A 125,094-nucleotide genomic window follows, 5' to 3' on the forward strand; every position below is an offset into this window, starting at 1 on the left:
GTGATGGTACAGTGTTATAATCTTGTTGTTGTATTTCTAAAGTCCCATACTGTTGCAACCATATTACTAAGGTCTTGTACCTTCTCGGTGATAGTTCTTGGGGGCAGTTCTTCACAGCTCTGACTTCTTCTCCTGCTTGTTGCTCCTTCTTTGTCAGGGTTCCTTGTCAGCTCAACTCAACTGGCCAACCCCAGCCCCTTTTATCCTAGTTATCTTCACTAGCTACAGCTGCAGCCCAATGAAGGACATCACAGCTGCAGCCTATCAAAAACAACCAGGGCTTATCAGGGCAAGGCCTATATACAGATACTCAATATACAATACAGATATTTTACTAAGACTCCTACTATAGTACAGATGTGTCCCTTCCAGCTCAGGATATTCTATAATTATATGATTCTGTGCTCACTGGCCTGGTTTGCCTTGGCAGATGAGGTCACTTGACTCCTCCAAAGAGTCACAGAGATTTCTGAGGCACCATGCCCCTCCACGGAAAATGAAGCCGATAGTTCTCAAGGGCACTATATCTATTCCTATTTCATTTCCACTTGTGTTTGTTATTCCTACCACTGATTTGATCAATATGCATACCAACCTCAGGTTTTGGCTACAGGCAGTACTTCCCAGTCCTTCAGCACCTCCTGTAGCATGTGATTACATAGTCCAGCTGCTTCATACCTGAATCCCTGTGTAAGTCCTGAATAAACACCATCCAGTCTTGCCAATTTTTTACTATTCAATTTACCTGCTACCCTGGCTTTTACTGGAAACATCTCTTCCAACATTTCTACCCAGAAAGCAGCATTTTAGCATGAAAACCTCCCTGAGCTCCTCTCTGATAAGCATGGGGTTTAGTTTATTCATTACATTTTTTCTGCGCTCTTTTCACACCTTACCCAGCAGGCATGAAGACTCTGTGTCAGGTTCCTGGTGCTTAGGGAAAAAAATTACCGCTACTTTTATTATCTTCACAGAACCACAGAATCAATTAGCTTGGAAAAGACCTCTGAGATCATTGAGTCCAACCTATGACCTAACAGCAGCATGTCAACTTGGCCATGGCACAGAGTGTCATGCCCTGTCTTTCCTTAGCACCTCCAGGGATGGTAACTCCACCACCTCCCCAGGCAGCTCACTCTGAGGTCTGATCATCCTTTCTGGAAAGAATTACTTCCCAATGTCCAACCTAAACTTCCCCTGGTGCAACTTAAGACTATGTCCTCCTGTCCTCTTGCTAGTTGCACGGTGTTCTTTTGCAAGTTGATCCTCAAAACATCATTAAAAAAAAAAAAAAAATTAAGTGGGGAGGAATGTGTGCACTTTAGTGTCTTGCAACAGTCCAGGTGCTCTGGTCCAGTTTCCTCACTTAGATGCAGCTAAGGGAAACATCCTTGGGGATGCTGGATGACAGCCAGCTCAAAATGAGCCAGGAACATGCCCAGGCGGCCAAGAAGGCCAATGGCATCTTGACCCATATCAAGAACAATGCTGCCAGCCAGACTAGGCCCTGGTGAGACTGCACCTCCAGTAGCGTGCTCAGTTTTGGGCTCCTGATTTTAAAATGGTCATTGATGTGCTAGAGTATTTTCAGCAAAGAGCAACAAGGCTTATGAAAGGTCCGGAAAACATTATGAGGTATTATGAGGAAAAGCTGACAGAGCTAAGGGATGACCTCTTTGCTCTCTAAAACCACCTGACAGAAGGTGATAGTGAGGAAGGGGGTGGTCTCTTCTGCCATGACTACAGTGAGAGGAAATGGCTTTAAACAGACTGGGGAGATCCAGATTAGATACTAGAAAAAAAAATTCACTTTTAGAGTGGTCAGGCATTGGATTAGGCTACCATTGGGGGTGTTTAGGAGGTGTCTGGATCTGGTGCCGGGTTGATGTGGTTCAGTGGTTTTGGGGTTGCAGCAGCAGCAGAGGACTGATGGTTGAACCGGATTACTCCACCTTGGTGATTCTACAATTCCAGCCCTCAAACATACTGAAAGATAAGCCTGCACTTCGCTACCCCCTCCACTGCCATTTTTTAGGCACCCCAGCTTATTTTGCTCTTTCAAAACTACCTATTCATTTTCTCCTTTGCCAGAATTTCCAAAGAAACCGTGACCTGTGAGAAAGAGTGAATGACAGGCAGGAGGAAAGCCCCGAGACGCGCGTCCCGGGATGACCTCCCTCTTCTCTTGCTCCTGCCATTCCCAAGCGGGCGGCGGGCGCCGGAGGCCGGGCGAGCACGGCTGGCTAGGAAGGGCTGGGTAGTAACGCTGGTCCCCTCTCTCAGAGGGGTCGCAGCCGCCACCCTCACGGCGCGGGCGGCGGGCGGCGGGCGGCGGGGGGCGGGTCGGGCCCGCCCTCAGCGCGCCCCGCGGCCCCGGCGGAAGGAGCGGCCCGGCCCCTCCTCGCCCGCTGCTTCCGCCCGGTGTCGGCAGAGACAGCGCCGGCCGCCGCCGTGCCGGGAGCTGGAGAGCCTGCCAACGGGGAAGGTAAGTGCCGCAGCGGCCCTGCCCTGCCCTCCCCTGCCTCCCCTGTGCCGGGGCCGAGAGCCGCCCCGAGCCCGCGGGCCGTCCCTCCCCGCCGCCGTGCGGGGCTGACCCGCAGCCTCGCCCAGCAGGGAGGTGCCGCCAGCCCGGCTGTGCTGGGTGTCAGCTCTGTTACGGACCCGTTGCAGCGAATAGCGCTGGTGATCTCTAGGCGTTTGCTTGAGGATGGACTGACACATCCCATGCCGAAAGAAACGCTTCGTGCGTGCTCCCTTGACTTGTTTTGTCATGGAGGAGACTTCATGAAACGAGTCCTAAGTGGTGTCTCCTTTTCCAGAAAATAGCTGAGGTGATGCTATTCGTGGTGTTTATTTCTGTGTGTTAGCGCTTATTCCTGGGAAGCATCTCTCAGAGCTGAGTGATGCTTGTTATCTTGATGGCGTGTTATAAAACAAGAAACGAGGGAAAAGTCTCTGACCTGAAGGGCCTATAAATAGGAAAAGAGGAAAATAAGATTATAAATTCTTAAAAGCTAGAAGTGAGATGAGGTTTTTTTTTAAGCAGAAAGAGGCATATTTTAGTAGAGGAGATACTGGTTTGGAAAAGCAGGGCGTCCTGCAGGCTCACACCCTCTTTCCAAACCTGCCAGGTTTGCTGTCACTGCTGCATCTGGGGCATCATCACTGTCATCACCCACCTCCATGCCTGTATTTACTACACAGGAGAAGAGATGCCTGTGCCAGACAGGGTGAGCAGCAGGTTCAGGAAACAAGTAAATGCTGGAATGGAAATGTGCAGTGAAAGAAATTAGGATAATGATGAAGGGCTATTTGAGGCATAACAGTTGTTGAGAGCTTTCTTAGTGGTAAGTTTTTTGTTGCATTGCAAAAATTTAGAAACAGCTTATTTTCTTGACACTTAACTATAATAATAAAGCCTTGAATGACTTGGGTGATGCAGACTCTTATTTTTTTAGGTGTTGAATAGTCCTGGCCCTCTGGGACCTTATGGTGCCCAGTTGAGGCCTGAGAGTCCATCCGCATGGGCCTGTGTCAGAATCTGGACGTGAATCTGTATTCTGTGTGCCTCAGGGACTAGAAGCCTTCAGTTACTGATTGTGATTACTGCAGCTTCCTATTTTCTTGTGACATTTGCTTATGATGTCGATGAGGGAAGTTTACACGTTTACAGACCTGGATAAGCGGTGACACTAAGACTTTATACCTTCCATCATGGAATTACTACAAGGTTTATGTCAAAGCAGTCAAAGTCAGTGAATATGGATCTTGGACAGTACACTAAGCCGATGCCTGTGAAACAGGCAAGCATGTATGGTTCTTCTTTATGTAGTTCCACACTGAGTATCCACTCAACTTGCAGTAAGGTGCAGTCCAGGAACTTTCTGGAATAGATGTGCTGAGGTCTTAAAGAGCCACTGTGGATTTCTCCATCAACACATCCTTGCCTTTCACTCATAGGTACCTCTGGTTTTCCAAACATCCAGCCTCAAGTAGTTCTGTGGGCCAGAAATCCACTAACTCGCTAACATCTGTTAGTTTTTGGCACACTTCCTGCTATTTCTACATGGCATTATCTATTTCATTTGATTCACAAGGACAATTACAATAAATTGTGTATGTGTAATGGTAAAACAAAATTTCCAATATGACTGGCCAAGCCAAAGAACTTGTCAGTAAATTTGACAAAATTTACCCTACAGCTTCCTAATTGTATTGTTTTCAGTGCTGTTTTTTGGTTTTTTTTTAGTTGATAGCTTTGATTTCTTTTAAATGAAACTTTATTTTCCTGTTCTTGGGGTTTGTTTTAATGAGGGCACTTTGTCTGGAAAAAGGGGTGGTCCCAATTTTGTCTAGCTTATTTTTATTGAGTATTAGAATTTCAAGGTTTCAGCTTTAGAGCATGCTATGTATGCATTTGTACAGAAAACCTGTTTGCAGGATATGAAGGACAGGTAGTTTTCCCTTACTTAATTCAGGCATGCTCTTAATAGCAATGTGACTGTTTTTTCTGCAAGTGACAAACTGCTGTGTAGACACTGAAATGTTTGACAACACTGGATTCCAGTTTACATGTTGAATGATGACATTTAGATGTCTTGTGAGGCTTGTAAACAACTTATACTGGGGGAAGTAAATTATTCTGGTAAAAAAAAATCATAATAGGAAAAAACCGTGTAATACGAAATGTTTGAGCTTAAAGAACAATTAAGTGTGAAACAAACGGCAGTTTTCACACTAAACACAAGCCTGAGTATATAGTCACTGGTGAAATGAATGAGAACTGCTTGTTTAGCTCGATGGGGTTGCACAACCACCTCATGTAGTGTGACAGCACCTCGTTACCATATGTTAGGTAATCCTGATGTGCCAGAACAATGTCTAACCAGTGATGCTACAACTTCAGGTTTGGCAGGGTTTCTTTCATCATTATCCTTGTTTCTTTCTTCTATTTTTGCTTCCTCCTGCTGCTACCATGCTGTTCACTTGGTTCTTTCTGTTTTCCATCTCATCTCTAGCTTCTGTTTAGATTCTGTTCCCATTGTCTTTTGTTTAGAGCAATTATTTATTCAAATCTTTAGTTTGAAAAAAAAAAAAACAAATCACTTGCGATACAGACTTTTTGCAGAGTCTGAAATTTGGAATGAGTATCAGGCGATAACTAGATTTTTATTTGAAGCTGTGATGAGCACAGGCTTTGTTCTTGTATGTATTTGTTCAAAGTCATGAGTTATCAGGATTTAGCAGAGTTATCTTGATGGGAGGAGCTGGGCTCTTGTGCAAAATGCTGTAATAGAGTAACTAGAAAGTTTCCTGGTGTGGTGAGGAGCAAGCTGCAGTTTTCCCAGCATGGTGAATTGTCTTTGGATCCTCTTGTGACTGGAGCTGTAGGTGTGTATGTCAGAGCTCTGCGATGTGTAGGCCTTCCTGCAGCAGTGGCTCTGGAGAAACCTTCCGGCTCCTGCTCCACTGTGTCCAGCCTGGCTGTTCAGTTCCCTGCCCTGCCCTCCTGATGGGCAGGGCCAGTGCTTCTTCCTGGGAAGGACTCGGACTCCAGGCCTCACATCAGTGGTACAGACAGTTACATTGCTGTAGTGACTTGGAAAGGGATCTGATGCTGCTGTTATTCGTGTCCTCTGATCATTGCTTCCTTCTCCTGTTTGACCTCTGTGTCCTTTGCACAGAGCTCTGTACAGTTTGCTTTCATATCTCTGCTTGCAGTGCCTTCCTAACTTGTTTGGGTGAGTGGATGATATCAGAATGGACAGCTGGGTTGAGAGGTTACTGAGAATGCAGCTGTGACTAGTAAGTTGGTCTACCACAAGTTGATGGGATTTTGACTAATTCTTTTTTGTCCTCATTAGAAAGGAAGAAAACCAGCAGCAGCTGGAGAGCTAAGCTGAAGGTGGGATAAACAGTTGACGTAAGAACACACACAAGTTGAAATAATAAATGAGAAGAAAACGGTGTTTAGAATTTGGAGCATATTTTTGGTTAAAGGAGAATAACTAACCTGGAAATATGGAAGAAAGAAAGAAATAAGGGATACTTCTGCATGAGGATTTATGCTGAGCAGCATAGGAAAAGATGGGGGAAACCAGATCAAGGGCAGTGTGATGCTGATTGTACTTGTGGACTTTATTTTCTTTTTAATTTGAAATCTGCTTATGCTCTTTGAACTTTGCATTACTTGACAAGACAAAAGGAAGAGTAGTGCTCTCCATGAAGTGGTGAATCTTAATCTGTGATAGGAGGTGGAGAAAGAGTTATCAAACATAAGGGGAAAGAGATTTGCTTTTTTCTGCTTTTTTGCCTGTTATTATTGCTGCTGAAAGATGAATGTTTCTTCAAATACTTAACTTCTGGGAACTATGGTTTTTTTTATGTTTCATTGAATGTTGGGCAGGTTACCTGTATTACTTAAACATCTGTCCAACAGAAATGTGGGACCTGTAGTTCTTTTGATGTAGGAGAAAAAATACGAGTACAGAACATATGGTTGAAGAGCCAAAAAGTTTTTTGGTGTTTTTTTTTTTTTCTTTTGAAAAGTTCTCATTTTCCTTAGGGATAGTAGGAACCACATGGTAAAGAAGCATCATCTTTGTTTAGTGAGCAAGTGTTTTTTCCTCAAACTCTTAGACCACAAGCAGGCTTATTTGCATGAATATTTCCTCTCTCTCAATGCTATCTTCAGTTTCTTCTTGTCCATGTGTCCTTGATAACCTGTACCTTCACTCTTTTTTAAATTTTTTTTTTGCACCATATTTTGATATTTTTCTCTCTCCTTAAAAGCAATATCCTGTGAAAGGCCATGTCTTCTTCCCCATAATTCACATTTCTTCACTTTTGAACATGCTTTGGTTTGTGTGGTGATTTGTATTGAAGTTTAAAGGCCAGGGATGTTTCTTCTCTATCCAAACATAAGCATGATGGGTTCTTGTTCATGAAGTGTAACATTCCCACCTCTAACTTCAGGCAAGTTTTAACCCAGTCTTCAATCGTGGTGTTGCATTTCAGTTTTGCCCACTGCCTCCCAAAATACTGATGTTCCACAAAATTCTAATAAACAAGTTGCATACTTTGCAAACTTTACTATATTTGTGACAATTTTTTTTCATGCTATCCATTCTCCCTTTGATTTTCTGGGAGAGTCTATTTACAAGATACTCTTGACATGAGTCTGCTGTCTTTGAAATTTGTTGGTCAGAAGAGACCTGGCATAGTTTTGTTTTTTCCCTGGAAACCTTTCTTACCATGTAGACATTGTACTTCAGCAGCAACTTTTTATGTTCTTTCACGTAGATACTCTATTTGACTGTGGTCTTTTGCTAACATTGCAGTTTAGTCTCAGAATATAAAGTATATTTATTATACCTACATGTTATTCATGCCTACTACCTTCTGTTTATTCCCCTGTGAGATTTCAGTTTTAAAAGCCCTGTTTTTTCTCTGGATCCAGTACTTTAATGCAGTATTTGGAGGGACAGAGATCTTTGAAAGTTACTTTATTTCACTGATAAATTTCAGTACTGCGTACAAATGAGCAGCTTTTTCTACCTTTAAGACTAGAAGGTTTCCCAAAACCCCACTTTCTGTTCTGGAAAATGCTTCATACTACACCAAATGAAGCCATCCTATTTGCTTTCATGCAAATGAAACTATCATTACTGCCTAGTGTAGATTTGTTTCTTTAAGCAGCAGCTTTCTTGCTCATTTCATTTTAGGTCGTGGACATTCTTAGTTTTATCATCAGGCCTGCACTGACTGGGAAATTGGGAATTTGCTGGGAGAATAGCTACCACTTTCTTGTAATCTGTGGGATTCCCAACCTTAATTTTGCTTATGAAGTTACTTAAGGAAAAAACAAACCAAGATAAAAAACTTGTACTTGTTTAGGGTCATTTTCATGTTGGTAGCTCTCAACAGTTCACAAACAGTTCACTTTTGAAAAAGTGAAAGTTACCATCTTGTTGTGATTAAATAGAATAGCAAGACATGATATGTAGGACCTCTTCCACTGTATCCTGAAATCCACTTTTAGAAAGTCATGTCTTTATACCTTTGCATACATTTGAGGTGTCTGGTATTGTGTGAAGCCTCGGCAACCCTCGGCCACACCAGAGTAACTTCCCAGGGTTTCCTCCATGCTCGCTCTCACTCCAGTGCTCTGTGTTCTGTGTTTCTAACCAAGTGTTAAACTGTGATAGCAAATGGAGGAGCTTTGATCTAGCTGGTAACAAAGGACATGGACTCTGCTCTTGGAGCACTGGGCAAGCATAACTGAGGTTTTGTGACCTTTGTTAAGCTGAAGGTCTGTGATTGCCATAGGAGAAAGAGACCAGATCAAACTTAGAGCGATGTTGCCAGAGCTGTAGTGAAACATATCTGCTTGCGGTGTCAAGTGCTGTAGACCACCAGTGGATGCTTTCAGAGGTGTGGCTGCTTTCATAAAGGCTCCATAAAGGTTCATGAGTGTGCCTGATCCCCATGGAAGTCTTTCATTTGCTTTTTCACCTTCTTGAGAGTAGCGAGGAAGTCAAGGCCAAGAGTACTGTAGTAGTTCCATTATGATAATTAGCAGAAGCTCTTTTTTTTTTTTAAGTCATTAGTACATGCTGAACTTTTCAAAGCTAAAACTCGCAGTGACATACAAAGATTGGTTGCAGGTTGTGATGGGCTTTCCTAATCCATTTTCCCAGGGTTTAGATCATCTTATCTGTTGAATAATTTTGTGCCAGGCCAATGTATCATTGTAGGATCTGAAAATGTTTTCTGATTTCTTGATTCCCTAACTCCAAAACTCTTTGAAATCATTTCAGAGCAAAGCACCTTTTTGGAATAAGGTTGGTGGAAAATGCATTTGTTCCTGATTTGAGTCTTCAAATGGATCTTTCTAAGCTAACAATTTTTTGATTTGTGAGTCCTGTCCTGCTTTGATGAATAGCTGTCTCCATAATTGCATTTATAATGTTTAGCAGTGATATGTACACCTTGTCTGGTAGAAAATGGATACCCAGAAGCTATTTTCCCTGCATCTGTAACAGCGGGACTGTGCACACTTTCTTGGTCATTGCTACAAGATTATTAATGGTAGTATCATGTTACAAGGTCTTGCAGGTAGATCCAGTTCTTCAGACGAGGTTTCTCCCGTCTTAGGTCTATGCACAGTCCCCCATATGTTGTCTCTGAACTAGCTTCAGACTTGAGAAGAGATACCAGTTTTCATTTTGCACTTCAGCTTGTTATCATTACAACCCTAAACATGAGTAATATGTACCCCATTTCCACATGTGTGACTGATATTTTTATACAGTCTTCAGTGAAATTCTCCCAGCAGTTTTACTCCTTGAGGGAGTGGCATGGGGGAATGACACAGGAACAAAACAAAGTGAAGGCCTTGTATTGCTAGCTCAAGTGATCGCTAAAAACAAGGCTTCCTAATTACTTCATTGGTTTTAGAGGAAAGCACTGTTATTTTGTATAACTATGTTGCTTCGATTGATGTGTCTGCAGTGTAAATTTTTTAACTTTGTTCATTTTTACAAATAATGCCTAACAGTTTTTATTTACTAATTCAGAGCTAGCGTGAAAGGGACTTGTATACGACTTTGACAGAGAATTGCGCTGGAAAGTACAATGAGAAATGTTTCATTTTTATGTGCTACTGGCTGCTGCTGCTGCTTTTCTTACACAGAATTGGTCAAGATTTGTGACTGATGTCACAACGGCTTGCAAAGCCTTTGGCCTGTGTTTATTGTTTTCCCTGAGAAAATCTGGCATCCATTGTTTGTTGTTTGTCCAGATAAATCTTTGATGAGATCTGGGCATCGTGTGTCATGTCATAGCTCATCTCTCACATCACAAAATCCCCACTTCCCTTGTTCCTCTCTTTGCAGTTTTCTTACCAGGTCGCTCTGTCCCTTTCTAGTTCCTAGCTATGAGCATGTAGGTTCCAGTCTGCAGATCAAAGAGCTTACATCACGTCTGGATGATTCTCCTGTGGGAGTAATGTAGAAATTGTCAGAGCCTTAGTGTAGAAGGCAGCTGAAGGAATCTTGCTGTTTTTCCAGTTATTCTTTTACATTCTAGTGTTGAATTCAGTCACATAAAATCACCTATTAGGGCAGGGTTTCTTTTTTGTCTAACCTGGTACAGCTAATCAATAGAATACATCTACTTTAGTTTCCTATATTTTGAGATCCTTGTTTTATTTCCTGCTTTTTTTTTTTTTTTTCTGCTGTTTTAGGGCCATAAGAATTGTAAAGTGTTGATTTGTGGAAAACTCTGGAGAAAACTTAGTCTGGCTTTCTGTTGAGATCAAAATTATGTTTTGTCCAGCTGAGTCTTAAAAACCTCCAAGAAACATTCTGCTGTCTTGCTAACCAGCATCCATTGCCTTCTTAGCAACTAGTTTTTTATGATGCCTTGGGGTGTCAAGACACAACTTGTGGCTGTTGCCTCTTGTTTTACCATCTTCCATTGCAAAGAAAGGTTTGGCTGTGCTGCTTTTGCTGGTCTCCGTCAAATGGCTCTAGGTTGCAGTTTGATTGCAGCATGGGAGACTGAAAAAGCACAGTTCACAAAGCTTTTCCTCTAGCCTAGTTATTTACTTGACCCTTCCAAGTTTCCTTGTGTTCTTGATGTGGGGGGCTTGAACAGAGCTGGGCTCAGTGTTGGAGGTACGTTTCTGATGAAAATCCTGAGTTTTGTAGGTACCAGTATTGACCCAAGATTACTTGACAGCTGGCAGACAGTAGTTGATTATCTTTTAAGCTTGTTCAGTTACTTTTCAAACTGTGCAAGTCAGTTTATTCAGCCTGCATTTCCTTGGCCTAGAAAAGAGAATGCAGTGGGAGACAGTGCCAAAATTCTTAATAAGGCGGTGTGCATTACATTTACATATTTTCTTTCGTTCTTGTGGCCAGGTATTTTATAATTTAGGGCAGTTGCATTGCTTAGTATGGTTTGCTCATGGCAGACTGGTCTCTTATTCTGTTTTTATGTGATCAGAGGAACTTACACAATACATGCTCCTGTGATTTTTCCTGTGGAGTCAGTTGAGCCAGAACTACCTATAGTGCCTTGGGTGCTCTTTCTTGCCTTTTCTGCTGGAGAATAGCTATGATTTTATATACCTTTTCATCCTTAACCATCAAGACCTCCAATGATTTACACTGGTTTTTGATAAACAGTATCCTTGCAATAGACACTTTATGGTGTATCTAGTCCAGTCTCATGAATTTACACGCATCCAACTTTGTAGGTTATCCCTAACATGTAGTTCAGGTCCTTTCTCAAAGAGGTCAAAGCAGGTCATGTTGCTGAAAGCATTGTCCAGTTGGGGGCTGTCCTGCCTTTCAGGGCAACTTGCATTATTTCATAGTCCTAATTGTGCATGTAGGGGAAACCTTTACTATTGGAATTTCCTTCTCTGCAACTTTTGACTATTTTTCCTTGTCCTTTGGACATACATCACATGCTTCAGCATCCATATCATCTAATTGGCTTTCTCTAATACATTGATGTCTTGTTTGTCTGAGGAGTCCAAAACTAGACACAGTTCTCCACATGCAGTCTTTCCATTGCCAAGCAGCAGGAGATACAAACATTCCAAGATTGCAGGCTATTCCTTGTGCAGCCTTGTATACACTCGAGCTTGATGGTTACAGGGGCTCATTACTGGCTCATTTTCAGCTTTCTAATAATTTGTGTCTTTTTTTAGAAAGCCACTTCCTAGCCTTTGAGCCCCCAGTCTATTGCTGCATTGGGTTGCTGAACTCTTGGTGCAGGACTTTCTATTTGCCCTTGGCTTTCATGTAGTTCCCACCTTTCCAGCCTGTCAGGATCCATTTGGATAGCAGCCTTGCCCTCCAGTGTTTCAGCTGGCTTGTCTTCTTCCTCCCCCTGACATTTTGCAGGACCCTTCTGAGAGTGGCTCCTGTCCTGTGTGCAGGTGTTCAGTGGAGACATTGGACATTATTGCCACTTGAAAGACATCATTGGTACATTAATGCTTGTTTCATGTTCTTGGGTACAACTTTGAGTGGGATTTATTTTATTTTATTTTTTTACAACTTTCTGTGAACTAAGATGAGGTTGACTGGCCTAGAGCTCCCTGGACACTCTAACCACGATGGTTGCCTTTTTTTGCAGTTTCCAGACATGTTTTCCAATCATAGAATTGTTAAGGTTGAAAAAGAGCTCTAAGATCATAGAGTCTGACTGTTAACCCAGTACTTCAATGTTCATCACTAAACCATGTCCCCAAGGGCCACATGTACACATTTTTTAACGCTTCCAGGAATTCTACCACTCTCCTGAGTAGCTTTTTCCAATGTCATTGTAACTTACCAGAAAGGATAGAGAGTGGCCTCACAGTAGCCTTTACCATGAGCACCTTGGGGTGTGTCTCTTATGATTTTGTGGAACCTTTTATGTCAAATCTGCTGCAGTTGTTCTTTCTCCTTTATTTTGGTTTCTCCATTGTTTTATGCAAGTTACCTTTGCCCTTGTGGTTATGATTACATGTTTCACTACAGCATCTTGCTTCAGAATAGGTACACCAACCTGTTTGTCCTGTCTTGTGATTGAATAGTTTATATGCCAGATATCCATTTAATTACTCTGATTACATTACATGGTGCTTGTCTGAGTTTGTGATAACTCTTTTATTGAGCACTCTTTAAGTGTCGATCAAATTTTGTTATTTCCAAGTTATCTTTGAAATAAAATGTCAAGTCCAAGTAATAGTGTAGGATGGAGCAGTTAAAATATGTTCTCAGGAAAGAGGCATAAATAATTATCCCGATGCTTGCAAAGTTCACTTAGCTTTACTATCAGCATTTTACTTTGGAGTCAGTTGAACCAAAGATGAAAAGAATTGGTCTTATGGCAGAGGTAATCTGCCCTTTGTGGATACCTCTATTTCCAGGTACTCCTGTCAGAAAAAATGACTGCAGGTGGCTTCTGGATCAGTAGGGAGACACCTGAATACATGTGTTGGTTTGCAGGTGCACCTGCATGTCTTCATATGTTTTTACTATGGTCTTTGTTAGCCAGGAGAGGATTTTTCTAATCTGGAGGTGGCAACCAAGAAACTGATCCCACAGTTATTCCCCTAATCAGTTCATGTAGTGACACCTAAGGCTTTGTATCCTGTAACAGGAGTTTGTTTTGTGGTAGACACCCACATTAAGGGTGTGTTAATCTGGAGCTAACGCCCTGTGAATCGAATATTTCAATAGTCTAACAGAAATTTTTACACTAGATTAAGCATTCTTGACAGAAGCTGAATTTCTTGTAATACTTTTCCTACATTAGGTTAGAGAGTTTATGTGCAGGGGTTGAAGAGAAGGAAGAAAATACTTATTGGATGTAATAATGTCTGGTTTCTTAGGTAGATGCATCTCTTTGAGTCTTGTTACCTTTCTCCTTGATAACTTGTGAAACTCCCACCAGTCAAGTTTGTCCTTCTGTCTGCTTAACATTCTTGGAGCTGCTGTGGCACAAGCTGTGCTCTCTCTGTGGGCTGAGAGAGCCAGTAGGAGCCTCATCTCTCGAAACCTCTGCCTGTTAAATCTGTTTGGAAATTGATAGACTGTCTTATGATATTTCTAGGGGAAATGCAGGCAATTTGTGCCAAAAATAGATGCCTGAAATAGAAATACTGTTCTTCAAAGCTTCATTTAGGAAGGAGGAAGGAGATCCAAAGGTATTTTTGGCTATTATTGATTTCTTCTTGAAACAGGTCTGAATAGTATTCTGGGAGAATATCCACTATATTTCCCCTGTTTTTCTCTTCTGTCCATTTTTATTACCAAAGGCCGTAAAGTTGTGAATTAAAACTTAACAATAAATAAAAAAAAATCCCTCAGACACTGCATAGAGTTAATACAAAGAAGCCAAATGGGATTGTCTCAGACAAGCAGTTTTTCAAATAACCATTTCTTCTTCTCTGGTGTGCAGTCGTCCTTTCACGTACTGCAACACTGTGTGTTTTTGAAATTATGAGTTAAGTTAAAGACTGGACCAAAGCCACAACAACAGGTCTGTGTGAACCTGAAAATCCTCCTGTGCCAGTCCAAAATGTATTGCTGAGTTTTCTGTTCTCATTGCTTAACTTCTGACCTTAATGTTGCAAATACTTCCTTTGAATGAAAAGTTGTTCCATTTAGATTTGTTATGTGAAATCAATTCAGAATGAAAATATGCAACAGATTTTATTGGTTGTGATCATGATCAGAAACTTTGTCCAAAACCTACTTTCTTGGGTAAGAACTAGTTACTTTTGCTTCTTGGATTGTAAACACCTCAGAAAAGGAGTGACAACTTATGTTTACTGTGGTTGTTGATGTAACTGGATTTCTTTGTTGAAACTGTTCTTGGCTTCTTTCACCTGTAAATAATGAAGAAATACAAGCAGGGATAATGCATTAAAATGTGCCTCTTTATAGTTTGGCAAAAATGACTTTACTTAGATTTCAGTCACTACAAGTTAGATAATAACATGGCAAACAGTGAAGTAGTAAAGGTGTCTACATAATCATTAAAAGAACTTTTTGGGGATGCTGGGGTGAAGTGGGCAGATGGGGGTACAAGGTTTCATCCAGAGAATTTTGCTGTAATTGGCAGCATTGGCCAGTTCTGTTCAATATTTTTATTGACGATATGGATGAGGGCTTAGAGTCTTTTATTAGTAAATTCGCTGATGACACTAAATTGGGAAAGAGTGTAGATCTGCCAGAGGGGTGTAGGGCTCTCCAGAGAGACTTGGAAAGGTTAGACGCATGGGCAGAATCAAACGGGATGAACTTCAATAAGTCCAAGTGCCGAGTACTGCACTTCGGCCACAATAACCCCCTGTACCGATACAAGCTGGGGATGGAGTGGCTGGATAGTGCCCAGGTGGAAAGGGACCTGGGGGTGCTGGTTGACAGTCGATTAAATATGAGCCAGCAGTGTGCCCAGGTAGCCAAGAGGGCCAATGCCATCCTGGCCAGTATCAGAAATGGAGTGGCCAGCAGGAGCAGAGAGGTCATTCTGTCATTCTTCCCCTGTACTCGGCACTGGTGTGGCCTCACTTGGAGTACTGTATCCAGTTCTGGGCCCCTCACTTTAGGAGGGACATCGAGTTACTTGAGCGTGTCCAGAGGAGGGCAACGAGACTAATAAGGGGCTTGGAACACAAGCCATATGAAGAGCGACTGAGGGAGCTGGGGGTGTTCAGCCTGGAGAAAAGGAGACTCAGGGGTGACCTCATCGCTCTCTACAACTTCCTGAAGGGTGGCTGTGGTGAGCTGGGGGTCGGCCTCTTTCTCTAGGCAACAACAGACAGGACAAGAGGACACAGTCTCAAGCTGCGTCAAGCGAGATGTAAGTTAGAATTAAGAAGGAAATATTTCACAGAAAGAGTGGTCAGATACTGGAATCATTTACCCAGTGAGGTGGTGGAGTCATCATCCCTTGAAGAATTCAAAAAAAGACTGGATGTGGCACTTGCTGCCATGATCTAGTTGAACAGTTAGAACATCGACTGGACTTGATGATCTTATAGGTCTCTTCCAGTCTTGAACTTCTGTGATTCTGTGATTCTGTGATTAAAGAACACTTCTCCCTTCCCTCCAAAAGTGTTTTCTGTTTGTACTATATTCAGGTTTGTTCATGGTGCTACTTGTTAGTTCAAAACAAAACATGTTCTGTCTTTTCTGCATTGATTGTTCTTTATATTAAACCTTTCAAAACCTCAGATTAAAATTTGCAAAAGTAAAGAAATATTGTTTATTCAAGTGTACTTTTCTAATTTTGTCAAGTGTGATTACTTAAAATTTGAGTCAGATCTGTTCCTTTTAAGTTGTGTAGCACTGAGAATTTTTCAGTGACTATTAGTGAGGGTAGTGCCTCCCACTTGATAGTGCAGCAGACCTTGTAGATCTTTCAGGCTTTGGTTTACATGCCTGAAATTTCACAACCTGACTAGGAAATAGAAATTTCACAAACTGACTAGGAAATTTGTGTCCTTGTACTCAAAAATGAATAGTCCTTTTTCACTAAGCAAAAATAGTTGAAAACATAATGTTATTTTTAACTATGCTTTTGAGAGTTAAAGAACTTGCAAGGACATTCAAGCACTAGTTATTTTTGGTATTTTTTCATTTGCTTGCCTTCAAACAGCTTTCAGATTAATTTTCTTAGTGGACAGTATTGTCCTGGTTTAGGGCAAATTATTATTCTGTTCATGAGGACTTGCTATTGGTGTTTCCTTGATTACTGATGGGTGCCTGCAACAACCAAAATATCACAGGTAGAGCAGTTATTTCTGCATGTAAAGAAGTTGACAGTTCCAGTGCCTTATACAATACTGTGCAACAATGTCCTAATATTTCGCTTTTCAGGTTACCACAGAATTCAGGGAGGTCAGCAAATGACAGATATTCCCATTATTTTTGGCTTCTCAATTGATATTGTCCTGGTTTAGGGCAAATTTGTTAAAGAATCTGCAAAGGAGGGCCCCTCCAGAAAGCAAAACCCACACGGCCCCTGCCCCCAACCGGTTTGGGAAAAAAATTCCTTGGAGAGAGGCGGAAAGAACCTGTTTATTTGACTGGCACAGCACCCCCCAGCACACAAAATGAACAATACCCGATGACACCGCTCTGAGAAAGATGACAAAATCAGAAAGTCTCTTTCGGGGGTGGTTGCTCTGTTCTCAGTCCCTCCGGCGCTGGGGCAGCTGCTGCAGCCGAACGGTGCAAACCCTCGGTGTTCCCAGTCCCAGTCCGGAGCAGGTTCGAGATGGTCACAGGAACAGGAGAGGAGAAACAGTCCAGGAAGGAATGTGGACTGTTTAGCTAAACTAGCTAATAAGCAGAGGCCAAAGCAGAGCAGAAGCAAGAGCAGAAAAGGGAGCAAGCAAAGCAGCAAGCTGAAGCAAGAAGTGAAAAACAGCCCTATGTACTGCTCATCTCTGTGTCCCTGAATAAGGGAAACCCAAACAAAACTTCCACTCTTCAGAGCCGGTCTTAAAGGCACAGAACAAATGAATGGGGATACAAGCATCATAACATCACCCCAGGACATTCCACCCCTTATCCCCATATCATCAACATACTACAACACATCATGCATTATTCATACAAAATTTCCATCTGTTCCCCCAAAATTACAAGCAACACCCATCATGCCTTCATCACATCCCCACACTGGACCACTGAATTCAGGCCCTATATTACAGAGCTGCAGGATTCCCCCTTTTTCACTTAAACCTCCATCTATCACTTGCTCAGACCTTCAACACTTACACATTTCCTTCTATCTCATGTCTGTATAGTTTAATCAGGACAAGTATGAACAAGAAATTTAAAATATTTGCCTTTAAGGTAGAATAGAGCTTCTTGTCCAGTTCACCATTGTGTATTTCTGAGACAGAAACTGAAAGATGATGCTTTCTCTCATATAGTAGCAACATGTATCACCTTCTCCAGCCCCTTCAAATATCAAATACTGAACTGGGCCTTATATTGCTGGAAATGACAGCTGTTGGGGGAGGGGTGGTTTGGCTGGGTTTTTTTGCAGTTATTCTGGGGCAAGGCATAGTGACAAAAAGACAGCTCTGTAAGTATTGACCTGTTATAACAGTATCTTATTCTGCTCAACAGCAAACATGAGGTCAGAAGAGCCAGTGCCCTTACATGAAGAATTTATCTACTGTTGTGGAGCTGCTACCCATGTCTTAAAGTGTGGGCCCTGGAAAGACCTCTCAAAAGATGAAAGTAAAAATCTACCCAGGCTCTTGTTCATGATTATTCCTGGTAAGGGTCTTTTTTTTGTGTTTGAGTCTAGAAGTTTGTTGATTGAAAGGAGTATGTCCAGTTCTATTTTCAAAATTCTCACTGTCTAAGTGGTAAATTCTGGCTCGTGCACGTGGCCAATAACTCAATAATACTACAGTGGTGAAATTTCTTTGTTACATTTGATTGCTACTGTTACCTTTATTTTTAACAGTGCAAGAAGGCAGCACTTAGAAATTAGGATGTTTTACTCACTTTCTTCGTGGTGGTGGTTTACTGAGAGTGTTGTGGGCTTTTGTTTGTTTTCATTGCTCTTCTTCTATTTATCTCTTGCACCTTGAAGTGTTACTGCAATGTCAGCTGTGTGCCAACTGACAGATGAAAGTTACAGTATTTGAGGAGAAATTCTAGATCCAGTTGTTTCTTTTAGTTTTGGGTTTTTTAATATGAAAATTTTTTAACTTAGATTTTTACACATGAATTTTAATGCTGACTCTCTTGAACTCAGTGAGTATTGTACAGCTCCTAATTATATTTAAATGTGGCTGTCTTAAAATGAGAGCTCTAAACTTGCCTTTGGCATATGTTAAAATTAATGGAGAAGTTCTAAGTTTGTTGAAGTCTACCAATGAACTGTAGGAATCCTGATCTTAGCAAAAGTAAATCATGAACCCACTCAAGCTGTGACTCTTTGACCACCTTAGAGTTTGCAGATTTCTAATGTTTATTTTTTTTGTTTATTTGGATGTTCTGGATACTGTTGTTATTTCTCCTAGAATGAGTGGTACAAATAATGACTTTTCTGAGTCCACAACTTTGGTTCACTGTTAGTGGTCCTAGTGGCCATTTATGGGACTGTGTGTAGCTTGGTCTTTAGTGGTGAAAGAGAACACAGGTCCAATTTTTCAGGTTTTTTTTTTTTCAATGTTTTGGAAGGTCCATGGAATATTTTGTGTTAGTTTCCTTGGGCATAGTGATTTTATGCCTTTGCCTCCAGGAGCTGAATAGTAACTTCTTAAGCCAGTGACAGTGAAGTTTAAATTCTTTTCTTAACTGAAAAGAAGCCATCTATGAGTACATGTTGTTCCTGTTTTGTGGGGAATGACCTTTTAAACCAAATACACTGTGCAGTATCTCTTCAGTACCTCTCTGGAGGTATAAGCCTGATTTCATGCTTTTCAATTGCTGCTTTCTCTCAGTTGTGGAAGGTTTAATTGAACAGCTAAGTTTAGAGTTCCTTTTCCCCACAAGTTCTGGAGCTTTCACCTGTCTTCAGACTGACACCTTCTGTTTGGGGTGATAGTAGAGGCTGTAAATCTGTAAAGCTAGATTATATCAGTGGAAAGATATGTAGGAGAGGAGCACAAAAGTAAAACATTGGCATCCAAGGCATGGTACCTCTGCAAGGCATGTAATTATTCTGTTCAAAATGTACCAAGTCACATACATTGCATGGTCTCCATATTCATCACAGGAAACTTTTAATGCAAAAAAAAATGTAGTGGCAGGACTACATGGAGCTGATTTCTTGCTGAACAGTTCTGTGAAGACTCGTTAATAACATCTTAAGATAGATGTTCAGAAATAGACATCAGTGAAATATTCAGTGTACTTCTGTCATGGTCTTCAGTCTTTTGCAAGCAGCTGATTTATGGTTTTGCTCGTATTTCAGAATTATGTTGGTAATAAGCTGGAAGTTCTCTCACTGCAAAAACAATTTAAGACCTCAGCAACCACTATAATGCTCTCTTCACTTTAGGTGCCCAAATTCAGTAGTGAATAAAGTTACCCAAGCTTCTTGCTGTGCCTGGCAGGGAGCTTAGTGGGGCCTGGCATAACAAAGTGCAGTTTTGCTTCTCATAAAACAAATGGTGAGGTTTTTTTGCTGCTGTTGCATGCCTCATTTTTAGCTTTCAAGGAAAGGCTTATCTACAGTGCAAAAAACGCAGCCTTAGGAGAGATATGGACATTTGGTCAATATGTTCATGTACCTAAAAATCAGGATTAGATAGCATTTCCCTTGTGCTTTTGTAAATTCCTGAGTATTAAATGTGGAGCCTTTCTGGAGTCCAGCCATTTTCACACTTGAATGGCATGTATCCATGGTTGAGATTGTTTATGGAATGGGGGAAAGAGGGGCAGAAGGACAGCTTGGTACACAAGTCAAGGAAAGCAATCTTCAGACAAGGGCAGCTCTGACTTTAAAAAAAGAGAGCATGCACAGGCAAGTGTGAGTGATCTGAGCTGAAGGTGGTTGGTCCTGCTGCATTTGTTACTCTGTTCTGTGTATTAAACTGCTCTGGTACATCCTTTTCCAGTCCTAGTGAAATTCAGGCATATGGTTTTGTTAACACGTGGTCAAACCAAACAGAGTTGTGGGTGGGTATTGAGAAAGGTGACAAAATTCTCAGCTTCTGCTGGAATTGAATTGTTGCAGGAGATTTGAGAATAAATCCTGTGTATTTATTTTTGGTTTGTGTGGATTCCTCTCAGGTCCAACTTAGCTTTCTCCCTCTCCCCACTTTTTTAAAAAAATACTTCCAAAACATTCTTCTACTCTGAAATCAATGACTTAAAATGAAACAGGATTCTGCCTCTTGAGAACTGATAGCTCACTGTGCTTGAAGCAGTTGAAAAAAAGAGCATGCAGCAGGATTTAATCTCATTTAACTGCAACAAGCTAATTTTTTTTGTTAGTGGCAGTGTGAGTGAACTTATAATTTTAATAAAGCTTTACTGTATTAATTGAAATGTTTAATACACACTTTGTTTCATAGCATTTCTTCTTGTGTCCACAAAACCTCTGAATAGGAGTAATAATGTGTCTACTAAAGTAATGACTGTGTAGAAGGTCCAGTTTTTCCTCAGTCTAGAGTATATGCATATACTTGTTTGACTTTCTGAAGATAAATTCTTTTCTGTTAAAATTGATAAGATTTACTCATGAGAGTAACATTAAGTGTGTACCAGATGGAGGATCAGGTATGTGGTTTTCTGGATACGTAGGTGCAATGGAAAGAACAGGAATTACTGTTTTTCCTCTTGTGTCCCAAAGGACTGTTTTCACTTTTAGAATGTTTGTTTAGTGTAAAATTAGCAGTGAAATACAAAATCTGCTACAGCAATATTTAACATGTCTTGTGTTCATTGAAAACCATAATCCACAAAGTGTAATGGAATATTTTTCTGTTTTAATAGTATCTATTTGTGCCTGTGTATTTATGAAACATTTAGTCTTGTAAATACATGCAAATTTTAAAACCACTGTGCTGTTTAGCTCATGACATTTTGCTTTTCATCAAAGTTTTTCTTGCATTTAATTGCAGGGGTACATTGGGATACCTTTGTTTCAGGCTTCCTCATTTGTGTTACCGTTGCTGTAAACAAGGCAATTTTGCAATTTACAATCTTGTACTTGGTAAACATATATAATGTAAATAGTTGGTTTTTTTTTTTTTTGTGGTAAATCATGTTACACAAGTTTCATTCATTAATATACAGAAATAATTTCAGAATCTGGTTCTCTGGCCTGCATTCAGAGTATTCCCTATGCTTTGCCAAGTTTCTTGATCTGCCTGTTTGCAGTTGAATCACTGCTGGGTTTTTGGATCATGTTACTGTTTTACCAACTTATGCTGTCACTTGATGATGTTTAAGGGCTATGAGGACTTAAGCACACACCTTTTTCAGGTATAAAGATATTTCTTCTGAACTAATTCTGTGAGTCAAGAATTGATTGTGCACAACAGAAATTGCATATTTGGATTCTCATCTCTTAGGAGCAGTTACGTGTACTTATATCAACAATACTGCTTCACTTGATGACTGCTGAACTATTTTTTAGCTGTGAAAGCAGAACAAACAATTTGTCTGGATTATGACAACTCTTTAGTATACTCTCTCTTGAGGTGAGAGTTCCTGTTAGTTTTAAAATCTTTAAATTGCCATTTTTAACTGTAACATACGGACTCTAAAAAGCTTTCTGTACCTTGTCTGGCTTTGTCTTCACCTGCTGTTTTACTTAAGAGTCATCACCCTCAACACCTGCATAAGGAAAGTTATAATAAGAATCACTATGTTAGAATACTTCTCAATAAAACTAATTGTATAGTCCTAAAGCTTAGTTTCTCTGTATTTTGTTTCTTTGGCTCCTACCAAACCAGTTTCTTGAAAGTTATTAATTTTTCCCTCTGCTCAGCTGTTACTGGAATGAATTGTTCTTCAGGAGGGTCTACTGTCACCACCGAAACCAAGGGGTAAAAGCATCTATTTCCTCATTCAGCAAACTGTGTAAAGCATGTTTAATTCTCTTCAAGTTGGTTTTAGAATGGGCATACAAAATTTATGCGATTGAATGCCCTTGTTGGTACAAAATCTTCCTGTTGTAACTTGGTCTGCAACAACTGAAGTAGATGTACTAAGGGCTCTCAGTATCAGCAGATGAGCTTGCAGTGTGTAGCTTTTGGCAGCCTTAGCCAGGATATAATCTGGAATCCTGCATGGAATCTTGGCACCTCGTGTGGATGGGTCAGACTGTTTATGTGAGGCAAAATCTGATTTTGGAGTCAAGACCATGAAGTTACTCGGGGAAGATACTTTATCTTCTCAGACACTGCTTTCCAAGTCAGCAGCCAGGGTCTCCTCCCCCAGCACATAGCAGTGTTCATGATTTGCCTTTGAAATGCAGCTGGAGGAAAGGGAATGTTGCTGGCAATGGACAGACATATTAGGAGGAAAATAGATTTCTTACCTCCTGGGCAAGGGGTGTTCTGGGTCATGTGTATTTTGTGCCTAAAGGCACTGACTGAGCTCCAGCAGCAATTCTGTGAACAAAGGTGAGAACCTGTTCTGTCTGAATGCATTAGGCAGTTTTTTCCTCTTTCTGGTTTTGTGGTTGGTTGTTCTTATTTGAAAGAATAGTACCAGAGCATCATCCAGGAAAAAAAGTCTGTCCTCATGTTCTCTGCAGTTTTGTCACTACTAGCAGGATTATGAGAGCCCTTAGGAAGTTTGGGTTGGAGGGTGTTTGTTTGTTTGTTTACTTTGTCTTGGTGATTTGATGGGTTTTCTTTGGTGGAGGGGGAGGTGAGGGGGTAGTCAAACTGAGTCCAATGACATGACACCTCATTCAGAAAGGGACTCTAAGGCCCAATTTCACCCAGCCTGATTAAGCAGCTAATTCAGATGCCGAAGGAAGGAGCATAAATTTCTGGGTAGTTTGTAGAACCAGAGGGTAGGGATGGCACCATGAGTATTTCTGCCTACTGAGGAGTTAGGTGGCTGCCCTGAGATGTGAATCTCCAGCTGTGAAGATAATAAAGACTTCAATGTGTGTGCAGCCTCCTCTGACTCTGCATGAGCAGGGAGGAGCTGGACTCACATCTTAGATGATCCCTTCCAAATTCAGTGATCCTGCAAATGTGACCCCTGAACTGGCCATCTAGTCTCCATGTGTGGATTCTTGGTTGTTATTGGGATACTTTCAAAAGATAGTAAAATCTATGGATAATCTTAGATAAATACTTGATAAGAATTAGTCATCCTTTCAAAAGCTGTATTTTGCTTCACAGCTGTACTGAACAGTGAAAACTTTTAACAATGAAACTGGGTTTGTTAAGTGTTGGGAACCAAACAGAATTAAAAATTGGTAAGGAATGAAGTATGCTACTTAAATACAGTATAAGCAGAGGATGCCAGAAGAGGGAGCTGTTCTAAAGATTAGGGAAAAAAAAAGTGTGTTTTGGCAAAGTGATTGCTATAATAGCCAGATATATCATACTACAGGCTTCACGTTCTCCTCTGAATGCACAGGTAAGCATTGACTGATTCTCTACTGTATTATTATTAGAAAAAAATAAAATTAGTAGTTTTATAAGATCATGTTACAGTGATTAACCAGTTATGTTAGTTGTTGAGGGTCATACAAATGCCTTTTATTTGCATTAGGAGGAGTGAGGTAAAGCAAGTTAAATTAGAGCAGAGAATATAAGATTGAGAGTGCTGGGGCTTCTGTTCCCACCTTTCCATTGGGTTCCTTCTTAGTATATGGCCAGTCATCCTCCCAAATTGTGTCCCAAAGCACCAAAAAAATCTTCATTCACATTTACAGTATTTGTAATTACACAATAACCTAAACTTCTAAGCTAGCATTCACAGCTAACACCAAGTAAGTAAATTAACATAGAAGCACAGCTGCATAGAGTGAGACAACAAATACTTCCTCTCTGGAATGTTTAAATCATTGACCAGCTCTATGGGCAGCTAAACTCTTACTCACTGTAAAAAATTCTTGTGCCAAGGCAGGTATCACCTCCAATGTACAGCAATAAATAGGCAAAGGACATTAAGGAAAATAACTCATCACATAAAAGTACTTCAAGTCTTTTTTAAAAGAATCATTCATTTAACTTTGGATTTGGGGGGTTGAATTAAGTAATGCTTCTACATGCAATGAGAATTTTTAGGTGAAATTCTGAAAGTGTAAGTACACTAAAGTGTAAGTACTTATGTTGACAAAAGCTCCAGAGGTCCCCTGTTCATACAATAACACTCTTAATCCTGTATCACATATTTCTGGTGACCTAAAGCTGAGGTTGTTTCTTATGTGGATGTTTTCCATGATATTAACATTGTACTTGATGTGTTTATCTTTACCTACCACTACTAGTGTAAGGTACAAGTTTTCATGAGTCCTATTGCTTTTCCTCATTTTGATCATGCCATCCCAAAGAGAGTAGTGCTTCTGTTGTCCTTCTTCAGCTGAAACAATGGAACAGAGAAAAAGGAACTTTTAGGTGTTCAGAAGTGAAGAGGTTGCTATTTTACACATCTGGTCCAGGGAATCAACTAAAAAATCTTGTTTGGTTGAAGTCTTGGCTCTCTTGACAAAGCCTGTGGGGGGTTATGGAGCTCAGAATGGCAGCTAGTCCAGCTGGCACACTTGAGCCACATGTGGCTGATCAGCAGGAACTGAAAAAAGTCTGACTTTTGCATCTGATTTGTGTCCTTATTGTATGCTGTTCATATCCAAACAGCTGAGCAGAATGCCTTCTGTGTGTGCACAAATACTCTATTTAGGAAGAATTTCTCTTTTACATTTTATCTTAGTAGCAGCATTCATCCATTCTGTGATATTTGCAGTGCTTGAAATTAAACTTAGTTCTGCAGATACTGTACTTGACTGGATTATTTACTATAAAACATTGTTCCTTACTGCGTGGAGAGGATGGCTGTGAATCTGCAGTGCTTTCCTGAAGAGAGGAAGAGAAATGCTGTGCTCTTTTATCATGGCCTCACCTGCAGCATGGGGATTGAAGCAACCACTTGATCTTTGAATGTGTTATTGACCTGCTGGGCTGCTCATTGCATTGGCTCAGAGAAAACTACCTGGTGGTCCTAAAATTTTCAATAATGTCTTTCCCTGTACTCCACCTCTCTGTATTATAATCTTACGTGATCAGCATAACATAATTAGAATTTTCCTGGAAAGTCTCTACCGTTACCTGCTTTGATTAGCAGGTAACATTGAACCTCTCTTTAGATGTGGGTGGCTATTGAGGAGACTGGCCATTCATATAGCTCTTGCCTTCACACAGTTGTTAGAACCATGATGTTAGGTGTAAAGCAGATGTTCCTGAGTGTAAAGTAGTGTGGAAGTTAGAAACTATTTGTAGAGTGTTCATTAAGACTCACCAGACAATGGAAATCCAAGAGATTATTGCTTGGAGCACTTAAAAAACTTCCTGAGGCCATTATTTTGCAATTCAAAATGTTTGTCAACAATACTGGCATAAGGTATTCCTTTTCCCACCATGCTGTGCCATTCCACCCCTCAGTTATGCCAGAACAATACTTTGAGAGATCATGCTGTGAATTAAATAAATACATACATGTATTTCTGGGGTCTTTTTACAGCTGGAGCAGTTCCCTGTTTGGGTTCACAGCAGGGCCCCACAGAGCTGTGCCAGTGTAATTCAGGGGCTGGTGAGCCGTGGTAGGAGGGTGGGAATGATAGGCAGGGGGGAAGGTGGGAGTTCCTTCAGCTGGATTTGCCACAGAACCTTCTGTTGTTAAGTTATGGTGTCAGTCCCCAGCACTCAGCACATACATGAGTTCACATGCTCTGTCTGGAGATCTTGGCAAGAGCTGGTGCCCCACCAGCCTCTCCAGGTGGTAGTGATTCCCTGAGAATGCCTCTCCCTTGAGCCATCTGCTTTTGTTTCCACTGCAGCCCCAGCTGAAGCTGCCAACTCCTTACATTTGACCCTGAGTTCTCAGATTCTGACACCCAGAATTTGTATTTTACATTGAGATGAACTTTTTCCATTTTTCTGAGTAAAAGAATTGGCTTTCCTACTCTCCAGTAACTGGTATGGGGGATGCAAAAGTCATCACTGAGAACAGACTACACTGTAGAGTTAAAGGTTTGTGCCCCATAACAATGAAGGTAGAAGTACATAGAGTAAGATAAAATGTTTTTCCCTTTCCCTATGATTGGTCTTCTTATCAGCAGGTAAGGAAGTAACAGCACAGTTTTTTATTTCAGTGAGACATAAACACTGCAAAACAGTTTTTATTCTTGTGCTTGTATGGGGTATATGTCATTATATTTTGTGTGTTTGCACTTTGCACAGGAGAAAAAGCATACACACAGACACGCACAAATCAAGAAACAACCCACCCATATCTACCTGATATTTCCAAAGCTACTCCTCCCAATTTTTCTAGCCATTTCTTTAGCTCTAATGCAAATATTCATGACTTAATTACAAGATCAGCCTTGTTTCCTCAGGTGATTGTGCATGTAAGATACTGTAAGCTGGAGTTGTTTGTGCATGAAAATTAAAGTATTACTAGGCACTGATTATTTGGTTTGTTTCCTGTTTATAAAATGTGAATAAGTGCCACATGATCCTCCCCTTTACTTATTGAGGTAAATAGTTTGACTTCCTGAGGACATTTTTTGTAGCACATAATACTAATTTGTCTGTACCTGTTTGATTTCTGTTTTCAATCCACACAAAACTTTGAATATGTTAGTGAATTTTCCCTAGGCTTTTTCTGAGACATAGTGGATGCCAAAAGATAGCAAAATAAAAGCTTGGCTGAAGACATGCATGCTTGTAGAGTACCCCCTGAAGTAAAGGTGTGTGTTCTATCTCACATTATATATTAAAAATTTTGATTCTTAGGACACTGTTCTTCATTATTTTTGCTGCTTCTGGACTACTTGTTTGTGACTAATATTTTAAAATATGGTGACAGTTGTGCTTTGTTTACTGGGTCAGCCCACGAGCTTCCATTGTCTTTAGAACAGAAAAAAACATAGTCTTTCATTAAAAATAAAAACTTCCTCATGCAGAGAGGAGCCTGTAGGTCAGATCTAGGCTTGAAATATGCCATTTTTTTTTTAATTTCCCAGTGCTCCAGAAGTAACTCTGATGGGGGCTTGGCACAGTTGAGCTTGTTAAGTTTGAGAAGGCAGAGTAATGACAGGATGGTTGAATGTCCAGCTGTGTTTGACAGTACTTCCCTCCACTAAATCTGGGTGGCAGATGGGACTTGCTGAAGTGACTTACTGAAATTTCTCAATCCACAGCCTTCTTTTGGTGTCCTCTCCCTAATGAGGCATTTTCAGCATGGATCCCTCCTGCCTGGCTGTGTGAGCAGCATCAGGGGAGGAAGTGATCCCTCTCCTGCAGCATGCAGTGGCTTGAGTTGGCAAGAGTTATGGAAAAGTTGTGTTCTGGGGTATTTTTCTTGATTTGAAAATTTTAAAAAAGATCTGTTTCTCTTCATGGGATATCTGAGGCAGGATGGAAGAAGAAATTGCTTAGTGAAGGACTTACCTATGAAGGAAATCCAGTGTTTCCATGTGCATCATGTACAAACAAAGCATTTAAAGTGTTTAAAGCTACAGCAGCAGTGTATAATGTACTTACTTTCTGGGAGCTGATACCAGAAATACCTGAGCTACTATGAATTTGCCTTGATATTAAACATTTTGATTTATTTGTATCTGAAAAGAATGAAAACTAAAAATCCTATTTCAGATTCTAGTTAACACATGGTCTTATTTCTGTCTGATAGTAACTCTTATGGATCACTGAATCAGTACTAGAAATAAATATGACCCATTATGTTCAATATTTGGATTATTATGGAAATTATGGAAAACAGTATGACCAGAAACTCAGTTAGTTATAACTCTTGCTCTTGTTTTACTGTTATGGGCATGATGGGAGATTTTGTTCACTGTCCTGATTTCCCTTTTTGAAAACAAACCTTGATTATCCTAGTTGGATTAAAAAACTCTCATAGGAATAAGTAAATACATAGTGATACATAAATACTGCCTTCCATCTCTAAGTTCTGGATATTTTTTATCCATTGTCACAGCCTTCTCTTAAGAGGCAGAAACTCTTGGCAATAGATCTTGAATGGGTGAACAAATGTGCTTGTGAAGTGATTTGTGTTTTATGTTTTCCTGAAAAAAGTGTTTCAGTTGAAGTCTTCATGGAGCATCTACTTAGGACCAGTATTAATACCCCACCTACAAGGCCTTTTTCCTCAGTCTGAAAAACAGTGGTGTCAATGCAAAGAGTCTGTTCCTAAGGAAATGTGTTGGTAAACCGTGGTTTATCCATGTTCAGAACAGTCTGTTCTTTTATCTTGCATTTCTGAAGACTCAAGGCAGATGCAAAATTAGTTCTCTAAATCATCTTAGATTGTTGGTTTCAAATGCAACATTCTTGATGTTTCAATACACAAAAATTGCACATTTTCAGTCTGTTTTTCTGAAATTGACTGTCTTGGTGCTCTCTGTTGCCATTTATTTCCTGTCTGTTACTACCTTGATAAAACAAAACAAGCAATAGCTAAAACTAATAACCCCAAAGCACCCAAACCTGTGCATTTTCTTATTTTTTTTTAATTCTTACCAGTGGTACAATATAGGAAAATCTGATACAGGTTTGAAAATATTCTTTTTGGTGCCTTTTGAGTGTATTGTTTCCTTTCTCCTTGCATATAATTCAAAAGTGATCAAATTTTCAGAGCTGTGTATCTGCACAAAACAAATAATTTGTGGTTATCTTGGGTTTGAATTCTTTTTTTCCCATCTTTGTCTTTTTCCTGCTGCTGTTGTCTCATCAGGGCTGTGTTATTCAGATGTTTCATAGGCTTTCTTGTGAACCCATTTGACATTAAGTCTCGTGTTCCTCTTCATGCACTTCCTTTGTTCTCCCTCTTTCTTTTAGGAGGTTTGTTTTCTTCTGGTCCAGTGCTGCTTCAGACCACGAAGCTGGCTGAAAAATTCCCACTGGCAATTCCAGACCCAGCACAGAACTCACAGTAGCCTCTCTGCCAGCATTGGTTGTAGGATGGTTTGGGTCAGACCAACCACCTAGTTGTATCTAGTAGTTATATCTGTGTTCATCTGCTTAGGAGACTGTATGTGTGTAAGTGTGTACTAGGAGATCTAACTAAATGTTTTCATTTTTCATTTACTATGGGGAAAACAGCACACAAAAATTATTTAATTGTAAGCACTAGAAAATTCTGTGTTCTACTATTGAAAAGTGTGAAAAACTGGCTATTCCATTGAGAACTCAATTGTTTCAGTTTTATGTCTCAGTCTTAACTCCCTTCCAAGAAACATATTAAAAGTTTACAGACATATTAAAAAATTAAAATCAAGGCTTCTTTTGTATTTATGTACCTCTTTTGGCTGAGATGGCAGAAGTCATTTTGAAGTACATCTGTGGACTTTATAACCCTTGCAATATTGCTTAATTACAAAGTTCAGTAGATTTGCAGTGGATGAAATCAGCATTTTGGACTTCATATCTTATCTGCCTGGATAGATGCTGTTAATTATTGCCATGGGAAAACCAGCATATACTGTCACAATTTTTAGCTGGTAATTTTAGTTCACAAGCTTCAGGCATTCTTGTCACTTGGGCAAAAACAGCTGTGTTAGGTTAATTCAGGTTTATCAGACTGTCTGTGGGTTTTCTTTAGAAGTGAACGAACCTACATTTATCCTAAAAGTGAAGCAGCATTAGGGAACAACAGACAAGCTTATTGGCTTTGCAAAATATATACAAAGAATGTGTATTATAAAATCCTATATGTAAGTTTTATAGCTGTGTCAAACTAATAACAGTGTATGTGTGTACGTATATATGGGGAAAAAATGTGAAATGTTCTTGAAAAATCTCTCTAATAAGCTGTGTTACAGACACCTGGCTGAATCCTTCTGAGATTCCCTATTTTCACAACTCAAGCAAATATCTTACAGTGCTTTCCAGCCAAATTCACTATTCCAGAGTTAGAGAGGATCAAACAGAGTTTTCACATGTGTTTCTGTATAACGTCCTTGTAATGTTTTGCTGCTTGGCTGATGCTGCTCCCCTAGAGTAGGGACTATAAAGGGATACAGGACGAGGAATGCCAGACCCTGAGACGTGTAAACAGGTGAAAGCTTCATTGACATGAGTTTATGATGGTCACTCAATATTTGACATGTTTTATATGAAATCCCTTGACCTTGCATGTCAGAGAGACCTGTGTGTTGCCTTTTAAGGCCTGCTCACCAGCCACGGTGTCAGATTCTGCACTTTTCTCCCAAGTGTGAGAACATCATTGTGTGTTCTGCATGCTCCATTTAAATTCTTCTGACATCTGCGTGGGCTGCTTTCCATTCATTAACATAGGGGAGTTGCATCTTCTTCCATGGTGGCTGGTCACATGCCAAAGGCAGATTAAGTTCCCTTGAGCAAGGAACTTGTCACTGAGGCTCTTCAAGCTGGAGCTGGGAGCTTTGGCAGCTCTGTGAAGAGACAGTGAGAATCATCACCACAAAAATGATTTTTATGTGTCCTGCTGTGCACCCCTGGATTTCAAATTTACTTTATAGCTGCTCTTTTTATTTTATTTTTCTTTTTAGAAGCTGCTTTTTTTTTTTTCCATGCAAGAGACTATAGTGTAAATACTGCAGCATACCCTTCATTCTGAAACTGTGGGTTATTTCTAAAATTACATTTATGGTAATTGCTGGCATATTTTCCAGTTCCTTAAAGTTCTCTGTAAACCCACTGCTGGCTGTGTATTTCCCTTCTTGTATTCATGTAGCTGCCTTTATTCTTTATGGTCCTGCTGAGGTCCCAGAGCAAGCAAAAAGCAACTGCTGGAGAAGTGCATAAAGCACCACGGCTCAGTGCCAGCCGCTGCTCCCAGGGATGGTCAGGCTCCTGGAGACACCACTGGGAGCACTGGGGAACATCTCACAGGACAGTGCATGGAACCCAAATGCTTGTTTCAAAGCAGGATGCAAGAAACCTTGTCACTGTTTGGGATGGCTTAGTTACATGGCAGTTTTTCATTCACTCCCTACCACTCTTGGCTTTTATTATATACTGCTTAAATAAATCTTTCTCAATTCAGCTATCCCTTCCAGAACTGCTAAAAATTACTTAGTTTTATGTTTTAGTCTCAATTTCTTTTGAGCAAGCTGTATATATTTTTGACTTACATTTTTTCTGCACAGAAGGCTTCTTTCTTGTTTTGGTGACTGTCTTCATTTCTAACCTGGAACATTTTTTCCATTGGGCTATCTAGTGCTTGTGTTCTCTTACCTGTGGTTTCCATTTGACATGAATGTGTTCTGTTGCTGAAGAATTCAAAATGCTTGGCAATTTGCAAGCCATAAACGCTGTCATTGCTTGTGAGGAATGGCTATGGTCTGTGACTTTTTAAGAGAGCATGATGTGTTTGTTGTCTTCCATTCATAATTAAACTGATGGAGTTGCACTGATAGTGCACTGTATATAGGTTTAAATTTATCAAGTCTGAATAATTTCTCTTGTGGAAGTGCAGCATCTCAAATATTAGTATTTCATTTTAAGACAAGCCAAGTTCGACTTTGTGATGCATTACATAGGAAATAATGTGAAGTTGGGATAAAGGTTGTTCTTTAGAAGTGATTTCCGGGTAAATATTCTGTTTATAGAAGTTGTTCTCTCTCCACTGCTTAAGTGTCTTATTGAGAAAGCAGATGGCATTTAAAAATCTTGATTTGATGGAAAAAGCATTAACAGGAGAGTGTTTGAAAGGGAAAGGTAGGCAAATGCATCTTTATATGCCATGTTTGTATTTCTACTTATATGGGTGACTAAAGAGTAGTAGTTCTAGTTCTTGGAAGCCTGTATCTGCAGTATATAGAAGTGGAGAATATTTACCTCCTAAAATAGCTCTAGGTTCCACCTCTGCACTCGTGGTTGTTCTGTACTGTTTTGTGTTAGCTGTGGGTGGAACAGATCGGAAAAGGAAGCAGTGGATTCCCGTCTTCAAATTAAAAATGGAAAGACTTTGAGCTTAATGTAGAATAGCTGGGTGAAATGTCATGGGTTACGGAGAGAAACAGGGAGTGTGGCAGGAGTTCTTTGCATATTGCAGCCAGTGGGCACATCAGATAAAGTAGTCCTGCTGTTCTCATTCACTGTGTAAGTTGTCCATTTGACACAGTCTTTCCATGAAGTGCTTGGAAATCTTTTGCAAATTAGACAAATCCTCAGTGTACTACAGTCTTGATTCTTTTTCTGTTATGGTCACCATTTACAGCTGTTGTTTAAAAGACTTCTGATACAACATAAATGTCGTTGAAAATTAAGCACAGTTGAGAGTAACTGCTTAAGATGTGCTTCATGCTTCAGATGACTGCAATTTGAGATTTATTGGCATGCATGAGTGATTCAGCTGCCCTGAGGTGTCTAAGGATTGATGTGGTATTCAAATAACTGGAGTAACCTTCAAATCATGGGGGTTAACACTGCATTTACTTATGGTTTCCATTTTTTTGACACTTGGTTGCTGAGTGATAGAGCATAGGCAGTTCTGGTTTACTGTACTGGGAAATCCTTCTAAAGCACAAATGAGCACTGCCTCGGTGCCCTTGTGATTGACCTGGTAGTTCTTTATCTATAAAATAAAATAATTTAATTGAACACAGATCAGTTGCAAAGATCAGCCTAAAACATTATTGATCACAGGCTGCTGTATGTATTAAGTCCCAGTTTCTATTAGCTGTTACTCTGTTATATGAAGAAAATCTTAATCAGTCCAGGTTCATTTTTTTTGTTTCCTCTCATAAAGTATTTTGACAGCAGCTCAATCAAGAAGATATAAAATTACTTTGAAGACATATGAGATAAACATTATTCAGTCATAAATATTGTAGATGCCAGCTTTCAAGAACTAGGACTATTAATCTGCATTTACTTAGGTCACTGCAAATCTGGAATAACTCCATTGGAATTGTAAGTTCAATAAAGAATCAATTTATAACTGCTTTACACATGGTGATTTTTGCTGTAGAAATTTTCTGTAGAAATTTTTGCTGTTAAAATTCTTGTTGATTTTCATTCCCCTGTGTGCCAGCAGTTCTCATTCATACCCATTCAAGGCATTTTGAAATGCCAGTAGCAGTTCTAACAGGTCAGATCTCGCAGGTATCTCTTACCAGGGGCAGATGCTTATGAGGACTGGGGTTTCTTTTGCATTCATGGATTTTCTCTTTTACCTGCCTAAAAAACACACCAAATTAACACAGGATAAAAGTCTCCTTTCCCTGAAAAAAGTATTAGATTGTCTTAGGCTTTTTATAATATTTGATGCAAAGCCTCGCTGTTCTTCAGCTGATGACCAAATCCTGAGCAGATTTTACGTCTTAGGTTCACCTGCTGATGATGGAAAAGAGCACCATATGTCTAAGCTGCTGTCATTTCTCCCCATCCTTGTTCTGCATTATTAAAGGAGAAAAAAGTGCAAAGAAAAAATGCTATGATTGAGATTAATTTTGTGATTCCTTGATCTCAAAACTCCTAATGGTGTTATATTCCAGGATTAAACACAATGCAAAACATTATGATCATTTGTACTACAGAAGACACAATTGATTTTGGATTGCTGCTACTTTTTTCTTCTGCCTTGCTGAAAGACAGATTTCCTCTGTGTAACATCAATCCAAGGAACTTGACAAATGATGTCAAGATTATGTTTTATTGTCTCTGGGGCCCTTCATGTTATATATTTTTGATGTATGAAAGCGTGATGCAATTGTATGGATATGTGAACCTTGTGAATTTTAAATTGTTTTCCTGGAAATCAACTTGCACAAATTTGATTGTGTTCTGGAGTTTTTACAAAACAAGTTTCTTTTTTTTAAAAGTCTCCTTTAATGGCAAGCTTACAATGAGATGCTTAGAAATACGTAATAACTGATTGTGACGTTTTGAGGTTGAGGATTTTTTCCCCCCCACATCTGTGTGTGTAGTCCAGTAAAAATAATGTTTGTCTAAGATCAGTAGTTTTATTAAGATTTAAAACCCCCCAGAGACACTCAGTACATGCAAGTGAGGGGTGAATGTGTGAGATACATTACCTAGAGGGAAAGGCTCCCTTCCTGTGCTCATGCATCATCCCAGGGTGAGCTGTGGTACGAGCTCCCGTGCACGTGGCTCTGCTCCGCGTGGCTCTGGGTGCCTCGGTGGCACTGGGCTCAGGGAACCTCTTGGGACAGCAGTGAACTTACTGTGTGCTACCTGAACAGCAAAAGGGTGGAAGAAAAACAAGAAAATATGAAAATACCCACTACAGAAAGAGAAGAAGTGGAATAACCCTTGTTTTTATTTCCATACGCCGTTTTCACAGGTACTAATTTGATTATAGGTCTAATCCTTCTCTGTCACTATCAATACTTTCACAGCTCAGCTTCTGTTATTACAATCAGATGGATATAGAGGAGTTGACAGAATTTGAATGAAGGCTTTTTTGTTTTGTAATACACTGGTGTAATTTTGGAATGTTTTTGTCTTAAAAAATGACAGCCTTTTGACACAATACTGCTCATGCTGCCTTTTGCTGTTGATGATACCCAAACTAAGAATTGCCTGATGTTAGAGTTGAAAGACACATAACTGAGCAATCCCAGCCATGATGGTGAGCTTTGCTGGCATCTAAACAATAATAAAAAATCAGTGTAACTACTCTGGAAAACCATCAAATAAATAAATAAGTAAATATGAATTTTATGTTCTGATGTCTGTGTGGAATTTTTATGTATCCTGTGGAAATTAGGAAAGTTCTGCTTTGTCTTCATATGAATTTCCTCTCCAATTTACATCACTAGTGATATCCAAACGAGAAAGAAAAAAGGAGGAGTAAAGTATAGAGTTTTGTTTGGCAATCCAGAGATCCCTTTCACAGATGTACTTTTATCTTTGGGACAATATTTCTGTTTCCACATCAGCAGTGGTGTATGACTGTTGATATTTTCTGTGTTTAACAGTGGATTTTAGAGTAGGGTGGTCTGAATTCCCAGGGCAAGCCATAGCCATTCAGACACCGGCCTTTTATGAGAAGCCCTCAAAAGCTGCTGGGACACCAGGAGGGAGGACAGGTTATCCCATGGTTCTAGAGCAGAAGATTTGAAAAGGAAAGAGCTTCTCCACTGGTGTAAAAAGGGACAGATAAAAAATGAAGTTGCAAGCAGGAAAATATTTATTTGGTCCAATGTGTTTAGGATAAAATCATCCTTTCTTTTAGGGTCAGGACAGCCTTTTTGTATAGTAACAATGCCACATACCTATTTTGAAGTGGTTACACTGAGATATTTGGAAAGCAGGCATCTGGATCACATGATACATGCTGTAGACTTAGTGATGTTTTAGTTTCACATTCCTGTAACTGGATGGGATAGATAAGCAAGCTGATTGACCTCTGATGGAAAAAGATGTTTTCACTTGTGTTGGACTTCAATTTTAGGTTTTGCAATTTCAAAGTAATTCTGTGAAATGCTTCCCATGAGTGCCATTGGTCACTGGAATTAAACAAGTTCAATAGCATAGGGGAAATGAACATAACTTTGGGGAAATGAAAACTGGAAATGTACTAGAGAAAATAAATTAGCAAATTGCTGTGTAATGCTGTTTAGTTTGTTTTGAAGCAGATTGCTTGCTGTTGGAAGGTTATTATTGACTGTGCTTCTATGTTTTGTTTTTTGGCAGGTAACCCAGGACTGGCAGGTTATTACAGGACCTTTATACAGGCCCTTTATTGTGGACTGAACCAGCAGTATCCTGTCTGGGTTGTGAGCCATGCTGGACACTGTAAACCTCCGAGTGGGATGGAAATGATAGAAGGTACAATACTGTAACCTATGCATACAATTGTTTATACTCTTCCAGTTTCAGCGGCAAAACTTGTGCTTATTGAAAACAGATTGACTTGAGTTTTTAAATGTCTCCATTGTATATCCACAGAACAATTTTCAGTTGTATGAGAAGTTAGTGAAGTATTTTAGGTAAATTAGATTTGCCAGACAAATATGTGCTTTTAGGAGAATAAAAGAGTTTACTGTTGGCAGTTGTTAGAGACACATTACAGTGAAGAAGGTGTAGAATGTGTTTATGTTGAGAAGAGTAGATAGAAAAGTACATTTTTAAATTAAATGTCCAGTTCAGAGATGGAGTACGTTAGGAGAGATTTAATTATCTCAGAATTTAAAAATAGCCATACTAAATCAGTGAATTACCTGGAAGTTAAGTCTTTCTGAGACTGGAGTATGGGGTGTTTGCAGGGGAGAGGTTGCTTGTGTATCTGTTAAGAGTATTTTAACATGCAGATCTGCAGCAAGAGATGGTGCTCCAAGCACAGTTAGGTGGGGGAGCCTGCAGTGAATCCTGTCCTGAAAGCTGATAGATGTTGGAAGTCCTCTGGACTTGGTCAAGCTACAGTGACGTAGCATAAATTGGCATTTCTGATATTTTCTTCCTATATCACACTGTGCTGACACCCCCCTTTGGAGACCACTGATTTAGAGTGTGCAAGCATTTAAATTGTGCACTTGACTTGTGAATTATGCTGCCCTGTAAAGGGGTCTTAAATGTAGCAAACTACAAAGGAATAATATGCCTGATAAGATTTAGTTCAAGTACATTTTGGAAGTCTAATAAAGACTAAAGTAAGTTTTCCAACAGCAGCCATCGATCACAGACTACTTCCTAATTGACTGGAGGGATATCACTTAGCAATTTGGAAACTGAACAAAGCTACACCCTTCATTTCTACTTCTGTATGATATCCTTCTTTTCAGAGAACTCTTGCAAGCCTTGCTTCACAGAGGCACACACCGTTAATTGAACATTTCTCTGCTGTAATTCTGCTCCCAGTAATCAATCCACTGTGCACAACTATTTGAAACTTAATTTTACTCATTGAATACAATACAGAAGTTATACCTCAGTTTCAAAGGCCTTATCCTCATCAGTTTTTAAAAAGACATTTGTTTTGAACACTACTGTGAACATAAAACAGGCCAACATCAATCCTTAAGTGTAGGCAAAATTACAAAAATGAGAACAGTTTTCTAGTTCTCTCTTATTTGATTTAAAATTAGCATAAAACATGCATAGACAGCAGGTGTACATACATAGCAATGTTTAATTCTGTAGACATCTGTAGACATAATTAAGTGGTTTAATTCTGTAGACATCTGCTGTGGCTGGATGAGAAATAAGAACTAGAACATTTCACACAGAAGTAAGTGTAGAATCTTGGGATCATTACATTTGGAAAAGATCAAGGCAACCAAATGCCACCGTACCCACTAAACCACATTATGTGTCACATCTGCTTGTTTTTTGAACCCTTCCAAGGATGGTGACTCCACCACTTCCCTGGGCAGCCTGTTCCAATGCTTAACCACTCTCAGTGAAGAAAGTTTACCTGGTGTCCAAGCTGAACCTTTCTTGGCACAACTTGAGGTCATTTTCTCCTGTTGTATCCCTTAGAGACCAACTCCTGCCTGCCTGGCTACACCCTTTTTTCAGGTAGCTGTAGACAGCCATAAGGTCCTCCCTGAACTTCTTTTTTCCAAGCTGAACACCCCCTGGTCCCTAAGCTGCTCCTCATCAAATTTGTGCTTCAGACCCTTCCCCAGCTCATTGCCTTTCTCTGGACACACTCCAATGCCTCAGTGTCCTTCAAGAAGATGGAAGGCATGCTTTTGTTTGTCCTTAGGGCTGCCAATAAACTACTTTTGGTAGAAAAGTGAGACTGATAGTAAAGAGAAATTAAATCAGAAATAAATTATTAATTTATTTACCCTAATAGTCTGTGTTTGCCAAGTGCTACAGAAATATGGAATCCTGTGATTCATATCTTAATCAACTAAAGAGGCACAATTGATGTATTAAAATGTCATATACCTAATTAGTAGTTAGTCAGCATTCATTACTTAATGATACCATATTTGGTCAAATGATAAATAATATTAAAGATAAATCTCTAGAACTTTGTAAACAATATGGATGAGTACTGAGTTAGACACAGTCAAATCAGCAAGGCATGTTTTTCCTTCTGAATGACAGGAAATTTTGAGTGGCATTCTTAATAATCAATTTACAAAATAAATTTCTAGTTAGATCTTTAATGTTCTATGGACTGTAGAAGATAATAGTGTGTCCTTTAAATCTGCTAAACTAGCCTTAGTTTATGGTTCTTCGTGAAAAAAGACAGGTAATGACTGGTTTCTAGTCCATCAAAAAGAGTGTTTCCACTGCTTGCTCTTTACACAGGGGGAGTAGGGCCTTCAGACCATTTTGAAACTGAATTACATCCTAAGAAACAGTATGGGAAAAGCAGAGAAGTGGTGAAGGAATAATAAATTATCTGTGAAGACATTGATTATGTGAACCCGAAATGTTAATGTACCATTAGTGTGAAGTTTTGAACTCAAATTAAGTTGTGCATAAAAAGAAATAAATTCTAGCATTACAGGAAAAATTGGAAGTGGTATGTAGCTTAAATTTATTTGATATATTGCTTCTTGGCTGTTGTTATAATTCATCTGAATGGAGTTTGCTTTTGCAGCCCTCTGGCTTCTAATGAAACTGCAGAATTGGCTATGAGTGAGAATCTGCCTCTAGCTCAAGTGGTATAAATCCAGAAAAAATGACTGAAATTGTTTGGGTAAAACTGAATTTATGCTTCAGCAAGTTAATAATCTTGTTAATTGCTGGCTAGTTGTCCACCAAAGGACAGATAGAAGTGTGGGCATGATTAGCAGATATGAGCCATAAGTTTTTACCATCGTGATATGCTGTGCTGGCAGGAGAGAGCCCAAAATAGTAGCCTGAGCAAGACAAAGAGTGTGGTGTTCTGTAATAAGAGGTTATGAGTTATTTAGGACCATGATTCCCAAACTGTGATCTGGCTGATCAGATGCAATTGGCACTTTAGCTGCTTTCCACTTGCTAAGGGGAATGAATAGTAACTAAGAATACTTTTCCAATATTTGCTGCTGTGCCCTTGGAGATGTTGTACCACCATGAATGTGTGGTGCTGGCAAGGAGTGGGATTGTGGTCTGCACTGCTGCAAACAGGAGAGGAGAAGGTCATGGAAGTTTGGTGTTCCAAGAACTGAGTTCCTAAAAATAGGGACTTTTCCTTGTTGTTGAGTATCAAAGAATTATAGAATGGCCTGGGTTGGAAGGGAGCTTAAATGTAGTTTAGTTACAACCCCCCTGCCACGGACACAGACACCTTCCACTAGACCAGGTTGCTCACAGCTCCATCCAGCCTGGCCTTAAACATTTCCAGGGACAGAAGTTACATGGACACAGGGACTCTGTGTGCATTTGGTAGTTTTTGCTGGCTTGTGACTCATTTATTTTAAGTAGAATAGATGTTTTTAGCAATTGCTGATGAGGGAAAATACCTACATTGCTGAATCAGGTGGATCAGAGATACTGGCAGTTTCTTTGGTCAGTACAAAAACACCTCAGAATTAATCTCTCTTGTACTCAGAAGTTTTTTGACCAGCAAATCCTTATCTATGCTTCAGCCCTATATGATTAGTTATAACAGCAGATATGTGGCCACACTGAGGTATGCAGTGATAGATTTAAAAAGCATTTATGTCTGGCATATTTATATATATGGGAGAAAAGCAGTAGGAAGGCAGCTGGGCTGGCATCTCACATACATACTTTAAGCTTATGCATATTTAATTCATGTTACATACATTTAATTCACATTAATTTCTATTTCAACAACATTTTCTGCTTCCTAGGCTTATCAATTAAAATATCTGAGAATCATTAATTATATTTAGTGTAAGTTCCTTTGAGGTTTAGTCAGTTATATTTCTGTATTACAGATGCAGAAAACTCTGTAGTCATGTTTATGGCCTAGAATACATTAAAATTCTGCTTAACTGTAATGCAGATTTATATGACACAGTGTCTCCCAGTGTAGTGGTATCACACTGTAGATACAATAAAAACCCCAAGTTTTGAGCATGCCATCACAGTAGAATTAGTGCTGGTTTCACAACTATTTCATACCAAGTGTAGTTTTTTAATGTAGAGAGAGGTGAAGGTTCCTGTTCACAGAGCTGGCCTTGGCACTGATGAATCACATGGAGCTCCTCACCTGGTGTTTGTCAGCAGTGAGGGACCCCAGGTCAGGGTGTGCACAGAGGGACTGGCTGCTGTCGCAGGATGGGACAGGAACTGTCACTGCAGCGCAGTCCTGCTGCCCCTTGTGATCCAGCAACTGCTGCTGCCCAGAAACCTTATTCCTTCCTTGGAAAAGGCAGCCTAAGGAAGGAAGCGTGTGTGCATGTGTAAAAGTTATTAGGAGCCATTTAAATGTTGAGGTTTTTGTCTTAGCCTGGTAAGATCTGAATTTTACTGTATGGCTTTAATGCGAAGTGTCTATTTTAAGGAAACAAATGGTCAGTTCATCTTATGAACCCACTGGAATGCTTGAAATCTAGATGTGTGAAAAGTAAGCAGCCCTAGGGATGCTGCACTACTCCAGTTACTTTCCTTTAAACCACATTCAGTTAATTATTCATGGAGGTCCCGTAATCATGCCCATAATTATGCAAATACATCCTTAGAGTGATATCTTGGCATTTGGCATTGACTTTATCAGTCCTGCTTAATTTTAAGCATGTGTTTAAAAGTCTTGTTCCATTCAAAATCAAAACTAAGAAAATTATAATTTTGCCATATTTGAAATATTTCTAAGTTGCTCTTGTTGCTTTCTTTTCTGGCCATTCAAAATGTTAACAGTTTTAAGTGTTTATATTATCATACCTTAGCAGCCATGTATTTAATTATAAAGCTCATTTAAACACTATTAAGCTCATTTTGATACCACTTAATGTATATCCCATTGAGTTTGATGGAGTAGTGACTAATTTTTGCTGACATTACAAGGACTAGGACTTTGTCTTTACATTTCTTATGGCTATGTGAAAAATAGGTTCTCTGCATTCTCTTATTTCTTTCAGGGTTTTCCACTAAGTCTGTTGACATAATATCTATTGGAATATTATTAAAAAATGTTTCTGTGGAGAGCTTTTCAATCCATTCTAGTACCTTATTCAACTAATTCCTTGGTCAAAAGAACTAGAATTTTTTATCCATACCTACAAATAAGAAAAATATAATTCTGTTTTTAATGATATTTGAAAAATGATACAATCTTCTGGATCTTTACCCAGAAAACAAGATGTTAAAAAAAAAAGGCAAGAATTCATCCATTAGAGAGCACAATGTCTTTACTGCATTCCAAGAAACTTTGGATGTAGGCTTTGAAATTGTTTATGGGTTATTTTGTGCATTTCATCCCATGACATAGGTATGTTCTGATTTGATACCATCTGATACCAGCATTTCTGTTTAGATGCAGGTGGCTTTTAGTGGGGGGGGAAGTGCTCAAGAATGTTCTACCTGGTCAAAAGGTAACAGTTCCATCTTCTGGTGTCTGTCTGAAGGCAGGTCACAGTTCCTGAGATGAGCAGTGCTATGATGTTTTAGAGTAGCTTGCTTAAATGTTTACCATACTGTTGAAGGGAAAGTAAAAACCTAATGTAATTTGAAAAAAAACCCCACAATATTTATATGATCAGGTTATTTTCCCCAGAGAGAATATTTAGGAATCTTTTAATGCAACTCAATTTGAAAGATATTCTTGCATCTGCTAACAGAATGACAATGAAGTTTTGAGGTTTTGTCAATTAATAAATATATAAAAATAACCTAATTTACTACAGTTATTGAATTACTTGGTGTGGTCAGGTGACTACTTGTTTGCCAAGTAATTCCCCATTGGGTTAAACATTGTAGATAATTAAAATTCTTTGGCACTTTCCTTGTCACTTTTTTAAGAACAGAACTATGATTTCAAGCCTATTATTGCTGAGCTTGCTGCCACTTCCTGCCATGCTATGGTTTATGTGATTTGGGGGATTTTTCAGTTAATCACAAAGAGGGCAATATCAGTGTCCCTGAATACACTTCAGTATGAAAGTACAAGAGCATATTTGGAGCTGTTTGTGTCTAGAGTCCAGGTAAAAGTCAGGTGATGTCTTATTATATAAATTATACTGTAAAGCCTCAGGCAGTTTCAAAATGTTTGTATTGAGCTGTTGCTTCAATGCCTGCTGATGTAAATGAGTGAGGAAACCAGACTTTTTACAACCGTGCCTCTAGAACTGCTTGTGGTGAACTGATTTACTTTTCATGAAGGATCTCTCACATGTGTAAAAGAACACCAAAAAATCCTTCATTCATCCCCTACCATGGGCAGAGACACCTTCCATGAGATAAGGCTGCTCAAAGCCCAGTCCAGCCTGTCCTTGAGGGGTGGAACATCCACAACACACAGGACAAAATTTCTTCCTTATACCTGAACTAAACCTGCCCTCTTCCAGTTTAAAGCCATTTTTCTTTCTCCTATCACTTCATGCCCTTGTAAAAGTCCCTCTCTCTCTTGGTTGTAGCCCCTTTAAGTACTCAGTACCCTTTTGTACTGGTGGCACTTGAGTCTCTATTTCACCTATCAGGTAAACTCCCAAGTAGAATAAAGCCATCACAGCAATACCTTGGGCAGGTTGCCATGGTTGTATGCTGGGCATTTCAGGTGGGTGGCTAAGAAAGAAACCTTCAGCATTTTCTTCAGGAAGGTTAAAAAGGAAACTGCTATCTTGGTAACAGAGAATTAAATGTTAAACAGTGTAACAGAACACTGGAGAAGAAAAGATAAAAATCAGAATTTAAAGCAGTCATTTCACAAAAATCTGTTTCTTCCCCAAAGATACAGAATTTGCACTGAACAGCTTATGCAAATGGTTACCTAAAACATCAGCAACTGATGAAGAAACCTGCTACATTTATACAAAGTACAAGGTGAAATTCTATTTGCTCTGCCGAGTTTTCCCATTGATTTTCATAAATTCAGACTTTTGCAGGTGCTGTTTTGTCTGTTTCTCTTTTGCCAGTGGGGATCAGTGCTGGGAGTCACTGAGCCATGGTTGGATCCCTGTGCTTCAGGTCCCACACGTTGTGTGAGGAGGAGCCCAGGCAGAGATTACAAAGCTTTTCAGGGCAGGTTGGGAGTGTTGACTGAGTCCTGTGAGGTGGCACTGCATTGCAGAATATTTTGCAGACGAGCTGTGCTACAGCCCTCAGCACTGCTAGCAGGGGGTTGTGTTCTCTGCTGCCATAAACTGATATTTTTGCAGTTTTTGACAGCTCTTTGCAGTCTGTTCTGTGCTACCAGTTTACTCCAGCAGAGAATAGAAGATAATAATTCTGAAGGGTTCTTATAATCTATCAGTTTTGAGGGATACAGGTGAAAGATGGAAAATTGTTATACTTGCCTAAGTAGATCATTTACTCCTTAAAAAGAATGTTGTTGTTAAATAATTTACAATATGAAATTTAAAATTTCTATGGACAAATGAACATAGAAACCTACACTTTTCTTTATACTTCTATTGAAACAGTGTCATCCAAGATGAATATTCACAAGGGCAAAGAAAAACACTAAGTTTATTGGATGCCATCCTAATGCCTATTATAAGAGCTGGTGAAACAGGAAGTGCATTACTGTTATTTTAGTACTACTCTGAAGACTCATACTTAATTGAACATGTCAGTCTTGGCTTATACCATGCTAATGAATAAAATTTTGGGATAGATTTTCAAGAAAAATTGTTACTGGCCTGGCAAATTAAAAGTTACAGCTTGAATTCAGTATAAGCATCAAACACTTCAGAAAATGTCACCCATCCATCTGTCCAATCACTGTGAGTACAAATTCTGTATTGTAACTTGGGCTGCTGTATGACTGCCCCTCTCAACTCCTTGCTTTTTCCCTTTTCTTTCTCTTAACATCATGGTGTGCACCTTCTCATTTTCTCTTACTTTGAAAATAATTCTTTTTATTTCCTGTCTGTGAAATAACATGGGTTGTCTTCCTTGGCCAGCTGTCTTACTCTGCTCTAAACTGTGGCTCTCCCTTGTTTGCTCTTAGTCCTTCTTTCTCTATTTGTATCTGTTTAAACTTCCCAAAGTTTTGAAGTGCTGTTTTCAATAAGTGTGGCTGTTGGACTTGCCTACTGTGGTGCAGCACCTCATTTGTCATAACCAATGGAATCAATGCCTGTGAAGTGATACTTATCTATTTTTGTTCCCTTCAATACTCACACAATTTCTACTGTCCTTTCCTTACCATCTCTGCTATACCTCCCCATTCTTGGTGGTGTGCAGAACATCATTCTTCTGGTTTTCTTCCATTGTTAATCTGTATAAAAGCAAGTTGTGTTGAAGTGTGCAGTTTTGTTTGTGTGGGTGAGTGGGAGGCGTTGACACAGACTTGCCCTTGGCTTCAGAAACAAGAAACATAGCATGGACAATCACCTTCCCAGGGACTCAGACCTCTTTGCTTTTTGCTCCTTGAGCTCATTTTATGTTGGAAATTCAGATCTGCTCCTATACAGGGATGGGTCTCTAGTTTGTACCCTGCAAAGTGTGGGGTTTTTTGTAAGTTTGTTTTACAGTTTGTTTTCTCTCTTCATAATACAATGCTGAGAATTATTACAGGTTGCACTTCCTGCAGTTATTCAGCTTACTGACTATGAAGTGCAGTCATTCAAATACAGAGAACTTTACCATATACATTATGTAAATCACCCATATAACATCTGCTTTACGCTCATTAAAGTGGTTGGAATGGAGATGTTGATTGGTGTAGAACTGCATAATAAAACACTGCTTCATGGTGTTTGCCTTGCATTGGGGACAACCAACAAAATTCTGCTTCAAAGTTTGTACTGTTATTTCATAATTACTTGATAATAGTTACTCTGAACAGAGGGGAGCAAGACTGGAAATGTAAGACAAAATAAGTTTCTAAGAGATAATTTTAAAAGTTCAGAGTGCTCCTGTATACTTTTAATAAAAATCTGGGGTTTAATACTTGTCATGTTTATTAGTTCATTCTGTCAGACTACTCCTGTACTAATTTAATTATAATATAGCTTCCTTTGAAAAACATATTAGGTGTTAAACAAGTGTCCCAGCAATAGGTGTGTAGAAAGCAAAGGAAATCAGTAGTTCAATTTGTAAAATAAGGCCTTGTTATTTTTCTAGTAAAGAAAATAATACCTTTGAAAAACATATTAGGTGTTAAACAAGTGTCCCAGCAATAGGTGTGTAGAAAGCAAAGGAAATGAGTAGTTCAATTTGTAAAATAAGGCCTTGTTATTTTTCTAGTAAAGAAAATAATACATATTTCCACTTCAGTATCTTGAGTAAATGGTAATTTATTTGTGGAGGATACCTTTACAAAAAGTAATTGCTCTAATAAACAGTAATGAATGGTGTGTTTATCTTATAAGTTGCATGAACAGTTCCTGAGGGTGCTAGGGCCAGACTAAGGTCTAAGGGTTAATCTAAAACACAGTGCTTTAAGACCTGGTACTTAGTGTCAGGAGGAGTTCTTCAATATTTACTTAACATTCTTTCAGGGTTTCCATCCTATTTCTTTGGCATTTTATTGCTTGCTGATACAAATTATCCATGGTTCACTAATCAAATGAAAGTGAAACAGGCTTTGAGCAATGTATCTTTAGGGGATGCCCATACTAGACCCACAAACATTAAGTCTGTTTTTAAGCTTACAGTTCTATTTTAACACTTTCAAATGTCATGGTTCAGTTTTGAGGAATTATGGTCTTTTGCTGTGAGGGAAAAAAGCATTCAAATTATTTATTAAATTTCCAGAATTAGACTTCCTATTATGTACACCATTTTAACAGCTAATCTAAGTAATTCAGTTGTAGTTTCTGCCTCTTACTACATAAAGGAAAAGAGAAAAACTTTCCAGGTGCAGCTTCATCTAAACACAGATTATTGAATCAAAACTTCTGCTGCTCCCACCAGTCTCTATGTGTTTGTGGAGGAAAAAAGAGGTGGTATGTAAAGTCTAAAGCACTTGACCCAATATGTTGGTTTTACTTGGGTATTTGGTGGAGATGCAGAGGAATTTATATGTCCCTGAACACCCCACTGGTTCAGTCTCCAGACATTTACTTGTCCTTACCCTGCAAAAGGTCCAGTTCTGAAAATTCTTGAGCATGAGTTTATAGAAGTGATTGACTGAAGTTTGTCCTTAGCTATCCTGCTACGACTTGTTAGAGTCAATGGTCCATGGAAGAGGAAGATACAGTGCAGGTAGACCAGTGGTTTTTACCTCCCTTTCCTCCATGATGTGTAATTGCAGGTCACCTTTCCTCATGGTTCCTTACTTGTTCAGGAGTAATTAGGAGGCCTTGTTTATGAGCTGATCTTAGGACATACTTCAAAGTCACTCCGTGACAAGTGGACAAGTGTTCATATGTACTGAGCTCAAATACTCAGTCACCTGTTGTGACCAGGGCAGTTCAGAGTTTGGATATGTAGAATTGTGAAATTTGGGAAGTGCAAAGGTGTGCAGAAATTTGAAGGTCTTGTTAGAAAGTCAGGCCTCTGGTATCTTTTTGAATCTCCCAGTAAAAAGAAATCTATGATTCAGCAGACTTTTTAATGAAAGGCTAACTTTTATGAATTGGCAGCCTCAAGTCTGCTCATATAACTGCTACACTTTTTTTCTGCATAAGAATTTCCCTTGCATACACAGCAGAAAAGCAAACAAACACAATTCTCTGTTATTTCCCTGAAAACCAAAGTCCTCTTTCCTAGCAAGATTAACTTGTTGACTGATCTTAGAACAAACACTTTATTTTAATCTATCATTGTTTTCTGCCTGTAGTTTTAGCAGAGGTTAGAAAAAGGCATTCATTCAAGTGATGGTGCATTTGTTTTTCCGAAATCACATCAGAAAATTAATGCTTTGCCAAAAAAAAAAAAAAAAAAAAAAGAAATACAGTATTTCTTTTAATACACCTATAAATAAAGTCTTAAAATCATGTTTTGGCCCAAATGGGGTGTTTGTAGCATAAGGTACAAGTCGTATAATTTCTACTATCTGAAAACTGCTTAAAAGCGCTCTCCTTCAGCCATGGTGTGTATTCCACACCTGAGGTGAAGTCACTCTGGTCTCTTCTTTGATGTAGAGCCATTGGAGTGCTGACTGCCAGTGTGTTTGTGCAATTCTGTTTGCTTATACAAAGAACTTATTTAAACTTCTCCACCCAAGAAATTCATGTTGATTTTGGATAATCCCTGGGCGTTTTTATTCTGTAAAATAAATAAATAAATCTTTCCGACTTGTGGTGCAGCCCAGCTCTTGCACATTTTGGACTGTTAGACATGTAGCATTTGTTTTGGGGAAACATGAAGTGACACGAGGCGTGGGCAATTTTATGTTTGTCCAGATGTCAAATAGGATGTCTATTTCAGTATTTCAGGGTTGTGTGACACTGGAGCTTCACCTGAGGAGTGTGGGGTTGGTCCATGGTGCGAGTTTTGCATGGAGATTACCAGACCCCACACTGCATGCTCATTCCCCAGTGTGGCTTCTCTAGGAATAGTGCCAAGGTGATTGGGTTTGGCAATGAACCACTATTTCAGAAGAAAAGGAAAGGTTGTACTAAACAGCTGAAACAGTTCTCTGGGGTCAGCCTTGGCTGTCAGGACTCACTGGCAGTCTCAGAGGGGTTCTCTGTGTGTGCAGCACAGGCCAGTAGCCAAGGGAATCAGAGCATCCTTGCTCTGAGTGTGTGAGCAGATGCACTGGGGGTGATTTGGCCCACAGTAGAATGAGTGTCCATGATCATCATCAATCACAACTGACCCATCCATCCAATTAAAAATCACTTCTGCAGGCTCAACTCTCCCTAGCTCCCTTAAGGAAGCACTGGTGCACAGACTTGAATTGAGTGTTCTCAAGTCTGGACAAAAGCAAGGAGGTAAAAGCCATTGTTTTCACTTTATTCTGAATCCCCAGTCCTGTCCTTCCTCAGGGTTCTTGCTCTGGCAACACAGCTGTTCTGAACAGGCACGTTTCTACTGGGGCCAATAGCTTTGGATATGTTGGCCAGAATGTCTACACTGCTATTTATTAGGTAAATAAACATTAAATTAGGTATGTAATGTCTTAGCTAATTAACTGTATTTGTCTAACATAGTTAATCTAAACTTGGAAAGGATTGAGATGGGCTTAGACTGTCTCTGCTGTGCTATTTATTAATTTCATGGCAGCAGTCTTCAGCAGCTCTTTTAGCAGATGCTGAATTCGTATACGGAAAAGCCATTAACCTCGTGAGACTAAATAATACAAATAAAATTTGTCATCCTCCTTGGTATTTGGGGTCTTGTCAACCATGAAAAGTTCTCTACAAGATTTATACACCTACTTTTCCTTGTTTTCCCTTGCTTTAACTGGAAAATAAGCTGAAAACACTTATTTTCAATAATTGAAATGAAATGTAAAACATTAAAAGATGTGCTGATAAACTGAGATGGCAGGGCCTGAGTGAAACAATACAGAAATTATAGCAAATGATTACAAGGGACAATTGACTCACTCAACTCAACTATGTTACCAACGCATATATATTGCAATATGTGTTGTAATATAACTTACTCTTAATATAACTTACACTTTCACTTGCTGCTCTTGCCAATGGGCCATCATGTTTCTAGTATGCTGGTGATTTTTGTGTTACATATACCTGTAATTAGACCTGGGATGTAGACCACCAATTCCTGCATGAGGCGGAGCTGCTGTGTAATTTAATGTAGGAAAGGAAGCTTTTGCTAAAAGTAGAAACTAAATTTAAAACCAGTGTTTTTGCCTTAGGCTTTTATTTAGGGTTTTGGAAAATAGAACAAACTCTTTGTTTTCCATTACATGCAGAAAGCCTAATAAACAAAATATCACTTCTCATCTAATTTTGCATTCCTTGAGTGTATTTTGCTAAATGCTTTTTTGTTTTGAATAAATTGCTCTAAATTATGCTGGGATATGACCATTGGTAGTTTTAGCAGAAATACTAGTTTAACTGAAGAACAACTTTGTTGGGACTTTGATGGTAATTATTTAAACTCAGAAAAGATCAGTCTTGAGCAATTATTTTGCTTCTAAAGGGTATGTTTCCTACAGATAATCAAAAAGGTGATGTAGTGGCAGCCCACTTGGGCTACAAATTAGTTCTGTCACTATCAACCTCCCAATAACTTCACTACAGCAGTGTTAGTAATCTTTAGTATTTGAGATTACTGTCCAGTTGCCATGAAATTTACTGTGTATGAATTAAAGCACTGACAGCCATAATTTGATAAATGCTGTTCACAGTCAAAGGCAGTTAACTCATAGTTACCTCTTTCCTCAAGCAGGTGCAGAACAATCTGAAACAGAACTATGATTCTGACTTTCTTGTACAGTCATTTCTCAATGCATTTCAGTCTTTTTAATGTATTTATCTTTACAATGTCTTTGCCTGATGGACCCTTTCTTCCACATCTATTTTTCACACAAGGGGACTGTAGCAGAGCTTGTCAGAAGACCCCAAGTGGGAAGTTCAGCACCTTACTGGGCCAGTTAGGGCTGTGTGTGCACTCTGTTAGCTGCTCCTGTGTTGTTAGAGGTGGGTGGATTTTGCCAGCAGCCTAGGAGCCATCTGTAGGGCCATGGCTCAGTAACTTGCTGGTCCCCACTGTGTGTCCAAACTATGCTGCCAGGAGGTTTAGCTTACTTCAGGCTAAAACTGCACTGCTAGTCAGCCTGTAAGGAGCGTAAAAGATCAGAGGTTTAATCTGTAGTGTGAAACTGAATCCTGAGATAATAGCAAAGATTTAAGAGATTAAGTGATGTTAGTACCACTCCATCTTGTCTAGATAATCTAGGGGCATTTATTCCTTCATTCTTTTTGTCTCTTTTCTATTACTCTTTTTAGTATTACTTTTTACAGTCATGTGAGTAGAGTAGTCCACCATAAAGTGGAGTGGTGTTTCCTTAACTTAGTGTTTAGTTTAGTGGATAAAGCACTTTTCTAGCAGATGAAAAAGCTGTGAACCCCCTTAGACTGGGGAACTTCAGATGCATGTCACCCTTGAAATAAGCAAGTTAAAGATGCCTGAATTGCTGCATATTTTTACAGACACCAGTTCAATTTGTCTTGTTGACTGGCCAGGAAGCAAGGAGCCAAATCCTCATCATGATGGATTGCCCAAGCTCCTTTAGAAAGTCCATGGCAAAGCAGGAATGAAATTGTACTGTAATCTAGAACTATGAAGCTCTAACTTGATTTTCCTCTTTGCAGCTGAATTGACAGTGAAAAGAACCTGCCTTAACAGGGATATTTTATGTAGGTGCTAATGTTCTGTGTTAACATACAGGCATTTTCTCTTTTTCCTCATTCCATGGGACAGGACATTTTTGTGCATCTTTAACACAGGATATTTTTAATATCTGAAGGTTGCTAGTGCATGATGACACATATGGTACCTTGTCTTCTGTGGGGATGGACTAATTGCTGGGCAGTACTGCTGTTGTAGGTCCTGATCTCTCAGTGTAAAGTTGGATTGATTTAAGCTCATCCAATGTCCTGAGTTTGGTCTTGTTCTGAATGAAGGAGATGAAAATAGTGGATGATGTGCTATGAAATCTCCATGTGTTTACATACCTTGTGCTGGTTCCCAAGCTACACATAAGGCTTTACATCCTGTGCATGTGATTTATCAGTCAGTATTTTCCAGTGGTGGTAACTGAAAATTAAATTTTTAGGTCTGGTGAAGTTTGGGTTTTTTTGTGTGTTTGGTTTATTTCAGGTTTTTTAAAATTAATACATGTTTTTAGTTCAGTGTTCTACAAAGAAGAGGGGCAAAAAAAAAAAAAAAAAGAAAGACATGCCTGAAATTTTATTCACTGAACCAAAAGACTTCTTTTCTTTTATGTTTCAGACACAGATATTAAGGAGCTAGAGGATGTTTTTGGACTTAACGGCCAAGTAGAGCATAAGCTGAACTTCCTCAAAAAGAATGTATCAAAAGATATAAAGCTGGTACTGATTGCTCACTCTATTGGTTGCTACATCACCCTGGAGATGATGAAACGAGCATCAGAACTTCAGGTACATGAACCTTCTGGAGTGGGAGTTGCTTTATTAGCAAAGCAGTGCATGTGCTCAGCCTATGGCTAACGCCATGTATTTCCTGTGGAAACTCTATTCTGTTATACACAAACAAACAAAAAAGAAGGCTTGATCTAGTTACATATAATAAAACAGACTGATGTAATTCTGAGTCTGAATTTGGATCTTTAATGCCCTTGGAATATAAATAATTAATAATGGTGAGACATATATTTATGACTTCCTTGTTCTCATCTTTAAATAATTTATAAGCGAATCACTAGATATTTGCCAATTGCATAACATGTTACACCAAAATTTAAGAGTGATTGTGATTTTTATAGTGGTCTCTTATCTTGAGGCAAACAGATTGCTGGTTAGATGTGGGAAAATGTATGGGAATGAATAGTAATATAAATTATGAGGAGTACTACTATGAAATACACTGGTTTTAAAATTTAATACAAATATCGCTGCTTCTGCAATTCAGTCTTGGTTTGTGTAACTCAATGGGAGTGAGAGCTGTAACTGCATGTTCTGTATATCTGAGCATTTTCCTTTGTCTCTGTGAAGCAGGGAAGAAGGCTGAAGCAGGACCATATCCTTGCCCTCTGCAAATGGCAAACTGTGCTCAGTCTGTTAGTGGCTGATAAATGGAGAATAGGGAGTTTTTATTCTTAAACATTCACTCTTGCTAAAATATTGCTTCTTCCTTTACTTTATAAAATCTTCAGTGGAAGGAAGTTCCATGTTAGTGGTGACATGAAGTCTGGGGTTAATATATGCGTGTGGTTAATACATGTAATGTATGTGGTTAATATATGCATATCCACTGCTTCATAACCATTTCCACCATTAACTTCTTCCTTTAAAGGTGAAAGGAACTAAAAATGAGAAACATGAGGATAAACTGACACAAAATATGTGCATTAATTTGTTCAAACATGCCAACTTTTTGGGAGTCAAAATCTTTAGTCTTTATTGCTCAAATGATTTTATCAGCTTTCAATTAAACTAAAAATTGTTGAGTAACACTTTTACACCTGGCTCACTGGATGCTGGCAGCTTTTTGTCAGTATTTTGAAACATAGGCATCTTTGGGACCCTCTTAGACCTCATGGTGCACTGTGTGCATAAAGTTAATATATGGCAAGCTACATTTAAGATGCATTCAACAATAGAAAATATTTGTGTAAGCCAGAGTATTGTGCAATCTTTGTCCCTTTGCCAAAAATAAGTTAACTCTTAGGTTTTATAACATATGAAGTGTGATAATAAGAAACTTGTGTTTCCATCTCTGCCTTTATTTTTACTGGAATATTTGATTCCCACAAGATTTTGAGCACATGTGTATTTTAGTAGCTAGATCATTTGATTTTATATTTGTGTAGTTCTTGGTGATATTTTTTCATTATATGAATTTTGGGTTTGGTCTTTAAATTCTCTGCTTTGCTAAGAGCCTTTCATTATTTACAATTTATATTCTGAAATAGAAGTTAATTTGTTGCATTTTTTATTCAAATAATCCAGTAAACATTTATATTTGGAATGTATGTTTAGCAGATTTGATTTTTAGAATCACACAGTCATAGAATTGTTAAGTTTGGGAAAGATCTCTAAGATCATTGAGTGCAGTTGTTAATGCAGCACTGCTGTGTTCAGCACTAAACCATGTCCCCACAGTGCCACATCCACATACTACTTGAACACTTCCAGGATGGTGATTCAACCATTTCCCTGTGCAGTCTGCTCCAGTACCTGACCTTGCTTCACTGAAGAAATTTTGTTTCACAATTTAAAGCTCTTCTGTAATCCAACCACATACAGGCTAGATTGTCACTCCCTAAGCATGCATCAAAAGGAGAAAGTACATCCCCCTTCTCTCTCCTCCTTGGTTCCTCTCCAGCTGTCAGTTGTCACAGAATTACAGAATCATCAGGGTTGGAAGAGACTTTCAGGATCATCAAGTCCAGTCATCAACCCAGGAGCACTATATTCATCCCTAACCCATATCCCCAGGTGCCTTATCCAGTATGCCTTTTCAACACTTCCATAGACAGTGCCTCCACTACCTCCCAGGGCAATTTATTTCCATGTCTAACCACTCATTCAGTGCAAAAACAATTTCTGACAACTAATCTGAATCTCCCTTATGCCATTTCCTCGTATGTTTTCCTTTGAGACAGGGCAGAAGAGACTGACACCCATGTCACTGCAGCATCCTTTCAGTTGTAGAGGTCTCCCCTGAGCCTCCTCCAGACTAAAAAAACCAGCTCCTTCAGCCACTTTCTATAAGACTTGTCATCTAGACTCTTTACCAGCTTTATTGCTCTTCTTTGGACCTGAATGCTGCTGCTATCTAGGGCCCCTGTGCTCTGCAGTTAAATGAAGTACTGCATTTTTTCCCTTAAACTTGTGTGAAATAATGCTTTCCTCTTTAATTAAGAGAAATGAAATAGGAATTGCCAATTTATTCCAGCATGAATTCAGATTTGGAGCCCATCCCCATTTTCCCATTGATTCTCAGGGAGGCTTCCATTGAGTGTTCTTTCAGGAGACCCATTAACACAAACTTAGTCTTAGGTTGGTGCCTTTAACCAAGTCTGATTAGTAGAGAAGGGCACACAGGTTGCATCCATACTTGTAACTAAGCGGGGCTATGGCACAGATTTTAGCACTGGCACAGTGATGCTTTAAACTTGTCTTTAAGTGACTCTGTGGCCCAAAGGAAGTAGCAACTCCCAGCAGCACCTTTGCATGGTTCTGGGCTTGGCTGAGGTCCAGGACCATTTCCAGTAGTTGGTTTGGATGCTAGCATCCTCTTTGGAGGCAGGAGACTCATCCATGTGAGCACAGACCATCCCATGCCCTCCTGTTCAGTGAAAAGCTCCAGAATAGTTCCTGGCTGCTCTGTTTTCTGGCTCACAAAAAACCACAAACACTTTCCAGTTGTCATGGTGGGCTTCAAGTCTTAAGAACATTCACCTCTCCATGGGAAGTCGAGCATCCAGATTTTGCCAGACTGCTAAAAAATTCTGGCACTTGGAAGGAAAAAAATCAGCCTCACTTTGTGAAGATGGAAAACTGCAGTAATGTACAGCTTCCTTGATACTTGCTCTTAACCTCATGATCTTCTTCGCTCTTTATTCAGACAACAGAACTGAAAAATGAAGCTCAGTGACAAAATTATTTTCTCAGTTGTTGGAACATGCATCTGACCCATAAATATGCTACATCCTCCAGGCATTCTATTCTAAAATGGAACTCCTTACTTGGAGGATTTCCTTGTACTTTACTGGCAACACTATTGAGTGTTTCCTAACACACTCCATTTGATCATTAATTTAATCAAAGATTGACAAGTTTCCTTGCTAGTGAAATTCAATCTCTTACAGCATTACTCTTTTATTTGCAGTGATGCTTTTGAAATGCTAACACCTTTGTGGTAGTAAATCAACTCTTGTTGGTGAGTACAATATCAATATTGCTCTTCCTGTAAAACACATTGAAGAGGATGAGTTTAAAACCTCTGAGTATTATCAATTTAAGCAAATTAAATTTCTGTAATATGTAAATCAAACCCATGCATTGCTACTGTGTCTCATGGTGTGAAGAAATATTGGGTATTGCTGGAATTTGTTGATTTCATAAATGATAGCTAAAACCACAGAACTTGGAATAGTTGTGCATAAAACAAGGAAACCCTGACACATCATTTCTGTGCACATACTGATTATTTAGTTTCAGTTGCTAAACACTTGATTGTGAGTATGGGAAGCACTTTCATAATGTTTGGAAAGAGAAAACAACCATGTTTTTAAATATGGATACTTAGGAAAACAAAGTTCTTTACTCTGGAACTACTGGAAATCTACAGGATCTGTGAGATTGTGAGATTGTAAGATTGAAGGAGGGGGATTATTTTAACAGTACAGGAACTACTAAGCATGTCTGACCTTTGAGATCGTAGGGAATCTTTTCAGCAGGATTAAAGGAAGGGGGAAAGAATATATGAAAGCAGTGACAGTCATTCAGTTTCTGTTTTGCTGAGATTAGAACCTAAATATGTCATCCAATACTCATGGTGTCACCATTACAGAAAACACCATGTGAAAGGATAGCAATGTAGCAGGTTGTGACTAGAAGTTCTTGTGTTTTGTGGAAAGAGAGAAAAGGTGAAAATATAACCAGTCATGAGAGAAAAAGGAATATAAATTTTTATTCCATATTTGAAAGTTTCATTTGATGTAATAACATCTGATTCCAATGTTGATTACCTAAATTAGATGTCATGGTACTTTAAACAGTCAGTTTATATAGCTGTTGTCTTGGTGAATTAACTTCTGATGGTCTCACTGTCTATAACAAAATATACTTAGCAAGGCATATTTTTAGCCACCTTGAATGCTCCTTTTCAACAGTAAGCTTATCTCAGATATTTTGAAAAGTACAGTGAGACTGCATAAAATAGCCAAATATTATAGAAATATCTATTGAGAGAGGGAGTAATAAATATATGTATTTCTTGTTAGTTGCAGGCCTAAAATAAAAAGTGAAAAAAATAAGCATAAAAATGGGTAAAAGACTTAGAGTAACACAAACTCAGTGACAATATTTGTAAAATTATTATACAGGGAGAGAAACAGATGGCTATGCTTAGCAGACTTCACAAGGGAATTGGTGTACGTTTCACATAAATGTGTATCTTGTGAAGAGAGCTATGATTTTCTAGGCCATGATATAAAACTAAACTGGGTCTGGTGTTGTTTTCTTCTTCAGTCCATCCATTCACATACATGAAATACATATTAAAAGAAACAGCAAATGGCATTGGGCTCATATACACCCACCTTCATCCCCCTTTGCATGTTGAGGAAGCAAGAAAAGACTTACTCTGATACAATTTTACACAGATTTAAACATCGATATAAATTCAGCTGCCTTCAGTGAGATGAGTGTGTTAGTTTAATTTTATGGGTGTTTTAAGTGGGTCTCTGAGTTGGATTGTTTTTATGAGACACAGAGAGAGATTTGGCAGTTCTATCAGTTCTTGATGTATCAAATCTTTGGAAGCATATACAAGGAAGCCCAGGCGGTCTGAGACAGCAATTGAAATAAAATTTGCTTTAGTTGACAGTTTACACATTACAGAGTCTGCAAAATCCACCTCAGAACTCTGGATAATGCTTTGGGCAGTATCAGTAATTCTGATGGAGCAGGCAGTAAAGCAGCAATAGGAACGTGGGGCATATGCAAACGTTCTGCAGCTCGCTCACCTGAGAAAAGAGAGGGAGTGCAGATGATTTATTAAATCTAACCAAATAAAATAAATTATATATTGTAAGATACTTTATTAAATCTAACCAAATAAAATAAATAAGATACAAATAAAATAAAATAATCATCAAAGAAGTTGCTACAAAGATTTGTAGAAAGATTTTTTTTTTCTTAAAAAAGAAAATATGAAAAAAATCTTCACATGAAAAGCTAAGGCAAATATAAAATATACTCTCTGTTTGGGTGGGAGGCTGCAAAACAAGGAGATGGGTTCATGGCAAACAAAGGTTTTTAAGGGAAATAGTAACTTTTGACTGAGACACTCATAAAAAGCTTGGATTTAAAATTTCAACAAACCTTGAAAACACCATCGGCGAAAGGCCGATAACTGCAGAATGAGGTTGAAAGTGTCAGCTCACCCAAGAGACTGCTAGCAACCATTATTTTCACTGGCTTGATGACAGACCCTAACCCTGAGGGATCCAGTTATATTCTCTTCTACCTTTCCCCTTCAAAAAAAAGCTTTAAAAATATAAACTGTAAGAAAATGCAGCAGTCAACAGGCAGACGGCTCTTTTCTGTAACCCTCAATGGACACAGCCTTTGTCAGCAGGAGCAGGTACTGTCCATTGCCATGTGCTGTGTAGGTCTGCTGGAAATTACTTCACAGGCAAACAACCCCATCTTGTAATACAGCGAATAAAAATGTTAAGTGTCTCAAGGATGCAAAAAAATAAATTTAGGAAACTTAAAATGAAATGAGATAAACCCTGTTGAATGTGATACAGCTCCTAAGATGTGATGTGCCTGAGGGAGGTTTAAATTTTAACAGTTTGCCATGTGTATCCATAGTGTACCTTGTGTGGTTTTTGAAGTGGGTGAGGCAGGTAGGTGTCACCTGCTCTATCCTAGGTCTTTATGGGGAATAATGGATTAGATATACTTCAGTACTCTCCTGAGTCAAGAAGATTTGCTGTCCATAAGTGAAGATGAGATTGGTAAATAGCAGAGTGACGATTTTTGCAATTAAAAGACAGGCTTGACAAAATCAGCAACACTGGATCTGTCGGCTTGTAATTACCAAGCAGATGAATGATAGCTTCTGCTTTTAACACTGATCACATTTTAAGAGTGAGAATTCAGAGTTGATTGCAGCATTGCACTAAGATTTCCTTAGGATTTGGATCTTAAGCCTCTGATCAGAAGGCCTGAGAAAAGGCTTAATTCCCAAAATTTTCTGTGAAAAATTATGTTTTGTTAATATTGTTCACTGAAACGTCCAACTTCTCTCAACTTGTTTAATATATTGGCTTACTGCTCAGTTGAATATAGAAACAATATGAAAAGCAATATTTTGATCTGTGATGATTCAATGAAGTAAAACTTAAGAACAATCATTCTGATTTCAAGAGACTTGATTTTTTTTCATAACATTGTGTTTATTTCACTGCTAACGAAACATCTGATTTCAAGTGCATGTAGTCAAAATTCTAATACACCTATAAAAATTATTTTTTCTAGGAAGTTAAAAGACATTAAAGTAGCCAAATGTATAAACAGAAAAGAAAGAAAAATAAACTGAAAAGTGGAATCTATGATCATTCATCAGGAATCCAAAGTAAAACATGGGAATGAGGTGGAAATGAAGGACTAAAAATAAAAAGATGGTTAAAATGGTAAATGGCAGAATAACAGGATTTACTAAGTACTTTGAATTTTTACAGATTTGTTAATAAAATCTTGTTATTTTGAATCTCCAGTAATTAACTAACTGAAATGATTGTATAAAAATGAGGGAATTGAAAGCAAGAAGTGAGTTTCAAAAACAATTAGGATTTCTGTATTTCTGTTTTAAGAAGAGCTCAACTCAACACCCTTCTACAAGCCAGATTTCCAAAGAACATTTTATGCTGGGAGGTGAGATCTTTTGAAATTCTGCAGATGTGTGCACATAGCTCTTGAAAATCAGAGAGTCATCTCTTTGGAGAATTGGACCAAATGATTGGAATTCAGTATATGTTGCACGTAGCTTGAATTTTTTAAATGTTTTTATATGGCTGTTAATGTGCTTTTACAGAAGACAACAGAGCCAAAAATCTAGCAGTTCTCATGCTGTTTTAATAGTAGGTGAAGGAGAACATAGCCAGTTAGGACACTGAAGAGTTGTTCAGGAAAGGAGCAGGTGAAGGGATATTGTATTGTTTTTGAACATAGACTTTGCAAACATAGTTAACACTTTGAGCTCAGCTTTAGCTCTAGTAACCAATATCTGTTCCTAGAAGCTCTATGTTAAAATGGGATTTCACTGCCAATTGAGAGCCCTCAGCAAAGAAGCTAAGCTACTTTGTCAGCTCTTGCCTCATGTTATATGTGGTACAGTTGCTCAAGCCATGAGGAAGAACTTGGCTTGGAACTTTATAAAGGAAGTTACTGAAGATGAACAGGGTTGTAATTGCAAATATTTCCTTCTCTGCCATATTGTTCATTTGTTCATTGCACATGATTCATGGTGAAGCCTAGGGGTACTTCTGCTGCTTTGGTTCCTGCCCAAGAGTGGTGTGTCCTGTTTGAAGAGTTCACTGCAGGAGTGAAAGGAATCAGAAAAAGACACAAACTTCATACCAAACAGTTATAACATCTCTGAGCTTAGTTAGCACATCCATTGCATTGAAGGGCATTTTCAATACCCTGTGGAATTAAGTTTAGGCAAATACTGGAGATTTTTTTTTTCTGCATCACTTTAGTAGTTCATTGATTGCTGATTATTGTAGGGGAGTTTTTTCCAATGACACTATTGATCTTTTCAGATACCTGAGGATGTGTTCCATGACCATAAGGCTCTCTTTAAGGAACTAAACCAAGCCCTAGATTTCTTCTTAGGAATCCCCATCTATACTCTTAGGACTTAAGCTATCTTCAAATTAAGTGTAATAGAAGTCCTCTTCCTTTTCTATTTGTTTCAATGTGTAAGTGTTTGAATACTTAATTTCTGGTGTTTGGATGCAAGTCTACTTATCTGTGGCATTTTGTGAAAAAAAACTCATTGGAGTTTACTCTTTTATGTGGAATTGAGTGTTAAGTATACATTTTAGCACAAGCTCAGGAAGGACAATGTGTTTAATTAACTTATTACCTTTGAAGTCCTGTAAGAAAGTTGAATTTATGTTAATGAAAATATGTTTTTAATAACTTTGTTACAACATTTTTAGTCACTGGAAAATTTAAGAACATTCCGCTCCATTTCAAATTCCAAAACAAAGCATAGTTTTGTATAAGGAGCAGAATTTACTGAGTCCTAATTGTTCTTGAAAACACTGAATTTCTGCTCCTCTGTTTTAAAACAGTAGTATGACTACTGCAAGTGTATTTTACTGAAATGGAAGGTACAAACCCCAGTTCTCAATAAATATAATTTAAATTGTGACCTTTAATGGCAGCTGGCATGGCTCAGACTTTTTACCTGCAACTGGCAATTGAATGATACTCTGCAAATTCTTGTTTTCAGTTCCACTAAAACCCTTACTTACCTGATGACCAGTTTTATTTGTGTGATAAATTAGATATGATAATTTTTCTCTCTTAGCAGATTCCTGCATATATTCAATTTGTTATAATAATTAAGGCTAGCAGTAGTCTCTAGTATTGCTAAGGAAGGAATTTTCTATTTTTCCCTTACTATTTAAAATCCTAACAGTTCTGGAAAGATGAAAGCAAGGATGGAAAAATGAGCTGAGAGAATTCCTAACTCCCTTCTCTCTCTTTTTACCTTCTTCTGATACCCTGACAAGAATTTGGGATACAAGTTCTCTCTCAAACCTCAAATATTCATGGTTTCTTTTCATTCTCTGACAAAAATATGAACTTCTGCTTAGTGTATACTTCCTGACTCACTCATCCTGTTTTTCACTGATATCACAAGGCAGAGCCTTACTGTTCTTCTTTCTCTGGGGTACATCATTAAGCCACTAAGTGACTTTAATTAGTTTAAATGGTAGGGGCCTGAACTCCTTCCAATATTCAATACCAGTTTAGCTTGTCTAACTCCTAACCCTTTGAGCTGAGAAAGACTATGGATCTGGTTTGACTGGATGCCTTTTTGAGGGCTGACTTAAGTGAGTGGTAAAATGAACCGCTTCCAAATGTCATGAGTGGAGCACTTAAAAATACAAGTCCAGGGATCTCAAGGCACTGATGGAAAATCATGGCCTTTCCTTTTCATCAGCAGAATGAGATTATAATTGTAAAGCTGGTTTCTCATTTACTTTGTTCAGCTCCATTTCCTTAAACTGAATGGATTGTCACTGAGATTTATTGGTAGGTATGGCTGTACATCTATGGCTGTGAAAGCAGTTGGTTCAAGACAACACAAAGTCTGATTCTTAATGTTTTCTTTTGGTTGAGCCACCTCTTCACTTTGCTGGTGCATCCTAAGTGGTAGATGTGCCAGAGCATGTGTACAAAGGTCACATTTGCCAGTCCCTGTGCCATAAGGGTACCTGTAGATGCAATGTGGTGATCTCACGGGAGTGCTACACTGAAAAAAACCCCACCCTGTTCTTCCAAAATGAAAACGGAAAGAATTTCTGCTGGAAAGTGGCAGCTGCATTCTGACATTCATGTAATGGGAGCAACTGAAAGCTTTATGGCGTGTAACTGTGACACTGCATTCCAACATAAGCTTCTCCCTGCCCTTCTTCCAACCAATAAACTATTCTTCCTCTCTTCTCACTCTCACCCCTCCTAATCTTCTTCTGTTTATATGCTTTAATCATAATAGCAACAAATCCATCCCTGCTGGTATTATCACACCGTTGCAAATTTTGGCTGTCTCCTTTGGCACTTCCCTTGTAGATGGAATGACATTGCCCACTTTGATGGGGCTTAATTCTCTATGTAAAATACTGCCCTGTCAATGAATATTTTCTCTATTAAACTATTTTCAGTCCAACAATAAGATACAGATTTTTGGGAGAACAGTTTTTTCATTATTACCTTAACCCATAAAGAGGCTATTTTTTTTTAATTCAAACATTTTGGGCAAGTTTTCAGTTACCCAAATATTTGTAGTACAGAGTAATTTGCATTTCAGCCCTGTGAGACTTATAAATGTAATGAACAGTCTGTGTGTTTAATATTTTTTATATTTTTAATAATTTGCAAATAGTTCAGTACGTAGAGCTGACCTGTTGAAAAATAGTTTGCAGTGTCTGTAGAGAATACTTCTGAGACTTTTGTGTATTTAACAGATTCTGAGCTTCAGCTGGAAAAATTCTAGAAGTACTTCTTACTGGAAAATATTTCAAGTAATGTGAAGCAACAGATAGTTTTTTCCTGTGCCATGACCCAGTTGTAAGGTGAGGTATGGAAAGTCCCTCTCCTATTGCTATAAAACAGGTTTCAGCATTGGAAGTAAAGTACACAGAAAATATTGATACCTGCTGAAAGGTGTGATTGAAAGTGTATTTATTTCAAAGGAAATTGTCAAACGTCTCAATTTACTTGTCAGCCCAAGAGATTAATCTCTAACTACCGTGATCAGTGTTTTATGGTAGCCGTGGTCCTCATCTGACTATCCAAGAATAGATAAGATAGTCTTGGTTTCTAGAGCTGGGAATATTGTGTCTTTTGTCATATCTACATGGAGTGTAGGCTGTCACATTTCATATCTGGGAAATGATCCTTTGATCAGAATTTATTCCTGGGGCAGAATTAAGACATATTAAATTTTTGAAAATTTTGCCACTAGTTTCAACAGGAGCAATATCACACACCCACCTGTACTGTAGGTGCAGTCACAGAGCAGCAGGAGTACTCACAGGCACATTGGGCACAGTCTCATTAGGGCTCTTCTTTTTGGTTACTGTGTTTGTGATCACTGTTGTCAAAGATGATTTCTTACTCTCAGCAGCTGTAGCTGGATACTGCTGAGATTTCCATGCCTCTCACTTATCCTCAGTTACCTTTGTCCCATTCCAGTTCTTTTGTAATTAAACTCTGCAGAGCAACTTCTACTATTCTCCTAATAATACAGCACAAAGTTAATACTGTGGAAGCCTGATGGTGACTTGTGTTTTAGCAGGACTCTTCATATGGAGAGTCCAATGAGTTTGGATGCAGGACCCCAGTGCATAAGGCTCAGAATCAAATTTATGCTAAGTCAGTGGAAAGTGGCCTTAAAGTAGACATAAATTTAATCACACCTCACCTTGGTGCAAATGACACTCAGATCCACATACCTAAGGATGTAATCATTGTACCCAGCACTGTATTTGTCATTACACTGGAGATCATGGTTTGAAATAAAAATGCTGGTCCTTGAATTTTGTTTCCATCCAAGTGGAACTGCCAGGAAGCACTGGAGGCTTGGGGTCTTATAGGTGTACTTCAAATAAAATTGGATAATGTATGTTAAATAAAAAAGGTGCCAGGACATGGAAAAACCATGTGATCACTGTAGAGTATTTTAAACAGATGCAAATTTTACCTGCTATATATATCATCAGGTAGAAGCTAAAAGAAAGTAGTAAAAAAATAAGCAAAAGTTTTAATCCATTTGAAAAAATGTGTGGATTATAAATATTTTAAAATAGTTGGTCAAATTCAGATGTTGAAGGAGGTATCATTTATATTATAATATTTGATATATTGAATGAAAGAAACAATAAGTTAAATAACATAAAAATTCAGTTTGTTGTGCTCCATTGTAAAGGAAGGTACCAAAAAGGAAGATACCAAAAAACCTTATGGTCAGGAAATACGAACCAGCTTACACAAAAAGGAAGTTTCCCTTAAATTTACTTCACTGTTTCTTAGCTTACATTTCTGCCATTTGCAAATAGTGACTTTGTCTGATATCACTGAGGTCAGTATTGTTCATACAACTTAATTCTCTTAAAAAAAATCCAAATACAACCTTACATTTTGCATCAGTTGGTGCCATTATAGAACATTGTGAAATTATGAGAACTAAGTTATGCCCAGGTTCACAAGATGGGTCACAGATGCCCTGTATCTTTCATTATCTTGTATCTTGAAGGAAGTTAATGCTATTGAAATGCTTGGAAACAACATACTTCTGAGGTTTTCAGGAAGATTTATATGTATGTTTTTTTCTTAGAGAAACCTCCCAGGAAGTATTTATATCTATATACACTGTTTCCTGAAGAGCTGATATAGCTGATACTTCTTGCATAGGTCCAGACAGGAATGGCTAAAACCATGGGATATGTGGTTATATGAATTTGTGTTGTCCTGAAGCCAGCCTATTGTAGTCTCTGGAGTTCTCTCTTTTATAAATCAGGAGAATAGAGACCTGTCTAAGTTGATCACCTCCCTTAAGGTCAGTAATAGTAATGAAGTTTTTTAAAGGTGAGAGGGGTCTGCATGGGCTGTACCTATGATCAAACAGAAACAAGAATGGTTTCCTCCTCAAGCTGAATTGAATATCCCAATCTATTAGAGTATGCTATAAGTAATTTTAACTATAAAGACACAAAGTTAATTCTGAAAAAAGGAGAGTGCATCAGACACCAAGAGGCAAAGACATCCTTAACATCAAAGGTAAATGGAAAACAGCACTTGGACTGGAAACAGCCCTTGTCTCACAGCCAGCCTGAGCTTAGGTTGTGAGTAGTTAATGGAAAAGACTGTAAAGAAAGCTAAGAGAGTACATCTCTTATTGTGGCTGTAGATGTGCACTATATAGATATTGTAAATATCATATATATATATGTTTGTGAAGTTTAATTATTATTCTTATTATACCTAAGATGTTCATGGACTTTTCCATAGTCCACCAAGTATTTTTTGTCCTGATGTTAAGTATAGCTTCTTGTCCTCATCATCAGATGATGCCCTCATCTGCCTTCCTTGGAAGCAGTAAAAAATGACCACAGGTAGAGAGGATATGCAGTGTTCCCTGTAGCACTGTAAACCTTGTTTACATGCTCACAGTAAAATTCATTGAGTATTTGAAATCACATAGGAATTCTCCACCAACACTGATTTCTGTGTTTTGTTTTGGTAGCATTTTCTCTAGGCTGAAAAAAAAAACCCTTTCCTGGTCTTTTAAAAATATTTTAATTTAATGAGTTCCATATTAGAAAAGGGGGCCCATGAGAGTGATAGTGTTGTGAGTCTGCCATCTTCTCATCCTATGCTGTATCATCAGTTTTGGGGGTTTGGATCTTTTTCCAAAGCATCATAAAATATGTCATTGAGTGCTGGAGAATTTCTTACAGCTTGATGGGAAGGAAATACAGAATGGTTGTCAACTGGGTTTAATGATCAATCTTGTGCTGGAGTGCTGAAAAGTTCATCTTATTAACAGAATATGTTGAATTATAAGTATTTTTTTCCATGGTGTTCTCAACTTCACTTTTTTTCTGATTTTTTCTCTTTTTTTGGAGGAAGCGTGAAAGCTTTAGGAATAATGTGTGATTGGTTTTCTCCTCCTGAAAGGATATATTTCTTTCCGGAGCATAACGCTGCAGACATTCTGCCAGCTTGCTGTGTAACTGAAACATAAATACATTTTTAATTTTTGAATGTGTTAAACATTTACAAGAAAGAAGGAATAGTGGGGGAAAAACCCTCACTTTTTAAGTGAGCACATTTGCTTTTCATCATTCATTTAGTCAACATCTGTAATATGCAGTCCCAGGGCAATGCACTTGCATGAGAAAAGTTGAATATATAAGTAACATCATCAGGCTTTATATTAACTAGTTTTTTACAGTTCCCTGACACAATGTTCTGGTTTGGGAAGTCCAGGCTGTACATCCATGTAAGGGGGCATTTCTCTTTCTTGCACCATTCCTGCTGGTTCAACAGTTCAAAAGCTGGGACACTACACCTTGATGCAGCATAAAAATTTGTGTCAATGCAGACTCCTGATACCTGCTTTAGCATTTTAGATTTTTCATTTCTTTCCATCACATTTACTTATGTCACTTGTTCCACCCATAATATTATTGAGTATCCTTTGCATTTATAACCCTTAAAATCTTGTGTAGGTATGATTCTCCACCCCATTACCTTTTTGCTCCCATTTTGCCATACAATTAATGGGGTTTTTTTCTCTAAATATAACCTCTTCCAGAAATTTTATCATCCAAGCCCCTTGTTAATTTTAGGCTGTATTTGTGGCTCACTCTTGGTTGAAATCTTTCCATTTAGGATGTAGAGCACAGGATGCAATCTGCATTATCTCCCAGAGGCAGAGCTTCCTCTGGCATTTGTGATGTGTTTCCTCACTGTGTCTAATATGGAGTTGCAGAGCTTCTCTCTTGTTTGCTTTCTGCACCATATCATATTGCAAACTTGCATCTCCCACTTGTCTTTATCACTGCATTACTTGCCAAGATTTTTGCTACTCATTCATGCTTTAGATTATTTTTACTTAGCGTATTTAAAAATAGTAGTAGCTTCTGAGTTTGTTCTGTGAGCTGAATAATTAAAATACCAAATTTAACTTAACCTCATTATTACACCACTGCTTTCCAGTTCAGGAGTGGGGTGAAGGTGGGTGTTGTTTTGGGGCTGTTGTCGGTGGGCAGGTATTTTCTGAACTTCTGCTTAGGAAAACTGCCTTAAACATCATAAAACAGACACCCAAATTAGATCTCAGAAAGGTGGCTTGGCATGTACTGAAGCACCATATCCATGTAAACTGCAGTCTAGCTACAAGAGGTAGTGACAATCAGTATGAAATACCTCTAGCTTCTTGCCTTATACTGCCTATCTGCAATTCGAAGATCAGATCTTCAGATATTCACCTGATATCATAGTTACTGCATGTTTTCAGTTTTTACAAAAGTTATACATTCTGGTCTTCTTTCATTGCCATGTTAAGGGGCACCAGTGTATTTACCGTGTTTTTAGTACTAGAGATCATACACTGCTGTGGATGGGCCTCTTTAGAGAACACTTGCTCAGATGCTGCTTAATGGTAGCATTTTGTTTCCAAAATATTGTTTAGAAGTGTGCCCTGCTGCTTCTCCCTGGAGGAGGGGTCTCATTTGGTTCTATCTGATGAAGCTCCTAGTTAGAAGTTGTAGGTCCTCTGTAATTAGTGGGAAGCAGATAATTCTACTAGAAAGTGTTTTTAGATCACTTGATATTTTTTGAGGATCTGTCCATGACAGACTTCAGTTGGGAGTCTTTGGTGATTTAACTCCTATCTCAGGCACCTCAGTTTAGAACCAGTAGTGAACTTTGATAACACTGAACTAAGATGGACTCTGAAAGGGTGAAGGTTTATTCTCAGTTATTTTCCCACCATTTCATGGTGCAATTTCAGCAGATACCTTTAACATCTGTGTTTGTAAATGCATACACAGTTAGTGATGGGCTGTTCTTTCTTTGCTGAGCATCTGATGAATGATCCCTTGATAACAGAGGGGAGATCTTTACATCCTTGCCAAGGTTGCCCCACAGTGTGTTTAGAATCTCATGCAGACAAAACCAATGATTAAATATCACTGAAAAGGTTAAGGTATTTCTGACTAATTGAGGTAAATATGCTAAACATTGTATTTAATTTTTTTTAATAAAACATACCAGGGCCCACCCTGTGGCTCCTGTTAGCAAGTGGCTAATACAGCTTAGATTCCAGCCATGAATATTCCGAGACCCAAACTTGATTGCTTCACAGATGTCCTGTATTTAGAAGAATCCCTGGTCTACACTGTTTTTTAACCTGTGCCCAGATGTCCTGCTGGCTTTGGCCAGAATCCTGCCAGAGAACATACTAAAAAGTGTTGGTCTTAGAGCCTGGGCCCTAGCCTGGTTTCACTTACCAGTACTGAGGTTATGATGCAGACAGGAAAACATGGGTTTTATCACATGTTAGGAGATAACATTTTTTTGTGCTGTTTTGTGTTAGGAGATAACATTTTTTTCACCTCTTTCTATTTACAGAAGACATACAAGGGGAAAAAACCATGCTAGCTAGTGAATAAGAAGTGCCTCTGCTCTGATAAAGCTCAGGTTATTGCTGTACTGACAAAGAGAAGTGTTTGTTATACTGCTGTTCTGGCACAGCTCAGCTGCTCTCTGCATGTATGCATGCTTTACTGTATTTGTGAATTTGCTCTTTTAGTGTAAGATGTCATTAATATTCATGTAACCAGTGTGCTGGATGGGATCTCTAGGTATTGCTGTATTTATTCAGGGAAGAATTAGAAGCATGTACCTGAGTATGTGCACGTGTGTGTCTGCATGTGTTGGACTTGGCACATGCCCAAGGTAATGCCAAGGCCTAATGCCTTAGAGGTAAAGGCACTGAAGTTGTCAAGCAAAATTTGATCCAACGTTTATGTGGGAAATGGATCTATGGACTGCTTGCATGCTTTTATGCTCAGTCCTTAAAAGTTCATTTGATTTTACATACTCACGTTTTATATCTTTGGTGCTATTGTTTGGGTGCATATGTTTCTATGTAAAAGGCAAATAGCATCCTGACCTTGTAAATCATGTTCATCCTTAGGATCATTGCTCTCTGCTGCTGTCCTGTTGCATTTACACTGCTGTGCTCTAACCTACATGAAAACATGAACTGGGTCATTGTATGTTTAAAGGTGGCATAAGGTAGTTCTGCTGAACAGTAATTTCTTCAGACACTGTGAGAGAATTTCTGCCTGTGTGTCTGTGCATCCTGGATGTGCCTTCACAGCCCTGCATGTGTTGATTCCTTTCAACAACTCAATCCCTAGCTGGATCCTCAGTATGCCTATGGAAATTCTACCAGAAGTTCCTGTGATCAACCCTGGATCCTTGATTCACTTTGTTCTCAAACTATGACAATTCAAATACCCTTAGTGAAGTTGAGCTGACAAACATGAACATGAAACTGTTGGTGACAGTCAAAAAGTCTGTTTTTCTTAGGGAGCAAGAGTTCCTGCAGCCTGTCAGAGAATTTAAGAGTGTTATTTAGTTTTACCAGCATGTTCACAGAGTTGCATATCCTAACTGCATTTGTCTGGAAAATAAATTCAGCTCTTCAGGGAGCATGTTATGTGCCTCATAGAAGACATTTTGTAGAAAATTTAAAAATCTTTCCTTCTGTCACTTAATCTCATAGATTTTATATAATGGAATTAGAAGTCTGGAAAGAAATAAATAGAAAAAAATAGAATGCATCTGGTGCCAGGACACAAAGTGAAAATTTGGGCACTAAGAAACAGGAAATGTAGAAAATTTTAAAGGAAACTTTGAAATCAAGTGCACATGCCTCTGCCCTGTTCTATAGCCCCTGTATGTTGGGAGGGGTCCATAGAAGATGTCAACAGAAGATTCTTGAGCACTAAGCAGCCACTAGTGAACTAAGCCACCGTGACATTATTTGTAACAAAAAATACAAACTTTCCTACAAAATGTTGTTTATTTACAATTTTTTACATCTTTGTTGTACAGAAACAGTTTGGTTACCCAGAAAAGTAACCTTTGGTTAAACTGTAATTTACCATACAGTTATTTAAAATATTCCTGCTTTTGCAATGTATATTTTCATGTGAAGTCATCTAACTTAACAAATTTCAGTTTATTTGTCTATAAAAAGCATGCTAAGACTTCTCTGTGGTGCATAATTCTTATAAAGCACTTTGAAATAACAGTTGTAAGATCTTCTGTTAACTATGTTTGAGATATTTGTTTTTCTTACCTCTTTAATATGCCAAACATTTGTTTAGAATTACAGGAGATCCATAGGGTAAAGTAGAAGAAAATGCATACAGTATGTTTTTGATTTCACACCAGGAGAAAAAAGTGTTTTGTCATTTGTGTCCATTCTTTGGCTCTTTTGCTGTCATGAAATCCTGTGAATTTGTTGATATTGAGTTGTGACAGAGTTCACTGGTACAAAAACCAACGACATCTTAAACTGACAAAGACGAAATTATTCAAGATTTTAAAGTAGATCTCTGTATTTTACATATTATATTCTATTAATTAGTGAGTAAAGTGAAGTGAATGGGCAAACCCAGCAGGTCCTGCTGTGGGGAGAGGACAGCACAAGCCAGCACTGTCTGGTTTATCCTGTGCGTTTCTTGGAAATCTGCTCGGCACAGCTGTGGCAATAAAGCACAGAATACTTCCCTGATCCTCGTTGTTTTGCCTGCAAGTTTCTGCATACTGAGTAGAAGAAATTGTGTGATTAATGTGGCATTCTGTGTCAAGGGTAGACTGTAGATTACCGTTAAGTGCATCATTTTGTTATCTTTGAGAAATTTACTGGGTTTCACCTGACAGATAATAGCTTTTCTTCTGCCAGCACAAGAGGGGAATAACAAACTAATACATAGAGTGACCTAATATATATCAAAAGAAATGCTGCTTTTGACAGAGAAGCAGCTCTTGCTTTCTGAAGTGTTTTGAAGGAATTTTAAATTAAACTTCCTCACTTGTTTTCTTTCCAGAGCTGGCTGTGTGAGTGCAGCGCTGTGCTTAGGCTCTCCATTACTGAGCACCGGATGGTGCAGTGACTCTGATGTAACACATCATGGATTGTTTCCTTCCTTCTGCCCCCTGATTTGAAGTCTGAGTTTCCTTTGGGCTCTGAAATGCATAACTGGTGTGGGATCTGAGCCTTGTGATCTTTTTGGTGGTGGTTATTGTATTAACCATTTCTGCCATCCCAGTTATCAAGAATGGGTTATTCAGCAGGAGCAAGTGCTTTCCAAAAGCCTCCCTGCTCAAAAGCCAGTGAGAGCCTCCAGCAACCACTGCTTCTGTCATTAAAGCAGAGTGAACCAGTGATTTATTTCTGAGAAGTTTCACTTTCTGGTATTTTCTTCAGTGGGCCAGAATATTTTTATTTTATAGCTCTGATAGAGATATCTGAGCATACCTGTGGTCTGTCATGAGCAGGGGTGGTCTGTTCATTGAGATCCAAGGGATAGGACTGAGAAAGCATGGCTGTAATTACTGTATTCACCTACTTGGAGCCTCCTCTGAAAAAAAATCTTTGAAATGGCTCTTGCTCTTTTCTGTTGGTCAGTGTTTGCCTTTTTGCATCCTGACTGCTTTTCTCTCCTACTTTATTTCTATTAGCAGAATGTCTCTCTGTATTAAGAGCAGGTGGCATGGTGTAACAGCCCTCTCCAGGCCCTGGCTGAGGGAGCTCAGAAGGCACACACACACCTGGGGGCCTGAGTCTGCAAACAGCATTTCTTGTGTTATCAAAACTGGCTGAGTTCAAAAGCATTGACCTCCTGTTGTTGGCATTGAAGGACTTAACTGCTCTGAAAATTAAGTGACTTCTTTCAGTACTGGTTGTAAGTGGCATCCAGTTTTCAAGCATGATTTTACATTCTCAGCGCCATCATTTACCAGTCCCTTAAAGAAGTGGTATTACCCATTCAAACTTCAAATTGTAGCTGAAGAATATATTTCAACTCATTCAGTAGAAGGCACTAGTGGAAAATATTACTGTGGGGGTGTTTTTAACTTTATCCAATTTGCATACTTGTAGTATTTTTATAAGGAAACCATTTAAACATTTTACAAAAATCCTTTGCTGGTGTTGTTGAGACTATTAAATTGTGCAGTGTTAAACAGCAACTTATTGGAAATTTAATGGTTTGGCTTTTTTGTACTCTGTTCTCATTTTAATCAAAACAAAACAACTTGCAATTTTTACTGCAAATCCAAACCCAAGTTTGGACATAACCCTTATGCAGTGAAGCTGTGAAGGTACTCAGTTGTCATTTTGTCACGTTGCTGTGGATAGATTTAGATAAAAGCTCAATTGAAAGCCTGGATTGTACAGGAATGTATGTGTGGAATCTTGCTAGAAGTCTTTGCTTTATTCTTTAATATTTATATGGATCGTGGGAAGTGAATCATATTCATTGGGGATTCTTCCTAAACAAATCACCTTGGTAAATGCCATGCTGTTACAGAATGGGTATTTAATATTCCTTGTTTTGAGAGCTCACTTTTCCTGTAAAATAAGTCGTTTCTCTTCCCTCTGTGTTCTAAAATTTACTGTGCAGGTCATACATTCCTGAAGTTAATGGACTGATTGCTCTAGATACAGAAATATATAAACAGTGTCAAAAGGGAAACTCCCCAAGTCCCCATGCCTTCCTCCTGTGGTGTGTGTTGAAAGAATCAAGAGCAGAACATTCTGGGCTGGTTTGTTCTCTGGATGCATGCTCAGGCCATGCACCATTTGATTCTCTCTGTGATATATACACTCTGCTAGACGAGGGAATAGGAGCTGCCCTGGCATCCACATGAGTTATGTGAAGAGTTTGCAGGTAATGTTAGCTTTTGGTTCTTGACAAAATGTAGAACTTCTGAGACACTGCATCAGATTGTAGGCCCTTGAACCATTTGGGGTTTGAGCCCTGTGAAATGTAGAGTTAAAAATTAATGATTAAATAGAAGCAGCTGCCTTGGTGACTAAACAAAAGAACATCTATTCCTTGAATAGTGAACTTTAGTGTAAGTGCTGTCCTGAGTGTTGATATCTCATAGTTCAATAGCATGATAAGGGGATAACTGGTAAATAAATTGGCCAGTTGTACAAATACTGTTGGTTGTCACAATCATCAATGGTGACAATTACAGTATAATTTAAGAGTGCTTGTACTGTTTTTAGTGGGTTGACCAAAGCAGAGTCAAGGATAGGTGGTACACCTCCTGGACACGAGGCGTGTTTGCCTTCAGTCAAATCACTGGCCAACTTCCTGTAGTCCCTGGATCCATCTGAGTCTCTGTTTCCAGAGTCTTCTCTTGTTCAGCTCTCTGCCTTTCCATGTGCTTAACAGATAAATATTACTGCACTTTGAATTGGGGGTAGTTTAAACTAGGTGAATCTGAATGTTACTCTCTAATACTGTTAATATTTGTGCATTATATCTAAACTTAGATATATATGTATGGTAAAATATACTATATTTTTATTATATAAATAAATATTTGTAATACTTCTTGTATTTTGACTGATGGTATTCTCAAGAAACTTGAATTACAAGGAGGGTTACTATAAGTAAAACGATCATTAACCTTTGCACATTATTTAATGGTATTTATGTGTCATTCATAGTTATGACAATACATGGTGGTTATGATAGCCAGTGTCCTCCATTTTCAGAATAACTGTTTTTATATTAATTCTGAAAATTTTAACTTGAATTTAATTCTGTGCCATCTGCCTGATTTCAGGTAGTGTAAACTGTGTGTAGATAAATTCCAGGCATATAAAAGTAAAAAAAACCCCAAAAATTATTAACTGATGGTGAGCATTTGAATATTATTAATTTCCTTAGTTTTACCTGAATATTTCTACTTATTTATTTCATGACACAAATAGGACATACTTTTTTATATGTGCCATTATAACAAAATGGGTTAAACCTCATATCTACATTTCTGTTGCAAAGAAGTTGAACTAAATCTTTTAAGCAATTCTGCAGCCAGATGCACATTTCAAGATCATGGCTTGGGAATTCAGCAGTAAATTAAGAAATAGTGGATAAATGTTTGAAAAATATGAATTTTACATTTCTCTGTTAATGTCTGCAAAAGGTTTAAAAAAGAAATTAAATAAAATTACCCTCCATTTTTAAAATTTGTGGGTCATTACAAAATGCAGGAATGTACAGGATGGGGTAACAGTTTTCTTGGTTTCTCCCTTTTCTGCCAAGGTTTAGCAGCTTTCTCTGTGGTTAGTACAGCCATCCAAGCAACTAATCCTATATCTATAAACTGCAATGTCAAAGGATTAAAGTGTGCCTGGGAACGCAGGTCAAATCTGCTTTAGATCACAACAGTTTGGGTTCAGCTCCTAGCTGAAATATCACAAAACTACCATGTAATTTAGTACAAGTTTTGCATTCCAATACTTCAGCTGCTGGTTGCCTTTAATAAAAAGAGGCCCAGGATTGATTTCCCTGAGAAGGTATTTTTCTTTGTCTCAAACCAAAGCAGTATCAGCTGGAAAGCAGAAAGATTTATTAAAATAGTTCTGTATTTTTATATGAATAACTCTTTCAAATTCTCCTTTTAAAATTCTGTAAGAAGTACAGTTTCTGATGGTGGGTGCATGACACAGAGGTTTCCCTTCCCTCTCTCTGTCTGGCTGAACACAGTGGCTTAGGAGACCAGGGGCAGTGGTGACAAGTTCCTGCCTGGCACAGCTGGTGCGTCTCCTCTGGGACTTCTCCACCTCTCCAGGTGCCCTGGAGTGACAGCTGTGAGGCTCTGCAAGAACAGTAATCCAAACAGTGGTTCAGCTGGCTTGAAGGTGTTGCTGAGGTTGTCAGGCTACAACCTGCTTCCATAAAAATTGCTACCTTGAAAAAAAAAGACAAGTCATTTTCCTTCAGACTCCTTCTGAAGGAAACAGCCCCACTTCTTACAGAAGCCTGCTGCCTCCCTGAGATGGGTTAAAGATGTACAGAAAGCCTCCCATCTTCCCACGCTGGTACAGCTCTTGGATTATTATCAATTATTGATTCTTCAGGTAGATAGCAATGAAATTGCAACAAGCAGCCCAAGGACAATCAAGAGAGACTTCAGGGCCTTGGGACAACTGGTTAAGGAATCAAAAGCACAGCTAATATTCCCTGTCCTTCCAACTGCAGGGAATGATAAGGGAAGAAACAGGAAGAGCCAGCAGATCAGTACCTGACTCTGAGCAGTTGTTCTCTGAGTATCCAGACATGGACAGTGAGCAGAATGAAGCCCCCATAATCTATGGGGAGATGGTTAGTGACCTGCTGCCCAGGAGAGACACACAGTTGTCAGTGACCAGCAAGACAAGGGCAGTGATTGTCACCCTGTACTGGGCAATGTTGAGGCCATGCCTCGAGTGCTGAATTCAGTTTTGGGCTCCTCATGATAGGAAAGACATTGAGGGGCTGGAGTGTGTCCAGAGAAGGACAGGAGAGCCGAGAAGCACAAGTCTGATAGGAGTGGCTGAGGGAGGTGAGTGGAGAAAAGGAGTTTCAGGGGGTCCATATTGCTCTACAACTACCTGAAGGAAGGTTGTGGCCAGGTGGGGATCAGTCTCTTCTTCCAAGGAACAAGTGATAAGACAAGAGGAAAAGGCTTGAAGTTGTGCCAGGGGAGGTTTAGATTGGATATTAGGAAAAATTCCTGCACAAAAAGGGTTGCCAAGCACTTAATAGGCTGCCCAAGGGAAGGGGATTATTCACCATCCCTGGAGGTATTTAAATGATGTATAGATATGGCACTTGAGAATATGGTTTATTTGTGTATGTGGCAGTGCTAGACTAACAGTTGGACTCAGTGATCTTAAAGACCTTCTCCAACCTAAAGGATTCTGAAATTTTATTATATTTCCTGAATTTTTGCAGTTTGTTCTGTTACAATGCCCAGATTGTGTAAGCATCTCTGGGTGGCATTCCCTGCCTTCCATTGGAGGGCTGCTGGGACTGGGAGTGCTGCACACAGGTGTAGAGGCATACACATCAGCTGCATCTCATCTGGGAGTAAAGAAAATTATCATAAAATATATTTTACAAAAATAAGAATCTAATTTGCACAACATGTAGAATGATATGTGCTAAGCAGACATATGTAACTACATTTATTGATACTGAGTCACCAAGAAAGCCCAGCTGTTTATAACTTACTATCTACCAATGCAATATCCAGATCCTCTCTTACTAATTTTTATTTATAATTCTGTTAGGTAGGGCTGTGTCTCTTTGAGGGTTATTCCTATATGAGTTATTGCAATATATTTTTACTTCCAGAAAAAAGTTGCAATTATTCTTTTAGAATATTTGCTTCATGTTAGCATTGAAATATAACTATGAGTAAATGTATTAACTCACTTTCGATTAGCATGGGTGGATGTGACTTTAATTAATTTCTTTTTACTTGAAGGCCATAGTGTATTATTATAAAATAAACTAATTACCACCTTCAGAATGTCTATTTCATTATAAGATATAAAAAGCAATGTCTTATGCCAGTGTACCCATTGTAGTGAAGAGGCTGTATGCTTCTTGTTCTGTCCAAGTTTACCTGTATTAAGCTGCAAATTGAAAACCCTGTATGTTGTCAATTTTTAAAGTTACCATTACAGCAGCTGATATTTTTAAATTTGTTTGGTTGGTTTACTTAGAGGAAGCAGTTTACCAGGTGAAATGAAAAGCAGTGTACTTTTCCTGAGATAAAAAGCCCGCCGGGACTGAGCAGAGGGCTCCTGCCTGCTGCCCTCTGCTGGGGTTACTCCTGCCGGTGCTTCCAAAGGCCACTCTCCTCTTGAGTTCTTATCATAAAACATAATTTTGTAACTGCGTACTTGTTTGCTTCGCGTTTTAAAAAACTGAATCTGGGCACATCACACCTTTGGGGCAGTGTGCCTGGAAGCTCAGTTTCATGCGATGGAGACTCGTGTGAAGGTTGGGTCTGCATGGGCTGTGCTGCCGTGCCTGGAAGCTCAGTCTCAGTGCGATGGAGACTCGTGTGAAGGTTGGGTGCGCAGGCTGGGCTGTGCTGCCGTGCCTGGAAGCTCAGTCTCACTGCGATGGAGACTCGTGTGAAGGTTGGGTGCGCAGGCTGGGCTGTGCTGCCGTGCCTGGAAGCTCAGTCTCACTGCGATAGACACTCGTGTAAAGGTTGGGTGCGCAGGCTGGGCTGTGCTGCCGTGCCCCTGCTGACGGTGCTGTGTGTGCCCTGGCAGGTGCTGCGCTCCGTGCTGCTGTTCCCGACCATCGAGCGCATGGCTCAGTCCCCGCAGGGCAAGCTCATGACGCCCCTGCTGTGCAAGCTGCGCTACGCGCTCTACATGCCCGTGTTCCTGCTGTCCTTCCTGCCCGAGGGAGTCAAGGCCTCCCTGGTGAGGTTTGCTCTGCGGGGGATGAAGACCTGCGATGAGTCTTCAATAACAACCTCCATAAATCTCTTCAGTGTCGACTGCATTGGTGAGCACCTTTCTGTGTTAAACCACCTTTTGTATTTTTCTCATTTAGTAAATGTTGATTTAGTTTTTTAGTATTAAAGTATGAGTTTAACATACTTTAACAGCGGAGTAACAGATCTGGTCTTTTCTAAAATTAAGACCATGGGTACAGGAAAGTCTCGTATGAGTAAATTAAAAAAAATGTTAAAGGCAAAATAACAAAATATTTTCACAAAGAATATATATTTCTGACCTATACTACTGACATGATTTCTCATGTGATTAAAACACTCTTTTTACAATGTAGTTTATGTGACTTACGTCTGCTTAGTTTTTGCATTTCATTCATATTGGGTGGTGAATGTAAATCAGTAATCAGTTTCACAAAGAGTTCTTTGCATCTGTTTTTATTAAGCTGTTTTAGCCAGCTGTATGGACTCTGTCATCTGAATTGGAATATTGGTAAATTCAGAAAAGGACCTTCAGTCTACAAAGACTCATAGAAGTTACTTTATGCGCTGAATTTCAGCACTTTTTTGGGCACAAAGAGAAAGATTAACACTCCTCCGGTGTATATTGTACATATATTTTACACATTCTAGCAAGAGAAACAACTTTAAGAAGCAGAATAATTTCAGATATATTATGTTAAGTTTAGAATGAAAACCAGAATGTGAATTGTGCTATACTCCAGGTATTTTGGTAAGTTAACAGTTTAAAACAATTTGGAATGGAATTGACGTGCTAACGCAGTAATAATAGCAAGAAGGAAGTTTTGATTGCATTAATAGTAGTAAAAACACATTCCTACATTTCCAGTTGGGCTCTGTCTTCTATCAGTTAAATTTTACTTACTAATCATCCAAACAGATGTGCCAGAGTAACTGGGATTGCAGTGAGGGGCTGTGCCTTTCATGGGTCTGTGCCTCTGTGTGGGAGGCTCCCTGTAGGACTGTAGGGCTTGTGCTGCCAGCCTGGACAGCCCCACTTTTGTTGTACAGATTGGACATAATGACAGTCACTCCCTTGCAGTGCCCTGTGCCTGACAAAAGCAGACTCCTGGTTCCTAATACACATTTCTGATTGAACTCTTCTACTTTGTGGCTCGAGTTCCTATTAATTGATGACAGTTTCGTGGTGACCAAGGAGAAAGCAAGCATGCAGTCATACCTACACGAGATATTCAAGTGTCTTCCTTTGATAGTTTTGTCTCAGAAAAAGGTATGTGGGGGTCTGTGAGGTCACATCTCCACAAGCCAGGAATCCTTCTCTGGTCCCCACAGATAAACTTGTACCTCTAAAATACAGGTTATACACAGCCAGGGTTGTATTGGAAATGGTCCTTGGCCTGTGTTAACCTCCAAAAAAGCAGGGCCAGCCATTGTTTGTATGTGTTGTTTGGCCCAGGCCACACTGCAGCCGCAGGAATAATTGAGCAGAACGGATTTTGTGTTCTGCTGTTTGTGTTCTGCTGACCCTCTGAGCTCTTTAGTCCCCAGGTGAATGAGCCAGGTTGATGTGTGCCTGTCAGCCTGTTGTAATTTCCTCTGTGTACCAGTGTCTGACCTGTGTCCTAGCTGTAAGGTAAATTGAGGCAAGAAACCAGGCTGAAGTCTCTTCACTCATGGGATGTGTTCTCTGGCTATGTTCAGTTTGTTGCCTGAATAAATTGTACGGAATGAACACCCCTAGGAGCCAAAGTCTTGTAAAACTTGCATAAATAGGCCTTATTGATGCAACTAATTCTTTTGGGCTTGTGATAGCATCTCTCTCAAGTACAATTCCCCTTTGGTTTGTATCTTTGGAAACTGATGGTGTTTTACAGCCCAGTGACTCAGGACCACATGTGTGGATTAATAATCTCTGAGCATCCGGATATTGCCTGTTAACCTTCTCTTTTATTGTTTGAGGACAATAGAAAATGTTACCATTCAGCAAAAATTTGCTAAATATAGCGCAACAACTGAGTGTGTCTTATGAGACTGCTCATCTGTGAGTTACTAAAGCCTCTGAATTTTTGGTAGATGCTTTTCTGAACACTTCCTTTTCCTCTAATAAATTACTAGATATAGTTCAGAAACATTCAGCAAATGAGGTTGTTTCTTCTCTCCAGGAAGGTTGCATGTCAACTCATTAAAAATATACATATTGCCTTTGGCATGTAACTCTGTTGCATTACTGTAATTGTAATAAAAGCTGTGATTAAGGGCAGAAAAGATGGTAAAAGTTTCCTTAAATCTAATACGTCCGTTAAAACAACCCAACCTGCCAGGGATTTGTTACCACATCCAAAGCTTAGTCACAACAATGTTTTCTCTCCTCTGAAAGGAAATGAGATTTGAAAGCTTAATTAGAACAGATCTCTAAGACCAAGTGCTTCTCCCATTGACACTGAGAGTGAAAAGCTCCATTCGGTTGCTGCAGGATCAGGCCCTTGGCTGAAAGAATCAGTGAAGGAAGAATTACATTACCTATTATTGCCCCACTTCCAAATTATGTTTGTTCCTGCTTCTTATCCAAACACGTCTTTCTGTTGTTCTAACTCCATAGTTGATGATATATGGAAGCCCCAGTTGCACAGCAAGAGGAATTGTGATGACACTGTCCAGAAAGGGAACATAATGAAGTGTCTTGTCCCAAAGAGGAAACAACACAGAAGGAGAAGAGACAGCAGGGACTGTAAAGAAAATGGATTGTAAGGAAGGATGGGAACATACAGTGTATAAATAGTAAAGGACCTATAAGAAACAAGCAAAAGAGGCTGAAGGGCCTTTGCTTATCTGGTTTAACTTCTAGCAAAGATACCTTAGGGCAGAAAAAAGCATTATAATGAACAAACAAGCATTTGGGTACTTGTATTTGTGAACTTAGAAGATCAATAGACAGAAATATTAAACATTAGTGACCCTGACTTATCTGAAACATTGTCACTCTGTTTATTCAGGCTAGCAAAACAAGGCTACCTCTATCTAACACAGCAGTGGTGGTTCTACAAATCATGTATAGTCCTGAAGTGCTGGAATACTTTGACACTCCAGTGCCCTGAAATTTGTAAACATTTTTTTTGTGACTGATGCTAGTAGCAGACTTACAGTGACAGTAAACCATTCTATCTACATGGAACAGGATTTATTGTCCAGCCGTTTGACTGGCAAACTTCCTCCATTTGTTTCTGTAAAATTTCCACAAAAGCACAGACATTACATAATGGGTAAACACTGCACAGCTTTTTCGAGAGGCAGGCTCACAGGTCAGAGGTTAATGTCTGGATGACAGGGAAGATACAGATAAGCACAATAGCAAGAAAAACCTCTAACTGGCCCAAATGAGGTGGGTCCTTTGTGATCTTGAACCTGTGACTTCCCTGGAGGAATCTCCCTGTTTGTTTAACCTGGTCGGGGAGCAGGGGAGCACTGCAGCCTGGGCCAGGGGGAGGTCTGCTTTGTACTGTTGGGGCAGGTTAGGAAGGAGGGGACTCAGAAGCCTGAAACAAGGCTATCAGATTCATTTAGGCTGTCACATAAGTGAAAACTGGAAATAAGAGATGCCTAGTTAATTTAAGCATCCAACAGAAGTTGTAAAACAAATAATTAAGATAAAACTCCAGAGTTGTGTTTCAAATTTTATCTTGTTCCAAGTGTGGAAACATTCAGATTTCATCTGCAGGGTTTAAATTTCCCTTGTTTTACAGAGGCAAAGAGGGCTATAGCAGTTTCAGGCACTCCACAGGACTGTAAAGGAAGCAAGTCCCAGCTGAGGTGCTGAGGCTTGTCTCCCAGCAGTAGCTGCTTCTCCCTCTCAGATGTACAGGATGACAAAATTAAATCCCTGAGGTGCCAGAGAGTAAAAGATTTTATTGTGGGATACATTTTACACAACTATAAAATAGCATCTTTGAGATAAATTTACATCAGTGTCCAGTAATATATAAGCTTACAGTTGCTATGAAAATGGAACAGAAGTTTTTACATTGACGACTCAAGTTATTTTAAAAGTTTATTTCCAGGAAGCCAACTGGGAGGTAGCATTCTGGGTTTGAATTACCCAGCCTCAGGAGTTATCATGGCTTGAGATCTGTTTCTATTCCAATTCTTTTTATTTATCAGAGAGATTTGAAGTGTGACATTGTGGTTGGTCTTCATCTGCTCACTATGAACATCATGCTGTCTGAGCTGCTGGCTTTAAACAGGAAAGGCGAATCACACCCTGCAGTGACCGATGCGTTTTACTGATCGCAGAGGGACTCTCTCTACTAGAAACCAAAACCCAAGGGAGATAAATGTCACTCAGAATCCACTGACTGTTCTTTTTGCTTCAGATACCAGAAAACAATGTCTTCCAGTTTTCTATGCAGCTTTTACCCTTGCTGCTAAGACAGTCAGATAATTCATACTTTGTCCGCATTAGAATTTACAGCTGCTGATTTCTAGTGAGAGTCATGGTGTTTGTTTCCTGCCTTCTTTGAAAACTCATTTTACATTTTCACCTCAATTTCCTGACAAGTAAGATGGGAAATTTTTTGGAGTTCTTTTTCTGGGACTGAAGTGCTGTGGAAATACCCATCTAACCAAAATGCTTGGGTAAGGACAGTGCATCATGTTGTGTTCATGGAACTCAGTAGCACCTCCACCTATTTTGCTTGTATTTTTCAGATATAAAAACCAGTGCTTAAGGTATTAGGTGAGCACTTGATAAAAATCTTCACATGAAATGGTCAAATAAGAGGTTTTGCCCCTGAAAAAAAAATCTTTTAAAAAGCTGTATAATTGCATGGCTAAAATTTAATTTACTTTTCCTTTTTGCTCTGCTTTCTAAATTAAAATGCAACAGAAGTTATGATGACCAGATTTTAATTCAGCACAGAAGGCATAGTTCTTTTGATTTTTATTTTGTTTTACGGAACAAAATCAGAAGAGCTCTGCCTTCCATGCTGAATGGAACAAAACCCATCCATTGAGGTATGCACAGCCAAGGAGGATATGCACATTATGTACTCATCTAGTTTTTATTTTTCAAATGCTGAACCACCATGTTTAAAAAAGAACCCAGTATTCAAGACAATGGATGAGCTATTGGCCAATATCACATGGCTGGTTGGCAGCAGAGCTCTACATAGACCTGCATCTCAGGGCAGTAAATTGATCTACTGAACCTGCCTAGCCACTAGTTTAACCTAAAAATATATATATGGATGTTAGTCATGAGCAGCTTCCCCAAACCACACTGGCCAGACAGGCTGGTGCATGCAGTGCATTTTAAAATAGAGACAGAAACTGATACTAGAAAGGATTTCAGGTAGCACCTTGCAATCTCATACCTACATCTTTACCATCCTACCGTCATAGTAGGCAGGAGAATAAAAGCTTTCCCTACACTCTGGGCACTGGGTAACTTTTCAGATCTTTGAACCCAGACCAAAACATTTTCAAGTTGGTTTTCCAGGCTGATGGAAATCCAAGTCCCAGTAGTAAAAAGTGATTGCTTTATTTCTTCTGATGAATGTACGTTGTAGATAACTTCTGGCTACAATGCAGAAACCATTTCAAGGATATTTTATATTTAAATATGTGTAGAATTTCAGACATGATGGATAGCCAGACAAAATTTCATGGTGAACAGAAATTACTGACATGGTGCATAAATTCCATCTATATAAACTAAACCATGTTACATCTGTGCAGCATAGTGCAGTATATCACAGGTGGGCAAAAACAGTGGAGCTCAGCAGGTCTCCTCTCTTCCTATGTGCATTCTTTGATGCTCAGTGGGACAGAAAGAGGTCAGAAATTATACAACAGATAGTCTCTCCCTCTTCACTAACATTTGATTAATTAGGCTTCAAGAGAAGTCTGTCGTGAAATCAGGTAACTCTACAGCCATCTCCTGAAAGATGTTTTTTGCCTCTCTGCCAGAAGGCTGCTTTGGTAGCCCAGGAGCCTGGCTCAGTGTGCAAAACCCTCTGGTCCTGCAGCATTTCTCAGCAGCCTCTTGTGTGCTGTCACAGTTGAGTCCTATCCACTTCTGACATTTTAAGTGATGATCGTAATATGTGTTTCTGCAAAGTGTTTAAGAGCGTGTTTCCTTACCTGTGGAAACACAGTAATATTTTATCACCTGCTTCGCAGGAAAAGGCGCCAAAGAATAACAGTCTTTAATATTTTCATGTTTCCTTTGCTACTGTTTATTTTCCTGTGTGATGCCTGACTAAAATGTTTGTTTAATGTAGTCGGACAACTCACCTTACCAAGGCAGCACTTAAGCTGATGGAAAAACCTCACATCTGCTCTATTCTTTCTGTGTGAATAAACTTTTCCTTATTTCAGAGTGGGATGCTCATATTAAATTACTGGAGGAAGGCAATGACTTTTATGTATTTATAGTCCTATTTATTTATTAAAGTTAATCTGCTTCATAATTTACCCCATTTCCAAAAGAAAGAAAGATGTTTAATGAGGACTTTTATTACTTGCAAAAGCTTTTACTTTCCTGTGAAAGCCTTATGAAAATAATAGTAATAATGTGGAAATTTCTCATTTGGTCTGTTTCTGTTAATTATTCCTCTCTTTCTTCTTGGGGGGAAAACCCAACATAAAAAACTCCCATCATAAATATTACTCATAAGGCGTGAATGTTTTGATAGTGGAACTGCTGATCATTTCCATGAAATGTGAGGCACAGTTGGGATTTGGTTGGGGAAGGGGAGATTGTTTATTCACCCCTGGTGAGGCTTCATCCCCAGGGACACAATTTACGCCCACAAATTTACAGTGAGTCTAATGATGTGTTGCAAATGGCATGAAAAAGGAAGAGGTAACATCAACAAAGCAGAAAGGATGTTGAAAATAGCTATATGCCAATGAAGTGCTACCAGCTGCAGTTGCTTTGTGTTAAACTATGCCAGACAGTTATCTGCAAATTGGCACTTTATTTTTCCTGGGCCAATACAAGCCCCCCTGAATTCAGGGGAAGGACTCCCTTCTGCAGTAGGCTCATGCCTTTTGAATGAGACCTGTCTGCCGAAACTCCCCCAAGGAGTATATGAAGTAGAACTCATGGCTCTGATATAACTTGTGTTTACTGGCTAGAAATTTAGCTTGATCCATCAAACTCCTTCATCATGCAGTACCAGCAAAGCACTTAAACTCATGCTAAATCCATACCCATGGGTAAACTCTAGACATTTTTCTTGGAATAAGTTTTTTTTTCTGAAAATGACATTTACAAAGCTGGTAATTTATTTAGTACCTGTTATTTCATGTGACTGAAGTGGACAAAGTGGACACTGGTTTGGATTTAATTCCTATGATCAGCTAAAACAATATGGCAATCCACTTTAATGCTGCTCCTTATGAAGATGTCCACCAGCACTCAGTAATTCTATAATGTGACAATACTGACAAGGAGAAAATTCCTACAGAATCTTCATGGATCTGAGAAGGAAATGCTGGCTTTTCTTAAGCAAACACAGTGGCACAAAACATTGCTTTCTGCTTAGTGCAAATGCCAGGTCTATTTAAAGCGAGCTTTAAAAGAATGCATTCTGTTTATGAAGTACAAAGTGGTATAAAGTCCACCTTTCTTATGAATCAAAGCCACTCCAGTTGTAAGAATGTTCACTTTTTTCAAAGGATAAGCAATCCAGATGTTGAATTTCATGAGGCTTCCTCAGTAAAGAATCAGCCCTAGGTCCCAGTCCAGAAGGGCACTTAAACTGACCTCCATTTAGCTACTCCCAGGCCAGACCCCTGTCTAGCAAAGCAGGGTAATCCCACAGAGCTCAGGCAGGAACCACAGGGAGAATGGAGATGCTGAATTGCTGCAGACAGTGTCCATCCTGGCCATTCCTTATGGACTGAGCACCACCTACAGCAGACCCTTCTGTGTCCCTCTTGCAGACACTTTCCATAACCAAAGTCTGGACGCTGTCAGAACTCCCAGCATTCAGCCATCTGCCACAGAATGAGAGCTTAAGCTGGAGATGAATTTTTCTGCCTAAGGGACAGTTCTATCATTTGAAGATGGTGGGAGTTGTTCCAAAGTAACTTCAGGCAGGATTAAGCCCGTGGACATTTCAGTTTTCCATCACATATGCCACTTCATCTGCACATGCTTCATCACACAAAGTAAATGAGTGTTTTTCACACTCCCCAACAAAGCATCTATTGTTTGCAAAGCACCTGGGTATAATCGTTGAATAACTTTTTATTTTTGCCTTTAGCCTCTACTCTGCTTTCTCAAACACAGCTGACTGATTATCTTGTACAGTTCTGCTCTTCCTGCAACTGTAGTACCAAGCAGATTGGAGAAGGCCGTCCGTAACAATTGCAGCTGTTTCTGCCTCTTCATGTCCATCATGGTTATACATTAACTGCTATGTTTTCATTCTAAATTCAAGTGTAAACTTAAGCAGACCCCAAAGTCAATGTTTAGATCTTGTAAACCTCTAAACATCAACATTTTATCTAATGTGTCTGTGCATGTGTGGAAGCACATGTTCCTGCATTAGTCATCCTTGATACAAAGCAGTTCCTTCTGTTTGATGTTTTAAACAATAAGTTATACGATATTTCCAAGATTGCTGTTGGCAATAATTACCGGTAGAAAATATGTTTTCCTCATAGGAAGTTACAGTGCTGTTTGGTATTATTAGTTCTTACCACTGTTTTCTGACTCCTTCAGAGGAATGACAGAGATTGCTTCCTCAAGAGCAAAGGATAAACTGGAAATGAAACTAATGTTACACTTCACTGAAGAACCTTAAAATAAGACAGGCAACTTACCAGGAAAAAATGCGATAAGATAGTAGTATATTTCTTGAGGTAAACTTATTTTCAAAAATTCAGTCAACTATTTGCAGACTATTTTGATACAAATGCATCATTTAAGAGCTGTATTGCAGCATGTCAAAGTTCAGATAAACTGCACAGCAGATGAAAATCACAGACTCACAGGGAGGTTAGTTTTGGAAAGGACTTTAAAGATGATCCATGCCATGGGCAGGGACACTTTCCATTAGAAAAGGATGCTCAAAGCCCCATCCAACCTGTCCTTGAACACTTCCAGGGATGGGGCACCCACAGCTTCCCTGGGCAACCCATTCCAGTGTCTCAGCACCCTCAGAGTAATAAATTTGTTCCTAATATCTAATCTGAACTTGCTCTCTGTTGATTTAAAGCCATTTCATCTTGTCCTATTACTCCACTTACTTGTAAGTCCCTGTCAGCTCTTGTATAGCCCCATTAGGTACTGGAAGGTGCTATAAGGTCGCCCAGAGCCTTTGCTTCTCCAGCCTGAATAGTCCCAACTCTCCTGAGAGAGTCTTTGGCCATAATCATCCCATTGAAGTCAAATTATTTTATTCTTGTACCCTCTGCATGAAGTCCCTTGGAAGGACAAGAAAAACTGTGTGCATATCTGTAACTCAATGTTCAGCAGTAGCAATTTAGAAATAAACTGTAAAATCTGTGGAGCAGAAATGTTATTTTTCCTGATAGCCTAAGTAGCCTCTGAGATGCTGAAGCCAACTTGACTGGGACTTTTTGCACTCCCATGCAGTATAACTCTTTCTTAAATGCAAAAAAAAAGATCGAGTCGGGCACTCAGGACTCTTTCCTTTGGCTACAATTACTGGAAAATTATCAATTTAATTTTATGTTGTCCAGTTTACCTTTACAGGGGCCAGGAGTGGGAATTTCAAGTTGTCAATGTGCATATTTTAAAATATTTCTGAAGCATTTTGTAATAACCGATTATTGTGAAATTATCCTGCTGTGAGGCAGATTTGCTAAGGGAGGCATCAATTAAATGTTCTGGAAGAAAGAGACTAAGAATTTGTGGAGGTTTTGTGGAAGTCTCTTGTGTGACAGAAGAAAGCATCACTTCAGGCTTTTCCATGTCAGTATGGCCAGCACCTGACGAAAGATGTCCCCAGTCTCTGCATGGTCCTTAGCCAACACAAACAGCAGTCTGATGTAATAGCAGTAATAGAAATTAAATGGCAAATGGTGAAATAGCAGATTCATTCTGTGAAAAAAACCTGACAGTAAATGATAGTTTTGTAAGGCAGAGCATCAGAAGTGTCCTGGGAAGCTGTAGTGTCAGTATGGGAAAGGAAGATGTATGGAAACAAACTGTAGAGAGTGAGAGATTAACGACAGGGTAATGAGGTTGCTTGTTTTTCACAGGGCATAAGACTTAGCTATTAAAATCACTCTGCTTCCTCAAAAGAATATTTTCAAGTATGCACAGTGGTTGAAGCACTTTCAATCAGGCCAGTGTCATGGGAACTTTGGCTTCCTTAGCCATGAAAAGGTGATTAACATTGAAACATTTAGTAAAGGATGCTTGATGATGAATTCAAGGGAAAAGATAAAAAATCCCTCTGTATATCACTGTGAGCAAATTTGTGCTCATGAATGGTGTGAAATTATGGTAGAGAAAGAAAATTCATAAGGGAGAAAAGGACTACTTGAAGGTGGTAGATGTGGCAGGTGATATGCAGGTCATGTAAATTTCTAAAGCATGGAAAGTAAAATCACATCGCAAACCTTTAAAAATCATCAAAATTATTAGTTAATTGTCTTAACAGACACAGGTGGGAGAACTGACAGAGCTGGAATATCAATATGAAGGGATCTAACACTCTTGGGAAAGAAGAGCAGGGAGAAAGGAGGAGGATGGATGTGCTTGCCTTAGCATCCACATATTAAAGACAAGAGATCTGTTGAATATTACATTCACCAGAGCATGACAGATGGATTTAAGGGACTTCTAAGAAAATTTGAAGCTATCCAAAGTGCAATATGTAATATGGTTGATGGTTGTAGAGTAGGGAATCCACAACATACGCTGTTCAGCTACTACTCACAGTGCATTGCTTTACCTATATATTTATATATATAAAATATATTTATATCCATATGAAAATATATGTGTAATAGAGCAGAAAAAGAAATTGGCAGACAATATATGGCAGTTTGATACAGAAGATGATGCCTCATTTGAAGATGAGGCAGATTGGCTTCATATTTTCACAAAAGGGTAACACCTGTGCTAGAACAGAAATGCTTAGCATATTTACAATATAAAGCTCTATTCACTCATTAATCTCCTTAAAATTCTGCCATAGTCAGTGGAGAAATAGGTAACACTTGTCTAATCTGTCTTTGTCAGTACTTAAGGATGAGATGAACCATGTACTTTCATGTGACCGTGAAGAAAGAAAAATTAAGCTTGATATACATTTAATCAGGTGAATCCTATGACAGGCATAAAATAGAGTTGTTTAGACTGAACAGGAGACAAATGAAGAACATAGAAAGAGTTTGCTAGTAAAGGGCAGTAATTTAACTTACATGTCCATGGTAGATGAGGTAATATATAATGGAGTACATTTCAACAAAAGTGATTCAGTTTAGATTTTATTTAATGATATGAGCAGAATTCTAGATGGGATTTCCTATGAAGGTATGAAACTTTCATCATGTGTGCTTCCTAATGACAGGACACATAAGTACCTGCTGAAAATAACACAGAACCATTGATTCATCTTAAGAAAAAGACACCGATGGAGATCCCTTCCAGCCCTGTAATGTCATACACACTGATTAAATAGACAAGAGTAGCACTGAGAATTTCAGAACCCTTAATGAGGGACAGTTTACCTTAGAAGAACCAAGCAAAACAGGTGAACAGATGCAACATAGAATGATTGAGGAAACCCAAATAAAGGTGAAGCATGCCTAATGTCCGACATTAGTTAAAAGCAAATATGAAAGTTGATAATGTGACTGAATTCTGGTATGTTTTTAGCCTTCTCCAGTTAGCATTCTCCAACTATTCAGGCTCAGTTGAATTAGCACTGCCATGCATCATCCCCATAAGCAGTTTTGGTGGGGGAAGAATCTAGTTCTGTGGAAACAAGCCATTCCCTTCCACTTGGCCTCAGGGTCCCAGAATAGTTTCTGGCTCCACTTTGTACACTGGTGCAGATACAGCCTACATTTGTACCTGCAAAAGCAACAAGGGTTTGGTTGTTGAAAACAGACTGTGGAAGTTTGACTTCACAATTGTCAAAACAGGAGCTTGGAAGGTGCATTTTGTGTTGGCAGAAGGGTAAAATAGCCTAGGAAAGGCTTTTTACTAAGCTGCTGATCAGTGAAGGGACAAAGGACTATCAAAACCAAGGCAATGTGGAAATGTGTGCTTTACAGCCTGGCCTTTATGGAACAATTTAGTAGACTTTTCTATAACCAGTGAGTACTTGATGAAGGTACAATGAAAGGCACTATAATTTTCCAAACCATCAGGCCATGTTTGGGAGAACTATACTATGCACTGGGTTTAAGAACAAACCTGTAAGGCTCTAATGCCAATGAAGGGCAAACTAATAAAGAGCTATGCTCAGATTTCTGTGTAAGAAATGTGGAAAAACTAAGTAAATTGTAGCCACTCTTAATTTTTTATTTCAAGTCTAGTAGAACTGATGTTCAGTACTTGTAATAATACACTAAACAGGAATGTTGTTTTTTTAAGAAATAGTGACAAATATTGCTGAAAAATTAGCTCAAAATTAGATGAATATAAGCACCATCATACCGAGATATACTGTTGACTTACACAGGAAATAATAGCTGGAAATGAGGTCCAAAGTCCATCTTCCCTGGTCTCTCATTTCCAACAATAGTCAGAACAAAATGCTTCCAAGAAATAGGCAAAAATTCTGCATTAGAAAGGTCTGCCTGTTAGTAAAGGCATTGTTCTTTGAGGTAAAGGCTTAAAGACTTGAGGCATTTGTAGTTACAGTATGCAGGTCTAAATGATAGTATGTTAAGAGAATTCTAAATATTTCTTAACTTCCAGTGTCTTTGTCCTCTCTTGCTAATTTCTTGGCCCTGAGAGGTTCTTACTGTCATGGGTTGATGTGAAGTTGCTTTCCTTTCACATGTTTTTCTACTTCTTAATATTCTTTTCTATTGCAAATGATTTGCAAAATATTTTTTAATAACTCAAGAGTTCTCTTCTGGGCCTGGTTGCGCATCAGGTTTGTGGCTTTTAACCAATAGTGAGCTGTCTTTCATTAAAAGACAACGTCAAACACAAGGGAGGACAGAGACCAGCTGCAAAATATTGTTTTACTGAAGAAAAAATGAATTAACTGAGTGACATTCAACCTGGAAAAATAAAGCTAATGGAATACATAAGAATTTTTTTTTAAGTATGTAAAACATAGGTTCTCTATAGATAGGGAACAGAATCAAGGGAGCCAGAAGTAGTGAGTGAGTGAGCATGGCCAGGAAGGGCCATAAAACTTGTTATGCTGCAGACTCTCAGAATACCCTGCAGAAGTACTGAGAATACCCACAGCCTGCACTACAGTCACAAGGGGATCACTGATCTCTTACAAACCCCTTCAGTTCTTTATTCATTTCTTGGTGAACAAAAGACAGTATCTTGGTATGTATGACCTTCACAAAACAGTGTAAGGTGTCTCTCCACTCTCTGTATACATCTGCTTGAGGGCTTGGTTGATCTGAGTAGTGGCACCGGATTTGCATTTTGGAAACATCATGAAGGCAGGGCCATGCTCTCCTTCTCCTCTGAATTTGTCCACTCTAGAAACTGTTACAGTATGTTCTTCCAAGGCTGATGCTGCTGAAACTGTACTATCTGGACCTTGAAGTAAAAATTTGGCTTTGTGTTTCTCCTTGTATCCATTGCAGAGCATAGCTCCTACTAACTAATAAAACAGAACAATATTTTCATGTGTAGGACTTAATAAATTTACACCTACAGCCACAATCTTGTTGATAGAGTCAACATAATCTAAGGCCAGCAGCAGTGGGGAAATGAAGTGAGCTCGGGTAACCCTTTGTAGTCTTATGTTTGTCTGATGAACAAGCTATTAAAGAATGTGTGTGTGCATCCATTAAGTTGTCTAGATTGGGGATATCTTCACAGCCACTCATTTTTGTTGGAAAAGGAACTATTTTGATGATTTCCTGAAAACTATTAGCCAATGAAGTTGAAAAGGATTTTTTTCCTTTGTTATTGTCCCTTGTTTCATTAGTATGGCATCTCTTTCTGTCTATTCAATCACAGTAAGTTCATTTCCGTAGCCCAGCAAATAACACTGTATCATTTTTATGTAATTAATATACAGGGAAAATTATATTTATGTATAAATTATATGATTTATACATAAGTAATATTTAAATAATAAAATAATACTTATGCAATTAATATACAGAGCAAACCAAACAGAATGAGCTCTAGTCACGGCACTACAACACACAGCTATTTTTAAAGTAATCTAGGGCATGTATATCTCTGAAAATTTATCAGGATCAAGTCAGAAATACATAACCTTTTGTATTTTATGGATATGTGTGCTGTGTTCAAGTAATTTTTTTCAAGAGTTCTTTCCATAAAGACATAGTTCCAGATCATCTCAAATTTTTTCAGGCAACATAGTGTGACGCCTCAGTTTTTAGTGTGAGTTCATGATTAATTTAGGCCTAATCTAATCTTTTGTTTGCAAATAAGCAGGCAAATCTTCTTTGGATATTCAATAATCAAGCAAGAATTTTAAAGACTTGAGGAAAAACACATATTTCTGTCCAAGTACAGGAAATCTCTGTATTGCTTCAAGAATCAAGTATAAAGTTTATCTGTCCTGAATAAGAAATGTGTGCAATTTGCACAACTTCCCAAGTTCTAGCATAGATCTCTTGATATCCAGAGAGTCAGCAGATGAGAAATTAGTTTTGACTATTGTTCTAAAATCTTTAGAAAACAATGATAATAATTCTAGGCATGCAGTTCTTAAAAATCAGGAAGTTTTCTATTTCACATGTGGTTTGCTTGGCTACACTGTGGCTGCATCAATGTGTTTGAAGTTTTGCTCAATAGATATAGGTATCCATCTAATGACTGGCTGCTTGAATTGGAGATTAAAGAACCCGAAGCATTGAAAAGCTTGATTGATTTCAGTCATTATTGTTTGTGAAAACTAATAATTTAGCTGAAGGATATTAAGTCCTTGCTGTGACACTTTGGGTTAAAGAGCTACCAATGATATAAAGCACTCTATTCTTTTCTGGATCCTTGATTTTAGTCCAATCAGGGTTCCTCTATCACAAAACCCCAACAAATAAATCAAACACATTTTGGCACAGTTTGTTGTCTCTGCTTAGCAAATGTATGAGACTGAACTGACACTGATCCTTAATCACCTTTAATCCATGGAGAGGGAATGATCCTACCAGGGCAGGAAAAAGGTCACTGGCAGGATCATGGGGAGAAGCTAAGTTGGCAGTAAATTTCATAAGCCTGACCTGGGAATAAATGAGGAGCTTCATTTTCAAAGTAATCTGTGTATATAAAAGATCTGCAAAAGTTACAGCATTTTAAGGTATTTATGTGTTAAAAACACTATAAATATGGTATTTGTCTGTTTAAACTTTGATTCACTTTGAAGCTCTTAGTCCTAATTGTTTATAATAGTTAATTAACACTAGCTTTTTTTTTTTTTACTAAATCTTGGTAACCTGGTTGTGAATTACAAGGGGTATCAGCAGCTTAAGATGGAATAGAACATGATAAAAACTTTGGGGTTCTACAGCTGTCACCAGGTACCTTGGCCAGTTTCTGTAGGTTTGCAACCACATTTTTTTGTTTGTTTTGTTAGAAATAAACCATATGAAGGAATATTTACAAAGGCCATGATACTGCAAAAATTCATGTTACAAGCTTCACTTTCTGTGCTTTGGATTATCCCACTGACTCATACTGACTCATCATGCATCAGTCCAGTATATGCAAAAGTACACATTTGAAGGAATGGGATTATGCCATGAAAATGAAGAACAAAGCCCACTCAAATTTGCTTTAGACTGTTAAACCAGATCAACATATTGAATAAGCAAAAAGATGTTTACAGGAAAAGCTAAAGAGCTTCTATATTTCTTTTCCTAGAAATCCTTGACTGGTTCAAAGCCAAATTGTTAGGAGCCTGTTTCCTAGATAGGAATTTAGAGTGCAGGGGCATTGGACTTTTGCCTTCCATGCAAAGGATAAGAAAAAAATAATTTTTGTTCCTTTCTTCTAAACTCTTTTCAGGAGAGAACTGCAGTTTATGTATCCTCAGCAGGTAGGGAGATGGCTTCATAAGTCGCATCCTGGCAAGACAGGATTTAGGATTTAACTCCAGCCTTGATACTGCAAACCATCCTCGCCCACTAAGGAGCTTTCAGTCCACTCTGTGTGTGTCTGTGACTGGGGTTGTGGAGCACTCACACTCATTTCTGTGAGCACACCCTCCCGGTTTCAGGGTCTGAATATCCACGTTACCAAAAGAGCTGATGTGAGCGGTGTACATCTCGCTTACACATCCCATCACAGCAGTGCTGTGGTTCTTCAGACACTGAATGTTCTCATGATTTATCACTGGGTGAAGTCCCTCCTTCAGTCCCTTCTTGCTTTTGGGAGGAAGCTCTACAAGTGCACAACTTCTCATGAAGCTCATCAGCCACACCGTACACCTTCACTTTATGGCAGGATCAGCTTATTTCAGTTGAACTAAATATCAGTTAGGGACTGGTGGAAGGCACACAGATTTCAAACTACAGGACAGTTGTCATCCTCCAGATATTTAACACTGTCACTTCAAACATTCCTGCTAAAAGCAAAGAGGCAGAAGTGTGTGTGTGCAGTATTAGGTCCTCCAAGCCTTTGGTATTGGCTTCATTAAGCCAGTTCAGAGAAAGATTTTAAGTTCGAAAAGCACAGTTTTCTCACAGAGGCATGTTTTGACTTTGGGTACTTTCAGACTAGCCTTTGGCTCTGTTTTTGAGGTTTTCTTCATCAGATAGTTGTGAAGATTTTGTTACTTGATCACTGTAAAAAGCAACGTTCAAGGTAGTGGTGAACAATAATAAGGGAACATGATGAATTTGGCTCTGTAATTTCATTATTGATAAAGAAATATATTTTTCAAGGACTAATTGATAGACATTTCTACACAATGTTTTTCACTTGCAGGTATTTTTAAGACAGTCTACAAAACACACTTCATTGTCATAGCAGCCTGAAGTGTGTTTTTAAAATGAGAAAACTGAGACATAGAGATTTTTTAATTTGTACTGGGTCTCAGAGGATTTCAGTGACAGTTCACAAAAATTCCAGGCCTCTTGACCTTTCATCCCACAGTCTTATCTTTCACTTGTAATGATTTTCCAGAATACTAATTTCAGTCTTCTTTTACCTTTACTGAGCCCTGAATATTTCTTTCTTCGGTGACAGTGGTGCATGCCAAATAGATGGAAGCTACACACTCACCCTAGCCCAGGATGGACACTGAGGTCTCAGCTCCAGCAGAGCTTCCACACAGCCCATTAAGTGCATTTCCTACATTTGCATTTTGAGCCACAGTCCTACAGATTGCTGGATGTGCTTTATTTTTGTGCAGTGAATGGTTCTGCAGGCTTGGGTGAAACAGCTTCACACAGGAAGTTCAGCATGTGGGCTCTACATTGCATTTTATATTCTACTTGAAATCATGACAATAAAACCCAATAAATATTTTTTCCAGGACTCTTGGTAATGATTGTGGGATTCTAGAGATTTCCTGCTAAAGCAAGCATTGGCACAGGTTGGAAATCTTTCCAGAGTCAGTAACACCAGGTAGCAAACACTGTGCAGGTGATCGTACAGGACAACCTTCCTCTTCAAACCCAGTGAAAGATTTCAGACGCCATTCATTTTTTAAGTGTCAGCATCTGGTTGTGCCCAGTTCACAGCCTGATTTTCAGAGCTGCTGAAAAGCTCAAAGTAACAGTCCTTGAGAGCTTTTTTAGATGGCTTTCTAATTGCACACAAAAGAGGTAAGTTCTGAGGTATATCCTTAGAAAAAGCCGTTTGGTATTCATGAAATTAGGAAACAGAACAAGTTTTTTTTTCAAAAGGAAAGAACTAAATATTCAAAAAATGCCAAGGTTAGCAGAGTGTAGTATTAGGAAATAGCAGAGAGATTTCTCCCTGAACTTGTGACTTAGCTTTTGAGAAAAATAGCTTTTTTGAAGAAGCCCAGATTGACATTCCATAGCAGCCAGAGAGAAGGTTACTGTTCCTGCTTTATAATTGTATAGCTTTAAATATAGCTTTCCCCAGACATTAAACATCTTACACTAATGTGGATTAGAGGGAAGCAGTGGATTTAGGATATTTTGACTTTAACAAAAATGTTTACAGTGTCTCCCATTATGTTCTTACAAAGTTTAGGAAATATGACATACCTGACAGCACCTACTAGACAGATGTATCACTGCCTGGAAAATGGGATTCAGGAAGATTTCTGGAACTGGAAAGATGTATCTAGTAGGATTTTGTGACAGTCTTATCTTCGTTCTTTTAGTATTCAGTAGCTGTTCCCTATGTGACCAGCAGAACACAGTGTGTGTGTTTGCTGAGGTTACAGAAAGCACCATGCTAGAATAGGCTGCAGATGTGCTGGAGAGGGATGGGATCAAAGTGACCTTCACAAGCTAAGACAAGTGCTGGGGAGCAAGGAGAGGACAATGCTGTCATTCCTCAGGGAGCCAAGTTGTTCTGTGTGTAAATTTCTTACAAGGGTGGTAAATTACTGGTTAAGGAATAGTTCCACAAGAAAATATAATGGGAATATTGTGTGTCACAAGTTCATGTGGGTTAATGTGCTGTAAAATGAAGCATGAATCTCATACATATGAAGAAGTACAAGGGCTGAAAGACCTGCAGCTCTGCTGTTGAAGAGAGAGAGATTCACTGGCATGAGCTGAAATTCAGCATCAGTAAAATTCAAGAGAGACATGAGCCACTGGTCATATCTATAGAAAACTAAGTAGCAGATGTAGAGAATGGTATCTAAAAGGTGGGGTTGATGTAAGTATAAGGTATCTGGCCTTTGTAGAGATTTGCCCTAAAATTAATTTTATTAACTGTGTTTACAATTAGAGGAGCTCAGGGCAACGCACCTAAAGTGAATGCGTCAAATGTGTGTGCAGATCAGTTTCCTGTGGCAGCAAGGTTCATAATTAATTGCATATGACATTAATAAGTATTTCCTTTTATTGTTTTGTATTTAAATGTTTTGTGCTCCAAGAGGGGGAAGACCAGTGTGTCATAAAGTAACACGAACATGATGGAACAGATGTTTATTGTACTTCTTTGATTGTTTTCCCCACCATTCTCAGTTTTGCAGTGTCCCTCAGGGGTTGTGGCTGTCAGCATAGAGTAAATGGTTTTTCAGGTGTGACCACATGGTGTAGTGGTACTGCAGAATTCCATAGTGGTACTGCAGAATTCTGCATCATCTTCCTCCTGCTGTTCAAGAAACTTGGTATATGGTGTGATTGGACTTTGGAGTTAATGTGGGTAGTGAACACCAGTCATCTTGGTGATCTCTGGATTCTGATTGCATTCTTTGCATTGATTATAAGCTTGTAATGGAAAAACACTCTGGTTTTTTTCTGCATGTATCTTGATTTCTTTAATTTGAACTTCATTACTGCATTGGCTTTTTTTTCTCTCTTTTAATTGGCTCTGTCTCATTCTCACTGCCTGTTCCTCACAACCTGACTAACATCATGTCCTGTGTAAATGGTGTCAATAAAGGACTTATCTGTTTACCAGAAGATTAAGAAATCAGGTACCCATTTGTTTTTAATATCGACCTGGACTGGAATCTTTGGCCAGGATTCATTCCACTTCGTTTTAGTAATTAATTAATTCAGTAATTAATTCAGATTAAGATCTAAAGGTTTTATCCCTGAAAATCGAGTCATCTTGAGAAGTGATTTAATCCATAGCAGAAATTATTAATTTGCCAGGTGTGTTCAGTAATTATTTAGAGATTTTAAAACAAAATTTCAAATTGTATTAATTTATTAGGATTTATTTGCATTTTATTATAATAAATTTATTCTTTTTAAAATTGTGATGACTCTAGAGCTTCTTTATAGTTATGAAGACCAGATTATCTAAGCCTATTTTTATATTTGCTTCCAAACTCCTTATCATATTACAGCCTTTCATTTTATAGATGTTTAATTCCAGCCAAAGTTTGTGTCATATGTGAGAGAGTTTTTTAAAGACCTGCAGTTTTTGTAATCTAGTTATGCATACTTCAGAATTTAAAGATCAGTAAAATCCTATTTTCCTTTGTAAAATCAGTAGCAATTAGATAGTATTTTCCACTCCCAAAGCCATAGGACAGGGTGATTCTTGAGTAGCAAGATTGTTATTAACTCAGCAATTCTCAATTTGGAGTTCTTTCAAACCCTAAATATACCTTCTAGCCCTGATGTATTTTGTGTTCTCTCCCCACTGTTGCTTCTTCTCAATATCTCACTACTCAAAGAGAAATTGTTATCACCAGAAAAAGAATATAGAGAGCAAAAACCTCCTGAATGTATTGAACAAGAAAGTTGGATGCCATAAAGGAAAGTCATTTATCTTTCAAACAGCATCATAATCTTCTTTAGCTGCTCCCTTAGCCTATACAAATTCTGTTGTAGGCCTCTTGTTCCTGATATACCTAAGGAATATTTTATTGTTTATTTTTAAATCCTTTAATGTTTGTTCTTGGAAACCTACTTCTGCTCTTTGCAATTTCCTCTTACTTAATGCCTGCTGAAGTTTAAGTTCCTGTTTATTGGTTTCCCTAGGATCATGTTTCCAAAATTTGAAGGATTCCTGTTTGGTTGAAATAGACTCTTGAACCTTGCTGTTCATCCGGTTTAGCTTAATCCTGCCTTCCTGGTTCCCTTTCTTGCACAGTGCCCAAACCTTCAGAGACATTTCCTTTTGAAGTACTGCCCTTGCTGCCTTTGCTGTCTTACAGTTTTACTTTTAGTATCTCTGTGACTCAGCTTACTACATGTGTGAATTTCACTTCAATTCTTATTATTTACTGAAAAAACCACACAACCCACCCAGGAGTATGAGCAGAGTGCACTGAGAACAGGGGACAGAGCAACCAGGAATATGGGAGAAGGGGAGCAGGACAGTACTTCTGTTCCCACTGTGTGACTGAAGTTGGGGTGGAAAGCTGCCTGCAGCATCCCAGTAGTGTTGAATCTGTCAGGTTCTGCCCTGAGGGCCACTGCTGCTGTAATCCCTGGCCTCCATCCACTGCAGGTACTGCAAGGTAATGCAGCAGCTCTGACTGCCCTTCTGCTATCTCCTGTGGCCTGCTAACAAGAATTGAATGTTGGGCTGAAAAGTAGAGGTCTTGACATAGTGAGATCCTCATACAGGGTGTTTGGTACAAGTCCTGTTGCCACAGATATCCTGCCAAATCCAGGCTATTGCACTTAGTGCTTTGTGAAATCCTCTAAATCCAGGGAGATAACTTGGTCACCTGAATAACCAGCACTTAGAGTAGCAAGGGCTGCTCTCCACATCTGCCTTCTGACACAGAGCAGGGCTTTTGGCAGACAGCTTCAGTTATAGGTAATAGTTCTGAGCACTAAAGTCATATAGTTACCACATTAGAAACAGAACTCAATCAGAAATTAACTGCATTCCTGTGGAATTCCTCATTATGACTTAAAGAGTGGTCTGGATTGGAAAGGACCTAAAAGATTCTAACTTCCCTGCTATGGATAGGGACACCTTTCACTAGACTTGGTTGTTCAAAGCCCCATCCAACCTGGCCTTGAACACTTCCACAGATGGGGCATCCACAGCTTCTGAAGCAACCTGTGCCAGCGCCTCACAGTAAAGAATTTCTCCCTCACAGTAAAGAATTTCTTCCTAATATCCAATCTAAACTTGCTGTCTTTGAGTTTAAGGCCATTCCCCCTTGTCCTATTACTCCATGCTCTTGTGAGAATTCCTACTCAGCCCCTTTGGATACTGGAAAGTGCTACAAATCTTCCAAAATCCTCCTTTCATCCAGGCTGAACAGCTCCAACTCACTCAGCCTGTCTTCACAGGAGAGGTGTTCCAGCCCTGTGGTCAGTTTAGTGACTCTCCTCTGGACATGTTCCAATTGTCTTTCTTATCTCTTGTTTAAGTTTTTCCTGGATGATTTTTGAAGATGCATTGAAGATGTGCATCCTTCTAAAAACAAGGAATGTAATCCATCAGTTTGGAGCTGAATTGAGAGAACAACAACCAGTGTCAGGGTATGAACTCAGCAATGCTGTAGATGCACAGATTTTGCCAGCTGCACCACAGGATTGGATGGCTGGGTTGCTAGAAATGAAACTGCACAGAGACCCCTTTTCCCAGCAGAGTAGGGTGGGACCAGCAGATTTGTTGGATTGTCTATGACAACCCTTTCATTTTGTCAAGGAAAGGCAGAACTTGCACAAGCTGCATTTAATGTTTAATTGAAGAAGGCAGAGCTCTGCAGGCCTGTAACTGAATTGCATCTGTTTTGGCTGGCTCAGAAGTAAATATTACTTTCTAGGATTTTTTTTTATTCATTTGAGACCACTGGCTTTGTCTGTTAACATTTGAACTGCAGTGGCATCACTCATCTCTCCAGTGGCATTCTGTTTCCTTAGAGCACTGCTGGAATTTCAGCCAACTCCATGTTCTGGTCACCACCAAAGACCAGTGTGATTGCCACTTCCTCCCCTGTCCCACAGTGTGAGAATGTTTTACTCCTGTCTCAAAGCAGCATCAGATCCAACACTGTCATTAACTACTTGTGCACAAAACTTCATTGGTTCTGATTTTTAAAATTATCAAAGTTTTTCAATTTTCTCCTCTTTTTCAGGAGAAGATTTAGTATCTTAAAATACTTTCCATTATTTTGAGACCTAGAAATTGAAATGTTTTTGGATAATTTAGCCACGTTGGTTTTACAAACTGGTGAGAAAGTAGAATATTGTCATTTATTCCCACATATAGGTTATGAATGTCTCTGTGATCACAGGTCAGGAGAGGCTTGGCCATTTTATTAGCCCAGTAAGCTAACTGGTGCAAAAAAGAGCTAAAAGAAGTACTGATTCTTTGGCTAGCTTCACATTTCTTCAGTACAGCATGATGATGACAGAAATGGATAACCCTTCTTAAAACACTCTCTCATATTCTGGAAACATAATGCATGGAGCAACTCCTGATTCTGCAGTTGAATACAAGGTTTTCTCCAGCAGCAGAATTCATAATCTGCAGTGCTTGTTCAAAGCCAGGCTTTGGACAGTATGATGAGCTTCTGTAGGGTCTGTTGTATGAGAAGTCAGGCCAGGTGGGCAGTGTGGTCCTTCTGTGTCAGGATGTTTAAATTGGTGAATATTCAGACATCCAGAAAAACCAACCCAACTAAGCACTTTTCAGAAGTGCTTAGTTCCCATTGCTGTCTAACATTATAAGGGACATGCCTGAACTCAAGACTTCATAAAATTAATTAGGTGTCCAAATGTTAGACTCCGTCATTTATGTCTCTAAGACAGTGTCTTGCAGATCAACTGAAAATAAATTGCACTAAGCTATTTTTAATACTTTACATTCCAGAGAGCTAAGACTTAGACATTTGGTGTCCAGTCCAGTCTTGACTGGACACATGCCATCAATTTTATGAAGGACAATCACATATTTGTAGCTGCCATTGTTTTTTTTTATTTTTTTATTTTTTTGTGTTGAATATTTGAATGACTTGCATAATGATATGTCAATAATGTATTAATCTACTGATTAATAATGCCTTGTAATGTATGTTTTGTATTTAAAACCCAGTCTTGAAAACCCTCCGTATGGGATTTTCATGCTGACCTTTACTTTTCTAAAAGCATGTAATGAAAGCTGGTCATTAGAGTTCTTTCTCTGGTCAGGAGAGAAAGTCATCACCATGGGCTGATCTAGAAGTCTGTAGGATAGATGGATAGAGTTACAATTGAAAAATCCTTTCCCTCTCCATTAATTATGGAATTAATTAATTAATAGGAGGTAAGTTAATTCAGTCTGTATGCCTTTTTAATTGTTAGGTGAGATAAACTCTTTCCGTCCATGGCATTATTTTCCATGGGATTGTCAAGACGATGACTGCTCTAATTGCTCTGGTTCTTTGCAGAGTTGTGTCTGTATTGTACTTATTAGCAGTTTTGCTATGTATTTACATTATTCCCTGTTTCTTTTTCTGTAGCCAACATCTTGTACATGGCAAGCCAAGAAATGATGAAGGTGGTGGAGCGAGACAGTACAACCATAAAGCAAAATTTAAAGAAGGTAACTGTTTAATCCTCAGTTTTCAAAGGAAGCCTACATGCATGAGATGTTACACACAGTTATATTTATGCAAAACCAGAATTTCAGCAGGCTTGATTCTGCTTTTTTGTGTCATTCCATTAAAGGGATCACTGATTCTTAAAATGTGTTGATCCAGACCTTTGTAGATGTAGCATTGATAACTATCAGATGTACCAACCCATCTGGTTTGTTTTCCTTGCTGGAGGAGAAGCAGCCTGTGTTCTGGCTGGACATGAGGTGTGGCTCCCAGTGGGGCCTGTAGTTACCTGGGTTCTGATCACACAGGTGGGGTGTCAGTTATTACCATGGGATTCTCCTGGCTCAATCTTCCATGGCTTCAGAATTGAACAGAGAGGAATCAGCAAAATTATGGCTCCACCCTTTCACCCACTGGACTGTAACATAAGAGAAATTCCTCAGAGGCTGGAGGTGCTACTCTACAGGTGAACTAATTCATTTCAGGGACCTTGCTCACACTGAGCTTTCTTGTCTGTATGGATTTAATGTTGAAAGAGATTCTGTAAAGTTCTTATCTGCACCAGTTGCATTTTCCCAGTCACGGTTCAAGGGTTGGCACAGGCCAAGAACTGTTCTAATTGGAGTTCTGATGTGGTCACCCTGTGGTCACCATGTTTTGGAGGCTGAAATAATTTAAAATGTGACCATGGTCAGACAATTCCAGATGGGTTATGAGCCAGAAAACTGTCACATTTCATAAACTTCTATTGTGATAGCCCCTGTGAAAGTAGATAATCAGGGTAACATATTCTACTGTGTTCCTTTCCTTCTCTACAGTTTTCTGTATCATCCCTGTATTTTTGCTAGAAGAATGATTCTAGCACTTTGCACTGGAAGAGATTTTCCTCAGAGAGTGGAGTTTTCTAGGACAGAGGTCCTAGATCTCTGTAAAATTACTCTGTGCCTTTTAAATAGAAACAGTATAAAGTTCATTTCATAAAACAGTCTTTTTTTTGTGGCTGAAAATATTTACTTTTAGTTAGTCCATTTGCCTTCTCTGCACTTTGAAAGGTATGTTCATATTTTAAAGGGGTTGAAGTAGCAAGTAGCACACAGTAACAAGGATCCCTGCACTGTACCTGGCATGCCTGGGCTTTCTCATTTTTGTTGCAGAGCACTCAAAGTTGTGCACTTTGTGGGAATCTCAGAGAAGACACTGAAGGGCTCATCTTGCAGACTGCAAATACTCCCGTTGTCTTTTAAAAGCTTTCCATGGGTTGACCGAAAGCCCAGTGAATTCAAGGGAAATGGTTGATTTTATTGACTGAATCACTCCTCTGAGTGTCAGGGAGCCTGTTCCCTGCCTGTTCCCTGAAGCATGAGCCAAGGCTGACCCCACACAGGCAGGCAGGGCCCTCTCCAAGCAGGATGCAGTCCCACAGCACCGGAGCAGAGCACAGGAGCAGGGTCTATCAACTGTCCCAGACAAGGCAAAGCAATGAAACAGGTCCAGCATCCCTCCAGATAATCCAGTCAGGAGCAAAAGGGGACAGGGGCAGAGGCAGGAGAGGAGACAAGGCTACACATGGGTCCAGAGTCTATCCAGGAGGGATTACCAAAGATATGGTAGAAGGGAGGCTGCAAGGTGGTAGCCATCCAGGTGTCAAGCTGTGTACAGTGTAGATCTGATGTTGGTCTGGGACACAGGGCCAGGGCTGGAGTCACTGCACAGTGTAGCTTGGGAGGCTGAGACTAAAGCAGGACAGAGCTGGAGAGCCTGGAGCCCTGTGCAGGAGGTGTGGGCTGGGGCCAGGCAGGGCTGGTGAGGCTGTCAGTGCCCTGAAGGGTGGCACTGCAGGGCCCTGTGCTGGCAGGGTACAAAGTGAGGAGGGCAGGAGCAGGACTCCAGGTGCTTGAGGAAATGTTAATCACAAGCACACGTGCTTGAAGTCAAGCAGGAATGCTTTGTTGGATGGGACAGTGGTGGTGACAATCAGCTGCAGCTCCAGTGACTTCAGGTGGTCAATCAGATGCTGCACATTACAAAAATTCTGATTTCTTGTACTGAATGAAGGCCCATAGCTAACAGTAAAGTTTGCAGGTGTCCTAGTCTGCTCCATCTGTGCTTTTGACTCTGTCAATCTAAGCATGGTCTTGGCAGGCAGGAGCTGATTTAAACCTGTGTCAACTTTCTTTTATTGATTCTTCTGTGTCCTCATCCATGTGTGGCAAACATACTCAAGAAAAAAAAAAAAGCTGAAGCAAGCTTGTAAGAGTTAGCTAACTGAAGAAAAAGCAAGTCTTAAAGTGAAGCTAAATGCTTCTCTTTTTTCATCTTCTAGTAATTTCTGGGAATGTAAGAATTAAGGGAAAAATTTTCAGTTGGCATCATGTTAAATTTGAAGAGTATTGACAATAAAAATGGGCTTAACATATAAAGGTTGGAAGTTTATAAAAACAGGAACTATAGTCCAAGTTGCTATAGAACTGGCAAGCTGTTACTTCAAAAAATTTATACTGTTTAGTAGTCTCTGTGATCATATGGTAAAATCCAATCTTAACACCTGACTTTGCCAGCTGCTGTGGAATAGAAAAGTTATTTCTGGATCTTATTTGCATTCTGTGATCTGAAAGAAGAGACACAAAATTATTCCAATGTTTCCATGTCCAGGTTTAACTATAATTAATACTAGCTAGGGACCAGGAGAAATTTTATCACCAGACTGCGGATTCTTAGTCTAACAAAGTTAATTGCTTGGATTTATGTTGAAAGAATGAGAGCTGGAATATTGTTTGGATAATTAAATGAGGTTTTTCACTTAAACTATTTTAAAGTCAGGACTTGTGCACATTAGATAGCCGTGGAACTGTATGAGGAGGATGGAGACCTGTCTTCTAACAAAGTAATATATGATAGAGCCTTTGAAATATTGTCTAAAACTATTTGTCCAGATCAAGCAGTACATGGATGTACAGGAGTTTGAGCTTCATATTGCAGTGACATGGGGGGGTTGTGATAAACCAGAAAATCCAAACAAATAAGGTAAGGGATACTGATAAAAGATTTCCTCAGATCTGGAGGTTAATTATTAGCTGATCATGTCTAAGCTGAGCTACCTGTGTTCTTTCACTGTAATAACACCAACTCCCTTTCCTAGCAGAAGCTGGAGGCAAAGATACTACTGAACTAGAGGAAGTTTATTGTAATTCCTGCACAAAAGGAAGTGGGTGTAATTCCATGTTCTTAAAAGATGGATCAGCACTAGGCATCATGAAGCTTTTACAAACAGAATAAAAAAAATTTAAAAGGCAGAGGAAAATGGATGTATTGGGCATTCACTAGCATGCCTGGAATGGACAATGATATTTCCTTATAGAGATTCTCTACAGAACTTAGATTTTTAAGTTTGCATTGTGTCCTGTTTATTGCTCTCTTTTAAGACTTAGCCTTATTGACTCTTTTTCTAAGCATATAAACCTGTTATAATAAATATAACCTTATATGAATCAAGAAGATAATTGCATGAAAACGTAAAACTAGGTGCTTACAGAAGAACCCCTCTTAAAATAATCACCCCTCAGATTTTGTGTTTATTGAGAGATGTATCTGGTTCATTAGTCCATGTGTATTACACAATAGTCCTATTTTGAAATGTAGGATCTGCTCCAAAGCCCTTTTAAATCCATTGAAGAGCTTCCACAGGGTTCAGCAATTTTTGAATCAGTGAACTTTTGTAGTGGTTCATAATTTTTTAAGATGATAAACCACCTCCTCCAACTGCAAATCAGGATTCTTTTGGTTGGCATGTTAATCCAAAAACATTTATATGTTTCTTGAGTTTTTTGCCAGTGGTCTGGTGTAGCAGTTGCATTGATTGCATAAGGAAAAAGACAGGAAACATCTGAAGTAGAGATACAAAGATGAAAAAACCCAACCTGTTGTCTGATAAGAAAGTTACAAACTGGAAATTTATCAACATATTAACCTATTTTCACTCAAACTGTGGAAGTTTGTATTGTAGGTGGCTTATAGACCTTATAGATGATTAAGTGGGGAAGAAATACAGTTTTGAAGAAATTGTATTAATGAAGTCTATGTTTACTACTTTGTGCTTATTCCAGTGGTGTATTTAGAATTTAAAGCAGTGCAAGTTTATATCACACCAATGATACCATAGATAATATGTTCTCCAAAAGTATCAACTAAACAGTGACCCGCAGAGGTTTAGAATAAAGGCTGAAGAATGAAGTATTTCCTCTCCACAGAGAAGTGCTAGGCTTTTCTTTTGCAAAACTGTCCTTGCTAGAGAATTTTTTTTTAAACTAAGCAACCAAGAACTATTTGACCCCTGAAGCAACTGTTTTGATGTTTCCTAGTCTTTTTGTTTGAGTCTCTGTGGACATCCATGTGGGTTAGTAGTGATTCCCAGTGACAGGAGCATGATCTGAAGGTACGTGCTTAAAAGAATGCTACAAATACTTGGCCTGCCCACAGGGTGAGTGAGGTGCTTGCCTACATTTGTGAAAAACCTTCCAAACACTCTTTCTGAATAGGTGCAAAGTGTTCTCTCTAGCCAAGAACACCTCTTTTTTTGGCTGATCTCACATCCTTTTTGGCTTGCCCTCCCTGGAGGTGCAGAGTTGAAGCCAGGGAAGTTGCACATCTGCTTGGGGATTTTGGTGCCCCTGTCATTTAACCAGAAGAACCAGCTTTTCTTTGAAGTGCCCAGAATGCCTAATCAGGGATCAGCAGCTTCTCTCCTTGGTGGAAAAGGATCCCAGTGGGCATTTTAAAAAGTCAGTGTACCACTATATACTTACCTGTGATGTTTCATGTACTCTGTAACTGAGTGTCTGTTACCATCATTTGTGTTGTGAGGTATTCTAGTAAACGAGAGATGACAAGAATTTCCAAAATTTTTGGTGTGAGTACAAGGTGTGTGCTGCACACAGTGAGCAAAGATAGCAGTATTTCCCCAGCCTTCTGAAGAATATTTAAAAGTTACCATCAACCCCTTACTACCCCTTGATTTCCTAGTTCCCCTTTGCAATGCTTCCCACTGGGGAGCATTGCCTTTTACAGCCAGATTCTGGTCCTGCTGTTGTAGGAGACATTTGACTTAGATTAAGTCCTAGTGAATGCAGAGTGTCAGGCTGATACTCAGAGGGGAAAACTGCTTGCAGTAAATACAGTTGGAAGAATCTGTCCCAGCAGTAGTATTGCTTAAATAAGGGTTTCAGGTCTGTTTTTATTTTGGTATTTATACAGACTTGACTTCTGAAATGTTCATGTTCCTGACACATCTAAATATATACCCTCAAAATGCTTTTAAGTCTTTAAAAGTAACATAGATAATATAAATAAGTTAATCACTCTGATTTGTTGATAAATTCTCGGCATCCTTTTTAAAAGCACAGTTTTACTTTGCATTGAGTTTGACCCATCATTATCTGTGAGAAAGTGGAAATAAAAGTGGTCTCTGTTGATCTCATGGGTCTTTGTGCAGAGCAGCCAGTCGTGTTGATAATAAACTGCAGCAGAGTTAGAGAAGCCCTTTTCCTTCCCTTTGTTGATTTACCAAGTCTCAACATTGATAAAGGCATGAAAACTGTGTGAGAATACTTGAATATTCTCACTAGGGAGAGCCCTCACACACCTGGAATCACATGCAAAATAGCCACTACATCAAGCCCCATCTAAGGGACTGCATCTTAATTTTTCTGATAGCAAAATGTTTCTTCATCTCCTTTATAGACAGGGAAGCTAGTTTTGTTTTTTATTTATGCTGGCTTAACAACACTGGCCACCATTATGTTAAATAAACTCAGCACAAGCACTTGAACTACCCATTCCACCTTCACTGCAGGTCCTACAGGTGGGTATTTAAAGAGCATCAGGACCCCAGATTGTCAACTGCCTTTTCTCCAAACAGTCCAGCTGAAAACACTGGGCTTCACACTGCCCTTGGAAAGCTGAGAAAACCCAGTTCTGATAAAACAAGCTGACAAGCAAGTTCCCCAGGACCTTACCATCAAACTGGCTGATCTCAACCATGGCAGCATCACAAGGGAAAGAGATGGTATCTCAGAGAACCATATCCCAAAGCATTTAGGGCTTCCTAAGGCAATGCCAGCTCTTTGAATTCCCAGAAGCCAAAATACAACTGAAGCAAATTTTAAAAAAGTATGTCCCAAACCAGTCTGTTCCCCTATTCTTTTGGCAGGCTAAGGTGGAGACACTTTCATAATTCCAGAGAAGCTAAGTAATTTTCTATAAACCTTGGTTGAAACTAAAATTAATTCTAGGATAATGCCTTTTAAACTAGTTTTCATCCAAGAACAAATAAAACTGGTTACTGTTGAGAGATGTCACCCAGAGAGAAGCTGCTGGAGCAGCCAGTGAATGCATGTGGGAGTAATACTGATAACATGTGAATGTATCAGAGACAAGGATTTCAGCAAGGACACTAGGGCAGTCCTGCTATTGCACGTATGCCACTCCTTTATATCCACAGAGATCAGTCCTTCACTTTGGCCATCAGCTGCAGTGGTGCCTGCCTATGTAATAAGATCCTAAATTTGTTATAACATGCACCAAATTACAGAGAAATAGAAAAAAATTCAATTAATATATTTTAACTTTTTTTTTTATTTTTTTTCAGTGCTGGTCTTTGACAGTTACAGAAGAGGCAGAAAAGAAATCTCTCTGTAATTCACTTCTGTGAACTGTCATACATACTATAACAAGTGCCAATGGAGTCAACTGCAGGAAATCTTTATTATTTTCTTAGAAACTCTTTAAAATGTAAACATCCTGTTGATACAAATCTCAGATCCTTCTGATGTTTACTTAGCAGCTGCCATCATTGTGCAGTGTCAGAGTACAAATACCATATTACAGGGTATGAGGCTGACAGAGCACTATTTGGACTTGTGTTTCATTTTAGAGAAGCTAAGGCTGAAAATACTTCTGAGCCATTTGATGATAAATCACCATCTAAGAATACTGCTGTTATTTTAAAACTATTTGGAGTTTAGAAATTGCATAACTATTTCAAATGCAGCATTGAAATGGTGGCAAAGACAGCCCACGTGCCCTTCACTGTGCCTTCAGGATCAGCAGATCCTGAAGGAGGACATGTTTTAGTCACTCATAGCAAGCAGGATATTGCATCAGGAATCATAAAGTCTTTGTCATGTCCAGTGGTAGGTGCCATTTCCCTTCTGAGTCAGGAATACCTGGAAGTCTCACCATTCAATATTGAAAAAATATAAAAGATAATCCTCTCACCCTCATGGCAGAAAAGTTTAAAAAAAATGCAAATATTGGAAAGTTTAAGCCCACAGCAAAACCAGAAAGAACTTCCTATTTATTATTTTGAAAATCTGTTTATTTTTAAGCTAGTCTAATTATTTTGGGGGCCTGACTCATCATTTCTGAATGCTTGGATTGGCAGCAGCTTTCCATTGCTGGTGCAGTGGTTGTGCTGACTCAGGATGTCTTTACAGCCATCCACCATCCACAGGAAAATATGCATTTTACAGATCCATGCAGGCCATATATTGCATGCCAGTGTTCCCTACATTAATGGAGATCCCATGTGCCTCTGGTTACACATGGTTTGTTAATTATTCCTGCCTGCCTGCTGCAATAGCAAAGCTCCTGGTGTTAAAATTAAGATGCGAAGATGGATTCTGGAAACTTTCATTTAAATATATCTAAAATTGTGCTGCTTAAATGTATTAGGAAAGAGAGGGACATTTTAAAATCTGTGTATTTCTTGTCTGTGTGTGACACAGGCAAAGAACAGATACATTTTGTTATTCAAAAGGAGATGGTCAATCTCATAAATGGCAGTCAAGTAGCTGTCAGGTTTCCTAGGCCCTGTACCAACATCTGGATCACTGAAAATTTACACCTTGGTTGCAGTCTTGCTCTTTCTCATAATCCAGTAATAAGGAAGAAGTTGAAATTAAAAATCACTTCTGTTAAAGTTTTGGATGTGCAGTTGTGGGCACATGGACAGAGTGCACACACCAACACCTGCACATGAAATAAGCAGGAAAAATAACTGCAGCATCAAATCAAGTTCCCCAAATCTTGTTTAAAAACTGTTCTTAGTTGATTATAACAGACAGAAACCTTACTTCGTTGCATGTATGACACACGTGTCTGTCCTACTTTGACTGGTTCTGTTTCAGTCCAAAGGATTCTACAATGTCTGCAAATAAAGCTCAGGGAAAATGCACTGTTTTCTCATGGTGGCAGTTCCTAGCTTGGAGAGGGAAGCTTCTCATTCCAGTGTAGAGGAGACACATGCTGAGCTAGTGAAGAGGTAACTGGTGAGGGAGCAGCAAACAGAGAGGAGGAGGAGGAGGAGGAGGCAGGAAGAACCAAAGGCTGTGTTTGTTTGGCCAAAGGAAAGCTTCTGGTGCTACAGGAGGTGGTGGATTGGAACTACCCGAGCAAAGCCATCTTTCCTGAATGTGTGATGGAAATTGTGGTGCCTGGTACACATGTAAACACCACAGTACAGTCACCTGTACATAGATGTTTTTATGCTGAACTGAACGCAGCACTCTTGACAGGAACAACTGCTGCTCTGAGAGATGCTTGAGGAACAGTGCCAGGAGTATAGGCTCTAGAAAAAACAACTAGAGTTGGAGTGGGGACTCAAAACGAGGTGGAGGACCCAGGAGACTAAAATCTGGACTTTGTAGGGCAAGAATGGGGGACTAGAACAAGAAGCAGAAGTAGTACCAATTGGAAATAATGAGATATGGAGAATAAAACTAAAATAAAGAACCAAAGTGGGTGTAGGGCAGTCTTGAGACCAGAAAGGGTCACTGAACGTCACCTGTAAAGAGTGAGCAAATGACTGGACAACAAGACCAGTAGTTGGTAAAAGTTCTGCCCTTTTCTGGTTGTAATGGAACCTAAATTTCCAAAATCTTATTGTTCTTGTTCTCAGCAGATGCCATTTTACTATGTTTGCCTTAAGAACAGAAGCAGAACAAGATAAGAGAATTTGTAAAGATGGATAGCAAGTAGTGAGGACTTGGTGTTCCAGATCCTGAGGTACCAACAGTTGACTAAATGTCCAGTGGTGACTGGAGGTTTTTAAGTGTGATCCTGAAGAGCATCTTTGCTTTAGTTTCAGTTGGAAGGACTCCATGTGGTCCAAAGTAGGGTAACCAAAGTATGGTAAATATGGACAAACTGGACATTTGCTTCAAAAACACACCGTAGATTTTCAAACTAAATCATTAATTTCTGTGCTGGATGCCTCCAATGTGACAGCAGGAGGAAGGTGTCCCATGCTCCTCTGGCCAGAAGCTGACAGTGCTGCTTCTTTCAATTACACCTTGACCTTAAGGAACAGAGGCCTAAAGCAGCAAATCTGGAGGTGTTGACACTGTTGGCAGCACTTGTAGGTGCCACATGTGAAATAGCTGAGGTTTGGTTTACCTCCTCAAAGCCCAGCAGACTGTACACACAGGTTCTGCTAAAAACCAGCTGCATTACCAAGCATTTCACAGCTGGGGAGCACTGACCTCAATTCAGACACCTTTTGTGTAAGTATGCAGCACTGAGCTTTCATTAAAACATCCCTTTTTCTTCCTTCATTAACCAAAAGAGCTGTGTAATGGAGGAGACAGCATGCTGGATGTACAAGCTCATCTGTGGCAGAAGGGGTAAAATGCCTATTGAAGTAAAAGGGAGTAAGCTGATGGTAAAGGCACCTAAACTTTGAAGAGAATAGGCTCTTGGTGAAGTCACCAATATTTTTCATAGATAGTCACAGTTTGTTCTCATTTTTCTGAATATCTCATTTAAGACCTTGAAATGTGTATTACAGACAGATAAACAGTGTTTCAGAACACCTGCAAAAGCAGTCCAGGAGTGCTGTTCTTTGAGTACAGTTGATACTGTGTAATGCTGCACACTCTGGAAAACCAGCTTGAGGTGTTTCACTCTACACTGCATGCTTTCATATTAATAAATGTAGTTTGACATTAATTTCTGTGCTCCTCCTGCAAAATGAAGATAAAAATTGCCACTAAGGTGCTGCAAAACTAAATTAATAAATGTGAGCATGTGAATCCTGTAGTAGTGCATGCCAGAGGAATGCAGAGCATAAAGAAAATAAATCCTGTCTGTAAACCATGAAATATGTAGTAAATAAATCCCCAGACCGCACACAGAATTTAAAATGAAAAATACTATCAAATAGCAGCTCATCAGCTGAATATCATCCTGTCATTGGATTGAGTGAATCAAGGATCCTTTGGATCATGCAGTGAAAGATTAAACTGCAATGCAAATATACCAGGGGCAAGCTAAGAATGTACATAAATCTTCCATTTAGGCATTTTCAAATCTGTGAGTTCTCAAGTTTACAACCCTACCTGGAGAAGAGCCCATTTCACAGTCCATGCAGACTAAGCCAAGTATTTCATCCACCTTTGTAAGTTTAAATGGCTTTTCATCTTTTTCTAAATGATTGTGTGATGAGTCTCTGTAACTTGCCTTTCAAAAAATCTAACCATTTCAAGGACTACTCCATTAAATTGGAGCTGCTGCATTGCTTTTTTTCCCCCTCAGTTTCATAATCTTTAGTTCTGTATCTGTTGGTAATGGAGCCCAGGGTTGAACATAATTTGGTCAGGTGTTTTGCTTCCAAAAGGCCTGAGTGCATCTGGACATTTTACATTGGCTTTTCTGAAGAACTTTTGCTAGTTTGATATCTTGTGATTGATGAATTGAAGGCAAGATCAAAAGAAATTTTCTGCTAGAGCAAACAACACACACCTTGTTTTCAGCAAGTAGTGAGTGACAAAGGAAACCAGTAATGTTTGTTAATATGGGATGGTTTATGTTCTATGTTTTGCACAGAAATAGAAGTATAACTGGGGTTGGTGTCTGTGCAACTGAGATACTATATTTTGGATATGGCCAATAGTCAATAATGTACAAGATTTGGGCAAACTTCAGCAAGAGAAAAGTGAGTTAGACAAAACCTTGTAATAGTTTGTGAAATGCAGTCTGGGCTCTTAGCCCACCTCTACCCCAGTGGGTCCATTTATTTATATTCCACATGGCTACAAAAATGATGGAATTGAAGATATTTGTGATGAAAGGAAAACTTCTTGTCCCCTAATTTATGTTAGCATTGCTCAATTATTCACTGAAGTACAGAAATGAAATATGAAACAAATGTGAATAATGGAATTGGGCCAAGCTGTGTGTGATGTGTTGAGCAATCAGCATCCTTCTGGTACCTGCATTCGAACATTTTAGTATGAAGAGTGCTCCCCATTAATCTTGTTCTTGTACACTCTGAAATCCACAGGTTTTTTACTCTCTCCCAGAAAACTAATTCCCCCTCATATACTTTATAGAAGTCGAAAAGCATAGCTATAGCAGGCAAAGTTGAGCTGAAAATGAGGAGAAGTGATGACTTGGGGAAATGTGACATTCACTGCTTCTGACAGAGAGAAAAGTCACTTCCGTGAAGATGGCATTTTCCTGGAATTTACAACTTTCATGTTTAGGTGGGCTCTAGGACAGGTAGCACCTGCTTCATGTATGTCATCAGCCAGGGTTATTTGGGCAAAATCAAAGCAAAATGGACTTTTGCAGAATTTTAATTCCATGTTACAACCCAGAAGAAAGTTGTTTGTTGGTCTCTGGGAGGTGCCTGCACTCCACACAGGCAGCATTTCACAAGGATAAGACAGAGAGTTGGGACTGTTCAGCCTGGAGAAGGGAAGGCTCCAGGAGACCTTAGAGCACCTTCCAGTATCTAAAGGGACCTGTAAGAAAAATAGGAATATAAGAAAATTTTTAGCAAGGCCTGTTGCAATAGGACAAGGGGCATTGGTTTTAAACTGAAAGCAGATCAGTTCAGACTGACGGTAGGAGGTGTTTTCACAGCAAGGGTGCTGAGACACTGGCACAGGTTGCCCAGAGAGGTGGTGGATGCCTCAGCCCTGAAAAAATTTAAGGTCACGTTGGATGGGGATTTGAGCAATGTAATATAGGTGAAGTTGTGCCTGGTGATTGCTTTTTTAAAGTCGCTGGAAAGCTAACACGAAAACTGCTAACAGCTATGAAAAACACAACAGCTGGGCTGCTTGCGGGGGGCACTTCATGGACAACTCCATGTTTTGAGCCATAATAAGAAATTTACTAAGTCAGCCAGGCTTTCATCAGCAGATTTCTGTTTTCAGAGTTAAACCTCTATTGTGTTCCACAATTTTGCAGAGCATTTAATTGTCTTCATCATACCTGCAGACCTGGAAACAACCAAGAAGTACCAGTCTGCTATTCCTCACAGCGTATCTGAGGATTTGATGCATTACTTATTTCCAAACTATTGCATTGGTTGCTCCATCAGTAACATTCCACACTGATTATTTGATGTGCTTTTTTTCCTAGCTGATTTTTTACTATGGAACTGGAGACAGCTGGTGTCCACAGCACTACTACGACGAGATCAAAATGGATTTTCCAGACGGGGACATCCGGCTCTGTGAGAAGGGGCTCCGCCACGCCTTCGTGCTCGATGCCAGCAAGGAGATGGCTGCCATGATCACAGACTGGCTACAGGATGATCTGACCAAATTATAAACACTAATTCAGTGATCAACAAGAAAAAGATGTAATTATTTTGTGAACGTGTAAATTTTTTTTGTGAGAGAGTCTGTCTTTTTTTTTTTTTCTGTTTACTATAGATTATGGCTTGTTTTCTATTGAGATGTTTTAGAGGAAGTTAAAGAGAGACTGGCTGGTCCAAAGTATAATTTTATTGACTCAGTGCTTATGTAGTTTCATCCTGAGTCTTCAGGACTCTGGAAGACATGGCAAAGGGTGGAATATTTATTGTCTGCTGGCACTTTAGACAATGCTGACACAACTGCACCTGAGCTGCTCCCACCCCACTCTCTGCTGCAGAAGTGTCAGCATGTGGGTGGGTCCTGGCAATGGTCCTGGGCAGCCCTGACCTTGTCTCCTCTGGGTCAGAGGGGGTCGGTGGTCAGGCTGAGTTTGGGATGGGTTCAGGGAAGATGTGGAGATCAGGTGTGCAGTTTCTCCAAGTCTCACCATGGGTTTGGGGCACTGCCAGGACTCCACAGGGTATTAGAAATGCTGTGAGGTATCTGTGACTGCTCAGCAAGGGAATATATAAGGATCTCTTACCTGGAACATGGCCAAGTGTTTCATTTTTCAGTTGACTGTAGAGAAGGAAAAGTACACTGGTCAAAAAATGCCAGTATTTAAAAGTTAAAATGGATTGCAGAATCCATGTATAACAACTTCTAGGTGGCCTAGGTCTCCTAATGAAGTCCATGAGAACAGTGCTTGCTCAGCAACTTTAAAGAATTGAACCACTTTTGAGGCATGTCTAAATTTCAGTTCTTTGCTTTAAGGACTGAAGTATGAAATTTTCTGCCAAGCCACAAATTAGGTACGTTCACCATCAGAAAACATCTGTTACTGTGCCATGGCTGCACCCATGACATGGCATGAATGTTACTGTTGAGAACCAGACCCTTGCATGGTGCTGACAAGTTCCCTGTTCCTCACATTTGGTGAACCCTTTCCTTTACAGATGGAAAAAAAAAAAAAAAAGAAAAAAGCCTCCTACCAGTTGTGATAACAAAAGAAGTTGCAGGGAATAGCTAGAAATGAAAATATTGCAAGTAAGGGGAACAGAGCCAAGTGTAATCAGGAAAAGCTTTCTAGCCATGAACCTGTGAAAAAGTCTCCCTGTGGAGTTCATAAAGACATTTATAAATAAGCAAAACACTATGGAGTAGTCAGGGGAGGTCCTGTCCTGTCCTTGCAAAAAGATTAATTTAGATGATGCACTTAGTATCTCACTTACATGATTTATTACCAGTTTTGATACATGTGAGAATGGTATTGGAGAATGTTCTCTGTGATGCAGAGATCAGTTAGTTGCTTTGTTTTCTTACACAATTATACACACCCCTTCCACTGCTCTCTAAACCCCCTTGAACCTTTCACTAATATTTAGAGCAGCTTGTGATAGAGTTCAGTTCCTGGATATCTGGGACTAGTTTTCAAACCTGCAGACTGACACTGAATTTAAGTGACCTTCTCTGTATCAGAAACTAGTTTAGCTTTTGAGACTAGCCAGTGGTTTTTCCAGTCACACTGCCACGTAATGAAATGGCCATGATGAGTGGGGCAGGAACACTGGGAGCACAGTTTCAGCAGCGTGGGGAGGAACCAGACGCACTCAAAGTGAGGAGACTTTGCCCATGCAACTGATTCTGCCTATTGGAGAGTCACAGGACTTTCCATCTTTACAGGTCCATATTCAGTCATGATCAAAACAATCCTTGTGCTCACTGCAGAAATCCACAGTTGTGTGTGTGTGTGTGTGTGTGATAGTCCCCAGATGCTGGGATCATCCCAGCTGGATGGCCTTGTGGCAGATGCTCCCTGCATCTGCTGGCTGAGGTTTTCCCTGGGGCAGAGCCAGGGAGGATGTGCCCATAGGTGGAGATACTTTAATGTACACATATATGTGCATGTGCACCTGTCTGTATGTCAGCAGCATAAAAATCACAGCTCACTTGGTTGTTTTGGTTTGCACATTGGTGTGGTTGAACAAAACATTTGTTCTTTGAAGTATGTGGAGTCAGGGAATGGACAAAGACCCAGTTTGTGGGAGTTCAGCTGTTGTAGTGGATCTCCTGAGACCAGACAGATTCTTGCATTAACCAAAGATGACAAGCAGCTACTACAGCCTGGAAACTGAAGCACCTATGAGAAGCAGTTGTTTACAGTGCATTATGAGTATACTTTGTATGAGGAATTAATTTAGCAATACTTGTACTTGACTTGTGTATGCCTTTTATACAAAAGTTAATCCATTATACTAAATCCTAACTGCATTAAGACCTAAACTGAGATTAGGTCTGGTCAGTGATGACCAGATCTACTGCAGAAGAATGCCTTACAATTTTCTTAAAAGAATTTTCTCTAGTATTAAAAATAAAAACCATATTGATTCAATTGCTACCTTCTGCCTAGAAGCTGTTACTGTAAGGCAAAGATCTGAAAATTTGCTACTCTGTTCATTGCTAAAACACATGGGCCTACTTTCCACAGCTGTATTTCCTGAGAGGAGCAGATCCCACGCAGTGAGAATCCAGCTCCTCAGAAGCCCATGGTGTTCATTGTCACCCCAGGCAAAGAGTGTCAAAAGTGCTTGTGGTCCAAATGTGCCAATTTACCATGAAAACACAGTGTGGTTTTTGCCTGTTTTAGACTATTTAAGAATTCTTGGAAAACCTATCACAAATATATTGACTGTAAGCTGTAGCACCTACTCACTGTCATCCACATCTGTGCTTGATTCTCACCACACAAGTAACCCTGCTAGTGCAGTGACTTTGACTCATGTGCAAGTGTTTTGCTAGATCGATACCTTTTAATAAAAGTACACAGCTCCAATAACAAAAATAAAGAAATTTATGGTAAAATGTAACTTGAGTCTTTGTTTGGTAACTTGTTTAGTTCTAGTTCAGCTCCTTTATTACTTCATGCATACAAAATCTAAAAAAATACTTTCCAGACCCCAAATTTCACATGCAATGCAGACATCTGCCAAGTGCACAGAAAATCCGTGGGTGGTAGGCACCTGACTCTCTTAAGCATTTTTATCCAGAGCCTCTCCAAAATAATCAATCAGTTTCCCCTTGCTGCTTCCAGCTCCATGTTTGCTGCTCTGAATGAGCTATAGAGTGTGTGGATCAGTGAGGCTTGTCCCTTCAGGAAGCTGGATGAGTGCTTGCCCAGTGTTTATGGTGAAGAATTTGGAGTTGGACTCCAAGCTAAACACCAGATTCTTGACTCACAGAGACAGATTGCATACATGAGCCACAGCAGATAATCTCTTCTCTGCAGCTGAGGTCATTTATGTATTTATTTTACAGAAAATGGGTTTATATGTGCATCCACCCCCATCCCTTTCTTTGGTCCAGCTAATTGCCAGCAAAGACTTTAAACAAGATGTTCAATGTTATCATTTTAAAGTCACTCAAACTATTACTGGGTTTGGATAGACTCACTAGACCCAAGAGATTTGTTTTACTCTGTATCACAGGTCGTGCTCAGACTCCCAACTACAATAAGTTTCTGAGGCTCTTCACTTGCAGGCAAATGTTCTCTTTCCTGGCACATTTACAAAATAAGGATCCAGAGAGCGTTTGTGAGTGACCAGGAACTATTAAAACAGCATATATTTCTGGAACAGCTGATGGGGGCTGAGCACGAGCAGCAAACCCAGCAGTAACAGCACAAGCAGCTGCCAGGAGCGATCGCTGCTCTCGGTAGCATCAGGCAGAAGTTCTGGAACAGGCTGACACTCGTGCTCAGATGGGACAGGCAGGGAGGGATTTCATTAAAAACTCTTTCAGAGTGCTTGAGCTGATAGTCAACAGCCTGGGTTTTGCCTCTTGCAGGAATGTGCTTGCAGGAGAACAGTTGTGTTGCAGAAAGTAGTTTGCAGCAGCTAATAAAATACAGGTGTTGTTTAAAACATCTGACTGACGTACCTAATTGCAGGGTTTGCCAGTCAGGCACTCAAAGATCTTTTCCATCCTGTTTGAAGCAATTCACACTGAAGGAGGAAAGGAGGGGGGCCTCCTGCTCTCCTCCTTTGTGAACATCTTCAACAAAGCCCCCAGACTCGGAAATACTGTGCTTCATACACTGAGAAGGAATCCATGGGATGAGGTAACTTAGAATTAGGAAAAACAGGCTTTCCTAATGGCAAGACTCATCTAGTCCTCTTCCCTAACCAGCACCCTTAAAATTTGGAAAGTATTCCACTGTTCTGATCTAACTTGTAGGACGCAGGAATGCCATTTTCAGGACATAAATGTTTTAATGTCCTAACATGCTCCCATTGTGAAGGGGGTACAGCAACTCATTGGAGATTATAGGAAAGAACTTGTATTTTCACCCACAAAGTAAACCCATGGGATTTTAAGTATCCAGAATGGTTAAGCCCCAATTCAGATCCTGTCCTGTTTTACCAATGCTATGCATTTTCTTCTGTTGTATTCATGTTTGACCTTGGACATCTCCTCTGTCCTTGCTGTGCCTTTGATTTCTCTTCAGTTACACACTGCCTAGTTTATGTTGTCGATCCCTTGAGTAGTCTGCAGTGCTGTGGAGTGAAAACCATTGAACACAAACCCCACAACTCCCACTGGTTTCAGGGAAGATGTGGTGCAATGCCTGTGAACAACCATTTGCTCTCACCCTTCACTGCTCTGTTGAAAATAGCTTGTTAGGATAGCACATTCCTGTAAAATGCTCACAGAGTGGGCCAGGGGCAAAATGCCATCCTGCCTGCCTGCCCAGAGAAGCTTTGCCAAAAGATCTCCTCTTAGGTCAGTGTCACCAAAAAATGGGCATGTGGGGATGCAGAACACTGACCAAAAGGTGGGTCCTGCTTGGTCAGTCATTCAGTGTGCACTGGGAATAGAAATGACCATGCCTCACTCCAGCTCAGTTCTCCATGTTTCTTCTGGGTCTTGAAAGCTGAGTTTGGTTTGCTATGTCTAAAACACAAACCTGATGCCTTCCATGCCTCCAAATGTGCCTTACTCCACACTTGCATGTTCACAGTACTGTGTGCTTAGGGATGTAGGAGAGAGCCATAATCCCTATTGCCTTCACTCTCTGTCTCCAAGGCACCTGGGTGATGTCCATTGCAGGAGCACCTGCTAAAGCACCTCACCCTCAGTCCAGCCTGTCCTTGAACACTTCCAGGGATGGGACATCCACAGCTTCTCTGGGCAACCTGTTCCAGTGCCTCACCACCCTGACAGAAAAGAATTTCCTCCTAATATCCAATCTAGATCTCTCCTCTTTTAGTTTAAAACCATTCCCCATTGTCCTATCACTATCTGTCTGTGTAAAAAGTTGCTCTCCCACTTTTTTACAACCCGCCCTTTAGGCACTGAAGTCCACAATGAGGCCTCCATGGAGCCTCCTCTTGTCCAGGTTGATGGAGGGAATCCTGGCTGGCTGGCTGGAGCTGGATAGCTTCTCATCATGGCAGGTGAACACTATTCAGAAACACGGGGAAGAAAAAGGATGTACATTTGATGATAAATCCATCACAAACACTCACTGTTCTGTGACTATTTAATGGAAAATACCTGTGGCTTCCCTGGAAGGCAGTTTAAAATGAATGGGTATTTCATTTTTGGTTTAACACCTTAGGTAACCCAAGGAATAAAGGTGGTTTACAAAGGCTGCTCTTGACATCTGGTTTTAGGACACAAGCACATGTCATCAAAAGAAAATCTTGCAGAGGTCTATTTATCAATAAAATATTTAATAAACTTATCTGTACAAAATATTAAAAAGGTTATTGAAGAGTATACAAGAATATTTATTTAACAAATATATACTGCTATATAATATATTCAAGAAAATATAGATTGCTGTTTACAGTTCATTTACAATCCCATATGTACAATCTATTTAAACTTTAGATACATACAAACAATGCATTTACACCATCACGCACAGAGCTATCTTCTTCAGAGATATTTCACACATCCAGACCTGAAAAAGCTGCACAAATACATGGATAGTTCAGAGGCACACACAGGGATATGAGTATTGCTTCAAGAATCATAACTACTAGAAATACAGCTGTTGGAAACTTTTTAATTTTTTAATATTTTCCTTTCAAATCAAAGAAAAGAACATATAAATAAAACCACGACTGACCAGCAGAGAGGCTCGTTTTGTCAGAGGAACTCCAGAAAATGTTGACTTGACTCCAGAAACAGAGAACAGTGATGAGATACAAAGGGACTGGGCAAACTGGATCAACATTGCTCCCTGCTTCATCTGAGACAGGGAGCAGCAGGAGCAGAGCAGGTCTGTGCTGCACAGACCAGTGTCCATTTCCTTTGAGCAGCATCTCCACCAGCTTTCCCAGTGGAGCTGCAGAGCTGGATAGAGCTGGTGACTCCCGGTGGGCACAGCCCCTGGCTGCTCCTCAGGCTGTGGGAGCTCCGTTTGCACAGGCACTGCACAAACCTGGCTTCAGCGGAAGCTGAAATGTGAGAGCTCTGCACCTTCAGCACCTCAGGAACTCAGACATTTCTTTAAAGGTTCATCACTCACAGCAGGTGGGATGGATGTAAGCACAATGATCACCCCCTCCCTGGGCAAGGACAGGGTGAGCGGCTCCTACAAAATGCCCCATCCCAGCTGATCACTTCCTACACAGCAACTCTGGCACCTTCAAGGACCAAAGCCTGGCCCATCCCTGTGTGACCATCCCTTCTCCTGGCCTCTGGATGCTGTTCCACGCTGCTGCTGCTGGCTGAGCTTCTGGGAGCCCCTTGGTCCTCAGCAGTTCCTGGCACACAGCTCCCTGGGATGACCAGCTTGGGAGCAAAACAGCCCTAAGCTCTGCCTCCTGTTTATTCCCTACTGTTCTCCTCCCCTCTCTTCACCAAGGCATGATGGAGGAAATGAATGAAACCCCACAGGGAACACTACCATCTCCCCAAAAACTGTGACCAATGCCACAGCTCCCAGGGAGGCTTGGCCCAGCCTCTGGGTTTCATTCCTCTGATGATGGAGACCAGGGTGGCACCAGCACAGGCTCATAATGTGGCAAAGAGAAGGGGAGGAGAGACCCAAACACTCCCAACTTCCATCAGAAAGGCACTTGAGTGTGTGACCCATTGTGAGCAGATCCCCTCCTCTCACCAGCTTCAACCCTGCCAGACCCATCCCCTCTCTGTACCCTGCCCAAAGGGGCACTGATAGACTGCACCACAGGGACACACTGCACCACGTCCTCCTGCTGCTGAGCCTCAGCCTTCCCTTCCTCACCCTCCTCCCCTCCAAACACCACAGCAAGCTTCCACGCTCCCCATCCTGAAAACCCAAAGCACGAGCACAAGTATCAAAGCAGAAAAATGAGCTCACAAAATGTATGACTGAACTATTAAGTGGTGATGACAGAAAAATGGAGAGCAAAACCTGCTGAAAAAACATTGAAAATGTGTGTTCTGGTTTCATCCATGGAATGGATGGGGATGGATCAGGCTTTGGTTTAAGATTTTTCAATACCAGTTCCATGCAAATGCTCTGCTGCCCAAGCTTCCCACCCTAGTCCATCCATAGAGCAAGAGTCCAACATGTTGCATCCATCAGCCAGCCCATGCTCCTTCCCACCACCACCTGTACCAGGCTCCTCTCCAACACAGAAAATTCAGGGGCTGTTTGAGGACTGCAGTCAGTGAAAATGAAAAGCAGACACAGGGCTATTTGTGTCTTGAGGTGCAAAGATGCAAAACATCCTTTAGATGTAGGGAGGTCTCCTTGGTCAGTGGGCTACACCGGCATGAATTCCAAATTTTCTGTCATTTTCTGAAGGCCCAGATCACTGGCTGGTAGGACATAAAGTGATTTTCAGAGACATCTTTGCACCTCTATGTACCTCACAACCTGTTGTGCTGGGAACAAAGAGCTCAGATGGACCGAATGTAGCTGGTTTTACCTTGGAAGACATAAACCAGCTTATGACAAAACTGAAGGTGTCACACACACCAGCCTGGTGGAACATCTCGCTCTTGTACCAGCCATTAATTCAAAGATAGGAAAGACACAAAGCTCTCCCCCTCCCACACAAATTCACAGGCTCCTGACCATCAGCAGCACCCCACCCATGGAACAGGCACTCCCCAGCTCCTTTCCTCATTTGGTTTCCATGGAGGACACACTCCCACAGTGGGGACACTGCCACTCTACTCCTGCCACTCCATTCTGACCCCACACAAAGGGACCCCTGATGCCAAGGGAGCTGCTCTGAGGCCAGTGGGACACACATCACCTGCTGGTCATGAGCAGAGTCACACTGCTCCCAAATACCTTGCTTTTTCCCACACAGGTCTTCCCATCCCCTCACCTACCTCTCAGAGCATGATGTGAAGAGAGAAAAACTCACCCCAAAATTCCAGCTGCACCCAGGAGAGGGGACACAGGCAGTGATTTGGTGGAACTGCCCAACCAGGTCTATGGGACAGCCCTTTGTTCTGATCATCTGTCACACCCAGATGTGGGGCACACAGCCCATTCCAGGTGGCAGCCTCTGTGCAACGCCCAGGCTCTCACTGCCATTGCCCCACAAGAGGCTTTTTGGGTTTTCCTCCCTGGCACATGGCCCTGCTGCCCCAGCAAAGATAAAAAAGAAGGCACTTGGATTTCAGAACCCAGCATGGATTTCCATGCTCAGCAGGAAACCACAGCATTTCCCAGTAGTTTTAGCCCAACACAAGTATGAGCTGGGCTGGCATGTATGATGTATCTGCCCCCTTAACGTGGGTCCTGGGGTTTTGATGGAACTACAAACACTGCCATTGATACAATCATGACAAAACTCCTGTTAAGGCTGGAAGCAAAGCCATGGCAGCCCCTCAGCCTCCAAGGTGCTCTGCTCCTTTTCCCTGGATGCAGCCCTTGGCACCTGCATTCCCAGGGGTTCCCAAGGGATGCCCCAGCCTGTGCTGTCCCCTCCCTGCCAGCAGCAGGGTGTGTGTGTGTGCTGCTCCATGGGGGCCAGCGCAGGTGACTCTCCCCAAACACCACTTTAGTGCCTGTGGGATAAGGGCTTAAACTGCAAAAGGAGCTGTTGGTTTTGCAAGGGGAGTGTGATGGATAAATCACTGCCCAGTGAGAGCTGTGCAGCCAAGGGCTGGGTTAAAACCCATGGGGTGCCAACACACTCAGGAGCCACTGGCACTCAAACTTGAGCAGAAGGCTCAAGGATTGGGGTTTGCTTTTAACCAGAACTGGATTTTGCCTTTGCAGCCTTTTCCTCATGGGTATGCCAACCATCAGCCAAGAGACAAAGAGGATGTGGCTCCATCTGCCAGTGCTGATCAGGAGTGAGGCCACTGGGATCAATACAGCTCTGCCAGGATGAAGCTACATCAAGCCCTTTTCCATATGAATCCTCTTTGCCAGAGGATACTGATTTCCTTCCTATGATTGGATTTGAAGTATGATGTAAAAGAAAAACAAAAGGGGGCAACACATGGTTAGAAAAGCCCCCTATTTTAAGAGAATTAAAAATAAAATTTTCCTTAAAAAAATAAAATCTGTGATTCTTGGGAAGTATTTCTAGGCCAGAAGCACCCCTGGTGACCAGGGTTAAACAGGGCATAAAGTAATTTTGCTTCTGACTGTTCCTGAAGGCAATGGCTTGAGCACAAACTCCAAGAACCCCCAGATAAGGCACACACACCAGTCAGTCCCTGTCCCAACTGGGCAAATTCCCCAGATCCTAGCCCCAGTGCTTCTAATTCAAATGAGATCACTCTGCAAGTTTCCCTACTCCTGTGCAATTACATTGCCATGTCAGAGAGGAGGGAGCCAGTTAAGCATGGATACACAGTCCTTTGCAAATGCTTAATATTTCTAGTTTCACTGTAATTATATCCTGCAGATAAAAATGGTGCTCAAGGTCAAACAAATCCTCCAGGAGAATATGCACTGCATGGAAACTGGTTTTTTTTTTTTTTTTAACTGGAAAGGTTGTATAAATACTGCAGATTGAGAACCTATAATTATCCATTAAAATCACTCTGAGACTGCTGAATTAATATTTGTTCATGTTCAACTTCTAGTCTCATAATTATAAAGTTTACATGTGCCCAAAAATCAGCTCAGGCAGGAGGCAACTGATCAGAAATACATTTTTCTGGGCCTTTCCTTTGGCATTAGAGCATGATGTTCTTTGAAGAAGCAGCTCCAGGGATGTGGGCTGGGCTGGGCCACCCCTATCCTGCAGCCAGTGCCTCACCAACCTCTCCAAAGGCAGGATTCACTGCTCCATGGCCTCTACTCACACATCCCTGTGTTGCCCCAACAGTGCAGGGCTGCAACAACTCAGCTGAGAGGGAAAGGCTCTCACACCCACCACTCCCATTCAGAATCATGCAATCATTAAGGCTGGAGAAGATCATGTCCCTACCATCAACCCCACTTCATCACCAAATTCACCATTAAACTGTCTCCTCAAGTGCCATATCCACACATTTTTTGAACACTTCTAGGGATGATGACTACAATTCCCTGGGCAGAGCTTTACAACTCTTTCTGTGACTTTTTTCCCTGAATATTTAAACCTAAATCTCTACACACTTGAAATGGTCTGATGGTTGCTGCCGAAGACTAATCCCACTGTTTGGTGCAACCTCCAAATCTGCCTGGGGATGGAGAGGCAGCCCTTGCAGTCATCATGCAGGGATTCATAAGGGGGACAGTGGTGGCTTTTGCTCTGGAAATTCTCCCCTGGGAGCAAGGAGCAATGTGAGAGCCAAGCCCTGCAGCTGATACACTCACTCGGGGGGAGCAGCAGAGTTCCCCACCCAAGCCCCCAGCTCCACTCTCCTCCAGCCCTGCCCTGCTCATTCCCATCCCCCTGGAGCAGTCCCAGGCAGGGAGCTGCCTCCCCTGGCTCCTTAGAGAAGCAGAAAGAGGAGCCAACTCCATCCTTTGCCCTCCCCTTGTCCTCCAGAGGTTGTTTGCCCAGGAAAGGAACAGAAGGCACTTGGCACACTTGGCACAGGCCCAGCACCTCTGGGCTCCTCTCGGGGGGGATGAGCTTTGCTCCCCCACAAAACACTCCTGTCCAGGGGTGCCCTCAGCCAGGAGAGCCAGGCTGGGCTCCCAATGGGTGAAACCATGGACAGCATCATTGCCAGCAGCAGCAACATCTGTGCTCCCCCCAGATCTTCCCCTCTCATTTATCCTTGAGCTCCAGGCCATGGAACTGCAGCAACTGAGCCACTGCTTTTGTCCCCAGCATCAGCAAAGCCATCACTGGGCTCAGGACAAAAGCCCCAGCAGTGGGCACTGCCCCAGAACTGGGGCTGGGGTGAAGAGTTGCAAGACCCAACCTGTCACCCTGCTCTCCATCAGCCACCTCCAGACATGAGGTGGATGACATCTGTTTGTTCCCTGCAACTCTGGATGAAAAATACCCACAAGAACTGGGAGCCACTGGCATTACCACCCCTGGGACACAGTGCCACAGGAGCAGGTCTCGGGACACCTTTTTGGTGGAGGCTCACAAGAGGCACCAGCCAGCAGGGGCTGCCAGGAACTATATATACACATCTTGCTTGGATGTGAACTGCCCATGAACCCTCACCACAAATATTTGGAGGAAGGGGAGGGGGTAAAGGAAACAAAAACATTTTTAAAAAATTGTCTCAGCAGTGAGAAAAACTATCAAACAACCAAAGGCAATTGAAAAATTAGGTACTTCCAAAGCTTGGTAACTTTATAACTGATGTGGAATCTGGCAGCTCAAGCACTGCTGTGCCAACCTCCTTCCCCAGCCAGCTGTGCTGAAGCCAAAGGGAGGAGGAAATCCACAAACCCTTGTGCTGACCCCTCCTCACCCAGTCAGGGACCTCCCTAAATGCTGACA

At 39.8% G+C, this 125,094-nt stretch overlaps 1 protein-coding gene across 1 annotated transcript; it reads left to right on the forward strand.

Moving 5' to 3' along the window:
- The first annotated feature begins 2,388 nt into the window (after window positions 1-2,388).
- LDAH (lipid droplet associated hydrolase) lies at window positions 2,389-114,287 on the forward strand. The gene is made up of 7 exons (XM_058801935.1): window positions 2,389-2,485; window positions 17,655-17,807; window positions 35,852-35,986; window positions 51,050-51,219; window positions 76,160-76,400; window positions 100,509-100,591; window positions 113,013-114,287. Exons 2-7 carry the CDS (start codon window positions 17,660-17,662, stop codon window positions 113,202-113,204), a joined length of 969 nt encoding a protein of 322 aa, XP_058657918.1. The 5' UTR covers window positions 2,389-2,485; window positions 17,655-17,659; the 3' UTR covers window positions 113,205-114,287.
- The last annotated feature ends 10,807 nt before the right edge of the window (window positions 114,288-125,094 follow it).

The sequence above is a fragment of the Ammospiza caudacuta genome, chromosome 3, assembly GCF_027887145.1.
Source record: "Ammospiza caudacuta isolate bAmmCau1 chromosome 3, bAmmCau1.pri, whole genome shotgun sequence".
In the NCBI taxonomy this organism is placed as follows: domain Eukaryota; kingdom Metazoa; phylum Chordata; class Aves; order Passeriformes; family Passerellidae; genus Ammospiza; species Ammospiza caudacuta.

Coding starts and splice junctions, on each gene's coding strand:
- LDAH (XM_058801935.1), top strand. CDS start 17,660: ATGAGGTCAGAAGAGCCAGTGCCCTTACATGAAGAATTTATCTACTGT. Junction 35,987..51,049: donor TGGGATGGAAATGATAGAAG/GTACAATACTGT, acceptor TTTATGTTTCAG/ACACAGATATTAAGGAGCTA. Junction 76,401..100,508: donor CTTCAGTGTCGACTGCATTG/GTGAGCACCTTT, acceptor CTTTTTCTGTAG/CCAACATCTTGTACATGGCA.